Raw genomic sequence first — 126,387 nt, forward strand, 5'->3', positions numbered from 1 at the left:
TATCTATCTATCTATCTATCTATCTATCTATCTATCTATCTATCTATCTATCTATCTATCTATCTATCTATCTATCTATCTATCTATCTATCTATCTATCTATCTATCTATCTATCTATCTATCTATCTATCTATCTACTAAACTCTCCAAACTCCAAACTAACTGTCTCAAACTAAATAACCACTATCCAAACTCTGCTATCCAAACTATCAAAACTCTATCCACTCTCTCAACTGACCGCAACTCGCCTACAACAACCCACATTTTGAATGGATCCTGTGGGGTTTCTAAAGCTGTCAAACCCCGCGCCAACATCTGAGCCACTTCCCGAAGCAGTCACGTGGTACAGCCAGGCAGCGAGGCTTCGGACGTCATCGTTTTCGGCTCCTCCCCTAAATGAAGCAAGCCTCGATACGCGCTTTACGGAAACGCCCCCTCCATTACTCGACACACACCTCGAAGCCTCGGCACATCACGTAACATCACTAGTTTTAAGGCAATTTTATGCGAGTACAAATGGCGAATTTGAACGGCGTCTGTTATCTTCTCTGGCTTCTTGGCTGTTCTTGGTGTTTTTTAAAAAAACTGAAAGTGCGCATTACTGCCACCATCTGGTCTGGAGTGTGAACTGGCGCCAATGCCGTTCACTAACTGATCATACATCTGAAAATTGATTGGGTAAATGTTTTAGTTAAAAAAAAAAAAAAACACGGACGTTTTCTGTTAAAAAACTGAAAACAACAGATCACATGATTCGGAAAGATGTAAAACTGAAGATACCTGCTAGTGTTAAGGACAAGAATTGTTTTTGTTGCAGAATAGCGTTTCTCAACGGGGGAGGGTACCGACCCCCGGGGGGCGTTCAGAGGACGGCAGGGGGCGCTGGCGGATATTTTTACAAAAGGGGGGGCGCTGAGATTCCTTTGGGGGGCGTTTGCTCGAAGGTAAACTAGTTTACACCTTATATGGACAACAATACCAGTTTAGACTTTGAACAACTTGTTAAAACGGTGTTGTGTAACATTAAAACATGCTTGGCTGCAACTGTATCGACGGTAGCTCTTCTTCGCTTCAGTGTTTCTGTTAGCTTATTGGCGCAGCTCCGCGCTCCTGCTTACTGGCAGCTTCACCGCGTCAGTTCAGCTTTACATCGGCTGATGACGGTGCTGTGATTCACTTGTCTGGTGTTTGATTTTAAAATATTTTATGTTTCATTGAGGGGTTTTGTACCTATGTTTTGGCAGTGCTGTAGTCATGTCAAAGCAGCAACTTATATTAAAAATGTTTTATTGATCTTCTGGATGCTGCACGCTGCCATGGAAGGACAACGGAATGTCGCTCTTATAAACATGTAAAGAGTAAAATCACAATTGGTTAATTTTTCCCTCAGAAAAATTAACCAATTTAAATAAAGAAATCTCTCTATGGGTGATACCCATAGCGTTCATTTTATATAGTTAACGTTGGTGCTAAAAGTGATCCGGTATGAAACTGTAGTACCACAGCAATTTTGAATTTTAATCTTCAGAATACCGGGATTTTTCCCGTTGTTTTAAAAGGTTTACGTCAGTCTGCTTTTCTCCATCGATACGCTTCCCGACCGCTCCGCACTTTAGGGGGTAAAAAAAAGAAAGAAAGAAACTACACGCAAAAAACTCTGAAACAGGAGAACCGGGACCTAGAACGGAGCAACGAACTAGATGTGACTCAGGATCAGAGAATCCGGCGGTGGACAGTGAAAAATTAATATGAGTGGCAAATTAGGTGAAACACATGATTAAGCCGCGCAGCAGGTGAATGGCGTGATGAGTGAAGATTACTGGTGGTGAGCGACAATACAAACGATAAAATAAAACTAGCAACAGGAAAGAAACTAAAGCGGACATAACAATAAACCAAGAGAGGATAATAGTAATCAAAGAAAACTAAATGGAAACGAATGAAGAACAAAATGCAAGAATAATCTAAGAATCTAAAGTAAATACAGAGAAATAAACTGGTATGGCAAGACCTTTCGAGCAATAATTAACACAGAGGACTACATGGCAAGAATAAACGGTCATTGTTTTAAAATAAAAGGTAAAATAAATGTTTAAAGTGCCATGAGTTTGTTGAGACCACATCTAGTACTAAGAAGAAATATTTATTTTACAGACAATAACAGTAATAAGGAACTTATCGCTTATTTATGTTTTTAATTAGATTTGATATATATATTTCTTCAATATTATTTTTCATGACAGTGTTAATATCATGAGGCTGTTCATTGACTCCATGACACTTTCAATCTGACTCATTAGAATTTGATTAAGAGCCAACTTTTGTCTTTGTAATTTCTGTCCAGTAAAATTATTAATCTATAAATCAATAGTCAAGTTTAAATAATTCATGTTTCTGTCCCATATTTGTATGGCATTGAAAGGATCTGGAATTTTTGTTTCTCCAATGAAAGCTCTGGTTTGCACAGTAAATGCTGTGTGGGTGAAATGTTATGAATGATACTCTGCTATCCCATTCTCCTGAATGCAGCACAGAGCTGCACCACCAGAAACTGACAGAAACACTGAAGAGAAGAAGAGTTATGATTATATAGTTGCAGTTCTACCCATGTTTTAATGTTGCACAGAAACAATAAAACAATAAGTCTTTTTGCAAATAGTTTAAACTTTAAACAGGCACTGTTGTACATCTTTTATCTGGTTATGTTGTGAAAAATTTAACAACTAAAATGGCCCAGAACAAGAATATGTTTTCCTCTCTGATTGGCTGCTGATAGGCCTACCAATTGTAAGTTGAATATCCATTGCATTTTTTGTAGATGCCTGTAAAAATAATTTCTATTCACATGGCTTTTTTGTTCTCTTGGAAATTATTTTTGATTATAAATACAGAAACAACCACAAAACTCAAAACATCAACAATAGTGATAGTAATATTAATAATACAATACTATTCAAAGTATAAACAAAGTAGGCGAAGTAGCCTACAAATTCTTTGATGGGGGGCGGTGAGGGACCTGGATAATGGACAGAGGGATGCTGGCCCAAATATGATTGAGAAACACTGTTGTAGAACCTATGTCACTAAAGTGTCAATGTTTGATATTTTAAGGCTTGAACATATTATTTACTTTGTTAAACAACATTACTTCAAGTGCCACTATAAGGATAGTTATTTTTTTTACATTCTTTGCCATTTTAACAAAAATAGTAAAAGATTATTAAGGAACTTAAAAAGGCATACTTTATTAGTCTATAGTATACACTCAGATGTAATTTAAAACATACTAAAATTAATAATTTAAAGTAAGCATTGAGTGAATTTTAAATATTCTATTTTGAGCATATATTTTAAAATATTTTTAAAAGCATATTCATTGGTACACTTGAGCAAATACATATTTTGTTCACTTAAAGTGAATTAAAAATATACTTTCATTTAATATATTTCTTAAAAGTGTATTTTGGCACAATTATATTTAAGTGTGTTTAAAGTTGTAATATCAAAATTGGTACAAGAATACTTTTGGTATACTTCGTATATATTTATAGGTAGTACACTTAATACTTAGTATACTTAACATGTACTTACACAAACGTAAGTATATTTGAAATATACTATAGCATATATTTTTTTCACTAGGGTGACATGAACTGTGAGCTGAGTTCTTATATAGACAAGTGTGTGCCTTTCCTAATCGAGTCCAATCAGTTTAAGCACAGCTGGACTCCAGTGAAGAAGTAGAACCATCTCAAGGAGGGTCAGAAGAAATGGACAGCATGTGAGTTAAATGTAATGGTCACAGCAAAGGGTCTGAATATTTATGACCATGTGATATTTATTTTTTTCTTTTTGTAATACATTTTCAAAACTTTCTACATTTCTGTTTTTTTCTGTCAAGAAGGCATGACATCTTGACAGAAGATCTCATCCCATCTCAAATAATATGAACTTATTTGATTTTAGCAAATGCATTGAAACAAAAGGTGAAAACGTAAAGGAGTCTGAATACTGTAGATACTCACTGTAAAAGCTTGGGCACATATTGGTATTCCAAATGAACAATAACTCTCAGCATACAGCCAGAGTGGTTACAAAATAACTTAAGGACAATGTTGTTATCTCATCTCCCCCCAGGTCAGTTAATGTCATGTGTAACAGTGAAACCACAAAGACAACAGTCTTTGTTCAACTTCACAATCAACCAGAATTTATTCCAACAATCAAATGCATAAAGTCACACCAACAGCTCAACATGGTCATCAGAAAACTAGCCAAAAAGGAAACATAAATTACCGTACCTTAGAAAAAATGCCAAATACAAAGACACGTCTCCGGAGACCACCATGTATGGAAGGAAAAAAAGACAGTTCCACCCCAGTGATTTGACTAGCTGTTTTAGCTCAATTACTTTTATATCAAGGCGGGTTCTTTACTGTCTGATGCATTTTGACGCACTGTTTCAGAGATGGTCTCCCTGAGCACAAACAGCACCATGTCATTACATGCTGTCTGTACACCAGAGACCATGCGGGTGCTGTTTCCAAGGTCAGGGCTGAGTTTATCTGCTGTCAAAACCATCCTCCCTGCGCACTTTCCCAGGCTACGAACAATAGATGTGTTCATTTCAAACGGAAACTACTCAAGAAAGCCGGGCCGAAGTTTATCAGCTATCTGTGTTTTTCATCCTTTCAAAGTGCCTCAAACTGGTTCCTACCGCACAGAGCTCACAGAGGAATAAAGGACTTATACAGTCTTAAGAATGTGATCTACTATAAAAGCTCTACTACATGGACTAATTTTAATTAAATCGTTATCATTATATCTAAGAAAAATGTTCTACTGATTAAGTTATGTATTGATTAAATCATGAATCTAAATCTAACCTAAGTTGAGGCCTACTCAAAACAATCATGATCCATCTAATATTTCAACATGCACTAAAGTTAGACATCATCAAAACTAGCCAACACACAAAAAAACAAGTAAAAAACATTTACAAATAGAAAAAAAAATATTGGTAATTCTGACTAAATTAAAGCTGTCTGATTTAACTTCAGAAAGTGAGAAAAATGTATATTTTTATTCAGTGTATGCAAATATCTGGTTTCAATATTGGAGTATCTTGTAGCATATAAATTACATGTAAAATATAGTGCTGCTTTTTGGTCTTCATTGCAATACATTTTTGTATTTGTCAATATATACAAGTATGTAGTTTATGTTTTTATTGCAATATATTGTAAAATATAAATACTAAATCTCACATGGGAATATGTTACTTAATGTAACAACACTTCTTTTCCTCTGCTCCCTCTCTGCCCACCTTCACTCTGCTTGCTGTTCTTGTGCTGCTGTTTTGGAGCCTTTTTTTGCACATCCTCCGAATCTTCAAGTTATAGATCTGGTCAACTGATCTCTAAATGCAATTGATCAAATTTTCTCAAAGAGAATACTGGGCAAAGGAGAGCCTGCTTGTCAGGCAGGGACATACCCAGGAGGATACATCCTGGATTTATTTGGATAAAATACAAAGTTTGATTACTTCAGGTAATGACATCACACTTTGAGGCAAATTGTTTCAACCTTTATTAAACATAGCTTGCAAGAGATAAATATTACAAAGTTAATTCCTCCAAAATTAGCTTTTTTTTTTTCAATCAATGCATAATTGTCAATCAACTGGCAGTATTCAAACAGCATTATTTTTTACCTTTGAAGATAGTTAAATATCAAGTATGTGCAAAAGGTCAGGATTGATGTAAGCAAAACAAAAATGTTTTCAGTTCGTCTCTGGTTGATTTCAACATTATCACCACAATGCAAATAAAATTATTTGATGAACTGGATTCTGCGGTGTGTATTTTTCCAGCATAAGCAACAATAACCAATACAAGAAAGTCAAAGAGTGCAGGAACACAACTATTATATGCTGGTATTGGCAAAAAAGTGATCACTGATTCAGATTGATCAGGTCACCATAATTTAGCATGAACACATCTTGTCTGAGTAGGCTGGACTTTCACAAATTATAAGCTACTGTAACATATATATAAGTGCTTCTTTACACCATGTTCAAACAAGAATAGCAATTGAATTAAAAAAACTTCAATTCCCACCTTAATTTACACATCAAGTTTAAATGCTTCAAAAGCTCAGTCATTGACTGCAAATGTTGTTCACCTGAATCAGTAAACACTTTACTGCAAACTTTAGTCAAAAAAAAAAAAAAAACAACAAAACCCCCCCCAAACAAACAAACAAAATCAAGCAATTGCATCTAGCAAGACCACGTGGAGTTGGGTGGATGGGGGTGGGGGTGTGGAGAGGGTTAAATGAAATCCCTAACGTTTTGCACATTTGTTACACAATAATACACAGTGATCACAAAACAAAATGACAAGCTTCACAATATTCATGGCTTTTTGTTTGCTTTTCTACACAATGTACACCCATTTAATTTATTTTTCAGTACAAGGGAGGAAAAATGCTTCTGTACAATAAGTTATTACTTCAAACCTAGCAAATATTGTGTCATTTATTTCAATAGTCAATACATTTATGTTTTTTTTAAACTGCAATAAAACAGAAAATTGAACTTAGTCAAGACATCAGAATAAAATTATTTCAGAAATCTAAAAACATGTAGCTGAAAAAAAAAGTCCAAACATAAAAGTACATGGATGCATCTGCAAAAAGATATGAGACACAGGAGGGTTTGGTTCTTTCTCAAATTCAACTTTACACTTGGCAGGAGAACTATAACACAAACTGTGTCACATTGTTTAGTGTAGTCCAAACATGGTGCAGATAGCAAAAAATTTATATAACATTGCTACATACAAGTTAAACTGTTCCTCCAACTGGATAAGAGATAATGTTTTATAAAACTTAAGTCAATGACAACTTAAATAGAAAACCAAAAAAGCAATTAAGCAGATTATACACCTAATGCTTATATTTCAGTATAAATGTGGTGCAGACACTGGCAGGACTGAGTTACTACAACACAACCATCTTGTACTCATGTGGATGTCTACTTGAGAAATAAATCAAGTATTTCTAACACAACGTGCATGGTGCAGTTACTGCGATACAAAAAGCTTCAATGGGCGGCCACAATAAAAACACACACACACACGCCCACGCCCACGCACACACACACACACAAAAGACACACAGCTTTAATTTCCGAGATGCATAAAGTTGATATCCAACTGAAACATTTATGAGCAGTTGTAGAGCCTAGAATCATTGTAGTATTGGAGAAATGTTTTGGTAAGCTAAATGTTACTGACATTTGGTTGGTTTGTTATAAAAGAGCACAGAGCAATGTAAGGCTCACTGCAATCAGTTCAAAGTATACAGCTAAAAGTTAGATTTGTTTGAACTGTCATTCTTATAAGAGGCCACGGATAGACAATATCTTACCTGTGGAAGATAATAAAAATTTAAATCACATGTACTGAAATGAGAACATGTCAGGAATAGCCAGCAAGAATAACTATCTGATGGAGTGAGGATGTTTTTGAAATAGTTGTGCTTGATGAACAGATAGACCAAGGGCATGAGAGGAGAGAACTAAGCAAGGGAGACCTTTGTCCTTTATCCCTTGCTGAAATATAAAGACAGCATCAGTTGTTGCTGACATAGTAACATCATTCACTGTCATAAATTATCGGGAGTATTTAAAACTTGAAAAACTGATCTGTATCGTGAAAATGAAGATACTAAGAGTCATGTACTTTAATTAAAATAACCTTATCAACCAAACTAAAAGAAATCTGTGCCCTTAAATGCAATTATGGATGGCTGGGATTCTAATTAGGCCCAATTGAAAAACGTGTTGACTAGTTCATATTTGTCCAACAGAATTCAGTTTGTTTGGGGATGTGCTGTGGTGGAGCCGGAGTTACGCACAACCCACATATGGAGGCCATAGTCCTTGATGCGGCTGTCGCAGGTTCGATTCCCAGCCTGGCGACCTTTGCCGCACGTCTTCAACCTCTTTCATTACCCACTTTCCTGTCAATTAACTATCAAATAAAGGCCACTAGAGCCAATAAAACCATAAAAAAATAAAATAAAGAATTCAGCTTGTTCATGTTAATACAAAAATTAACATACGCAAAAAGTTAAGTTTAGGAGTACCACATCTTTGTGCTCTTCACTACAAATATACTGCAGTAATATTTGTAGTAAGATTGTAAGATAACAATTTTACAAATATTGCATGTCCATGTGCAAAATTGTTAAAATTTTAAATGTACAAAGTGGTCCAGAAAAACTAGGCCTAGGTTGGAATACAAATTAGAAAGGCCAAAAAACAAACAAACAAAACTCTATGAAAATAGGTCTTTACTTGGATCAAAAAGTAAAAGAGATGATACATTTATCCAATTTTAGTTTCTCCTTACTGGCTCCCTGTAAGTTTAAGAACAGAATTTAAAAATCTTCTTAATACATATAATTCTCTAAATAACAAAGGTGAATTATTGAAGATTTGGTTGTTTTATACCTTTCTATCAGATAACCTGGCTAACAAAATAATGATTAATTTATCAGACTTTTTTTGGATGGAAATGGCTTACAGTTATTGTCCATGAGACAAAAACCTAATTTACTTTCAAAACTAGGCTCAAAGCCTCTGTTTTGATAAAAGTTTGTCTCGCATTTAGGCTTTGGCCACAGAAGGACATATTGAGCACTAGCCTTCACTTTGGAAATATTTAAAGTTTCAGACAGTTTTGCAACTCCAGGTTGAACTAATGCTATTATTAAAGTCATAGATTTTGTTTCCCGTCGTACTGTACTGTTGGACTGGGACGTCCGTTTTCAGTGCCTGTTTCCTGACTTTTAACTCCTGGTCAGTCCTTGAAAGTGGCCACTCATACTAAACCAAGCTGAATTTTTTAAAACCAATTTCAAAGGGAATATTTCATTTTTATTGTGGTCACATTGTAGCTCAGTCTGCAATGTCAATGACTTGATGTTATCGACTGGGCTGCCTGCAACTTTTTACTGATATCTTGTAATAAATGTATGTTAAATGCACAGGAAATTGTAAAACTGAGTTCAAACCTTAGTATATGAATGTTTTGCAATGAAATGCACTGAATTTGAAATGACTTGAATTCACTAGACTTGGATATGAATTGACCCTTTTTTCTCCCTAGACATAGCATTTGTTGTAAATTAATGGTGAAGTCAACTTGAATGATTTCATTTAATTTAACCAATGTATTTATTCAACTGTATAGGTTCACTATAATGCACCTCTGTACTGACTGTGTAGAGCACCATGGATGATTTTTGAAGTGGCCCCAAACCAATTCAAGCAAATTGAAGGTGAATACTTCCATGAAGACCAAGTAAGTTTAAAAATAAAATGTAATGGAATCATACCTAAAGTTAAAATAGAAGAACAATCTGTTTAGAAGAGCTGATTTTGTCCAGAACATGAAAGACAGTTGATTCTAATGTGGCACAATATTATACTTTAAAAGTGAATGTGTGCCTATCTAGATGCAGAGATGGGTAAGAGTTTAAAAATATTCCATGTGATTTTGCTTTCATTTAGGTAAGACAGATTTCTGAGATGACTGAAGATTGTAAAATGTGGTGTAGGAAATGTTTCAGTCCAGAGTACTGTGAACTAGGGTTGTCAAAATAATAATCAAACTCGATATAAATTGACCCATTTGTCCAAAATGTCAAAAAGACAAAAGATATATATATATATATACAGTACAGACCAAAAGTTTGGACACACCTTCTAATTCAATGGGTTTTCTTTATTTTCATGACTATTTATAAGGCAAGAAATCCCACAGGGCACACCTATGAAGTGAAAACCATTTCAGGTGACTACCTCTTGAAGCTCATCAAGAAAATGCAGAGTGTGTGCAAAGCAGTAATCACAGCAAAAGGTTGCTACTTTGAAGAAACTAGAATATAAGGGGTATTTTCAATTGTTTTACACTTTTTTGTTTAGTGCATATTTCCACATGTGTTATTCATACTTTTGATGCCTTCAGTGTGAATCTACAATGTCAATAGTCATGAAAATAAAGGAAACTCATTGAATTAAAAGGTGTGTCCAAACTTTTAGTCTGTACTGTATATATAATTTTTTTAAACAAAGCTAAATTGTTCAATACTTATTGGTTATGCCCAAACTATGGAAGCAACAAATTTAATCATATTTTAATTAATCACAGTTTTTGCTTTCAACTAGAAAGAAGCCTTCTTTAAAAAAAAAAGTTGCCTCCATATTGAGTATTTCCTAACATCTGTATGAAACTTTAGCATTGTGACAACCCCAGTGTGAACTGAATCGACCTCCCCTCAAAATCAGCTAAGAATTCCCTGCATCAAGTGGTAACCATATCCATGAATACTGAAGACCGAGAGAACACTGTTTGAAATACCTGAGTTATTGCAAACTAACTAAGCACAACACAGACAGCTTCAGTCAGGTGGCCTGGGCAGTCTACCATGCAGTTTATGGTCTCAGAGTCCAAGTAGATGCAAGGACCTGTGCAACTAACATTTTATCATATGTGAGAGTTCTTCAAGTCCTGCTCCAGCCAACAAAGTGTGAATATGGATCATGCACCATCTCCTGTTCAAAAGGTGAAGCTAAAGACCCTGCAAACAAAGATGTGTGCAAATATAACCACAGTCAGAATGAAGAAAACAACATGGACACTTTCAAAAAAAAGAAAAGAAATTACTGTGCAAAGAGTAAATCTTTATCGAAATTTGTACAGGTCATTACTCAGGAACAAATAAAAGAATTCAAAAAGCTCCAGAGATGAGAAATCCCTCAAACTTAATTTTCTCTTATGAACTGGCAAACCAGCTTATCACATAAGTTTTCCTCATCAGACAAGAGGGTCAGAAACCACTGGGACCTGGCATCAACACAATGAAACTGTGCAAAGGCCTTCACCATAAAGGGTCCCTTACAACAAGACCATCTATCACAGAAAACACAAAGTACTGCACCTTCATGCTGGAGACTTTTATAATGCCATGAACATGAAAATCAAAAGGTCAAACCTTGAACTGCCAGCAGAGCCCATATCCTGCTCACTGAGTATATCACAGAAGAATGGAGATTGTCTATCAAAGCAGAGAAAAGTGTACAGTGAAATACTCTAGATATAATTTTTGAGGTGTAGGGAAAGTAAGGTCATACCTTTCTTTACAAGAAAGGTACAAGTGAGAGGAAGGCTCTATCAGTGAAAAGAATCTGATACTAATATTTATTAACATGGCATTGAAAATGAAACACATTACTGTAAAAAGTTAAACTGGGCACACTTTAAACTTATTGGTGTTTCATAGATTGACAGAATACTGTAGTTAGGATGGTATGTGTTCAGGGGTCTAAACATTTAATCAGCAATAAACAATGCATATGCACTTTCATTCCAACATTCATTTCCTCCTTGCCAGAAAACAAACAAAATTTCCATTTGGAAATATGAAAAGTGCTCCTCTTGAGTGAGGCGACTTGTGAGCACAATGTGCACACATTGATTGATCCAGTCTCTCCTGTAAAACATCCACACCCTTTATTCTCTGAAGTTAGGTATCTATACACAATCCATAGATTTTTCAACAGTTAATGTCTTAGATTATTATCGTCTCCAGTGGCCAACACCTCTCAGGTAGGCCACCAAATCATTTGGAGACGGCGCACAAAAAAAGAAACAAATATAAAGAATGGGAAAGAACAGACGCAGGAATTACAAAAGTAAGAACACAGACTGGAACCAGAACCCAGAGTTGGGTATTTTAGGTACAGAATCTGTGATCTGGATGTAGACTGAAGTTGTATGTTTGGTACATTCTCTAAAGGAACTGCTGGGATAAAAAGAGTTCACTATGTGAATAATGAAGAGGTAAAAGTATGAAGGACAGCTGCATGGAGAGGTTGTTGGCAGGTCAGGACAACCGACGTGAACTGGTTTCTCAACAGTTAGCCAGTTCAGGCACCTCTGTCTTCTCGTTCATCAGCCCGCCACCTCCTTCATCTGATGGTGCTAGTAACAGAATGTCCTACACACTTGTCAGCAAAACATCTATATGTTTTGCTGACAACATATAGATGTCAGCAGAAGACTGACAACTTAACTAAAGCAAAGGAAACCCCTTGCTGAAGAATGGTGGAGAGGGTTTCCAAACTTAATTTCCACAAGATTCTCTTTTGTACATAATTTTCTTTTTTCAGTTGGTGGGTACAGAAGTTGGTTGGGGCTTACTTCAAGATATCCAGGTGTTGCCCTGAACCCCAGGCTGAAATCAGTTCTGGGTGTGGATCGTTGTGATGACTCTGATGATCTCTTTGAAGCAGGTCATTGAGATGATCCATGGAAAGCACTTTGCTCTCAAATGTTCAATTCTTTAAAACAGCATAGTCTTTCAAGATCAAATTCTGCCTAATGTTATCTGTTTTTGTTCCCAACAGAATTTTTCACTTTCTTTTAATACTACTTGGCAAACAAATCATGTTTACAAACTTTAGAGTAACTTTATGTTGCATAGCAACCAGAGTGAACCCTGCTGATCTTCTATTCTCATCAATAGTCATAATAGCTTTGGAAGTGAGAAAAAAAAGAACATTTTCAAATTATCTCACTAAATTGACAATGACTGGGTGTCTTGAAGTAAAGGGTAAACAATAGAGAAACAGAAATATCAGACAAACACTTCAAAAGCAAATTATAAAATAATGAATAACGCTAACTTAAGCTTAAATGGCAGTTGCAAGTATAGGCGCTACCACCAGTGATTATAAAGGGAATTACAGAAGAAGGGAATTTCTGCTATAATAAGAACAACTGAGATGCACTGACAGCTTGTGTTTTGTTCAGCTTGGTAGGTTCTCATGGGTTGGTCTAAGGTAGGCACACGGACAGGCACTGCATGCGATGAAACTGTGGGGTGAACATATCAGCTGATCTGGGAGTGCCTCAGAATGGGGGAAGTTATCAAACGAGGCTGGCCTCTGACACACATGAGAAATTAATGGGGCTCATTTTTGCCCGGTGATGGACTGCGATATGGACCGAGGTGGGATCATGTCCAACAGGTACTCTCTCTGCCGGTCTGCTAAGCTGGAAGTCTTATGGGCTCCAACAGCTGCAGGGTTCAGGTAGGCAATATTTAACCCTACAGGAACAAATCAGACAAATATAGAGCACAAAAGATTGATGCACTAAACAACACAGGAAACACTTCTTACACAATACCACCACTTACAGCCAGTACACTGGTACATTTAAATAAGGATATGAACAAAGAATTGTGACTGGCCATGACAAAACCATGAACAAGTCTACTTGGGGACATTTTGAATTATTTACAGATTCTGAAAGTGTGGCTTCTAAGCTTTCCTAAGCTTTATGGCTCTTTGAAGGGAACTGATTCTTCAGGATCCACTCACTATAAAGAGTCATTAAAAATGTACATTTTTGAACATTTGCAATTTTCTAAAATCATTTTATCCCTTATACAGTTTTTATGAGTGAAATTCACAAAAAGTATAATCATCTATATAAAGTAAAATTAATATTTGAATGTTGCAAAACAACCACCTTAAAAATGGCTATGTATTTCCATAAAACACTTTTTCAATTATAAATGTTAACTACCCATATACTGTTCTTTACTACAAATGTTGTGTGCGTTAATAATACTTTAGGGCAAGTTTAATTTAGAATGATAACAAAAGAAAAATAGACTTGAGTTGCTCTTGGTGAAACAAAAATCCCTTCTGCACCATAAAAGATATCCTAACTCTGTCAAATCATTTTAAGTTACATAAAAATAACAATAGGTATTGAAGTGAGTGCAGAGCATTAGAAGCAAGCTACGTTGTAAAAAAAAAAGAGAACAGCTGTCACTAACAGACTCGAGTTCTACCGTTCACAGCATAGAAAGAATCAAATTGCTTGGGAACGTCACATCAATACTCTCAGGAGGTATGACTTGGCTTATTTAGTTAGAAATACAGATTTTTAGAAGTTTTCAGCTTTTGTTTCATTTTCCAACAAGGCTGTGAGGTTTTGTCTTAAACCTAGTTCACCTGGAACAATTTTTGGTCCCGATTTTTCCCTTCTGAAAATCTTAGAACATTCTGCGCTCTAAGATTATCGCTAATGATAATTGTAATTGATCATCCTGCTGTGTGCAGTGCACTGTTCACTGCCTTGTCACGGTTATACTGGTGGCGAGGCATTGGTATAACTGCCTCGCCACCAAATCGCCAAAATGTTTAAGAATGCCATTACTAAAAAAAAATGTTAGTAATAGAGTGTAAGAAGTGTAAAACACAATCTGTGTGCCACCTCGCTGCCGGTGGCACACAGATTGTAATAGCCTTCTAAAAAAATAAGTTCTGTCACTCACCTACAGGACATCAATTCAGTATGTTTATGGTTTATCCACCATAAACATTCCTGTATGTTTATTGTGGATTATGTCATCTCTTAAGTATTTGAACGCCCGTTACCAGCATGGGTTGAGTAATGTGTTAGAGATGTTAATGAGCCATGTCTTTACTTCAAACTTGCAACTTACTGGCCAAAACCAAAACAAAAGCATACTATATGCCTAGCATACAGTATGCTAGACATACTATATACTCAGTATGTCTAGCATACTGAGCATACATAAAGCCCAGTATTCTAGTCAGCTTTGAATTCCCCGCATGGCTCAAATGACCTTCTCAAATGGCTCAGATTTACTCTAAACAAGCTGAATTCAAACACAAAGTTTACCATTTTAAAATTTCAGATAACCGAATTTTAAAGAATGGAAGTGTTTCTTTATGACTTGAACTAGTGTACTTTGCCCAACAAACCCCAAACAAGAATCACTGTTTTCTCAGACATTAGTTTTTTAGCTTTTATTTTCCGTTTCTGCTCTGCCGACTTGTTCATACATTTGCCTTTGTGCATCACAATTAAGATGTTGAAATGTTTCACAATTTTTGTTGAATTGTCCTTATTTTATAAATACTGAAACAATGTAATATACATTCTGCTGTTCATAAGTTATTAATGTCTATCTATGTAAAAAAAGAAAACTAATAGCTTGTCCTTACCTGGGATGTTGTAAATTTGACGGCGGCTGTCATGCTGCAGTCTGTTACTACTCCCACCACTACCACAGTGCTTAGCACTGCTCATTCCCATGAGGCTGCTGGCCACGGACAGCTGAGAAGCCTGAGCAAAGTTGGAAAGGACGCCTCTTGCAGAGTTAGACAAACCTCGCTGCAGAGAAGCCTGAGGCTGCTGAGCCTAGATACAAAAAACAAAACATCATCGCTAACTTCACCTTATATGTACAATCAGACAGCTCAATTTTATATATTTAGTCACTTTAAAGTAGTTGCTAACAAAACCTTTGGAGATTTAGTGAATAATCTACTTCAACTACACAACAATTCTTCAATTTAAAAAACCCCAAAAACAATTCCTGTCCACAATACAAGAACTAGATATTTTTATATAATGATAAATTCCCCATTGTTAAAAAAATCGAAAGGCAAAAAAAAGATATCTCAATTTTGGTCACGCCAGTATCCCCTGGACATTGCGGTTACTAAAAATAACTAATAAGAGTATTTAGCAAAGTCGGTGTGCTCTGATCAGAAAGTAGAAGGAGCACTGCAATCTGTCAAAAAGGGAGCCAGGGGATCCAGGGGGCAAGATACTGGGCCCCTTATGTAACTTTTGGTAACTAGGAAATAGATGGTTGGTGGTTTCCAGTTTCAAGGAACACAGTTAAATTATTTGGTTCTGAAACCAAAGGGTTTGATCATATCATTCCAAAATTATTTTCAATTAAATTCAAGAGAAAATTCAGGAAATTCTATGGTTCTTTATCCTATAGTTTTTGTTCCCTTCCCCTACCCGTTTCTGTGAATTATTAAATGTTTAGTAAACCCTGCTGATAAACAGCTCATTTTTCTAAGGTTGAGGAAGAAACTAAAACCATAGCTGCAAAAGTACACCTGAAGAAACACTAGAATTATATAAAGTTGAACATCACAATTGCTATAGCAATGTAACTCTGTTAGTGTTTGGTTATATATAAACTGTTTTTGCAACAGATTTGCTTGTATATCTTCGCAATTAGCATCAAAATTGTCAAATAGACTGCAATTATCCAATAATAATAGAGAACATTTAATTTGGCATGAATGCAATGGTTTTTTTTATTGGTGTAACATAAATACTTCCACACATTCCTAAAACATTATGAAGAGTGATGCAGTGTACCTGGCGCAGGGCATGCTGTCGGATCATTGTGTCAGTCTTGGAGACATTGGAGCCAGTAGCAGCGGAGCTGGGAGAGAGAGCTGCCTGCTGCTGTAACCTCTGTTCGATCTCCTGACAGACCCACACAGTTACAGTTCATTACTCTCAATGAAAAGGTTAGGGGTGAAGCCTTACCAAGGGTCTTGGTCAGTGTGATTTTAAGGAAAAATAACAAAAACAACTTAAGTAGCACATGAAAAAGAAAGATTTTAGTTGTGTCCTCAAACCTCAAAGTTAACCTTACAACTTACAGTGTTTATTGGGAAAATTAAACATAAATCAGGATGTTGATGGGCTGACATTAGATTCTCACCCCGTGAGACTCAGTACTATGATACTGTGAAGCTGTGGTATTTTTACTCAGATGTTTTAAAAATAAAAGATAAAATTATCCAATGGCCAACAAAAAACAAAAACTTGTCACATTTGGTGCCTTACAAATTGCTCTAAGAACAGACTTTTATGTGTCAATGCATTGCAAATAAGATTTTTGAGCTAAAAACATCTAGAAAAATCAAGTATTAAATGCAGCAGTAGGATAAAAGTCAGTATCTGTTCATACAGTTGGTCACTTCAAAAGATTTATTGGTGGAACGTCAAAGCAACAGACTAAATAAACACATGCTAACTTTCGTAGAAATCATTACGTAATTGTGTTTATTGCAGGGTTTGCTTTTCTGCACTCTCATGATTAACATATGAAGTTAATATTAATTGGATAGTTATCCAGGTTTTAGGCTCTACTAGGTTGCTTGCACTGGACTTATTAGACATATTGATTTAGAATTTTAGACTGACAACCTAACTTTCAAAAAGCCTTACCATATTAATAGTAGTTTGTGCACAACACCTGCTATCATTCTTGAAAACAAAAATGAAAGAGACCAAATGTGTTAAAATGGGTGAAGGACAGGCACAGCTCCGATCTGAACTCTGCTCACCCCAGAACTTTGTCTTACTTCTTTGTTGTATCTTATAAAGACATAAAGCAATATTTTCCCAATTTAAAAGTGTAGCTTTTTATAGCAGATGTATACCTTCAGACCAGTAACTGGTCAATACCATATCAATGCTGACCTGTTCCTGCTGAAGAGCCTTCACAAAAGCATTTTTCAGTCTGTTGGTATGCTCTGCTTTCAGAGCCTTCTTCTGATTGGATGTCATGCACTGCTCACAGAGGATTCTGCCACTCTTCTCTTGCTTCCAGTGGGGTGTGAAGTCTGTTCTGCACTGGGCACAGAAGAAAGGCTCCATACGGGCCAAAGACCCCCTGAATTTACCTGCACAAAACGCATTGTTTCAGCACAACTAATGACGAGCTGCACCAGATATCCATAACTTTAAGTACTCTGACAAACATTTTTCTACTTTTTATCAAATCTCCATAAACTTAAACCAATTTATTTATCTCCAAAAGAGGCAGACTAGCTGCAGAGCCTCATATGAATAGTCATTTTACACATTGGTACCTTGCTACAAATAAGGTGTTATTACTACTCATACTTTGTCTGTCCGTACATCTCAGTTGTTTTTTAGAGTTCTAATCTTAAACTGTTTCTTTAAGTACTTACCCTGACTGTCCAGGACACTCTGTACCACTTCCTCCAAGCCCACCATGTAGATAAACTCACTGTTAGCTGCAGAGGGGAGGAAGTGGAGCAGTGGGGCTGGGGGTTTAGGTGGAGGGATCTCCAGCAAGGTTTTTTCCAGCTGCTTCCGTAGAGCCAGCTTGGCAGCTGCCTGACTGCTGGCCTGATCAGCCATGGAGCTAACTGCTCCACTGGCCGAGCCAGACATGGTGGATGGGCTGACTGCTGAAGCTCCAGCAAGACCGCCTGTCACACCACTGGCCCCCACTGCTGCTGCTGCCTGCATGTGGGCCAGGTTCATGTACATGGCACTGGAGCTGGAGCGCTGGGAAGCTGCCACCTGCTGGCTGGCCTGTAAGGCATATTAGGCTTATCAAAAACAAAACACTTAAGACAAATTATTGAATTGCAGCCATTAGGAAGTATCATGGACAGTACTTGTTCCCCAAAATTTTACGCCAAATGTTTGCATAGAAGAAACAAAGTAATACAACTTTTCTAACAGGTTCCACCTGGAACACATTCTGGATCAAATGCAGTCTATGGTTTGTAAGGATTACAAATATTCACAAACCAAAGCAAATACATGCTCAAACAATTGTTTTACACCAATCACACCTCAACTTTATTTAACAGCAGAATATTCTGGCTTTGTAAAATGTACAACAAAATATTAACTTGCAATGTTCTAATTATTGTTTTCTCGGATGAAGTGGAGAGAAATACACTGCCTGGCCAAAAAAAAAGTCGCCACCTGGATTTAACTAAGCAAATAGGTACAAGCCTCCTATTGGATAAGTACTGCATAGGCAATTATCTCTCAGCTGGCAACAAGTTATTTAACACCAGCTGATGCAATGAGTAACTCCTCATTTCTTAAACAACCATGGCAAAAGACACATCCTGTGGTCGTGGAAAAGATGTTAGTCTGTTTAAGAAGGGTCAAATCATTGGCATGCATCAAGCAGAGAAAACATCTAAGGAGATTGCAGAAACTACTAGAATTGGGTTAAGAACTGTACAACGCATCATTAAAAACTGGAAGGATGGTGGGGAACCATCGTCTTCCAGGAAGAAATGTGGTCGGAAAAAAATCCTGAATGATCGTGATCGGCGATTACTTAAACGTTTGGTCAAATCAAATCGAAGAAAAACAACAGCAGAACTCAGGAGTATGTTTAATTGTGAACGCAAAAGCATTTCCACACGCACAATGCAAAAGGGAACTCAAGGGGTTGGGATTGAACAGCTGTGTAGCCATAAGAAAACCTCTAATCAGTAAGGCTAACCAGAAAAAAAGGCTTCAGTTTGCTAGGGAGCATAAAGATTGGACTCTGGAGGAATGGAAGAGGGTCATGTGGTCTGATGAGTCCAGATTTACCCTGTTCCAGAGTGATGGGCGCATCAGGGTAAAAAGAGAGGCAGGTGAAGTGATGCACCCATCATGCCTAGTGGCTACAGTACAAGCCTGTGGGGGCAGTGCTATGATCTGGGGTTGCTGCAGTTGGTCAGGTCTAGGTTCAGCAACATTGTGTGCCCAAAGAATGAGGTCAGCTGACTACCTGAATATACTGAATGACCAGGTTATTCCATCAATGGATTTTGTCTTCCCAAAGGGAACGGGCATATTCCAAGATGACAATACCAGGATTCATCAGGCTCACATTGTGAAAGAGTGGTTCAGGGAGAATGACGTCTTTTTCACACATGGATTGGCCACCACAGAGTCCAGACCTTAACCCCATTGAGAATCTTTGGGATGTGCTGGAGAAGGCTTTGCGCAGTGGTCAGACTCTCCCATCATCAATACAAGATCTTGGTGAAAGATAAATGCAACACTGGATGGAAATAAATCTTGTGACACTGCAGAAGCTTATTGAAACAATGCCACAGCGAATGCGGGCTGTAATCAAAGCTAAAGGCAGTCCAACAAAATATTAGAGAGTGTGACCATTTTTTGGTGGCGACTTTTTTTTTGGCCAGGCAGTGTATTATGAAACCACTCAATATTTTTTGAAAGTATTTTTGGTACTGGTGGTGCAGTCGGGAAAGAAGTGCAATAAAACATGCAAGACATGCAATAAATGGCTGGAAATCAAAGATGCAGCTGTGCAGGATTACAACAAAGTTTAAGGATATTTTTTCCCATATCATATTTAAAAGCCTCATTGTTCATATGTGAATAGAACCAACTTTTGGGTCTTTTTATTGCCTTGAGATGATCTCTGAATATCTATTTAAGTCAGTGAAGTAACTCTGCCCACAGAACTAAAACTTGTCAAACACCTTAATTAGACTATGGTTGATAACTTTATTCCAACCACTGACCAATTCTCTTTGATTGGTCAAAACAACAACAACAACAAAAACACTTGCAGCTTGAATAAATGAGGCCAGGAGAAATTCCCACCTGCTGATAGTTTACCGCACTGGTCATGCTGGATGAGCTGGATCGTGGCATCCCAGGTTTGGAGGACACCCTCTGGCCCTGTAGTTGGGATGGACTGGGGGCAATCACTCGTTGGGACATAAGCATTGGAGGAAGGCTGGTATTGGCAGAACGAATGACTGTATGACCCTAAAAAAGGAAGAACGAACAAACAGCATTAGAGGGAAATGAGGATTGTTACCTTAAGGACTGGAACACCACCCTTAAAAATTCAAGGCTCTGGATTTTAGAATTGGGGTAACATGCTCTATTTTCCTCGTTTTTGTGAAAATGTGAGCAGCAGCGTTCTGTATCAGCTGCAGCTGTATGCTATTTCTTTTTTTAGGCAGACCTGTGAAGACATTGTTGCAGTAATCAATGCAAATAAAGTTAAACACATGGATGAGTTTTTCTAGATTTCGCTGAGACACTAGTCCTGTAATCCTAAAAATGTTCTTCAGGTGATAGAAGGCTGACTTTATAACTGTCTTTATGTGGCTCTGAAGGTTCAGGTCAGAGTCCATCACTACTCCCAGATTTCAGGCATGATTTCTACTTTCTAGCAGTAATAACTGAAGCTGAGTGTTGACTCTAGATTGGTCCAAAGATGACAATTTCAGTTTTGTCTGCATCTGTTTAGTGCTTGTATGGGTTCAAAGTCACCTGGTGACATCGTGCTTTGTGCTCTGGTGCTCAGTTATGTTGGAAAAGAAAGGGGTCAACTCCAAACTGTTCCCACAAAGTTGGGAGCATGGAATTATCTAAAATGTCTTGGTACTGGAACTGGAACCAAAGGGCCAAATCCAGCTCCTGAAAAGAAACCTCACACCATAATCCTCCTTCCACCAAACTTTACATTTAGCACAATGCAGTCAGACAAGTATCGTTCTTCCTTTCAACCGCCAAACCCAGAGAATGTGTTGTAAGTTTATCATGGAATTTTTTAAATTGAGTGAATAAACTGAATAAAACTGAAACTATTTATAGAAAATTACTATAAAAACAACAGATATACTGTAAACATAATTAATGTACATCAGTAAAAAAAACATGGGAAAACTGCATAATACATTATGACATTTTATTGTAAAAATCAAGTCTATGATAAATTACCGGCAGCTGCAAATGCCAAAATTTTACTGTTAAAAATACAGCACAACACACAAGGGAATGTAGTTTGTCAGCATTTCAAAATGGGAAATTATACAGGAAATAAGTCCAAAGTAAACAAAAATACAGGCTATGACTAATACACTTACAGAAACAATTTCTACTTAAACATTCAGTTAAAAACAGAACAGATTCTATTTTCTGCCTAGTATCCTCACATGACACTACTGAGATCTGAAAAACCCCCAGCATGTGTCCACATGAGGAATAATCCATGGTGGAAGAAATTCATGTGACAAAAGGACTCTTTGCTCTGGGTTGATCAAGAGTAACAAGTGGCTGAGTCCAGACTTTGCTGAAGAGGACGTGTAACATGGACATCATCTTTAAAATCACCAGTTGAGCTTGAGGCTCATATGTTGTCAGTCAAGTGTTCATTGCAAGATCCTCTGCAGTTGGAAAACAGAAAAAAAGCAAAAGTTAAAATGATGAACTACATGAACGTCTTATAAACTCAGCATTTGTGTTTGTTTCACCCTTGTTGAATTGCACACTGACAGGGTTTTACAGTAATGCCTGAAAATGTATAACCTTCTTAAAAATACAATTAAAGACATCTGGCATTGTTTGCTACTGTGAAATGAACCACTGCTTACCTCAACATTGCCTTGGCAAGGCTGAGTCATTGGGTCTAGGCTTAAGACTGGTTTGACAGAGTATAATACAGACTGGAACTTTAAACAGGCGATGTTGTCATTTCTGATTGAAAATTCCTAAGTTCTTAAATAAGTGTTTCTGTCAACTGAGGTGCCGCTGCAACCAGACAAAAACATCAGACAAAGACCTATTTTCCAGAGAATTTTCTTGAATTCCCTGGAAAACAGGAATTCCATCGTCCCATTTGGGATAAACATGTTTCTCTTTACAACTTTTTACTTTTTGGAGCACTCATTCAGGATAAATGACACAAGACAAACTCAATGTAGAAAGACTCTGGTCTAATACCACTGTCCAAAAATTAAAAAAAATCCCCCAAAAATTCAGAAACGAAGGGTTGTTTAATTAAAACAGCCCTTATTTGGTGTGTATATTGCAATCAATTGTTTAGGTTCGAGCTTTATATCTTGTTATAATTCCATGTTCATAATGAGTCATTCCCTCATCAAAACATGCTTTAGAGATTCTCTGATCTCCCATGTCAGCCATTCAGTGGTGCCTAAATGCTTCCTCATGCAATGTGCTGCCCATTTACACAAAGCTTCGTCTTGGAACAGCAGTCCTCAGCTGAGCCCCAGCTCCACAGAGCACCCCTCTCTCGTGCATCGCCACCAGAAGAGTGGCAGCAGTAATCAAACACCTAGTGTAACTGCACATCTGTTGAGCTCCAAAGAACAGCTATAAATGCCATTAATGGGCAGCAAGGAGAGGCATTGTTGGTGATGAGCAAAAGGCAGAGAGTCAGAAAGGCTGGGAGGTTCTCAAAGAGACAAAGGCCAATTTTAAGGTGTCAGCTGCAGGTGTCTATGATTAAGTCAAAATTCTCTTAAGTTAATTTTGATGTATATAGCAATTTCATAACAATTGAAGATAATAGTTGCATAAAATGGAACAATTCCAGGAAAATACATAACACTCCCATTTTTAAAAGCAGAACTAACATGGCAATGGGAAATATCCCCCTCCCCATCAGTATAAAGTTTTTTTTGTTTTTTTTTTAAATATGTCTGTTAAACCTAGATCCATCACATGTATCTGAGCTACTGAGCTATGAGCTCAGTTGGAAAATATTAGGCCTTGCAAGTAGGTGGCCCTTCACAAATAAAACCGAAATGTGAACACTAAAAATTTGTAAAAACCTTGTACAGCTCAAAACACAGACATAAAGGTAGGTAAACGTAAGGATTTCTAAAGACGCTTTGATGGTGCCTGAAACAGTTTGTGCTATGTTGTCTGGATTCCACCCCACAGTCATTTTATTGTTTGGCATAAGTGCCTTTGGTCTTTTCTTCTTTTTGCAAATTTATGTCCCCAAACACAGAGAACCCTTGTAACACATTAAACAATTTTAAGTCCAAATTTCAATACACAAATTAAATATAAAAGTTGAGCATTTCATGAAATAGATACTCACCATTTGTCTGGGTGTCATGAAGGCCAATAAGTTGTCCTCAGCCATTTATATAAATTCCAATCCCTGAAAAGTTACGGAAATGAAAACCTAAATGTTTACACTTTTCATACATTCAAAGAGAGAGTTAAGACAATTTATGCTGTTACAGTTTTTCTCAGTCAGTATGGTATATTTGACATTTGCAAACCAGTAAGTGCACTTCTCAGAACAATTCATACAAAAAGCAAAACAGCATTTGTTTGCTTGCAAAACAAATGCAAGCAAACAAATGCTTGCAAATGCATCTCTCAAAATTAACTATCTGTATTGGTGCCTAAGAATGATAGGTTCTGAGGCACATTGTGTTTGGATAAGACAGTCAAATTGACTAGTCATGTTTTCAATACAACAGTGTAGTCTGGAGAGGTATTCTGTGGTAGACTATGCCTAAAGTTTTGATGACAAGAACTGTAAACTATAATTGTTGGAGATCAATGCCAGGAGACTTGACAAAATTCACATTTCTGTTTTTAATATAATTTGTTGACAGACTACACCATGGTGATTCAGAAAGGAAAAGACAGTGTAGTGGAAAATTTTAAGGTTACTATGATTATGAGTAAAACAATGCATAACAGTATAATGATTCTTGTGTAATGCACACGCTCATGGGAAAGTCTTCTGAAACTTCTCTGACCTCTGAATTACAATAAAGTTATAAAATTATTTCTTTGCTTGTACCCTCATGACGTCCTTGAAGGATTAATGTTTCTTGTTAAAGAAGATGCCTTCTATCTGTTTGTAACTAAGCAGACTGTCAAACTGTGAATGGAATGAACCCTTCCTATAAAACTGTATGCTGTGTTCTGTTAGGGGCTCTTTCTCCTGATTGTGTCCAGTAAGCAGAGTCTTCGAACCCTGTAAAGCCTTCGGATAAATACTGAGTAAGAATAAATGTTTTTCCTCTGGTTCTCTGGTTTTTGAAACCGTTTTTCCCTCACTCTTTGCTAAAAAAAATTCTCACAACAACAGAAATGCAGAGAACAAAGACAAAAACATTTAAATAGAAACATAGGACAATCTCCTTATGGAAAATTGTACATGGAGTGTTGTAGGAATTACATTACACTACCTTTGCCATGCTGAGAAAAATTCATCAATGGGTTAAGAAATTAAAGAGGAATTTCAATTTTATTATTGGGGGCACAATAAACAAGGAGATTTCTTAAATGCAATTTTGAGGGAGGGGTTGGGGTTGAAATATTTGCCACCTTCGATAAAAAAAAGCTCAAGTCTATCAATGCAATGTGGCTAGTTTTGCTAGTCTTGATTTCAGGGCATAACAAAGCAGTTTATCATGATTCAGCTAAAGTAATGAAATGATTTTTATTGTTAATGTATTTCATCCCATTGAGAAGTGGAAGTAAAAAAAGGTGATATGTGTCTTTTGTTTTAAGTATTTACTTACTGGAGCTTGTTTTGCTTGCGTTGCAGAGCCACAGCTAGCTCCTCACTTGAGACAGCTGAACTTGCTCAAAGGAATGAGAAACTGCTTTTTTGATGTGAACAATTGACACAATGATTCGAAGATTGAACAAGTAGTTTTGAGAATTTAAATTCTGCTCTGAGAAATGCACCCAAGCAACTGAGAAAAACTGCAAAATATTTAATATTTAAGGTTTTTTTTAACTTGCAGCCTCTTAACTGTCATGAGGACAACAATGTCCTTATGGACTCAGTGACTTACATGCAAGTATTTTGGGGGTGACAGTTAAGAGGTTAAAGTAAAATTTTATCACTGATACTAAGCTTAGAATCTTCTTCCAAGTATTACTAAAGCACTGAAACAAAAGCTAAAGCGTTCTTCACTGTTTTAACTTGAATGCATGAACATTTCATTCCAAGTAATTCAATTCAAGTGAATCAATACTTGAAGAAGCTGCTTCTGCCATTAACAATAACTCTAAGCATATGCTGTCTGAAGGTAACCTGAAATAAAATTTGAAGCATCTAAATACATCTATATTAAATAACTGCTAATATAAATGGAAATGGAAGGGTTGTGTTTCTGAGAAAAATTTGCATTAAATGCTCCACATAGTAAAAATGTTTCTTTCCTAACATCTGCAAAGCATGTAAATTAACAGCACGGCTCACATTAATTAAAGGGAAACAATATACTTTTTTTATCAGTTGGTAAAAGTTAGCTAGCTTCAATTTAAACTCTGAAAGATGCTTACCTGGGATTCTTTCTGAGTGTGCAGAAATAGCGGAAACTTGATTTCAAAGATTGCGTCTCAATTCAGTGGCTGCATCCTTCGACGGACCAGTCCAAGCCAGTCTCAGCACCATTAACTAGCGCCTTCTAGCTAGCACTTATGCACTTGGACTGACAACACTGTGTTGAGTTCAGGAAGCTCAGAGCTACTGCTCAACTGTAGGATTGCAGAGTTAAAAATGTTAAACAGTACTGTGGTCTTGATAGTGATGCTGCTATCAAGCAAAAATACAATCTGGGGAACTCCGTGTTTACATAACAAACAGTAACTGCATTAACTGTAAACCTTGAAGTCTAACACAAAGTTATCTGAAAAACGCATAAAAAACTGTGTCAAGACTTGTTGCCCTAAGCCTACTACCTCTTTGCCCACTACAATACATTGCAAACAGCATTGCCTAACGTACAGCTATCTTACTATATGACAGATGTATGGTGAGCATAAAATTACACATAATCAATATAATTAATTCACATGGCAAATTGGTGATGTCATCAATTTACCAGGTACATATGATTAGGTTTGGTCTATTATGACACAAAGAAAGTTTGATGCAGCTGAGCGCTTCTGTGTGGAAGTTATTCCACCTTGATGCTTTATGGCGAATGGTCAGATTTTGAGGTTGGCCACGTCCAAACACTTTGATGTAGGAAAAGGATCCTTCAATGCCTCAAAAGACGATGCTGAGGGATTCTGAATCTGTATGTCAAAAGCTGTAGGAGGAGTTCGCTCAGATACAACTTTTATAAAAGTGGCTCTGATCCAAAATGGCCGACTTCATGGCTACAACAGACTTTTTTAAGGTCCTGTGAAAATACACATGCTGAATTTCATGATTGTCAAAGCTTGGTTGGGGGTGATTATTTAAAGTACTCTAGAGGGCGCTGTGGGGGAATTAGGCCAGGCCCAGTAAATATTGGACTGCATTCCTTTTGTGGGTGGATTAAGACCGATCACAGTGAGTTTGGTACAGCTCGGCTGAAATATGTGGAATTTAGAGCCAATGTATTGCAACGGGTGTGACCTGTGACTTCGCCACGCCCATGGCCTCCAGCAAAAAACTCTTTGCACTTTAAAGTAAGTAAGACCAACTTGTTATCTGCAGAGGTGGGGACTCAAGTCACATGACTTGGACTCAAGTAATTAATATTAAGACTTTAGAATTGACTTAAAAAAATGTTCAGAGACTTGAACTTAACTTCTTAACAGGTTCAAGACTTGAATTGGACTTGAACCTGTTTACTTGAAAAGACTTGATTTTTAAAAAAAAAAATCTATAGCTTAAAACACATTATTCTTAAAGTAGGCCCCATTAATTTGTTTCACTCATTCCGTGTAAACAGACGTAGACCGTCCCTCTATTTTTACTTTTATTTAAAAAAAAAAATTTTAAACGGGGAGGGAGCCGGGAGGAGATGAAAAAAACGCTAAAAGCACATATGCTCCTGCGAATAATTTCTTTTGGGTACATGAATTATGAAGTATGCAACAACAACAGACTGTAACATGCAAAATCTACATGAAGATCTCAGATGGGGTTGCAACAACTTCCAACTTTGTTTGACATTTAAAGTTGCACATAGAATGGTAGGTGGTACTTTTCTTTTGCTATGAGATAGTTGACTTCAGTTAACTTCGTGTTATTAGCAAGTGTACGCAGGCTACATTAGCAAATGTACTCCAGGCTACAATGATGAAGCAGCACTTGTAAGCAATGTTTTGTCATGCTATATAAATCTGGTCTTTCAAATGCATCGACTTTTGCCTGTCATGACTTGAGACTTGACTGTCTTTACTTGAGACTTGACTCGGGATAAAGACTTGAGACTTACTTGAGACTTGTAAAACACTGACTTGGTCCCACCTTTAGTTATTTGTCTTCTGACACAAGCTCCATCTCTGGAGCTTTCCAAGTAAAAAAAAAAGTCACTTCCTGTTTTGAAGGGGTGGGGCTTAGATGACGTCAGAATATGACAACATCCAACGTGGATCACTCATACCAAGTTTGGTGCCAATTGAACATTTTATGTGAAAGCTATAGTGCTTTCTTTGCATTTGTGAGTTTGTTGCTTGGCCACACACCCAAACATGCTCTAAAACTCATGATGTTGATAACTTTTAATGCCCCATCCCTTAACTACGTCCCTTCACCGAAAATGATTATGACAGCTCAAAATTCCTAGGAAGAGTTTGTTAAAGTTCAAAGTGTGAAAATATCAAAAATGGCCAAAATTTGCCCTTTGACCCAAAATGGCTGCCTCCCTATCCATTTTACGGCAAACCTCCAGGAGACCTTTTTTCTTCACTTGGGGTGAGCTACCTATGTACAGAATTTCAGATCTCCACAATGTACGGTTTGCCCTATCTCCTGTTAGGGGGCGATGTCGAGCAATGTGGCCACGTCCACTTTCGATTCCACTGGAATCCGAAAATTTCACACTGGGAACAATATTGGGCAAAGTTTGGTGAGTTTTTGAAAATGTTAAGGCCTACAAAAAGACATGTAAAAAGATGGAAAAAAAGAATAATGTCCAAGACAAAAAAATCTTGTGATTACAATAGGTAATATCATACCAGCATTCTATTCTCTGTAAAAAATAATTTCTGCAGTCTGTAGAAAACATAATGCAAAATTTATGTTTGAGTTATGGTAATTCAATGTATTTTCAAAATAATGTTTAGGATGTTACAGTCTAACAGTTGGTACTTTACAAATTTTTAGTATAAATTTTAAAGATATTTTTACAGTGTAGGTGCAGGCTGTGCAGAGCCCAGAGAAACATCCAGTATCTCACAGCAGCGTGCAAGATATAGCAGGACAGGAATTGATGCAACGCTATAACCAGCACAGATAAGGCTGTCATCTGGTTTGGTTATGTTACATATTACTGATACAGAACTAACACTACACAAACCGATTTTAAGAACATTTTTTACATTATAAAAATTCTAGAAGCTCCCAGGAGTGTCTGTCTCATCCCTGGGGATCAGGGGATTCATTTAGCTTACATTGTGATTTATAAGAAACTGGAGGAAATAGGAACAGGGGGTTGACATTTTCAGGACTGTAAATGTATGTGACAATAAGTCTAAATGAAGAGACAGAGATATTTTGTAAAATGTACTTCAACCCAAATCCTTAACACTGGACAAAATATTCTTAATTTTGTCCCTCATATGAAAAACACACTGAAATACCTGTGCAGTTCGGAGATTTTGAGGCTCAGTGTTGTGCAAGCCTGGCCTCACAGGCAACTTTCCAATACCTGAAGAGCTGTGAATGGGAGGAGGCTGAACAGAGGATGCAGAGCTCTGGACCGCTGGGACCTGCACACAGATAGCAGTCTACATTCAGGTTGTAATAAGTGAGCTGTAAGTCCTTTTTTACACATAAAATTTATACAATATGTTTTTCTTCCTAAATGGTTTCATAGAATGTATTGCTACATTTACTACAAGCTGAAAAGAATGTAGTAGGCCTTTTTGCACTGTGGAGCCAGCCTGGCCCTGTTGTATTCTGGCCCTGGCTTTGTGTGCATTAAACAGAGTGATGCCTTGAAAGAGAGAGGACTACTGTATCAAGAAAATGCCTGTTGAAGATGCCTATGCCTGCCAGCTGGAGACTGTGGAACACTTTCATTCCTTGATGTCACATCCAGGTCTTTCTATATGGCCTTATCAGCGAGGAAGCTGAGAAAAAAACACTACCTCAGCTTTACCTTTAACTAAATCAAAAAAATTCTCATTTGAGTACTATCTCTAAATTGGACTCATCTGAACTACAGCTGTGCCTCTAAAAAGTTATTGAAACCAATGAATTGTGTATAAATAAAGAATGTGCTTGATGGGAACAAGTGACTTTTGTTTAGGAAGAGGTGAGTGAGGGGTGGAGTCAACTTAGGGGGGAGGATGGAGTATACATTTTAGGTATATGGTTCAATTTACCCCACACCTATGCTCAACTTAGTCCTACTCCATACACAGGGTAAGTTGTGCCATGAGGCAACTTTTTTTGGTCCTGATACATTATCTAAACAGTTATGTTTACACTGTTACAAGTAGTATTAAAATATTATAAGTATCTGCAAGAAGAGAAGACCGGAAATCTTTTGGCATTGCAACTGAATGTGAGGACAATAAATAAACTGCAGATGAAAGCTATTAAAGCTGCAGTATATATATATATATATATATATATATATATATATATATATATATATATATATATATATATACACACACACACACACACACACACACACCGTATTTTCCAAACTATAAGGCGCACCACATTATAAGGCGCACCTTCAATGAATGGCCTATTTTAAAACTTTTTTCATATATAAGGCGCACCGCATTATAAGGCGCATAGAATAGACACTACAGTAGAGGCTGGGGTTACGTTATGTATCCATTAGATGGAACTGTGCAAAAGGGAATGTCAACAAAATAGTCAGATATTTCAGTCAAACTTTATTAATAGATTACAAACCAGCGTTTTGAAAACTCTGTTCATTCCCAAAGTGAACAGCTGTTGCTTCATCCACTTCCGCACCATTGATTCGTTCATGTTAAATTCTCTCGCTGCTGCTCTATTCCCGTGTTCTACTGCGTGACTGATCGCCTTGAGCTTAAACTCTGCATCGTAAGCGTGTCTCTTAATAGGAGCCATTTTGGGGTCTTTACACAAAACCCAGCATGCACCGCTGGCTGCATCAGCGGCTGCTTTCCCCCGTTTCTTCTTCTACGGGGAAAATGAAGTCGGCGTCTGCTTTCCCCCGTTTCTTCTAAGGGGGAAAATGAAGTCGGCGACTGCTTACCGTAGTTGCGAGACCTGTTGTGGCTCAATATTGGTCCATATATAAGGCGCACCGGATTATATGGCTTTTGAGAAAATTGAAGGTTTTTAGGTGCGCCTTATAGTGCGGAAAATACGGTATATATATATATATATATATATATATATATATATATATATATATATAAAGTTCCTCTGTCTTCTCCAGTGCTACTCAGAACCAAGAGGCTGGTTTGAGTGCTGTCAATCACAATTTACTGTTGTGCTGTTCATTCCCCCTCGCAATACCCCTCCTTGCTAAGCTGTAGCTAGCAAAGCCCTTCATAAAAGGGGCACAGACCACGTGACGGTGGCTGTTATCACTATAATGGCCACTGATGATGGCAGACAAACGGTTTTCCTGTAACAGTGAGTTGTTTCTGTACCATTAGCTCAGCTAGTACATGAGCTTGATTGACAGTGCTAAGACACTCCTTTTGGCTCTCATTGGCTGTGCATTTCTTGAAACCTAAATAGCAGCACAGGGACGAGATAGAGAATATTGATCTTTTCACAGATCATCTGTCTCATAAGATTGCTGTCACAACATGGTGAGGTTGCCTTTTGCCAGCCACATAGAAATGACATCAATGCCATGACTGAATGTGTGACTGACTACATAAACTTCTGTGTGGACAGCACAATCCCCACCAGAACAGCGAGATGCTTCCAGAATAACAAACCCTAGGTCACCAGTGAACTAATGGAACTGTTAAGCAAGTTTAAAGAGCCTTTAGGGAATGAGACAGGGAGTTATTGAGGAGAATAGAGAAGCAAGTCAAAGACAAAATTACAGACAGAAAGGATAAGTACAAGAAGAAGCTGGAGAATAAACTGTAGAGGAACAATATCTTCATCCAAATCGGGAAATGCTGTTCATCCCTCTCAGAAGTCAGGTGAAGAGGCACCGGAACAAGGCAACAGGTCCAGACGGTGTCAGCCCCAAAGTCCTGAAGGCCTCAAGCTCCAAAGCAGCTCTGTGAGATTCTCCAACATCTCTTCAACCTTAGCCTGACCCCAGAGAGGGTTCCATTGTTGTGGAAGACAACCTGCTTGGTTTCCGTACCGAAGAAAACTCACCCATCAGTCATCAGTGACTATAGACCTGTTGCCCTGACATCTCATCTCATAAAGGTTGTGGGGACACTCCTCACCTGATTAAGCAGATAAGCACATATTAGGACTGGTGTGAAGTTGGAGTTGAAGACGCCATCATACACCTGCTTCAACAAACCTACTGTGATCTGGACAAAGTAGGCAGCAATGTGAGGATCGAGTTCTTTGATTTCTCCAGTGCATTTAGCACAATTCAGCTTGATTTGCTTTGTCAGAAACTCCAGAAGACACAGGTGAAGGCCTCAATCACCTGGATTTATTGCCTCTTTTCCACTGGCTCTTTCCCATCTGCAGCATCCCAACACCTACGTCAGGATGCTATTTGTAGACTTCAGCTCAGCATTTAACACCGTCATCCCAGACAAGCTGGTGCTGAAGCTACTCGAGGTGGGGCTGCCCGCTTCACTGTGCCACTGGATCAGAGACTTCCTCACCAACAGGCCTCAGGTGGTGAGAATAAGTGGCTCAACATCGTCCCCACTGGTCCTCAACACAGGCACGCCGCAGGGCTGTGTGCTCAGCCCAGCTCTCTTCACCCTGTTTACACACGACTGCGTGGCCATCCACCCCACCAACACAGTCGTGAAGTACGCGGACGACACAACAGTAGTGGGTCTCATTTCAGACAACAACGAGACCCACTACAGAGAGGAGATTCTGCAGCTCACTCAGTGGTGTTCAGCCAACAACTTGGTGCTGAACACAGGGAAGACCAAGGAGGTCATTGTGGATTACAGAAGGTCCAGGAGGACGGATCACACTCCCCTTCTCATAGATGGAGAAGTGGTGGAACGTGTGGACAACATCAAGTTCCTGGGCCTCCACATCACTTCTGACCTCTCCTGGAACACAAACACCTCCCACCTGGTGAAGAAAGCACAACAAAGGCTCTTCTTCCTCAGGAAACTGAGACGGGCTGGACTTTCCTCACGGCTGCTCGTGAACTTTTACAGGGCGATGATCGAGAGCATCCTCTGCCTCAACATGACTGTGTGGTATGGTAGCTGCACAGCACTGGAGAGGAAACAACTGACACGGGTGGTGAGAACAGCACAAGGCATTGTGGGATGCCCCCTCCCAGACCTGGACTCCATTTACACAGACCGGGTCAAGAAGAGAGCTGGATCCATAGCCATGGATCCCAGCCACCCAGGCCACAGACTGTTTGTGCCGCTGCCATCAGGCAAGCGGTACAGGAATATACGGACTACAACAAATAGACTGAGAAACAGTTTCTTCCCCACAGCCGTCAGAGCCATTACTCCCTGCCGCCCCCCCCCCCCACACATATCATAACCTCGCAGTCACACATACATATCCCACACAGCCACACTGTTCTGCACTTTGCACTGTCACATTATCTGTACTTTGCCATAATTGGACCTGCTGCTACTTCTTTGGTGTGGTTGAGTGCCTTTAGTTAATTTAGTTGTATATATTGTTATTATTATTATTGTGTGTTTGCTTATTTATACTGTATATATTTGACCTTTTGCACGGGAGCTGCAATGGAAATTTCGTTGAATTCTGTTCAATGACAATAAATGCTATCTATCTTTATCTATCTATCTATCTACTGCAGCAGCCCTGCTCTACTTGGCCTGGCTTGGCTCGGCTCTACTACGAAGTAACCACGTTTTCACAGACCTGGCTCGGTTTGTAGAGGAGTAACGCCTCCTGGCAGTGGGGGGTATAGAGCCCCACCTCCAGGCAAAATGTGTTGTGCTTCATTACTGTGCGACCAAACGCAAGTTGCTATTTTTCCTAGACAAAAGAAGAGAGAGCTGAGCTATTTTTTACAGCCTGATTGTGATTTTTTTGAGATTTCAAGAAAAGGCACAGTGTGAGGAATGCTGCGAATGTGAAGGACAGCTGATTTCCACCTTGCAGCTGGAAGAAATCAGGTGGGCCAGAAGTTGCAAGAAAGGATATCGCCGCTTTCTGTATTATGTAACCCGCAATTAGTAAAGGACTTTTATTTTTGCGGGCCCACTTCCCGTGTTGCCCAAACTCTGCTAACTTATTTAAAGCCCCGCCTCCAGTGCACAGTAAAAGATCCTCACCTGTTCCACTGTGATTGTGGCTTGCTGTTGGCGTCTTCCTCAAGAATTCCTCCAAAAATCTTTCAACCTATTGATTTGATTGCTGGGTGAGTTTGTCATTTGTTAACAGTATTACTTTTTCATGTGGTACTTCTGCTCGATTGCTCATTGGAGCGTTGTTTTATTAGAATCACTGGCATTGTGTACCTGGACTGTCACCGGGATTCTGTTAGTGCTGATTGTGGCTAAGTACGTCCCACTCTTTTCAAAAAGGTAACTTGTTGCTGAATTTTGTGCCTGTTCTGACAAGTTTACATTGATGCTGAGGCACTGAAGTTTAAGATAAAATTGATCAGAACAGAATGTAGCTACACTTAAGTTGATATTGGGCAGTATATTTATTTATTTTCCTTCCCTCACTCTGCTTGAGTATTTGACGATTAATTTATTTTATTTTTCTTGATTGATATTTTGGAAGTGCACTTTAACTTTAAATTGATTAGTTGAAATATGATAGTTTTGTTTTGTTTTATTTAAATTATGGTTAATTTAACCTGATTGAAATGTTTGTTTAATTATTAGGAATCTAATTATTGCATTTGCATTTAGTATGCATAAACTAGATGTTTAAATTTAATAATTATTTCCTTTGTATTATATTTGTACACAATTGTTTTTGATAAACACTTAATGAGTTTTCTGACCTTTTAAGTCGGGTTTTTTTTCCCCCTGTCGGATCAGATCCTCATCTGGATCGAAAGATGGCGAGCTAAGAATGGACTATGGACTTTATGATTTGGAAATCAATTTATTGAGTCAATTCTGATGTGTCTCATTGTGTTGTTGTAATTGTATGTTTTTTTTAAATTCAAATCACTTAATATATATTCACCAAAACTAAAAGCACTGCCTCCTGTTTTTTTCACACCTCAGGCTCCTTAAAAGGCCACTCTTCTGATGCTGCTTATGTAGCCGCAGTTAGCTGCCTAGCCCATAACTGTTACAATTACAACTACTTTAAAACTTGTAGTGCCGAATATACATGCGCTATTTTTAGCCAGGGTGTTGCGAATAACTTTAGTATCGAAATTGTCATATGTTGGCACGGTACATTCATAATATATTCCAGTGGGCTTTCAGATGTTGGTAAACTGTCACTGTCATCTGACACCATAAGTGTGATTATTCGTGCAGTCCTCTGTGTTGTAAGATGTCTCATCTTATCATGTCCATCTTCCTGACTGCCAGTCAGTATTTACCTTCAAGATGTCCAGAGACCTCCACCTTTCTGAAGCAGGGATCAAATGTGTCCATGTGTCCAATGAGTTGATAAAACATTTGCCATTAAGAAAATTTAGCTGATGTTCTTACAGAGTTGAACTGCATAAATAATCTATTGATTTTTTTTTTTTTTTTTTAAATCGCCCTGCAAGGGGTCTTTTTGTGGGCTCTAGTGTCCCTTTTTCAAAGTAGGCTGACAGGAAAGGGGGAAGGAGAGGGGGGAAGACATGCGGTAAACGTCGTCGGGTCCGGGAGTCGAACCCGTGACAGCCGCGTCGAGGCCACGTTGCCTCTGAATGTGGGTCGTGCTAACCCCTCCGCCACCACGGCACGCCCAAATCTATTGATTTTAACTACTCAATATGTTTATGACTCATCTGATGTTCAAGTTATACTGGAAATGAATAAAGTTGTATTCCTTCTAATCCAAGTAGCTCTAGTTTCGATCAAACCTTCAAAGTTTTCACATATCTGGTCACTAAGAATTGATTGAGTTTAAACTTTTAAACCTCCAACCTTCAAAGAACAACAAAACAGAATCCAGTAATGGATACAAATCTTATATATATATAAAATAATGACAATTATCACTGAAAACTAGGCGGCACCAGATGAGTCGTGTTTAGTTGCAGCCGCAGCGCAGAGTCTGACAAACATATATATATATATATATATATATATATATATATATATATATATATATATATATACTGTACATATATATATATACTGTATGTCTTATATCTTAATCTGCTGTTAATGTGAGCGACCACGCAGAGATCTTAAAAACTCTTTTCATAAAGCTCGTGCAACCAAAACAGTTTCTGTGGCGCTTTTTAAAAACTCACACACAAAATGAAAGCGCTACTAAAGCCACATAAATTATATTGTGTTAAAAATTATGATGCAAATTGGATTTAAGTGTCATAAAGATTAAAATTTTTGTTGTGCTATTAAATTTATAGATGGTATTGTGTGGCAGGAATCTTTGAATCACTGTAATTCATTTCAGAGAGCTGGTTGATTAGTTTGTCTTGTGAGCTCAATTAAAGGAAATCTACTTAAGAAGGATGTTCCACATTATTAAGCAGGCCACAGGTTTCAAGCAATATGGGAAAGAGAAAGAATCTCTCTGCTGATGAAAAACAGATAGTGTATTGCCGTATGATAAATATCTAATGTTTTCATACCTTGACAAAAACTGAAACGTTATCGTACAATGTGTGATTTGTGGCTGATTCAGAACAAAGATAGGTTTGTACAGATAAAAGCAGAATGAGGAAGGTTTCTGTTAGACAAATTCATCGGATTAAGAGAGCAGCTGTTAAAATGCCCTTACAAAGCAGTAAACAGATATTTGAAGCTGCTGGTGCCTCTGGAACCTCAAGGTGGAGGATCCTCCAGAGGCTTGCGGTGCATGAACCTACTATTGGGCCCCTAACCAGAGCTCACAAGCAGAAACGGTCGCAGTGGGCCCAGCCGTACATGAAGATTAATTTTCAAACAGACTTGTTCACAGATGACTGCTGTGCAACACTGGATGGTCCAGATGGATGCAGTAGTACATTGGTGGTGGATGGCCACCACGTCCCAACACGGCTGTGACGTCAGCAAGGAGGTGGTGGAGTCATTTTTTGGGCCGAAATCATGGGGAGAGAGAGAGCTGATCGACCCCTTCAGAGTCCGTGAAGGTGTGAAAATGACCTCAGCAAAGTATATGGACTTTCTGACTGATCACTTTCTTTCATGGTTCTAAAAGAAGAGCCGTACCTTCCGTAGAAAAATCATTCTTTATAATCCATAAAATGTTTAGAAAATCTGCTGTGCATAATAATTTGGAACAGTGCATTTTGAGTTTATTTTTGAAATAAATACTGTTCTGTAGCTTTGTTCAGTATAATTTGATTTATACTGTAATAGTTCATGACTTGAAAATTATACTGACCATCATTTGCATTGACCATTTAAGAAAATTTGAGAAAATATCACTTGCATAATAATTTGGAACACGCTGTAAATCTCCCATTTATCCCTCTCTATCCAGCACAGATGCTCCGTGAAGCGGATTTAGGTCTTCATGCAGGGCCAGTCCCTGGTCGTATGAGGCCTTGAGCAAAATTTGACTTAGGGGCCTCTCTTCCTGCTAAGAACATCAGCACCACTAACAGCATTTCACCGTGGATTTAGTAAATTCTGGGAGAAGGGGATAGTTTTTGGCCAACCTAAAAAGCAATCAGTTATAATTGCATGATACTAATTTGTATTTGTGAACAAAGAGAGCGCAAACTCAAAGATTAAACTCAGATCATCAGATTGTAGCTATGGTAACAAAACAATTTAACTATGTAAAAGTTCAAAGAACAATCTTCAAAGTAAACTTGCCAGCTCCTTAAAATCTTAAATTTAAATGTTAAACAATTTCAAATCTTTGATTTATGTATGCCGACACCATTAAATCAAATTTAGCATCATTGATATTTTCAATAAACAAATTGTTTTAACACAACAATTGTTAAAATAATTAACAATTGTTAATTGTTTTAACACATTTAACACATTTTAAAATTTTAACACATTTTCTGTGTTAAAATGTTAGCATTTATGCATTTATGGGGGGTATTATGGAAACGCTGACTTAGTTTGGATGAAACTAAAGCGGAAATAATTGATATTCATTTTAATTGTATTTTATGATATGTTGTTTTTAAGACTCTATAGTTTCACTGACGATGTCTTCCTGTAACATATAACTATCCAGTAATGTCTTACATTTCCTGTCTTAACATAACATCTTTTAATACAAAAATACGGTGGACTGCTGGTGGACTGTCGGTGGACCGCCTCGGCGCTAAAATCACCGGGTTTAGCAAGTTTTCTGGGAGAAACCCTGTGTAATGAAACGTTGCATTTGTTCCAAAGGCTGATCTCCCCAATCACTAACATTGGTCTAATATTTTGGTGCTCTAGTGACAGTGTCTGCTATCACTAAATGAAAATATTTTCATTTAGTGGTTTTGTGTATATGACAAAAAATAATAAGCTATAGCTTATTATTTATTATAGCTTATTATTATTCTCTTCAAAGGATGTAAATAATAAAAATCACTAACCTTTTGAACAACGTTCTCCTTCTGCATCTGGCTTTGTCTAAGCTTCTTGAGCAAGACGAGGCGGGCTTCTTCCAGGCGCAGCTCTTCCCTCAGAGCTTTGATCATCTGCTGTCGCTCCTCTCCTGTTTTTCCCTGGAGAAAACACACACAAACACACGCATACACAGTAACTACTTTTATACAGTGACTTTTACAGTCATGGATTTTTAACTAAAACCATTAACTTTTGTAATGATACTTGGTTGAATTGGCTCACCAAGGTCCAACCATGTTTCAGATCAATATGTGAGTGGCGAAAGAAGAATGGTTATATGCCAGTTTATGGAAAAACAGATTCAGAACAAAAAGCAGCACTTTCACTGAATATTTTATACACTGAAAAGTTTTAAACCTGCGGTGTCTAAAGTCTGATTCTGGGACTATTTGCAGTCAGAATGATTTTGTGGGCCCCATTTCAAGAGTAGCCCAATTGTGATTCATCAGCCAAGTTAGTTGATGCAGATATATGGTTTTAAAGATTTTATTTATCAAGACTAAGATATTAGAAAACAATCAGCAGCCAAATTTATTGACCTTGTATAAAGTTCTTTTGGTAATTTGTCAAACTGGGAAAACATGCAGGTTTATTTTGTGCTTCAAATCTACCATGAGTTATAGATTTTCCGGACTATGAGTCGCAGTTTTTTTCCACAGTTTGGCCGGGGGTGCGACTTATACTCTGTAGCGACTTATGTGTGAAATTATTAACACATTATTATATCATATCACATGTTATTTTCAAACTAAACCGTTCTCAGTTTGTTCTAGATCTGTGTTGATAATTTCAACATTGACGGTAACTTATAAAAACAATTAAGGGCTTAACAAAAATGGCACCAAAAAGAAAATCATATTCTGAAGATTACAAGCAGCAAGTAGTAAAATATGCAGCCGAAAACAGTAATCGAGCAGCAGAAAGAAAGTTTGGAGTTAGCGAGAAACTTGTAAGGGACTGGCGAAAAGCGGAGGTTACTCTTACAGAAATGAAGAAAACAAAAAAAGCCAATCGCGGGCTAAAAGCTAGGTGGCCACAGCTAGAGGAATGAGTTCGCACATGGATGCTTGAACAACGTGCTGCCAGGAAAGGCTTGTCAACAGTGTAGTTGCGTCTCCAAGCCCAGGTATTTGCCAAGGAGATGAATGTAAATGACTTTGCAGGAGGACCTTCTTGGTGTTATTGCTTTATGCAACGCGATCGCCTCTCTATCAGAGAAAGGACAACGATGTCCCCTAACCTGTGGGAGGAGTGGATGATGGATGGAGAGCACAGCTTCACGGCAACAGGGAGAATGCGCCGTGCAACTTTCCTGGAAGTCATTGGATGGATCGACAAAGCATGGGCTTCAGTGACAACCAAAACCATTCTGTCAGGATTCAGAAAGGCTGGAATAATTGGAACTGCAACTGACGATGAGTCTGATGTAAACAAGGAGGAAGAAGAGGAAGCGCTGCATCTTCTACCTCCGGAGTTAACGGAGTTGTTTAAAAGCGACACTGAGGATGAAGATTTCATTGGATTTAGTGATTTGGAGAGACACGGATGGTTTGGTAAACTTGTTAGCATGTTATTTATGCTATAGTTATGTGAATAACTCTTAATATGTTATGTTAACATACCAGGCACGTTCTCAGTTTGTTGTTTATGTGTCATGTAACGTTAGCATACCGTACAATTATTCAGCCTGTTGTTGCCTCTATTCTATTTTTATTTTAAATTGCCTTTCAAGATGACATGTCTGTTCTTGGTGTTTGATTTTATCACATAAATTTCCCCCAAAAATGTGACTTATACTCCAGTGTGACTTATATATGTCTTTTCCTTCTTTATTATGCATTTTATGGCTGGTGCGACTTGTACTCCGGAACGACTTATAATCCAGAAAATACGGTACTTTGTTTCATTAAAATATAATATACTTATTTAGCTTTTTTCATTATAATTGTAACAAGTATAATAACAGTAATGACAATAAATCTAGTTTTTGTGCTGTTTGCTCATCTGTCAGTAGGCTCACCACCCAAACTCCATAGAAATGAATGGAGATGGAGCAGAAGGTCTCCTGTCACCATGTTGCCATCACCTCAGTTACCTGCTGGGCTCCTGGTCTCCTACCACAGAGTCCAGTGAGGAGGAGTGAGCTGGGGAAACGCAGGTTTAAAAGCCAAATGTAACAGCTGCAGTCTGGGAGGCTTTGGATTCAATCTGAATGACTGTGGTGAACCTGTGGAGCCGCTATGTTGTAAAACAGTAGCAACTAATCAAGAACCAACATATCTGCACCTAAAATGCACAAATGCCGTTTGCTTGCTTGGGGACCATCCTATTCACAATCACTGAGGTGCAGTGGTGGTTTCTGGTATGTGCAACATGGACAACCACCCAGGGTGACATCTTGTGGGAGCGGCTGCTTTTCCCCTCTCCCATCAACTGGAGGATCTGAATGTGATGTCAAGAAAACTGGCATAAGGGTATGAGATCTTTCCAGGCACACGCAGAAAAAGGTGCATAATGGCTTGGAAGAAATAAAGTAATCTTGTGGTTTGATTAAAAGTTAATTAAGTTGAATAAGTCTGAATAATAGGAGTATAAGTAATCACTCAATAACTTTCTGCAAAGAATCTCTGATTAATGATCTGTAATGATTTAACTATGTAATGATTATGTTTAATGATTAATAATAATAAGAGAAAGATGTGATTTATTGTCAATGAATATGAAGTTGAAATCATTTGAAATTAATTCAAACAGGTTTAACAACAGGTTGAATGTGTTTACTGAGTTGTAATAGATAAAAGTGAGTTATAGAAAAGACGAGAATGCAGTACAGCCCTGAAAACAGGAAATGTCGCAAGCAGTTCTGAACAGATGGCCAGGGCGCACAGGATGGGTGGTGCGGTGAGTTTGGCTGAAGCAACAGGTTTGGGAAAGTACGGACAGGTTGGGAAACGTTGGGGACTTTTTCACGAAAAACAGCAGATGTTCAGGAAGTCACGTAGACCAGAAGCTCCCCATACACATACATGGTGGAGAAGTGTATAAAAACGGGCTGCAAAGAGGAACCGACCGTTCCCAGTCCGGCGGCGCAGAAGAAGAGACAACCTGCAGGAGCAGATTGAGCTACGGACCGCACTTCAGAACTACGGGGGAGCTCGGACTTCACACCGCCAAGAAAGGACTGGGTCCCATCGCCCCATCTCTAGTTCTTCATTCGACCGTCGGTCTCGTCTCAACCCAGCAATTTCAACTCTGCAACAAGACTTGGAGGAAGGACAAAGGTCCCTCAGGGATGAGGAACTGGGTTTTGCAAAAGGATTCGGACCCGTTCTGCTTTGTTTCCTTTCTAAGGATGATTTTTCCACACAAGGCAAAGACCTCAACCAAGGATGCTAGAAATTCCTGTTGCCAAAAGATCCACCATCGTCTGGGTATGAGTTGAATCTGCTCATTGAAATTCCATTTCAGAACGTGCGACTTAAAGTTAGGGAAAGGAGACAGGGTAGTAGGATTGTACATGTAAATTTTATTACTCTGTTTTTGAATTATATACGATTGATTATTGATTTGTATGTCGCATATCCTTGCTTAAGCTTGCTTAATAAATTTATACTATAAAATTCTAATGAGGTTGGTGGACATTGGAATTAATAGAGTCATTTAATCTTTGTTCAGTTCTTTTAATTAAGGTAAAACTAATGTACATGATTCCAGTAAATAGGAGGCTTCATAATTTCCTTTGGTGAGAATAAATAATGACCCTGGGACTTACATCTAAGTCACTAAACATAATCTAGCCGGTTCCAAGTGCAAGTTATGATTTAGAAAGTGGGCTACCGTTAACAGAAGTGGTTATTGGAATTATGCAGCTGTGAGGGCTACTCAGCTGATTGTTTCTTAACTGTAAAGGGTCATAACTTCTGGATTGGAGGTAGTTAGAGCTAGACGAATCACTTTCGCCACCAGTTTAAATAGATTATCTCTTATAGAGTACTTTTAGGGTAATACCCAGGTCTCAGAGATTTTCCGGACCTGTTAGACAGAGAACTGGTCAGTAGGCAGCCCTGGGACGTAGTGAGGAGTGGGCGGGGCTGACTATTGCAGGATAACCTTCATGGCGCCCAACGTGGGGCGGCGCACAACTGAGTAGGCGGGCCCCAAAGATACCAAGTCAGTAAAAACAGATGTGAGACTCTGAATAGCTCACTTGGGTTACTAACTCTTAGGGAAGAAAGTTAGTGGTGACTGATAAGGCCATCAGTCACAACCCTTGCAGTAACTGTATAGCATACAGGTGAGGGAAAGCTTCTACTGAGGATAGAATGACCAAATCCAGACAGTGAAGCCAGTAGCCAACACAGCCTGGACCCATCCCTACTCGAAAGCGCAAAGAGAGGCTTTGGGGGATAGGCGACTCGAAGACAAAGACAACTATGAGCGAAGAAGAAGAAGGAGGGGAACTGGATCCCCTGCAAAAGCCAGCAATGGGACAAGGGGCAAGCGACATCAGCCGGGACTGGAGGAATCATCAATCCAGTCTTTCCAAATCCACGTTATTACAATTTCCTGTGAAGCTGATATTACTCGGTGATGGATTGGATTCCTGGACTGAGATAAACAAGAAGGCTTTCTTTGAATCTCACTACACCCTCGACAAGGAGGTGGCTCAGAGAATGATGAAGCACTTAGTGCGAACTCAGATATATTTTTGTACCCAGCTTGAGAGTGGCCACCGACTGGGGGTCGTCCAATGCCCGGTGCGGGTGGCTAAGAAAACAGAGGTTAAAGAATGGCTGGAATGGTTCGCCGATCTCCTTGAAAAATGGGAATTTGGCAAATTGCGAGTTATCTACAGCCCCTCCGAGAAGTATGACCGCGTAGTAAAAACAGCTACCTTGGCGGCGGGCATCGACGGAATCCTGGTGGACCCAAACGCCAAGGGGGTGAGCCAGTACAAAGACTACACTGAGGCCATGCAGAGACTTTCAACCTACAAAGAAGGCAAGGAAAAGGAGCAAGCCCTCGAAGAGGCAGGGTCGGAGGTGGCTGAGCCCCCGTCCCGACTCCCCAGCAGAACCACGACACCGACTCGCCAGCAGAAGCAACCTCCGAGGGATCTGATAGACCTGACGGGCGGCAGCGACGACAACGACGGCGGTGACAGCAGCGACGGCGGTGACGGCAACGACGACAACGACGGAGGCATCCCTGCTCAACCGGGTCCATCGCGGAACGAGGAGATCCCCCCGATCAGTCGGATGAGGACGACCCCGAGGGAGCGCTCGTTGGCAGACCCACAAAGGAGCAGTGGAAGGATGCAGCCAAGGAGTGGTCCCCTCAACGGGACCCGGAGCTCGGATTTCATCCCCGAGTCCACAGCACGGAGAGGAGGCATCTACTGCCACCTACAGAGACCCCAGCGGCCAGCAGTTCCGACGAGGACGAGGAGGAATCGGACGAGGAGCAGCGGGGCCCCGGCCGCCCCAAGAAGAAGACTCAGAAATCGGACACCTGGAGGATGGCCCGAGAATTAGCCGAAATACCACCGGGGGCCAGCAACTTTAGACTGCAGACCGGCCTCCGGATTTATCAGGTTATTGGAAGAATATGGGATCTTGAGGGTGACGGACTGATTGTGTTCACCAATGACAGATACAAGATCCACAATCGAAAGTTCAAACGCAGCCTTGAGGACCAAGCAGGGCAATATTACAAAGCGGATTCAAAATTGCTAGAAGCCACCTGAAGCCCAAAAACAAGGGGAGAAGTAGTCTTGATGAACGGCTATAGTCTCCCTTATGGCGCTGTAATCCTAGTCCCGATTGACGTCTACCGAGAAGGAGAGAGTTTGGAGGAATATCGGAAGAAGATGTGGCATGGACTCGAGCGGGGCTTAGCGGCGGCCAGCAACGAATGCATGAGAAGAGTGATAGTGAGTGTACAGGGGCTGAGATCGCCGGATCTGCCAAGGGACACCGCCAGATCAATTGCGGAGAACGGAGTGGTGAATATAGCCAGGACCAACAGTCATTTCTTTGTGTTCAAAGAGGTGGTGGTGGTGATTGACCCCCGTCTGCATCGACTCCGCACTGAGCAAGGGGTGAAATTGGCAGCTGAGATGGAGGAGCAATGCCGCATTAGCCATCCATCGCAAGAAATCAAGAAATATCCCTTAAAAGTTCCCCAGAATGAGGTTTCAAACACCAACCAGATAGGTAAAGCCAAAGCCGTGCAGCCACCCAGGTTAAAGATAAAGGAGGCACCTGTTGAACCAGGGTTCTCCGCAGCAAGGTACGTCAAGGAGTTCTCGTTTGAAGAGAGCCGCAGTGAACTGAAAAAACCCAATGCGGGAAAAGTTAAGAATAAGCAGCCGACGGTCCCGAAAGAAGAAGGACCGATGAAACCAGCTAAGATTCGACCGCTGAACTCCCCCAGGAGAGAACCTCTTCGACAACAGCAGTATGAGGACATCAGCGACTCGGAGGACGAAGAGGAGCAACCGGAGATCGAACATCCTGGAGAAGAAGAAGAGGAGAGCGATCACGGCAGCGTCTTCTCCGACCCAAAGCAACTACCGGCCGAGCATAAGACACTCCGAACAGGACAGCACCGGGGTAAGAAGAAAGAAATAGAAACCTTTGACATCGAAGGATCTTCTGAGAGACTGGCAAGAGACGTGACCTGGGGTCCCGTGCAGGCTAAGGATGGACGGCGTACGTATGTACCAGAGGTCGGCCAAATTGAGTACCAGATCCCGGCAGGATGGGCCAGCAGATTGGGAGACCGGGTGCAGCTCGAGGTGGAAGCGACAATCGGAGAATGGGCTAACATCCTGATGACACCATCCTGCTCTACACTGACAGCACACTATTCCCTGACTACCAACTTCAGGAATGCATACATTGGAATTATGTATGACGTGATGCTGCGACGACTGAAGAAAGCCGCCTTCAAATACTCCAGGGAGGCTCGACAGAAGCTGGACGAAGTGTCGGCTGATGAAGAGGAACCTCAGGCGACGTCTTCGGAGCCAGGACCACAGATCCCGGTGAGATCACCAGGGGCGTTGACTCAGCTACCTGCCACTAATACGGGACAGGATGCCTACGCCGAATTGAAGAATCTAAGGCTGGTAATTAGGAGTAAAAACGTAGACGAAAACAATGAAGAATATCTAAAAGATGTTTGGCCAACTGTGTTGTCTACCACCAACCACGAGGGAGCCAAAAAGTTGTGGCTGACCAGCGTGACCTCGGACCCGATGGTTGGAACAGATTCAGCACAGAGCAACTATGAAAGGCTGGTGTTGGAGGACATGGATGATGAAGAGTCCCAGGTGAAGAGAGCCAGAGGACGGCTGGACAAGGGAAGCCGGTTGGAACCGCTGTGGCACACACTTAAGCAGACCGTTTCCCCTGCGAGATATGTGAAAGTACTGCGTGAGGTGACAAAAGGACGCAGAGGAGAGATCGTGTTCGTGAAGTTGCCAGTGAGAAGCACGACGGTCGCTCAGATGGATGTAGCGGTGCAGGGATTCGACCTGGAACAACAGTACTACGAGGACAAAAGGAAGAAGGAGGCTAGCCAACCGGCAAAGCCACCTGGAAGGGTTAACATCAGACAACCATCCAACTTCCAGGGTAGACCGTTCCAGCAAGGAGCACCGCCATCCAACTTCCAGAGCAGACCGTTTCAACAAGGAGCACCGCCATCCAACTTCCGGAACCGACCGTTCCAGCAGAAACCACCAGGACCACAAGGGAAACCGACCAACCCACCGGCTTCATCAAACCAGCCAGGAAAAGGTCAGTTCCTGACAGATGAGGAGTATAGGAAATTGAGCCCAGAAGAGAGGACGGCCCTCCGTGAGTCCCGTAAAGCCGGGGCCGGAGGGTCACCAAAGTAATGGCATCCAGGTCGCGGGTCATTTTAGAAAATGCCTACTGGGAGGGGGACGAAATCTATGCTAAAGTGGAAGGAGTGCCCTACCTAGTGGACACCGGAGCGGAGGTGTCGATGACCCGCAAAGACCTAAAAACAGCAGGACACCTGAAGGTTCAGTTTGCCAATGGGAAAATAGAAGAAATGCCGTATGGGACCTGGAAAGGAGTAGTGTGGGTGAAAGGTCCCTACAATCTCCTCACAGTAAAAGACTTAGACGAACTCAGTAAAAAGAAAAGCACACATCGCAGACTGGAGCGAAGACTGACAAGCCTGAAAGCAAGATTGGTGAAAGTCGGCCCGACCCAAACAGGATCAGAGAAGCAAGACTGGTACAAACCGGTCGACATACCAACGGTGACAGAACAAAAACTTGAAGAGAGTGACTTCTCCCCAGCTGGGAAAGAGAAGCTGCGTGAAATCATCGCTACGGCGCAGGTGGCACGGTTCAAGAACGATTGTGGAGATTTGGGCCCAAAGTTTGTTCATCACATCGAAGGTGGGGTTCATCCACCTGTTCGGCAGTACCCGTTGAACCCAGGAGCAGTCGAGGAGATGGACAAGATCGTGAAGGAACTGGGCGCCCTGGAAATCATCAGAGAGGAGCTCAACCCGATCACCAACAGCCCCATCCAGGCGGTGAAGAAACCTGAGTCGGCTGGAGGGGGTTGGAGACCAGTCATCAACTTCAAAGCCCTGAATCGGAGAACAATAGCAAACCGAGCCAGTTTGATCAATCCACAAGGAGCGTTGAAAACTCTTCGAGTCAAAAAGTTCAAGTCCTGCATCGATCTAGCCAATGGATTCTTCTCCCTACGCCTCGCCAGACAGTCGCAAGGTAAAACTGCATTCACCCACAAAGGCAAAAGCTATGTGTGGCAAAGGTTACCCCAGGGGTACAAGAACTCCCCAAACGTGTTCCAGTCAGCAGTGATGGAAGTACTGGGGGACGTAGGTGCTACTGTGTACATTGATGATGTTTTTATTGCTGATGACACAGAAGAAGAACACCTAGAGAGGCTACGAAAAGTGGTTGAAAATCTCACCAAGGCAGGTTTGAAGCTAAACCTCAAGAAATGTCAATTTGGACAGTTCCAAGTGAATTATCTGGGTTTCCAAGTCACGTCGGACTTGGGACTCTCGGATGGGTACAGAGAAAAGCTGACGAACATTCAACCACCACAGTCAGAAAATGACTTGCAGAAAATATTGGGACTGTGCAACTATGTCAGAGACCATGTACCCAACTATCAGAAATATGCCAAACCTTTGTACCACTGCCTGAGGAAAAGTGAGGACGACGAGAAAGACGGAAAAAGACCCTGGGTTTGGACAGCAGCCAATCAACAGAACCTAGAGGAACTGAGAAGGGCCATTCAAGCAGCTGTGAGATTGGAGCCAAGGAGTTTGTCAGAAAGACTGGTGGCAGAGATCAGCTGCGAGAATGACGATGCCATGATCAAAGTGAGTAACGAAAATGGAGGCTTGATTACCCTGTGGAGTTACACCCTAACTTCTGTTGAAAAGAAATACCCGCAGGAAGAGAAAGAGCTAGCGGTGTTAGCCCGCTATTGGGGTGTGCTGAAAGATTTAGCACAAGGACAACCAGTTAAAGTCATCACACAAAGCCAAGTTCACAAGTACCTAAGAAAAGGGACTGTGGAAAGTACTAAAGCAACCAACACTCGGTGGGGAAGATGGGAGGACATCTTGCTGGACCCGGAGCTTGAAATTGGGCCAGCACAACCCACCAGTAAGAAAAAACCACAAGAAACACCTGAGAAGCCAGGACAACCGGAATGGACAATCTACACCGATGGATCCAGAAAGGGGTCCGACCAGTCGGCATACTGGGGATTTATTCTGAAGCAGGATGGCAAAGAGAAAAGCCGCCAGAAAGGAAAGGCCCCCGGTAGTGCTCAAGCCGGAGAAGTGACGGCAGTACTGGAAGGATTGCTGGAGCTGGTGAAAAGGAAAATCAAAAGTGCCAGGTTAGTAACCGACAGTTACTACTGTGCTCAGGCCCTTAGAGAGGACTTGGCCATTTGGGAAGAAAATGGTTTCGAGACAGCAAAGGGCAAGCCAGTGGCACACAAAGATTTGTGGAAAAAGATTGCTGAGCTGAAGCTGCAGTTGGAGATAGAAGTGCAGCACCAAAGAGCACACACGCATGAGGGAGCTCATTGGCGTGGGAATGATGAAGTGGACTGTTATGTCCAACAAAGGAAGATCGTCTTTGTCGGTACCGAGAAGTGGGACAGAACTCCCAAAGGACGGGAGGTCCCAGAAGAATACGTGGTCGAGGTCGTGCGGAGCGTGCATGAGGCCCTTGGACATGCAGGCGTGCGACCTACCCGTAAGGAACTGGAGGAGCAAGATCTTTGGATCCCAGTGAAACAAGTCCAACGCGTGCTAAGGGACTGTGAAGTGTGTGGTCAATACAACGCAGGTCGCCGAGGGCAGCGGATGGATGGGTTGTCCATCAAAAGCACGGTCCCCTGGGGCTCAGTCTGCATGGATGTTGCAGGTCCCATGGGGATAACAGGAAGGAGAGGTGAAAAGTACCTCTTAGTGCTGGTGGATTCTATGTCGGGGTTTGTAACTACAAAAGCAGCCAGGAAAGCAAACGGCAATAGCGTTGTCGGCATGCTGGAACAAGTATGCAGTGCCCTGGGAATCCCGAAAGAGCTGCGCACGGACAATGGGACTCATTTCCGTAATTCACAGGTTGACCAGTGGTGTCAGAAGTATGGAGTAATGCGAGTTTACTCGCCACCCTACACCCCACAAGCTAACGGAGTGGTGGAACGAGCCATAGGGTTAGTGAAAAGCTGGATAGCTAAAAATGCTAACACCAACAGCTGGAGCACCCAAGCGCTGGAAATAGGGCAGGCCCTGAACGACAGAAGCAGAGCCGAAAGACCCGCCCCTGCGATGGAACTCAACCAACGGCCGTTCACCACGAAGGAGGCGGGGCGGGGCTCCAGCGACAAAAAGGAGAAGCTGACGCCCAGAGTGCCATTCCGAGAGGGACAGCGCGTGTGGGTCAAAGCAAGAGAGCAACCTGTGCATGCAGCGGTGAAACCCAAGTTTGAGACAACTGATATTGTCAAGCAAATACTGGATAGGAACACAGTATTGCTAGAAAGAAAAGGGATCCAGGGAGTTGAGCAACTCAAGCCAGTTCCTGACTAAAGCGAAACAGAAGCCGGTGAAATGGCCAGTGAATCATGTACCATTCCACCCTATCTCGGACTGGCCACCGTGAAAGGGGTGGTTGTAATTTGAAGAACACCTTCAGGGATTTGGGCAGGACGAGCCCTGAAGAAATTGGATTGGGCCAAAAATGGAGTCCTGTCGGAGGAGAGAGAGATGCTGGTTTGGGGGAAAGCTAAAAGCGGCTGTCCGGTTTGTTTAGCCGACCACCATCTCCCCATTATCTGGGAAGGACCGGGCCGTGAGAAGCCAAGGCACCAGGGGGCTACCGCAGAGATGCTACAACATCTTCGCGTCTCCCCGGTCACGGTATTGAACAATACAGTCTGTGGGAACTGCCGAGTGGGTTACCTGCCCCGGCTTAAGTTGGAAACCCAATGGGGGTGGCTCAAGGAAAAACCAAGAACTTGTTATTGCACGTGGGACGGAGATGAGCTACACCACTGCCCTGTGTGCAAGGAACAGCTGAGGAGCGGAGAGGTAACACTGACAGGCGAAGCTGAAGGGTGGCAAGTGACAAGGTTTTACAGCTCGCTGCGATATTACAGAACCTATGGGCAAGTGCAGCCGAACTATGGGAGCTCCATACCGATAATATTACCAGGACCTTCCGCCCCTCCGAACACTCCAGAGGAACTGGACCCATGGGTGTGGAAGAGGGAAGAAGGGCCCCATGATGTCCTGTGGGATTCTGTTCAAGCCGCCTGGCCATATGACGCTGCTAGAGCATCCCTGTCATTTCCACCATTGAATGCCAACCACTCTCCTGTGGTCTTCCGGGTACATCGGCCTCATGCATACCAACCATCAGCTGAGGAGCTAAGTGCACTCCCAGATGACGCCCGAGAGCAAGCCGTTAACGGTGGGTGGACAGGCCCCTGGGAACTGACCACCTGGGCACATCTAATTTTGGAGGTCATCAATGACTGCACGATACCCATAGTGGATCTGCCGGATGTACCAAGGGAAGATGGGGTGCGCAGCTCGGATATGTATTACTACACCACTGAGGTGGACGGATGGGGCAGCAATGCGGTGAGACCAAAGGAGAAGTCTTGCCTGTACTGGGTGACAGCGGAGTCCCAGTTTCGGGATGGAGTTTTGCAACACCCGGGAGGCGTGGCTCACAGGGCGGGCACGCCCTCTGATCCTAGCACCTCCTGTCAGGTCCAGCTGTCAGTGCGCATGATCACCGTCCCCTATAAAGGGATCTACTCAGTCGGAGCAGCCATCAAAGTGGTACCAGACGAGCAGACTTACGCCACCGTGTCCAGTACGGAGCCGGAGCCTCCCAAGAAGAAACCCAAAACTCACGCCTGGCAGAAGCTCGCCTCAGCATTTCCATGGAGAAAGACAAACCAAGACTGATGGACGCACCGGAAGGAGGAAAACGAGTCGTCGAGTCTGCAGGTCAGCAAAAAACCAAAAAACGAAAGGGGAGACAGTGTTTTGTGACTAGATTGTTCAAAGTGGGGGTTGGAGCCTCATCGGGACTATCAGACAGAGGCCCGTTTTTAAAACTCCCTACCACCTCCATTCTACTAGATATGCCAAGAGAAGATTTCACTGTTTCCAATCCGCTCACCGAGGCCTATTTTCTCAAGTATCTCATATATCTCCGACCCACCAATTTCCAAAACGTAAAACAGGTGGGGGAAAGTGAAGAATACACGACTCCCCCTTCCACGAAGCCACATTTATTTATCCCTACCGCACCGCCTGCTTGGCAAGGACGAGGGTCCGGTAACACGGTCCATTATGCATCAACTTCACCTATGAGCCCAAGATCCTTGCCATGGACTTTTAATACAGTGTATTTCAGGGTACGGGGGATCGAGCTACGGATTAGGTGGGGTCCCCATTATCTTGAACCACTGCAAGGACTGTATTGTGAAATTTCACTCAATGACATGGTCATTTGGACCACTTCACGAAGTATGGCGAGAACTATAGTAAAGAGGGAAATAAATCCAGAATGTTATATATTTAATAACACCAGGCTTCCATTAAAATTGGAAATAGACAGGGTCTACCCCAATCCACCACACCAGAGGATTTTTACTCCGTCAACCTGGGGGTACCGCACCAGACTAATTCTGCATGGACAATCATTGTACACCTACATCTCAGTACCTGCCCCAATAGGGTACAAACACGAGTCCTGGTATGACCAGGCGCTGAAAAATGGCACCGCCCAAGGCCCGTTTCCTCGGCCGGACTACTGGAGGGTGTTCCACTGGAAGTGGGTGTGGAGGGGGTTGGAGCCTGATTTACCCTACCCCTCTCCCATATTTACAGCCCTGCAGCAGAGAAGGGCCACCAGACGGGTTGGAAAGAACCCTGCCAACCAGGGCCACCTCAAGGCTTTGAGGAAAATCTGTGCAAAACCTGACACATCGGATCCCAGAGAAGCACTAATCTGGCCAGGATGGATGCTATCGGCATGAGGCGCAAGCCTACAGACCCGAGTTGCCTGGATGTCACATCGGATTCAGACAGCTCTACTGACACTGACGACGACTCGGAAACCTCTAACGAACCTTTGCTACGGAAAACGACTACGATAACAGGAAAATCCCTATGCCTGAAAGGGCTGCTAACGATTCTTGCTCTGCTGTTCGCTGCTGCTGTTCTTGCTACTATCTTCTACTTCATCGGAGTTGGACCGTGGTATCTTACGCATACAAGAGTCACCTACGGACATTCTAAGTACGCTAACTTCAACTGTTGGAATACAAGCACCACGGCTATTTTTGTGCCATGGGACAACGAGACTTCTGTCCAGAATCGAACCGACCTATTCAGCAAGGACAACGGGAAAAAGTACGTGGAGCGCCGAGCTTTCGGATTGAACGACTCCACTCTGGACGACCTTCTGAATCGCACTTGGGAGATCTACAACTATGACTTCCTCGACACCGGAGTACTCTGCTGGATACGGGTTCTGCAAAACAAAGAACGACGGACCGTCAGATGCAACTGGATTCACCCGGACCGGGGTATGCCAGAATGGCATTGCAACATGGCTTGTCGATCGCTGCTACTGTTGCCCAATCAAGGGTACTGGGACACCGAAGTAGTCTACCCAGCCCCACCCAGATCCTCAGGCTGTCGAGCCTGGCTCCCACGAGGGGAGTTTTGGGGGGACTATCACCTGAACTGCAGAGAAGATGATATCATCCCAACAGCACCAACGGGCAACTGGACCTTCCGAAATGCCTCCCGAGGTAATCTTCCAGTTAATACAACGATGCTGCCTACACCAGCCAATTTGACTAACATGACGGCTTTCCTGATTAGACAAGGACCTAGACGGTTTATGTATGAAGATGAGCAAAAGCACTGTTATAGACACCACTTTAGTTGGTTAAATCCTTGCCTCTGGAATAAGTTTGTGCAATGTGCAGGACAGAATTATATAGTTACGGCCATAGAAGAATACTGGGCTGATTTGTGGCACTCTACACGCACAGTCCGTACAGAAGTTGAAACCTGGCTGAACAACTCATTCCCATGGACATACATAGCCAAAGACCAGACGTTCTTTATGGGAGACTTCCCGGAGGGAACGGTTCGCTCTCATACTGGGTTGGAGGAGCTACACATTGCCAATTTGCGTACACAACCCCTTCCAACTCCTGATGACCTTCTGAGCGCTCCTAAAACGGACTTTGCAAAAATTGACAAATGTGTCGCCAAGAGAATTTTTGAGAGCCTAAATGACACCTGTTGGAGGAAAACCCACTCATCGCCACGTTGTGACCTCTGGCAAACTGGGAACTCTTCACTCCACCTGGAGGTACAACTGCCCTGACCCTGACAAAGCACCTACGGCCAAATGGGCTTTGCGAGCCTGGTACGAGGATTACACTCGAAATTGGGACTACGAGTGGTGGGGACTCCAACAAGATGAGTTCGAAGCTTGGGTAACACCATGCCTCACGGAATCAACAAACTACTGGGTCAAGTACCAGTACATCGCCACGGTTTATTCGAAAGACCGCATGATTTGGCCTGGAGTTTTTTGGAGACCTGACAGTTATGTCAACCCGAGACCTTGGCGCATGACCTGTAGAAACACAACAAGACGGGTCCTCGAATGCACAATCAGTTTGGCCAGAAGACCCTGCCACACCGTCCGAGGTTGGGAAAGCTACTGCAAGGAACATTATGCAGATGAGTATGACACTCACTCTTCTGAGGTTACTTGGCGGAAAATCAATGGCACATGGCGGAGGGCCATAGTGAGCGGACGGACATGCACCGACGCAATCCTAGGATATCATCTCCAGAAGCGCAAGAGCATTCTTGGACTACCCGTTCCGTTCATTCCAAATCCCCTTATAGCCATCGCCGAAGGACATGCTTTTCGGAAAAGTCTGTGTGAAGGGAACATAGACTCAGGGTTTGACTGGGTAGGACCCAACCTGTTGTATTCCAATCTCACCTGCTCCACCACTATGGAGCATTGGCAGCAATGTGGAGAAGGCTCTAGTAAACATGACTGTTTCTGGTATGAGACTATGGGAGCAACTTTGGTGGCCGTCGCCACCGAGGTTGTGGAAGAAGTTGCTCATGTGGTGGAAGAAGGCCTCAACATTGTTGAACAGTGGCTGCTAGACGCTTTGAGCGTGCTATGGCCATATCTCTTAGGTCTCCTGGGCGTCGCCGTAGCAATACTCATCGGCAAAATCGTCTTGGAGGCGTGGCTGAAAGCACTTTGTCATTGCAAAAAGAGGAACTACCAGCCCCTCCCCCCTAAGGAGGAGCCTACTTCTGCATAAGAGAGAGCTGCCGTGTGCCTGCGAGCCATTCAACCTTCACCGCAGCTGCCGACAAGACCTGAGCCAAAGCGACCATCATCTCACGTCATGGAAACCAACTCTTCGACCAACTCATCAAATCCCAACTCACTTTTTGCACCAATTCAAGTGAGTACCCTTGAGCACTTAGGGATTACCCTGGCCTGGGTAGTCTTCTGCCACACCGGTCCTTGGCCCAGGGGACATCCTATGAGGATCTTCGTCGCGCTACAAGGATATGCCAAGCTTATCCTCCGTCCAATCATTCTCCACAGATGGGGGTTGGCTTCGTCCCTCTTCGCTTGTTACCTGATGGGCCGTACTCGCATTAATTGGCGCAGGGGCGTTGTGGTCTGCCTGTGGCTCATCACCGATACCGCAGCCCTGATACTGGAATTGGTCCTGGGGGGCGCACAAGCTGCACGAACCGCCCCATTTAAGATTCTCACAGCTATTCTAGAAGGGCTTTTCGCAGTATCTATCCTCATCTACTTAGCGCGCCAGGCCTTGTCTATCAAGGGTCGGGGACGGCGAATTTGGATGCAAAAGTGGATAATTCTGGCTCTTTGGGCGACGGTCTGGGGGATCCTGGTGGTCCTCTACTGGCTTCATGAGACCTCGGACCTCGCCATTGTTGTATGGCTGATGACCTACGCGGCAATATTCCATGATTCAGCTCATGTCTATGATCGAGGGGAACCAGCTCCAGCTCATGACATTTCGGCTCCTGTGATTAATTCACCTTGGCTCGCAAAACAAGCCGGCACACGGGCTTAAACCAGCCTACTCTCTCAGCTTTCGCTTTTGCATTTTCGTCGTTGTAAGTAAATATTATTAATCCGTAACCAAAATCATGAAGTTACCTGGGTTACTGTCTCTCCTCAGGCATCAACCTGCTGTGTGGGATGTGGGATCGCCGCAGAATCCTATGGATTCATTTGGGTGGCATCGTCCGCCCGCTGGTGTCACAAATGCGTGAGCAGCCATTTTAATGATGTAACGGCAATTCTCTGCGCCACAGGGCTGGAGGATTTGCCCTACATAGCGGATTCCACATCTAGATCCCTGGAACGGGTGCACAAAATCGTGTGGACCTCTGCATTTGGCCTAGCCGATGACGACTTCACAGCATCTCCTTTGTATACGGGACTACGGCTGCCCGTGATTCATAAGTTATGGGAACACCAACTTACTCGGCAATGCCTCCCAACTTTACATCTGTTGGATGGCCGACTTGTGGCGGTGGGCGACTATCTTCCGCCTACACGTCCCGTGTCTCTGGATTTGTTTATCGACGTCGGATGCCAAGCCAGCAGTGCGACTAACGAGAGAGGTACCCAAACTGAGAACCTCAGTTCATCTCCCCAAGCATGCCAGACTGAGGACATCCTTTCCCCTTCATCTCCATCACCAAGTGATATGGATTTCCAGGATCTGCTGACAGAGTTGGACGGCTACTGCAACAATCCATCAACGCTGCCAGACTTCGGCATGGACTTGCCTTCGCCTCTGCAGCCTCCGCTGGAACGTTCCACCCTTTCCGTATCAGGTGGATCTACACTTGACAACGACCTGGGCGCAGAACTCTGGCTTTCTCCGCCGTCGACTCTCACGGAGTATGAGGTTGTGGATTCCTGGACACCTTCATCATCTCCGGTTACCTGCTATGAGCGAGACATCCTCACTATCACTTGTGATGATGGACTTGATCTCTTTTGACTTTGGACTCTGTGTTTTCTGCGAAGCACCGTCCGATCTCATGGAGGGGGTGTCAAGAAAACTGGCATAAGGGTATGAGATCTTTCCAGGCACACGCAGAAAAAGGTGCATAATGGCTTGGAAGAAATAAAGTAATCTTGTGGTTTGATTAAAAGTTAATTAAGTTGAATAAGTCTGAATAATAGGAGTATAAGTAATCACTCAATAACTTTCTGCAAAGAATCTCTGATTAATGATCTGTAATGATTTAACTATGTAATGATTATGTTTAATGATTAATAATAATAAGAGAAAGATGTGATTTATTGTCAATGAATATGAAGTTGAAATCATTTGAAATTAATTCAAACAGGTTTAACAACAGGTTGAATGTGTTTACTGAGTTGTAATAGATAAAAGTGAGTTATAGAAAAGACGAGAATGCAGTACAGCCCTGAAAACAGGAAATGTCGCAAGCAGTTCTGAACAGATGGCCAGGGCGCACAGGATGGGTGGTGCGGTGAGTTTGGCTGAAGCAACAGGTTTGGGAAAGTACGGACAGGTTGGGAAACGTTGGGGACTTTTTCACGAAAAACAGCAGATGTTCAGGAAGTCACGTAGACCAGAAGCTCCCCATACACATACATGGTGGAGAAGTGTATAAAAACGGGCTGCAAAGAGGAACCGACCGTTCCCAGTCCGGCGGCGCAGAAGAAGAGACAACCTGCAGGAGCAGATTGAGCTACGGACCGCACTTCAGAACTACGGGGGAGCTCGGACTTCACACCGCCAAGAAAGGACTGGGTCCCATCGCCCCATCTCTAGTTCTTCATTCGACCGTCGGTCTCGTCTCAACCCAGCAATTTCAACTCTGCAACAAGACTTGGAGGAAGGACAAAGGTCCCTCAGGGATGAGGAACTGGGTTTTGCAAAAGGATTCGGACCCGTTCTGCTTTGTTTCCTTTCTAAGGATGATTTTTCCACACAAGGCAAAGACCTCAACCAAGGATGCTAGAAATTCCTGTTGCCAAAAGATCCACCATCGTCTGGGTATGAGTTGAATCTGCTCATTGAAATTCCATTTCAGAACGTGCGACTTAAAGTTAGGGAAAGGAGACAGGGTAGTAGGATTGTACATGTAAATTTTATTACTCTGTTTTTGAATTATATACGATTGATTATTGATTTGTATGTCGCATATCCTTGCTTAAGCTTGCTTAATAAATTTATACTATAAAATTCTAATGAGGTTGGTGGACATTGGAATTAATAGAGTCATTTAATCTTTGTTCAGTTCTTTTAATTAAGGTAAAACTAATGTACATGATTCCAGTAAATAGGAGGCTTCATAATTTCCTTTGGTGAGAATAAATAATGACCCTGGGACTTACATCTAAGTCACTAAACATAATCTAGCCGGTTCCAAGTGCAAGTTATGATTTAGAAAGTGGGCTACCGTTAACAGAAGTGGTTATTGGAATTATGCAGCTGTGAGGGCTACTCAGCTGATTGTTTCTTAACTGTAAAGGGTCATAACTTCTGGATTGGAGGTAGTTAGAGCTAGACGAATCACTTTCGCCACCAGTTTAAATAGATTATCTCTTATAGAGTACTTTTAGGGTAATACCCAGGTCTCAGAGATTTTCCGGACCTGTTAGACAGAGAACTGGTCAGTAGGCAGCCCTGGGACGTAGTGAGGAGTGGGCGGGGCTGACTATTGCAGGATAACCTTCAGTGAACAGTGCCTAATTCAACCCCCCCAAAATCCCTTCCCAATGTTTTATAATTAAAAGGTCCAGTGCTAAATGTTCTTTTGAAATTTGTTTATTAACCCCTGAGAAAGGTGTATATGCATTGTCAGACAATTTTTATGCTATTAGTTAACAATGGTCTCAAAATGACAATATTATCGTTTATCACAATAATTTCTGGGACAATTAATAGTCCAACAAAATATGTTATTGTGACAGGCCTTTGTATGTATTCCACCACTAAAATGTGCATTGAGTTCATTCTTTTTGTTCAGTAATCACATGACAGAATGCATCAATTAGAGGTTGCTACTGAATCTAAAGTGTTTCAGTTAAATGTTGAAATTTCAATTGATACCCACTAATAAAATTGTATTGACAGCTGTCACTATCCTCACATAATCTTATTTTTGGAGTTATTCTTGTGAATAAAAGCTGTAAAAAGATTCATTTTTGGGAATTATATGACCAGTGGTTTGCAGATAAAGAAACTAAAAATATGTTTTATTATTTTGGAAATAACCAAATTTCAAGGAAATTAGTAAAGACCAACTGGTGTAGCCATCAATATGTATGTTATAGCTACTTCCTTCTGCAGAAAAGCACGATAAGCTCAGTCAAAAATAATACATAAACACAAATAAATACATAATAAAAAACATAATCCATAGTTTCTCATCAGGAAACTATGGATTATGGAATTACAGAAGAAACCTCTCATTACATTTCAGACTTCAATGAAACCAATTTTTAAAATAATTTTTTTTACCATGGCTCTTTTAAATTTGATTTTACCATCAATAATAAAGTGATTATCGGTAACTAAATAAATACTGATTGTCATACTAAAACTTCTAGAAGTAAAAAAATATTCTATAGTAGGGGTTGTTCATGTTTCTCTAAATCAGTGCTTCTCAATTACAGTCCTCAAGCCCCCCTGCTATGCAGGTTTTACATGTGTCTCTGTTTCAGAACAGCTGATCCAAATGATTGCATGACCTCTTCTGCAGTCATCAAGTACTGCAGAAGCCTGTTAATCACCCACAGATTCAATCCAGGTGTGTGGCAAAAGGGGACCACCTGAAACATGCAGGGCAGGGGGGCCTGAGGACCGGAATTGAGAAACACTGCTCTAAATAAACATTAGTGATGATGATATAATGAATAAGGCTATGTTTCGTGATGTACATCAAGTGAACTTTGTGTTGACATCCCCACTAGGCATGTGTGATGCGGCATAAAATTCAAATCACATATATTGTGATGGATAGCAGTAACAATATACATCACAATAAAATTTATATATAACTTACAATATAAAAAAAATCATATACTAATTGAGTGGAATGTATATATTTGTATGCATAAAAACTTGTTTAACACTAGTTTTTGTGGATGCTGTTCGCATGCAACATTCGGTTTTAAGCAACAGCAACATAAAACCATTTTGCTTTATGTTGATTGCCAGGTCTCCCTTAAAATACTAATTTTAAGGGAGACCTGGCAATGATAGGCAGGAGCATAATCTCAATGGTGACTACCTGGTTAAATCAAAGTTAAAAAATAAATGAAAAATATATCTCTTGCTAAAAACACAATAACTTTAATATAATGTTGTCTGCGTCAAATCCTGCTTTGTCTTCTCAGTGTAGTTACTGGAACTTGTAGTCAGCTGCATTTCTGATATTCAAGCATATGCTTCGTGTTAAGGTGGTAAAACAAATTGATTGTATGTCCTCTCTTCCACACACTTTGCAGATTACAATTTTCTGCTCCTGATCTGAGTGTTTTACTCTGTGCATGGTCTGGTGGGGTCATCACATCTGCGCTTTTTTCTGTCAAGTCTAGAAAGACTGTCAGACTGTCACACCCCATGGCGCTTCCACAATGTCCAACAGTGAAACCTGCTATGCTCCTCCTGAGCATTGCACTAAGACAGTGGGAGGGTTAGAAGCGGGGTTCATTGGACTCAGCGAACGTTATCCCATGGAGGGATTCGCACCGATCCCACATGCGCTTTTACCCCTTGCTTTTCCGCTGTACAACTGTGACATCTGCTGTGCTCCTCCTGAGCATCGCACTAAGACCACAGGAAGATAAACTTGAATTAAGTCCAGATAAGTTAAGTTTTTGCACCTGCCTTTTTAGCGAGCTCTTCCTTTGTGCTTTCAGCCACGCTACTTTCCGCTTGCTCTATTTTGATATTGCGTCATAAACAAGCATTACTGCAAGTAGCTGGTAGACTCTCTACCGTAGGCCGAACTTCTTTATAGCACTTTGGCCTACGTATACAGTAGAAACATATACAGTATACGTTTCTACCATATACCGTATATATTGCACATTCCTGCTCTCCACTTTGATATTTAGCACTATTTTGACGACACAACGTTTCCCCTAAGCATGTGAAAGTGGTGGAAAGCTCCTGGCCCCAGTGTTACACAACGAGAGCACAAACTCTACATTACGTTTGGTACCCCACTATCAAGAATCATACTTTCCTAATTGAATACTTACAATCAGGAAAGTATTCAGTTTCCTGATTATCTTCATTCACAGAGAGTCCACTGCAAACCAGTGCTACTACATACCAGGTGTGCTCATTTCAACTTGGCTTTCCATTTTTTTTGCATGGCTGTTTGCTCTAAAAGAATCAATACATCCAGGTGGTACCTAAATTGAAAAACCCATCATCAAAAAATTGAGTCAAAATAGTAAAATACAAATAGTAAATTCAAAGCCGCCAACCATATGAAATATGAAACTCTAAATTTCGAAAACTGAATTTTAAAAACTAATTTAAATTCTGTTTCAGAGATAGTTTTTTCACTGTCTGTTAAAATGAATCTCCAAAGGTATGCTAAATATTTGTCATAGCCACATTAAGACAGAGGTAATATTGAATCATGGTGTACAAAGAAGAAGTGGGAGCTGTTCTAAATGAACCTTAAAAATCTCCAAGTTAGCCTGGTGCATGCGCTCTTCGGGTCGAGGTGTTGTCCTGGGACTGGACGCCTCGTTGTCTGAAAGTATGATGACATCTGGAGAAGGAGTTTGTCTGTCACGATCAACCTCGCTAAAAAAAGAACAAAAACAAAAAGTTAAAACATCTAAAGACTGAGATCAATACAAGACAAATCAATTAGATGTATTAGATGTAATGTAAAAAGATGTAAACCAGTAGACATGCTTGAACTTTATTTTTTTTTAAATACAAAATAAAAATCACACCAAGTTAATATTATGTAGTTCCAGAGTTTCAAACTGTCAATGCAAAACTGTAGCCAAGTCAGAAGACTGACCACAGCTGCACCCTTTTCGTCTTCTTTATTGCTGCCAGTTCTTCAACATGCTGCTGGCAGCGCTGCTATGTCACGGTCATTCCACCGTAAAACTTAAATGCATGTGTTCCTATCACTGCTCCTTATTAAACTCAAAATTGCTTCTTTGTACTGAGCAGCTCTCGGTCCACAGGTAAACCATAATACTGCTTTGAAGTTTGCTGTTAAGTAATAACAAGCCTGTCCAATCAATGCCGTCAGCTGTTAATCAAATCGCTTTGGTGGCACACCTGACTCGGTCCAGCTAATACTACCCCTGAATAGGTATGAAAATCTGAGAATTGCAGAGTCATGCTGAATTTGCTAATGAAAAATGAATCTGGTCAGGGACGAACCGGACCAAACTGGTTAGAGGCGGCTAGTGGAAAAGCTTGTTAAAGGAACTGGTTTGAGACAACCACTATGATTGTTACTAGAAAATCTGAATATTCAGACAATTAGGAAGATAAAACATGGTAAGATAAAATTGTGATTTTTCTTCTCTGCAACTTTGACATCAATGGAGAAAAAAAGTACTTGATGCATTTTACTAAACCAAAACACGTAAATCATAGAGATTAAAGATATTCAAACAGGGTTGAATAGCTGTGATTTCATTTCTTATAAAGATCACGCCGCATTTCTCTCAATACATAATTAAAACATATCGGTTTTCATACAGTATTTGCCAACTCATCCAAATTATCGGAATCAGGTGTTCCAATCATTTCCATGGTGAAGAGGGGTCAGCTCAGTTTGGAGCTGACCCCTTTCTCTTCCAACATAACTGAGCACCAGAGCACAAAGCAAGGTCCATAAAGACATGGATGGCAGAGTCTGGGGTCAATGAACTTGACTGGCCTGCACAGAGTCCTGACCTCAACCTAATAGAACACCTTTGGGATGAATTAGAGTGGAGACTGAGAGCCAGGCCTTCTTGTCCAACATCACGATGTGACCTCACAAATCCACTTCTGGAAGAATGGTCAAATATCCCCATATACACTCCTAAACCTTGTGGACAGCCTTCCCAGAAGAGTTGAAGCTGTTCTAGCTGTAAAGGGTGGACCAACGTCATATTGATTAGGGATTAAACCCATATGTGAGTCAAGGCAGATGAGCAAATACTTTTGGCAATATAGTGCATTATAAAAGCTGAAAAGTAAATTATAAAACAATATTTGTGTTTGTTAAACAAGGCTAAGAGAAAGATATCTTGGGCAACGAGTTCATTCAGTTCTTGAAATTGATTTCATAAAATCAAAGAACCACGTTCAGAGTAGGACACTAGGAAGTGATATGAAGGGACCCATATTGTTTGGGTTACACAGCATCTAAGCAGTTGCTGGATTTTTAGGAAATCCAATTAGGAAACAATCAACAGGATGGCAGTCAAGGTTTATTTGTTCATTTGGGTTCTGAACACTGTTCAATTCTCTTGTAAAAGAACAGCTTCTATCTTTTAAGATAGTTGCTTGATCTCAGCTAGATGCAAACTGACATTGCCAAAGTCTACCACAGATTGAGATGCACCAACATATTACTCTCAATGTTTTTTGTTTTTTTATTGGCAATTTTAAACTTTCAGTATAGTAAACTGTAACATAAATCAAAGCAATCATCTTAATTTTGTAGTCTTTAACTTTACAGGAGACATGAATACTTTTGAGGAACGAAGTAACACAATGGGAAATTATATTCATTTGTACAATTCTTCACTAAATACCATAAAAGTAAGACTGTCAAATGGTTAACTCCTCGATGGAAATTGAAACGTTGTTGTGAAAGGAGAAGCCTATCTCCGTGTGGGTGTCTCCGTGAGTTTAGAAACGCAAAACAGAGGATGCAGGGACGAAGGGGGAACCCCACTGGGAGGAGCATGACAAACACTGAAGCAGGAGAAGTATCCCACAGCTGGTCTGTGCTATTGTATGAAAGTTGTGTGCAAAAACCAATTGTCTGAAACTATGTGACTGTGGATCGATTATTTGGCTTCAGACAAAGTATGCTGGAGCCAACAAAACTTTATATTGTGCATTCTAGTTTGCCTTTCTCTCTGCTGCATGCTGAGAAAATATGCAATACAGACTTATTAAACACGCCACAGAAATCTGAACCCGATTCTCCCCCAAGTATCAAATCAATATTTGTGGTTCAGTTCGGGCCACAAATATAAACTCTAAACCACATCCACTACTTTACTCACGATTACCTTAGAAATACAGGTAGTGGTATATTGTACCACTACCTGTACCCTACAATACGGGTAGTGGTGTATAGCTGAGCTAATGTATAATATTTTGTGGACTACACCCACAAAATATTATACATCTGTGCTATGAAGTAGTGCGGGAAAAAAACTAAACATACTAGTTAAATTAAAGGTGTGACCCTATTTAGAAAACCAGATTACTTTATTCGCTATAATCTTTTAGGAAATAAATACTTGACTCACCATCTTCTTCCAGCACTCATATCCACTGGTTCATCCATAATGTTTTCCTTTCCATTCTTACTTTGACCGGCATGAACACTGTGGCTGCCAAGCCTTAAACTTCCATTCAGCTTCTCCTCATATGCCGCACCCATTAGATTCTGGTGGTGGATGGAGCTGGCACTGGGGCCTTTTCCATCTCCAAGCGTCCCTGGGACCTCTAGGGCAGCCAGATCAGCTAAGTCCTTGCGTTTGAGAAGGGCAAGCATCTTCAGGCGCTCCATGGCCTCGTGACCCTCCATTTTTAGGCGCTTTGACAGAGCCTCCTCCCTCTCACTGGATGACTCCAGGCCTCGCTTTAACAGGTTGAGCCTCAGTGTATCATCAGACATCCGCTCCATCCTATGAGGTTAAAAAAAAAAAAAAGAGAGAGAAAAATAAAAGCATTAACAAAGTCAGACTAGACAAACTAACCATGCCTTCAGTCACAGATTTAAGACAAAAGGGTCCAAAACTACTCTTTGTTGGTCTGGCAGTCATCACACTTCAGTTTTTAACAAGGAGATGGACAATATGACTAAAATATTTAACTGCACAGTGTCCCTCCCCTCCACCCACACAGTGAGCTTTGGCATCTCACCACTAAAATGAAACATCACGTTTTGACATTAGGGGTAGTTAGTGTTCAACTAACTGACCAAACAAAATGTCAACATGTACAGACACATGAATCATTATAGTCTGCCAAATAATCGAAGCAGTCTTTTGCAATAGTGATATTGCATTCAGGTCTAGTTGTGCAGGTCTATTTTGACAAAAACTTTGTTGTTCCTCCTCAAAAGTGACATCCTCTTAAGGTTTGTTCAAGTGAAAAGAGACAAAGCAGATTGATGCATGATACAAACAAAATATATGAAACAGCAGCTGCTCAAAACTACAAAATAAAAATGTGCATTGAGTTTTAAAAGTCCAAATAGTCACTGAATAGCAAAGTGAAACAATGAACCACTTTGCCAAGCAGCATTTTTTCCCTCCCACACAATATGGTAGTAATGCGTTCCTTAATTAAAACACAACCACAAGGTGGTGATAATGAACCAAATGGTCAGAGAGGATATGTATTTTCTCCCTGTGATTCATTTATATATTTATTTTTAAATCATGTCACACCCTGGATTCCATGGCTTCTTTTCACCAGGTTGTCAATTGTCCCACCAGGAGAAACAAGACAAGTGATTTACTGTATACTAATGTAAAAGGTGCATACAGGGCTGTTGCCCTTCCCTCACTGGGCAAGTCAGCCCCAGTACACCCACATGGTCCAAAGGCAGGGTGTCTCCACTCACTCTATCAGAAGACAGAGTCCTGAAGCAGAGGAGGCCCTGAGAGACTATTATAATATAACAATCTTGTATGTGAAGGGATGACTTGGTGTCTAACAAATTATACACCATCGTGTATGCGCACTACACGATGCTATTACTCCTCTCGTCTTTTTACTTTAAAAAATTTTTTTTAATTGATTATTTGACAACATTAATAAGCTTATAGTAAAGTGCAAAGATAATCTTAAACAATGTTGACTGAGAGTAATCTTTTTCATTGGTGTTCAGATACTTTTTTTTTACTCTGCTGAGCATAAACTTTGGCCACGTTGTTTTCACCAGGGATCAGCTGATTGCGCTGAAACCGGTCGGCCTTCACCCAGTATGCGAGTTGTACCACCAGAGAAGAGAGGACTCTGGACTTGCTGGACCATTTCAGCCTGATGTTCACCGCTTGTCTATTTTGTTACCCTATGGGACAAAGATTAAGCAATAATCTCATGCCTTGGGTAGTTCATTCTTCACATCATACACAACTATCTATGTTGCATTTTGGGAACCTAATATTTCAGCCATCTGAAATAGCTAAGTCATCAATGCTGTGCACGCTGTGGGATCCCCACCTTGTTGTGTGCTTCTGTCACTGGGAAAAGAAGATTGCCCCAAATGTTAAAAAACAAATAACAAAATCAAATGAGGTTTAGGGATATTTCATAAATGTTTGATTTTTGATGTGATGATTACATTGAAAATACCAAAAACATTTATATTGTATTCTTTGAATCTCATGTGAAAATGATTAAGTTGTTTAATTTTTTTAATTTCTTATTATCATCTAAAAATAAGTGAACAAAAGTTACACAGACCTACACTACCACTTTAGTTGTATTCACCATAATATTTCTGTCTCACAGGGTCTTTTTCAAACGGTGATGGAAAAATCTGATGGCCATCCATCTTTTTAACAGATTTCACAGACCTGACCATTTGGTGCTGCCGTGCAGACATTTTTAACTTTATGCACAGAGAATAAGTTACATTGTGGAGTTTACTTAAATGAATCAATAAAAGAAACATTTCCTCAGAATATCATCTCTGATCTGGACACCAAACCATTCATCTTGCTATCTGGGAGTAGACAGCGTCATGTTGAAGAGTGATTAACTATGGACAGTGTGTGATGCAGCTGCCCCACTGCAGCTGGATTCTTCTGCTGAAAAGAATTGTTTTGGACTCAGGTGACAGAGACTCTTGCCAACTTCTGATCACTTCACCTGGAGATCACTTCCTTTTTTCAAAACTTTGTCACTGCAGAGAAAAAGTTATATGTATTCATCTGCTTGGTGTGTGATCACAAAATGTAGATAATCTGTTCAGCTTGTTGAGTATTAAACCAAATGACAATTAAATGCAATTAAATGCGTAATTATCAATTTAAAAAAATTGATGGGTAAAAATGGGTTATGACTGAATTTTTGACCCCGTCAGTCAAAATGACAGACAACGCTACAAGGTCACGCTACAAGATGTGTAGCGTGACCTCTGCACTGACCACTTATAAATTAAACAATTCGGTTTTGACATTTTGGGGCTGGGGGTTCCGCATTATTCCCAGTGCTCCTTTTCCCAAATAAACATGCACAAAACATGCAGAGGAGACCTGGCCTCCAACTGCTAGAAGAAAAACACACACCACCTTTACGTTGAATGAGTCAAAGTATTTTTTTCGTCTCCTTTTTGCCCTCTCTTTCCCTCATGAAAAATAAACCAAAGTGAAACTTCACATAAAATTTGGAGGAATGTGTGGTGAAAGAGTCTACAAACGTTACAGCCTTCTGAACTAAACTAACTGATTGACAGCTTTCCAACATTTTTTTTTCAAAACTTTGTTTCTGCTCCTGCTATACACTACCGCAAAGAAACCCTTCCCTACCCTCGCCCAATTTTTCAAACTTTCATCTTTTCCCCTCCTTTTCAATGTAAAAACAAACACACGACTATTCTCAGGGGCCACTTAAATGTAGTAAAAGCTAGTTTCATTTGTTCATATTATATTGTCCAATCAGGAGAAGAGATACCCATGTCAGTAGTAGGATGGTTACGATAAAAAAAAGGGACACTTGATTGTTTATCAACCATAGCCATCTTTCCAAATGTCTGTTCTTCCATTGAGTGTGAATATGTGTGTGAGACAGGGAGTTGCTGTTTATCTTACTTTACCTGCACACACATGAGAAACTGCTCTTCTGACTGAGAAGTAGTTTGGGTGATGAGCTCAGCAGACTCACAGTTTCACCAGGTGTTTGCTAATAATTGCTGCTAGACTGGAAGTGCTGTGTGGAGAAGGAGTGGGGGAGGACAAATATGACGAGCAGAAGCTGTGATGTGGGCTGCAACTCCAAGAAGGAGCTTTGTGGAAATCGGTGATGCTTTGTATGAGCAAGCATTTAGGCACCCTGAAAGGCTGCCACCAGAGGAGGTAGTTGGCTCTTTTCGTCTCCATACTCCTCAAACAAAGTTGACATCAATGGGAGATAGGTTGCTCCTTGTGGAATGAGTTTAAAAACCACCTGAGGGCACTGCAGACCATGAAGTCTTTCAAAAAATAGCTGAGGACTTCTGGGGTGGCGCCATGCTGTAAAAGGCAGGAGAAAGAGCTGCTCTGAAGAACAAGAACAAAACTAGCATTAAAATAAGGTAAAAACAACATAAGGAAAATCAGCTCTTAAAGTGATATAAAAGCCCATGGAAAATATGGTTAAAAAAGGAAAGAGTACGGAAGAGAAAGGCACAAGAGGAAGGAGTACTGGCATGGCGGCAGTACAAAGCCATGAAGTGGAACACTTGGAGCCGCCGAACGAAGAACGGGACTCGGCCATACTTTACGAACAACGGGTCTACGAAAAGAGCACACGGAAGCGGTAGGAGACAACAAGAGAGCACTGGCAAGGCTCGAAACGAGTATTAAGGAGCTCCTGGACAGGACAATGTCCCTGGAACAGAAAGTAGCTCACATGGGGGAAGGATTGGAAAATACTGAAGATAAGATGACACAGATGGAGTGGGCTGCGACATTTCTACTCCGGGAAACAAACTTTCAGAGAAATGGAGCAACTTAGAGTTGAGGATGAGGTGCAACAATATACAAATTAATGGCATTCCTGAGGCTCTGAAAAAAGAACCATCACCATTGGCTTCATAGCACAATTTATCAAATCCCAGATGGGATGGACTTGTGCATTGAAAGAGCACACCGCTCACTGGTGAATAAACCAAAGGACAGCAACCCCCAACCCCCTCAGGATTCAAAATTACTGGATTTAGGAACAATATTTGGCCAAGATTACAGAAGAAATTCAATTTACCTGACAATATCAAAAATAGCTAGGAATCCAGATCTAGAAATCTTTTAATAAATTCAACGGGAATTTAATCTACAAAAAACCTTTTTATAGATATCTGCAATGTAGACATTATCTCCAGAATCATAGTGAATGGCACTAATTTCAACAGATATGACCAAGAGTGAAGAAATTCTATTATCAAAATGTATTAGCAAAAGTAAACCAAAAAAAGGCCTGATCTCAAAACTATACAAAAGCCTACAATTTGAATCCAACGTTAACAATAAGGAGATTAAGGAGAAGTGGGAATTGGAGACTAATATAATAACAGCAGATGAGGATTGGGAAGGCACATTTAGATCTGACCATGTGGTAAGACATTTCAGCTTTGTTGGAGAAATTGTGGAAAGTTGGGGGACTTTACTCATATTTTGGGATTGTCCGAAGGTGGCTGAGTTTTGAAAAAATGTGCAGATATAAAAAGTATTTTAGGCATTTATTTAGATTTGGACCCACCTGTATATTTTAGGGATAATTTCCTCGGATATGATCGACAAAGACAATAAATACTTGATTAGAGTCTTGCTTCAGATTGCGAAGAAGTGTATTGCATATGCTTGGTTAAGACCACAACCTTCCGGGGCGTGCTGTGGTGGCGGAGGGGTTAGCGTGACCCACATTCAGAGGCAAAGTGGCCTCGACACGGCTGTCGCGGGTTCGACTCCTGGACCCGACGACGCTTACCGCATGTCTTCCCCCCTCTCCTGTCAGCCTACTTTGAAAAAGGGACACTAGAGCCCACAAAAAGACCCCTTGCGGGGCGATAAAAAAAAAAAAAAAGAGACCACAACCTTCCAGTATTACACAGTGGAGAGATAGAATTAAAAAGGTCTACATTACGAAGAAAAAAACATCAAAACTACAACTTAAAAAGGAGACGTTTGAATATAAGTGGAAACCTATAACTAAATTCATATTGTAACCTTGACACCTCTATTTACTTGCGTGCATACCTTTTGAGTTTATTTTGTATTATTAATTATTATTATTATTATGTGCTTTTATTACTTTAGTCTATTTTGATTATGTTTACTGTTGTCCCTTTCACTGTAATTACCGTGGATTTATATATTCATGAATGTTGTTAATGAACATTGGCTTCTCTTAATGGGGCTAATGTTTATCTGAGGCAAATTATTTGTTCGCTTTTTTCCTCTATCGATAGATTAATAAGATGCGAAATGTGAGATGTAATAAAGGTGGACATGTGTATATGTTTGTATAAGAAAGTTATTGAAAATAAAAAGTAAAAAAAAAGAACTTCTTGTTCCTAAGATCTTATGATTAATATGTTTTTGTTTTTACATAGATTTTTATTGTAATTCTGTAGCACTTTGAGATTTACATAAAGTTATAAACATTTTATTACACTGTTTCTCAAACATGCATGAAAGAATCAAAGCTTTTCGTTTTTGATGAGAGAACAACACAACATGACAGAAGGCTAAAACAATTTTACTAAATTTTCTCCCCTCATCCCTCTTTAAGAAGGTGAATTTTATTTGCACAAATCTGTGCAAAGAAGGAAGATTGGAAAATGTTTGAATTTTCGTAGGACATTTCAAAGCCCCTCTTTTGAATGACCATAACATGAGTTAACTAACAGGTTTTGTTGTCAGCCAAGATAAAACATGAGTTAGGTCTAGACTAACATACATTTACTTGTTTTAAATTGCCAGTTTATAAGGCAATACACACTTTCCACAAAATGGGTAAAGTGAGAGTCGCAGCTTTATTATTACATTAGACAACAGATCATTGTGAATGTCGCTATGACAACCAGTCATCTATTTTAAGCCATAGCACTAATCAATTCCTGTTCTGTTGTTGCCTGAGGTATGGGGAGTTTAAGTTAAGGTAATTGGTACTGATAAGAGAAAAGGACAATGTTTAGAATAGGACACCTATTTTTGGGTAGGTGAATGTGTAGTTGAAGACAAAGAGCAGAATAATTGCCCTAAGGACTTCATGTCAACATACATCAAAGGTCTCTCCACACAAACTCCTAAAAAAACTAATTGGTCTGTTGTGGTGTTAATGTTAAGTATGGTTAAAAACTACAAATGGCCACCTGTGATGACATCATAAAGGAGTGTCGGGCTCAGGTAGTACTGGTGATGCTGGTTGTTATGATGATGCCTATGCTGGAAGTTTGTTGATCCTGAATAAACTAATCACGATGATAAAGTTTGACTCAGCACACTCTTTTCAATAATACAACATGGTGTAAGAATTGCTGCAAGTCATCGTGAGGCTGCAACTCTATTGGGCTACCGGAGACATAGCTGATGACAACGCAGAGAGTCGCTTCTGCTGGTCCATGTGCAACGTTCAGCATCCAGCCATCAGAGTCTTTCAACTTCACAATGCCGCAGGAGTGGGCCAAGTGGATACGACGATTTGAACGGTTTCGTGTGACAAGTAACCTGAACTCTAGTTCTGAGGAGAACTCCAGGTCAACACGCTCATTTATTGCATGGAAAATGAGGCAGATGATGTTCTGCTGGGACTAGCGTTACCAGATGGGAAAAGAAACATGTACCAAGGAGTTCGTGATGGTTTCCAAGCTTTCTTCGTTGTCAAGAAAAATGTAATTTATGAGCGAGCCAGGTTTAACATACGCAAACAAGAGGAGCATGAAACTGTAGATGCCTTTGTTACTTCACTGTATGCACTAGCAGAACATTGCAGTTATGGCACACTACATGATAAATTGATTTGTGTCAGATTGGTGGTGGGAATGCAGGATAAAAGATTATCTGAACGTATGCAGCTCAACCCAGATTTGACACTGGAAAAGGCCATTAATTTGGCAAGACAAAGTGAAGAGGAGAAACGGCAGCAATCCTGTCTGATCAAATATAGAAAATGGAAAATCTGTTGACAGGGTGTACAAAAGCAGCATACTAAGAGGGATCAACCCAAGTTGCACACTACTACAAATAATAAAGGGAAGATTTCTCAGTGTTATAAGTGAGGCAGTTCTCCATCCCATCTCAAACGTTATCGTCCACTCAACGGGGAAAAATGTAATTTATGTAGAAAAAAGGAACACTATTGAAGAGTGTGTAGAAGAACTTTCAAGACTGTGCATGCTGTTGAAAAAGATGACGATTCTTTGTTCTTAGGCAGCATTACAAATGGAGATGAACCTTGGAGGGTGGATGTTGAAATAAACAGAAACATCTCATTCAGGATTGACACTGGTGCTGATGTTACAGTTCTGCCATATGCCATGTACAAAGAAATCTGGGGAAGTTTATTCCACAGTTAGCAGAGCGAGACAAGCCTTTGAGGGATCTCTTGTCAAAGAAAAACTGTTGGATATGGGGAGTTGATCAGGCCACAGCATTTCACAGAACTGAAAGAGATGCTTTGTTCTCCACCAGTGTTAGCCATGTACGACACTAACTGGAAATGCAAAGTTTCAGCAGATGCTTCAGCTGAAACTGCAGCACACTCCCCCCCGAGTGTGCTGCTTCAAAAATGGGGTCAGGAATGGAGACCTGTTGTATACGTGTCACGATCTCCAACACAGACTGAGCAGAGATACACACAAGTGGAAAAAGAAGCTTTAAGTCTTACCTGGGTATGTGAAAGGTTCAGTAATTTTCTCATTGGCAAACATTTCCAAATGGAGACTGATCATAAACCTCTTCTGAGTCTGTTGAGTTCCCAGATCTTAGATGCTCTACGACCACGTATTCAGCGCTTTAGAATATGACTCACAAGATATTCCTATTCCATCTCATATGTGCCAGGGAAGCATCTGTGGACAGCTGACACACTGTCACGTACCCCCATGACAGAAAACTTAACAGAAACTGAAAATAATATTTATGTGTATAGTGTGATACAAAACTTACCTGCAAGCACGGATTACCTTGAAGAGCTGAGAGAAGAGCTGAAAAGGGCCAGCATATGTGCACGTGTGATGCAGCTGTGTGTTGTCAGCTGAGGAACAATGTTGTAGTGTGTAGGCACACTCTACAACAGTGCACCAGAACTCAGACTGTATTGGGCTGAAAAGGCATTTCTTACAGTGAATGATGGTCTTTTGTTAAAGGGAGAAAGACTTGTTATTCCTTCAATTATGAGGAATCATGCTCATGAGTTTACATGAAGGACATCAGGAAGTGGTGAAATGTTGAGAACAAGCATGGCAGTCACTGAGCCAGCAGCTAAAGGACGTGGTTCTAAAATGCCACACCTGCAACAGAGAGAAAGAAAATCACACTGAGCTACTGATGCCATCACAGTATCCAAACAGACCATGACAAAAACTTGGGGCTGATCCGTTTACTTTGCAAGGGAAAAATTATATTCTGGTTGTGGATTAAGCCTTGCAGCAAGAAGGTCCTGGGTTCGATTCCCGGCCCAGGGTCTTTCTGCACGGAGTTTGCATGTCTCCCTGTGCATGCGTGGGTTCTCTCTGGGCACTCTGGCTTCCTCCCACAGTCCAAAGTCATGACTGTCAGGTTAATTGGTCTCTCTAAATTCACGTTAGGTGTAAGTGTGTGCATGGTTGTTTGTCCTGTCTGTTTCTGTGTTGCCCTGCGACAGACTGGCGACCTGTCCAGGGTGACCCTGCCTCTCACCCGGAACATTAGCTGGAGATAGGCACCAGCAACCCTCCCGATCCCACTAGGGACAAGGGTGTTAGAAAGTGGATGGATGGATGGATGGATGGATTTGCAATGTGATTCTTCACCTGAAATCTGTGTTTGCACGTCAAGGTATTCCAGAAGTAATGATCACAGATAATGATCCTCAGTTATCCTGTGCTGCTTATATTACATTTGCAAAGTTACAATGATTTCACCATATTACAAGTAGCCCAAAATATCCACAAAGTAACGGGGAAGCTGAAAATGCTGTTAAAACAATAAAGAACTTTTTGAAGAAACCAGCTGATCCATATCTTGCCTTACTCGCCAATAGAGCAACACCACTTTGGAATGGATACAGTCCAGCAGAGCTCCTTATGGGAAGAAGACTTCGCACAACGGTGAAAACACTTCCATCTTTGCTGAAGCCATTTCTTCCAAACAGTAAGATCGTAACTCAAAAAGAAAAGGAGAGAAGGATAAAAGATGCAGAGAGATATGAATCACACCACAGAGCAAGAGTTTTCAGCAAACTTACTCCAGGACACGGTGTGTGAATTAAAGACCAAGGCAGATCCAGAAGTACCAGAAGGTGATGTTGCTGCAGAACAAGTTCAACTGAGTTCTGAAGAACCTCCACAGCAGAGTCTTCCTGAACTCTCACCTACTCCTAGAACCAGGTTTGGGAGACGAGTTGTGAAACCAGATAGACTGAATTTGTAGCTAAAGGAAATAAAGTAATTTTGTGTAAATATTTTGCTAAAAGTTTAAGAAGGATTAAATATGTATTTCTATTTATCCATCCATCCAATGTCCCTAGTGGGGTCGGGAGGGGTGCTGGTGTCTATCGAAAGTTTCGGGCGACAGGCGGAGTCACCCTGGACAGGTTGCCAGTCTGTTGCAGGGCAACACAGAGACAGACAGGATAAACAACCATACATTCACACCTAGGGAGAGTTTAGAGAGACCAATTAACCTAACACTTTTTGGACTGTGGGAGGATGCCGGAGTACCCGGACAGAACCCACGCATGCACAGGGAGAACATTCAAACCCAGGACCTTCTTGCTACAAGACAACAGTGCTACCAACTGCGCCACTGTGCAGCCCAGTTATAACTGCAGTTTACTAATTTGTATTTGTGAACAAAATGAGCTCAACCTCTAAGATTAAACTCAGAGCATCATATTGTAGATATGGTAACAAAACAATCTATGAAGATTGTTCTCTTGACCGCCAGTGGACCACTGTTGCACCCCCGGTGCATGCCTCAGCGTCCCGACTTCCAGGCTTAGCAAGTTTTCTGGAGGAAACCCTGATTGCCAAAACGTGCTCCTCCAATGTGCAAGTTTTTTACTCAGTGATCACCAAAGGTACGTTCTGCTTGGATTGGTACCCATCTGCTGCTCCCACAGAGTTCCACATATTTTACTCAAGTTGTTTAATAAGTGCATAATGAGAGAGCACACAGAAAATCATCCAACAGTAACGCTGCATAGATATCTGCATTTTTTTTAAATGGGTCTTTATTTGATAGCAGACCTTATTGTTCTACCAGTAGCAGCTGTAGTCCTGGTGCACATATGGCAAAGGTACAAGTATACAAAAAAGCCTAAATACTTCATGCCCTGCCACTGACACAAACAAAAATCAAGTCATCACATTTTATGAAAATAGACAAATCTGCAAGTTTGCCTACCAAAAAAAGTACATTTTTGCAGCAATCTGTTCAATACACTATTGATTCACAGCATCACAGTTTGGTTATTTTTAGAAACACTTGAAAATGTTCTTACTGCTAATGAAGTGATCAAAGAAAATCTGCGGGATAATAGATGGCATAAATACTGTAGTCCCATGTATACTACATGGGAACATTAAAAAAAAAAGAATAAATTCTAAGTGCTGCTGGGATCCGGCACTGATGACATCTGGAATTGTCTGTGTAAAAACAGCTTCATTTATCTTCCCCACTTAACACACAAAAAAACTCAGCTTGTCTCACACTCAGTGCCTATTGCTCCTCCACAAAACAGAGCAGTGCACTTCCACGCAAAAAGGAACGTCCAAGCAACGTGTATAAACAGCGGCACTCAATGACACCTTGGAAATATCGTTACTGTGGATTGAGGAAGGAGATAAACATGAAAAACAAACTGCAATAAAAAATTAACTTATTTTAATAAAACAAATTGTGTGGGGCACCTGTGAACAGTAATACACAAATGGCAACAGCCATATGTGTACGTCATATGTGACTAATAAATTTGATGTCTCTCACATCAGCTCCCCAAAATACTAACGTTCAACATTAACCCAGTGAAGTGGTTATCTTGTTCTAGACATCCTATTTCAAGGTTTGTGTCTTTATTGGTTCCCCTTCTTAAGATTTCATGAAAGCATTTTTTTTCAAGACAGGCAGAACTTCAATTATAGCTGCAAGCAGCCTCATACAGCTCTCACAGATTAGCGCTGCTCCTGCCTCATGGCGACCGGGGCACCTGCGGCATCGCCACTCGGTCACCATCGTTGGCGCTCTCACACCATTCTCTTACTTGTCCAGTAGGGGGCGCATTTGGCAAATACTCCAAATAGCCTTCAATCCAGTGCAGTAAGAGTCCAGTAGCATGTCTTAAAAGTTTGGCTAAAACTCAACCTTCCAAAAGGGAGTTATTGTCACTTCCTCTTTTGTGGCGAAGGATTGGCGAGGACTTCCTGTAGGGCAGTACTTCTCAAAATTATGATCCCGCAGGGTGGGCATGACAGAAAATAATTGAGAAACACTGCTGTAGGGTTTGATACATCTCAGCGTGTCCAAATTCAGGGTGTGCCTCCTTCGAAGGCAAGGGCGTAACTTTGTGTTGCAAGTTGGTGGGGATGAGGAGGTGGGTGATACATGTCCTGATCAGGTTGTCTTATTAATAGTACCTTCAAAAAATTACCTTCTAGCAGGTATTAAACATACTACCAAATATAAATATGCTAAAACGGAAGTAATTTAATTAATCTATATAATGTCTTTCACTTGGTGATTACTGACAAAGGAACTTTTCAGTGATATTCTAATTTATGAAATCAGCCTGTATTTGCTCAGTGCTTGCCTACAGATGAAAACAGTTTCACAATTCAGTAATATTTTTTGTGAAGAATTATCACATAGTTCACTTTTATTGTCTGATTTTATCAAATGTTAAAAACATCAACAACATGAGGTTCTGTAACAACCAAAATGTTAACCCAGTGGTTCTTAACCTTTTATGAGGTACCGAACCTATCAGTTTCATATGCGCATTCACCGAACCCTTCTTTAGTGATACTTTTTTTTTTTTCCCAAATTCAAGACATATGTATATGTTTTTTTGCTGGTGCACAAAATGAGCAATGCATGAACATCACCTTGCTCAAAGAACAAAACCATGAACTAACAGCAAGTTACAGTATTACTTTATTCTGGCCCCCCAAAAATATTTTGGCCCCATTAAAGAATTTCAGCCCCCAAAAATATTTTTTTATTATTTTACTAATTAAAAATAAATTTGGATTTTTTTCACTGAATAAAAAAAATTTTCTTAATTTTTTTAAATTTAATTTGTTTTTTGTCATTTTGAATCCACAAAATACTTTTTTGGGGCCAGAATAAAGTATTGCACAAATGACACCTGCAAATCAGTGTCACTTCTGCTGTTTGTCTTTGGGAGACCAGTTCAGAGAGGCGTGGCTTCAGCTTGGCAATTGCATCTTCAGAGCAAAGTCTGTTCATTTTCTTATTTTTTTGCTCGACATATTTAGTATGGATTAAAATATTAAGAAAGAAACCACGCGACGTACAACTACGGCAGCCGCTGATACGTGCGTGATATGCGTGCACTAAATTCCCTGCAGCACTGATTGGCCGAGCAATCTAACATGATCCTCTGCAGCAAGTGATGGCCAAGCGGGGCGTGTCATCACGACTTTACACAAGTGTGTCTTTGCCTCCGCGGCAGAGGCTCCGCCAAACCCCTGAGACCGACTCAGGTCTCAGAACCACTGTGTTAAACATTTCAAAATAATAAGTAACTTCTGTGTAAACCAAATGAATCCTTGTCAGTGCAAACTTTGTATTTTTCAATTATGTGATTCTGATTCCACAGCTGTCCCTCAGTTGGTTGGCAAAACCCTTGCCCTGCTGAATTACAGATTATAGCAGATAAGATATGATGTGTCTTTTATATATTAAAGACGGAAAACCTTTTTAGGGTCCGGTTGGGGCAGTCTGTGAGTAGAGTTACCATCGATGTTACTGGATTCTATAAAGCTGAGATGTTGATGTTTGGATATGTAAAAATATATATTCTCTCTTCATATAAATCTGTAGTTTGGTTTCTGTCAGTTCTGTAATACAAGAGAGAACAAGGCGAATTTCTCTTTTATATTGGCCAATAATTAAATTTTACTTAACTGTCGCTGTCGGAGCCATGGTTTAAAATTTAACAAGCTTTGGCTCCTATATGCTGTATGAAATATTTCATCCTATTTGATGATTGCTGTAAATATTGCCAAGTTCTACGAACAAATGATGCAATTTGACCATGGGAAAATGTAGAAAAACGGGTGGTTATATTATATTTTTCCTCAGTCTGTCAGCTTAAGGTCGCAAGCAGACTCGTTGCCATGGCAACCAATAAACAACAGCCCCCAGAGCACAGAGCAAAGATTAGTTCAAGTGCAGCAGGAATTAACACAAAAAACCTCAAAAACATTTCCCACACAAAAAAGTACGTAAAAACACCAAACAGAACATTCTGTCGGATGAAGACTTATGTTTTGAATTTTTATTTTGGATCATTAGGAAGTGGTTCTCTGACCACTTTTAGTGGTTGATTAGCTAACTTAAACACGTACCCTGACCTGTGAAATGCGATTCCCTTGGACCTTATCTTGCTGTCGTAGTATTGACAATTAATATCAAAACATTGCATCCCTTTTTGAGATTCTTTGCTTGATTGTGTCATTTTCCCATCCACCTATATTCCTGACTCAATGTAGAGCAACAGCGCATGTGGCGCACTGCTGCACATAGCAAGTCACTAGATCACTGAGCGGACTTGCCATTTACGTTTTACAAAGAAATTTTAAAAAGCATTACCTGGCTGTTAATGCTTTGAATACAGCTTGCAACTACTGCCAAGTTACTGTATGCAAAGGAAAAAAGGGGGGAAATATTGGTGGGGACAGTCCCCATCTGTCCAAAGTTGTTGGGGACATGTCCACACCAGCCCTTCAGAAAGTTACGCCTATATTTGAAGGACATGCATAGACCAGGTCCTTCTTCGGTCTTCGATTTCGGACAGGTCTAGCCTTCAGCCAGCTGTCTAGCCTCCAATTCAGTGCAACTCATGTTGCCTAGCAACCTTGACAGCGTGAAGTATAGAGCGGAAAAAAACGGAGCCGAAGTTTGTTTTTTAGCAGTGACGTGTGGTCAGGGTAGGCAGGTGAGGCAGAGCTTCACCTGTTATCATGAAAGAAAAATATAATGATAATTTATATTGCTATTTTCATCCTGTGTTTTGTACTGTAAAGTACTTATTTTTCATTTAGCTTCACCAATTTTGATTATTTTTTCTTCAAAATTGCTAAATTTTCGCATTTTCCATTCAAATGCTCAGAAGTGCAGCTGGTGAGGCAGCAGCGAGCTAAGCTTCACCTGGGATTGCGCAACCTCTCGTTAAGCACTGGCTGCCATTCTATGAGAGCATGCTCCTCTTGTCTGTACATCGCCAATAAAATGGCAAAAAAACATTTAATATCTAAACTGATTTTCCATACTTTAGCTTATCTATATAATGTACAGTGTTTGTTGTCACCAACTGTGTGTGTGACGTGTTTCATGTGCTGAGGAGCGATCAGAAATGGCAGAGAACAGATTCAAGGTGAGGCAGGCAGTACTCTTGCCTCATGGCAGAGGGCGCTCATGATCCCAGACATTGTGACTCCACAACTGCAGAGTAAGAGACAGTAACAGCAAGCTAGCCCTACAGTAAATAAGTGAAGCTACGTGTAGCTTGGCAGATACAGACAGCGAGAAAAAGGTGCTTTTGAATGGTACTTCAATGGGTTTCCCTTTGCTGTGCAGCATAGCACTAAATTAATAATATCTATATTTCCAAGTTTCGTTAAGTTAACAGAATTATTCGTGGCAGCACAGCATAGCCATGCTGCCATGGATGGCATGTGAAAGTATAGTCTTTTTGCCCTTCAATATTGTCTGGATGCGCAAAATTTCCGTATGTAAACAATAACATGCAGGGGGTCTTATGAATTTGATTAAGTCAGTGCCTCAGCAGCCATGAACCTCACTGCACGTCACTGTGTTTTAGCCATGTACTACTCCAGATTTCTGTATTATTCATAGGCCTGTCACGATAACAAATTTTGCTGAACGATTAATTGTCTCAAAAATTATTGCAATAAACGATAATATTGTTTGAAGACCTTTTTACATTGATATAATGGAAATGACGTAATAATGCATGCAATTTCTTGCCAAAGATAGATACACTTTATTTTCAAAAGAACACTTAACACTGGAGCTGATAAACAAAACAACCAAAAACAAAAATAAAATGGATTCTCAGTCTCCATTAACAAAAAATGTACTTGGGGAAAAAAAACAACCAATCCACTTTGGCTTAAAGCCAAAGTGGAAATAAATACTGCATTCAACCAAAAGAGTGCAGATTATGAAGTCTGATACTATGTTGCCCTTCAGTAATCATTAAATTTAAATAGAGAAGATAGGCATATCCAACTACCTGATGCAATAGTTCACACTACATGATTTTTTGCTCCTATTTTTTCCGTTACGACAATCTTAGAACATTGGTCTTTCTAAGATTGTGTGGTGGATCATCGTTGCTGCTCAGATCCAAATCAGGGGTTTTCCCCGACTGGGAGGTTAACGCAGCCCGTTGAATGTGACAGGTAGCCAATCAGAAAGCCAGGATTCTCCTCCTTGCTTTCTGAGGGGAAATTACAGAGGGAAATCCCAAACAGCTGACACAGAGCAACCCCATAATAGTGGAAACAACATTAATGTTTATTCAACATGCAAAGAATATAGAAACTACAAGGGGAGGAGTTGGAGTGAAATTGCTACCGCAGTTGATAAACCCCATAACGTTTCAGCTGTTCTTCGTCAACGTGACGTAAATAGGTTATAATGATTTTCATTCAGTCAAGACTGACTCTAGCCACATGCATTGCAGGTAGAGTGTAGTAAAGCATTGACTAATGCCTGGTTTTAAAATTAGTTCACTGGACTTGTAGCCTTTATTTTGTGTCCATTGTTGGACACCACACGGCAGGAACTAACCCGATCGAACAGTTATACCTAGGATCAAATGATGTCATCATTTGCCCATTGGGTATTGTAGGGAACCTGATGGTGATCAATCACCAAAGGTTTGGTGTCACCATGAGTTTATGTGTAGGAGACAATTTCGTGTTTCATGGCAAAATGTGAAACTTTGAGGCCTGGCCATTCACCTTCAGCATGCAAGAAAACTCACCGTTTTGATAACTTTGATTCAGCCATTCCTTATGAACAAACTGACCAAGTTTGAACCCAATCGATCAAAATCCCTAGGAGGAGTTTGATTAAATCTTAAGTACAACAGGTTCGATCGTATCTTGTGTGGTGTCCAGCCACATAGCAGGAGCAACACACGACACATGAACTGATTTCACTCACAAGCATTCTGATTCCAGACACAAAATTCTGTAAAACCCCACCACATCATACATGAATTTAAAGTAAATAAACATGGCCGACGATGTAGAAACAATAGCAATAGAGCAACAGAGCTTGTTGTATTACAATATTTTGTCTGAGTGTTTACATCCATCTGAATAAGTTTGATTAAGGTCAATTTCTGTGTGTAAAACCTTTTCAATCACCTGTATCAAATAGTCAAAACTTAGGAGTGAATATGCCATTTAAAATAGCTGTTTTCAAGAAAGGAGAATAAAGATGGTATGAAAAGTCCACAAGGCAAAAATTCAAACACAAAGAGCACGCTTCATTCATGCTCTTCCACCAGTTCATTCATACAGACCCACCATTACTCCCGGAAGGGGAGGGTGGGGGGGGGTCATACAGGGACCTGACTGTACATACCATGGTCAACACCAAATTAGGGTTTGTGATTACTTCTGATGACAAGCGCTAGTGGCATATTGTCCTAAAGAGGTGACAGGAAACCTTAAAAAAAAAACCCAGCGAGATCAGATTCCACACTTCAGAAAATATGAAAATGTACATGTTTAAAATGATGAGATGTAGTATTTGACATTTAGCAGCTTTGATCAAGATCAGATTTCTCATGAAAATATAGTAAGCATGCAAAATACATCTACATAATAAGTGTAAGTCTGTAGTTTGGTCAAACGGATAACCTTTGTAGAAACATATCTTTTATAAGCTGCATATCAACAATGGGTCATACCAGAAAAATCAGTGATACAAACCCTGACATTCAAATTGCTTTAGACACATGCATGCAAATCCAGTGGAGCAGAGCAGCAGGACAACACAATCTCTACACTAAATGAGCCACTATGAGTAGCAGAATAATAACAGAAAGCATCAAAAATGGATTTTACTTCGGAATTCACCTACTGCTCTTGAACCGCCGATTAGGATGCAAACGTTCGCTCGGTCTCAGTAATGCTTTGTCCCTACTGTAAAATGCTGGTTATGCCGTCAGGCGCCAGGCAGCCATTTAGGTGCATATGGAGCTAGTTGAGTCTCCACGTAAATGGCTGATGCATTTAGAATTTTTTCTTCCTAATTGCCGAGGGCCATCAGGACTCGGGGCCTCCTCCTGACGCGTATAAAACCGCCTCTCCCTGCAGTACTGCTGGATGAACCATGTAAAACATCTCGATTCGTTACTGTGCGCTTTTAAACGGCAGTGTTAAGTAGGCTTTTTAGATGAGCACAGCTCTTTCTCCAGTCTTCGGTTAACCCCTTGAGACTCTGGATCAAACAATGAAAAGAACTGGAGGCTTTCCAAAAAAAAAAACCGCTTCCATCACAACGTCATAAAATCTCTGTTGACAATGCTATTAGAAAAACAAACACACAACACCAAAGCCGTCAAGACAACAATACCCATTTTCTTATGACTCGATACCTTTAAAGGTAAATTCACAGTTCAAGGCGGCGGAGCTGAAAATGTCAGCCTGCATCAATAAATAGCATTGCCAATGCACTCTATTGTCTGATAGCATATCAGCAAATCCACCGGCAGAAAACCGACACAGCAACTAATTAGCCGTTCTACTGCAAATCGAACTCCACCGTCGAGATTTTAAAACATCTCAGCCCAAAGCCAGGCCTTGCGCAAGTCCTCGGACTCACCTGTGTGTCGTTTCGCCTCGTTGTGTACCGTCTCCGGGTTCACGGTCCGGTCCCCCTGACGCGTTGCAGCGGATTCTCACCACCAGTCCCCGGCACCGGCAGGCAGCACTGACCCGCTGATTGGGCCTCGACAGACTCTCATCCCTTCGTTGCAAACAGTAGGAACGCTCATTGGTCAGACAGTTACTCATGAAAACCAGGCAAACAAACAAGTGGCTGTTCGTTTCTAAAGCAGACTCAGGCGGATATTTGATTGGTCAGTAATTTCCGCGGTGGAGAGGAGAGAAATTTGATTGGTGAGGGGGACTCCTGTTGTTAGTGTGTGGACGAAGAGCGGCGTTACTTCGACAGGAGCTGAAAACTGTGTTTTTGATTTTAGGTGTGCTTTCAGGATCTTTCAGGACTCTTTATAATATGTTACAATACAACTACTTGAAGAGTATCCTGGATTAGGCGAAGCTAAATTTATTTTCTCTTAGTTTAAAGTCGGAAAATAATATTTTATTAAACCACCCGATTTTTTTGTTTTTTGCGTATTAAAGTACAAAAGATTGAAGTCAGATCAAACATTATTGTCACAACTCAGAAGACGTGGTTTTAGTAATGTCATTACTTAGGAAAATCCAATCATTATAAAGCCATGAGCGCTGCAGAAAGCACCCGAGGGATCTTTATCATGCATTTTAACATAAAACTAAAAAATTCCTGAAGAAATTTAAGCCTGCCAAAGTGTGCCCGTCGGTCGGAACCCAGGGTTCTGATGCTAAAAATTAGCATCAATGCTAAGCTTAGCTAAAAATTACAAAATAGCATTTGGAGAATCACAAGAATGTTGACTAACATGGACTTGCACCATTCAGCATGTTAAAATTAGTGCATAAGCTAAAATTAGCCAGAATGCTACTGTTAGCCTGAATGTTGTCAGTAGCATGTGGGGTATCAATAGCATGTTGTCTGTCATTGACTTACTCCATTCAGTATACTAATCATGGCTAATAAGTAAGAATAATAGGTAAAAGCCGTTTTTTAAGTAAAAGGCTAATGCACTGCTAGACACTGCTACACACTAGTGGGGGCAGTACACTGCTAATGTTTGTGCTAATATTAATGCTAACCTGAGAGAAAAGATAATAAAGGCTAATATTATTGCACCGCCTATGGCGGTGCACTAACCTGAGAGGAATGTTGGGGCTTTTAATTTGAAATTTTCAGTAAGCTTCATTTTAAATGGCCACATTAATCCAATGTGTAACAGTGGTTTGGTTAAACCAGTCGCATAAAGCACAAAAGAGCAATTACCTGATGTGAAAAATGTCAAGGCTTTTATTTTGAAATTTTTAATAAGCTTATAAGCTTAGCAGTAGTATGGTTTTAGGCTTAATGTTTAATTTGCAATTTTTAATAAATGATTACTGTGAAGAAGAAAACCATAAACTACAGGAGAAGAAAACTGTAAACATATCGCTGCACTTGACTTTACTGTATGGCTAGCTCTCTGTTACTGTCTCTTACTCTGCAGTTGTGGAGTCACAATGTCTGGGATCATGAGCTCCCCCTGCCATGAGGCAAAAAAACTGCCTGCCTCACCTGGAATCTGTTCTCTACCGTTTATGATCGCTCCTCAGAACACGAAACACGTAACACATCCAGTTGGTGACAAGAAACACTGTACATTATATTATATAAGCTAAATTATGGAAAATCAGTTCATACAGTAAATGTTTTTTTGCCATTTTATTCGCGACGTACAGACAGGAGGAGCATGCTCTCATAGAATGGCGCCAGTGCAGTTAGTAAGAGGTTGGGCAATCCCAGGTGAGGCTCAGCTCGCTGCTGCCTCACCGGCTTCGCTTCGAAGCATTTGAATGGGAAAATGCGAAAATTCAGCGATTTTGAAGAAAAAATAATTAGAATTGGTTAAGCTAAATGAAAAATAGCTACTTTATAGTACAAACCACAGGTTGAAAATAGCAATATAAATTATCTTATAATTATACTGTATATTATTTTTCCATGATGACACCCCTGGTGCACATGTAGAGGAAGAGGATCAGTGGAAACGTCTGCATCCAAATCTAGAACTATGGCCTGTCCTGAAGAGCTGCTGTAGGTCATTTGAAACATGATTATTTTTGTTCTACTGTTGTTGTCATATGTCGTATGGATGTAATGTCCCTTTCTGATATACTTGGTGTGTGCAAGCTGTTAGCTATGGTTCTTATCACTAAAGACTCCTTTTAAGTGAAATCTCTTCTCTTGTCTGTCTTTCTTTTTTTTTTTTTTTTACAGTGCTACCATAGAGCAAGCTTGTACATGATGTCAGAAGGGATTGTGAACCTTTCTCTCACAGGCTTTTTTTCCCTGTCTCCCTGCCAAGACGAAGACTTATATTCTTTTCAGTCCGGACGCCCTCGACCGCTGCCATCACCAATATGTCCGTCCCTACTGATATCACGTCACTGCAAAGTTTCCTTGGCATGGAAAATTAACTTGCCAAGTACATCCCCAGCTTCAGTGATATTGCAGCCCCCCAGAGGAAATTGACCCACAGGGACACTGCATGATGCTGGTTTCCCCAACATCAAACAGCTTTCGACTGTCTCAAATCATCCCTGACCATCCAAGACCACCTGGTCTTGCTTATTACAATGTTGCTGAGCCTGTCACTTTAACATGCAATGGATCCTGTTTTGGTCTACTAGCTGCCTGCATGTAAAATGGCAAACCCATCGCTTTTGCATCACGTGTTCTGACAGATACAGACACGGCACGCTCAGATAGAAAAGGAGCTACTAGTTGTTTTTGCATGTACTTGCCATGCATGTACATGTACATGCCAGTATATTATCTTTTTATACTAAGATAACATCTTTTTATCTTAGTATAAAAAGATGTTTTACACACAGCATTTTTATAGCAAGTGAAGGTAACATAGTCACTTGATTGTGGTATAAAATGGCCCTATATGTGCCTGGAAAACACATAATACTGTTCCTTTAAGATTTAATGAGAATGTCACAGAAGCTACCTGTACAGTGTAGTGACCTCAAGCTATCAACATACATTTTGTTCCTGTCAGTAGATCTCTCAGAGAAGGGAGCAGAGTGTGCCAACCTCCTTAACTTGGGTATGTCAGTCATATTGACACACCAATGACAAACCATGAGAATATTTAGGAACGTCTTATTCAGAAAAATAAAATAAAAAATCTTCTCAACATTTAACCTTAAGACTGAGGGCCACTTTTCCCCTGGTTGAGGTAATCATTTACATTCTTTAACAAACAAATAAATCAAAAACACATATTAATGAATCTAAATATCTTTATTTGGTTTTAGGCATGTTGGATTTTGTTCCACAGAACAAAATCAAAAGATAAAGCAGACATCCAAATACAGCATGTTTTTTCATACATAGACCAACAAGTATGGAAGGAATTAAATGTTTGAACGTCACTTTCTGCCACCTCTTGACCAAAACTACGTGGGTCTATTTCTTCTTTTAAAATCCTACAATAAAACTCAAAACAATAAACCTGCCACTTTTAACAGCTTCTGTGTAAACTCAAAAAGGGGATATTTAAAAACAATGAGCTCTTAAAAGCAAACATTGGAGAAAATGTTGCCGCATTGAGTTTTATTCAGCAATATTTTCATGTTTTATGATCCATTTATTTTTAATTCAGTGCTTATGGGTACTTTTGGGCCTAGGTTCTGAATTTATTTTATTTATCTATTTCATATTTAAAGCTAAATATGAAATAGAGACTCAGCAACATCTTAGCTGTAAATATGTTATTGCATAAAGCAATGTTTAGATGTATTAAATTAAATATTGTCTTTTTATTTTTACAATAAGTTCTGGGACTTCAGTAGGTTTTTTACTTATTTTTTTAATTACTTGAAAATATTTATGCACCAAAATCACTTTTAAAGAGCTAAAACTTGACCATTGCGGGGGAAAAAAAGAAGACAAAAACAAGAAAAATACAGTCATTGTGTCATAAGGGTTCTTTAAATGCACATACTGTGTACAAATGTATAAACTGTATAAACAAAAATGAAAAATGGCAAGGTCTTTGAGAGTCTACACTCTTATGAATATGTAATATGTATATGCAAAATGTTTAACATAAATGAAAATTGAGATCTTGAATAATTACAGAGTTTGTATACAATTGGATATTTTCAAGACAATCCATGTGGAGATTTTATATATTTGTCTGTTAATTGAATGTACAGAATGAATGAACCAGTTCTTATTGTAAATTAAAGTATGATCATCAATATTCTAGGATGCAGTGTTTTAAGTTAAATTCTATATAAAAATATGCTACCGGAAGTATCTATTCAAAGAGAAACATAATGATCAAATTAAAAGTTAAAGAAATGTCCAAATCTGACAACGACTTAGCTCTGTCTTCAAGCTTACGGTAATTTAGCAGTTGTCAAAGTTTTGCATATTACTAAAAATTGAAATCGGTCTGAATTAAAACTGCATTTGTAATTTTTCAAATTCTTTTGTGTCATATGCCACTAAAGAATTTGGGCTGAACTAATTTACAATTTTAAAGCTTAAATGAACAAAACTTACATGAGTAAGTGTTCGAAAACATGCAGCAGGAGAATTAAAGCTTTATTTCCTACTAACACCACCTGCCACTTTCTACTTTTCTACAATTTAACTTTTTAAGATATGTTACTCTTTTTCTTCCCCTTTCTGGTTCTTTACAAACAAAAATGTGAATTTAACTTAAAAAAGGTAATGTAATACTACCAGTCTTATTAAAGCAAATTTACAATAAAACATTTAGAATTCCAAGAATAAATCTGAAAGTCACAAATCATTGAAAGAAAACATCTGTGCAAAGATATTCTGTGCACAACTAAGGAAACAGAAGGATCAACCAAAATGAAGTGACATGGAAAAGAATCATTTCATAAACAAGCAACATGTTTTCATATTAACCACTAGTTTAAAAGCTACACTTCTTCATATTACATAAATTCACTTTTTGGTTTCACATTGGTTTAATGGTTATTCAAAAGTGAACAGATGAAAGGCCTTTAATTTAATGCTTAACCTCAGACAGATATAAAAGGCAAGATGGTCTTTGGGTTTTATTAAGGCCCTATGGCTGAGTCCTTAGAGTACGGTTCATTTGAGATACTGAACATTAAGTTTTCTAAAGCAATAAAGGCAGCTCGTAAGCAAAAGTAGATAGATAGTTAAAACTAGATATTTACATATGCAGAATAAAACATACACATTTTTTTCACTAACTGAAGTTAAATTTGACCAAATCTCTCTTGCAGTTATAAATACCAATTTTTTTTATTTATTTTTACCAATGCCAAAAAACGTAGTAAAAACACCTTTTTAGAGATTTTTGTAATTTTCTTTAATTAAAAGGTTTACAAACATTTGGTCAGTATCCAGGATAAGTTGTATTTACTTCAAAAGATGAACAATCCTTTTTGAGATTGATTCAGGAAGGAGAATCAGTCTCTTTTCTGAGTGGTATGATGGTTGTTCAATAAGAATCTGTTATTCTTACATAATTGTTTGAACAGGTGGTACAGAAGTTTGTAAAAGGAAGCCCAAAAGGTTTGACCCAAGTCATACATTTTAAAAGACATTTTAAAAATATTTATAGACCAAATGTATATAAACTTTTGAATTCAAGGAAAGTAAAAAAAAAAAAAGAAAAAAGAAAAACTTAAAAAAAATTACTTTTATAGAGTTTTCTGGCATTTAGGAAATATAAATAATTTGGGTAATTCTAAGCAACCTAAAACAAAAGAGTTTTGGTAAGATTTAAATTCACACAGTGAGAAGAAAATCTGTTTGTATCTCTTTATTTTCTTGCATGTAAAAATCTGGAGTGTAGACAGACAGACAGACAGATAGATAGATAGAGGAATTTATTTCTTGGGAAACTGCTGAACTTACCAACTACCTCTGTTCTTTGAAACACCTCCTTCTACAATTTTGTTGCCCTTCAGAGGTATCTGTTTGACTCATTCATGTATGCATTGTTCTGTGCTTTGGTTAGGCGAATGTGTCAAACTAAAGGCTCTGAATGAATAAAAAACTTTTTTGGTTGCATGTTTCTTTACCACAGACAAATATTTGGCAATAATTCAACAACTTTAAGCATATTTTTTCCTTTGTGTGCTATAAAGTAGGTTTTTAGAAATATGTAATATCTTAACATCTAGTCACTTTTAAAAAAGTTAAATGTTTGAATCAAGAAAACAGTTTCATGTCTGATAACTGGACTAACTTTAAAACTGTTTTGAAAATATTCCATTAGAAATAAAATGTAGATAAATCAAAATCAGAGATCTTTTGGTTTAGTTTCTGTTAAAGCAATCATATGGACATTATGTGACACCAATCAAACATAAACAACCTAAAACTGAAAACAAAATGTATATATACTGTATATATTGGAGAATTCATAGACACAAGTAGAAAACTAATCTAATGTTTACATCTTTGGATACAATTCAACTTTTCATAGCTCCTTTTGGAAAGGCTTTCCTGGTGACAGTCTTTGTTCATGCATTCTGGTAGATTTCACCTTAAAACTTCTTGAGGTACACACTCTGTCTCTGAAGTTTGGAGTAGGTTGTGTGATGTCAGGAAAAATAATTTGCCAGATATAAACATTAATGGAAAACTATTGTTGTTTCCAAAGTATCTCAGAGCATTATTGGTAATCCATGTTTTCCAAGACATGGAACAGTTTCTGATGCCTTTTGCAGAAAAAGAGTAAGGCAAGTTAAAGTAAATATTTAGCATCCAAGAGGTTGCAAAGGTGAGCATCTGGTGCAACAAGGCTTTTCGCTTTTTTGGGAAGCACTCCAACAGACACAATATGGTTCCCATGGTATTCATCCTCTCTGGACAGGATAGGTCAGTGACTGGCATGGCACATAACTGGCATTGGTTAAAAAGAAATGCCAATTACTAGCTTTATTTGGTAGGATAGCTAACAGACTTAGCATTGCTGAGATACATATTGTGTCAGAATTACGTTGTTTTCTTTGGACAATATCTTAAAATACTTTTAACCCTATTTTGGGGTCAAACAAATCAGGAAACACTTTCCTAGTGAGATTTTTTTTGTTTTACTAAATGGCTTTTAAACTAATGAGACTATTTTCTAATCAGTCATACCTCACAACAAAAAGTTTCCAGAGGCCACTGTTTTTCTTGCTTTTAGATTAGAAGGGAAAGTTGTCACAACATACATCATATCTTCTCAGTCATATAATAAAATTTGGTTTCAGTTTGGGGTTTTAAACTGTAGTACACATTGTGACATGTCAGTTTTTCACCAAAGATCAGTAGAATAGAATACTTTGGTTATGAAGCAGACTCCTAGTGAAAAAGTGACATGTCTTTGGTGTAAATACAAAATTAATTCTGTCATAAGTCATTATCAGGAGAAACAGTAATTTCTCAGCACACAGGCAAGTTAATAGAGAATGAAGCTCATGTGCAACCGCACAACAATAAGGGCAATAAGCTTTGGTCTGAGGTAGGGGTAGAGATTGGCTTCAGGCTTATAAATGACCAGGATATATCCTAGTCTACAAATGAGCACATAAATAGTTGAAGGGTTTGGATAATATACCAATTTTCAACTGGACTTGAAAGAAGTGTAGTGGAGAAAATGAATGAGGGTGAAGTGGTAATATTGACTAATGTCAGCCAGTTCCCATGCCAGAAACACCTGTCGGATTCTGTTCGATTATAACTTGGCAACGTGGAGGATGGACCATCTGCTGACATAGAGAGACACAACACCACAAAAGTCAAGAGAGTACAAAGTGTTATAAACTGGAATTATCTGAATTTTACATGTCATATAACCATTTGCATTCAAGAACTATAACAATGGCATGTCTATCAGACATGTCTGCCCCTTAAATTCAGTTTTTGTTAAACACCAAAAACAATAAATGACAGCACTGAAACAAACAGAGCAGTTTTCAATTACTTATTGCACCAGGGAGCTGTTTTATGAAGTGAGCTTACTAAAAATGAAAGCTATTCACATGCTAGGAGTCTTGTTGCCATGTTTCTGTATTCTGGACCAAGCAACATCTGTTTTACTACACTAAACTCCATGTGTTACGGCTGCTTGCTATAAAAGTTCACCTGATCATATGACATTTCAGCTGGGTAACTGTAAAGCTGTATCAATTTCCAAAATGTTATTGTCCCTTTCCCTTCATGCTCTTAGTACTTAAGGAGTTCCTACAGATGTTCTCAAATCTCCACAGAAATTTGATCTGAAAATTATTTGAAACTGCTGTTGTAGCTAATTCATTTTTACTATTTAATTGTTTTTCTTTTTTAAATGATATAATCAGAATGATGTGTCTCAGTTAATCAGATGGAGAGATTCACATCTGATTAACTGAGACAGATATGAATTTGTCTCAGTTAATCAGAGACAGATTGACTGAGACACTGTTAATCTTTGTCTCAGATTAACCTGCATTATTATTAATGTTATTATTAACGCAGGTTAATAATAACCTGCTATTGAGCAGGTTATTAACCTGTAGCCTAATAACCTGCTTAGGCTACAGGTTATTTGCAACCTGTAGCCTATGCACACAATTTTAGGCAATGATGTTGATCAGCTGAGAAAACAGTGACAAAATTCAGTTGTTTTTTTAAGAAATTGTATTCTGTCCAGTTAGGGGCCTTAACCTGACTGACCAATAGCCTTCATTCAGTTTTGCTGCAAAATCATTCTAATGAAATTTCTGATTGCTATAAATAAGATTCTAAGCGCTGATGACAACATCATTGAACCCCAACTCAAAATATTACACGTCTTTAATTTAAATTTCTTGGAGAATGGTTGCTGCTGCATTTAGAAATTTCAGCCATTAGTTTGATAAAGTTATGGCTGATAACAATCAGCCATAATAAAGCGAAACTCTAAGGCCAGTTGCAGACCTTTCTCTACATCCCTCATGTCTACATCCTTCAACTCTATATCCTTCATCCCTTCATCAATAAATCTTTAAATGTATATCTTTGTAGCGTGATCCTTGCTAGTGAATGGTAATTTGGGAAAATCCTGCTCTTGTGTCTCTCTACAACAAGCTAAACCACATAGAGCCAAAAACCTGCATGTTACTGTGTGAAGGGCCATTCTTTAAAAAATGTACTGTGTAAATTGTTACAAATGTAAAGTAAAGTGCTAAAAAGATGTTATAGTTTTGTGTTATTTTCACCTGACAAAAATCTTTCTGGTATTCTTGTAACTAACAGCAAATACAAAAGTGTAGTTCATGGTTTTATTACTTCAAACTCTTGCTTTTTTCTGTTTATGCTTGGCTCACAACTGCAAGTAAACTGTAATGCTTTTTAAAACTTTTTCTTCTATTTAGGGGCCTTGGTTTAAAAGACAATATCAGTATAAATATTTCGACATGCAATGTGGACAATCTTAACACTATATGTATTCTCTCTGAAAGTTTAAAGAAATCACCTGAGCTTCAGACTCCATCTGGGGGTAGTGAGTTCCCCCTTTAGGGATGTTGTTCTGTCCTGCATGGAATCTTGGTATGGGCCAGTTGACCTGAGTCCCTTTACTGCAGAACAAGCTGTAAATAATAAAATGAATGTGGATAAATAACCATAAATGAGGAAATTATACTTAGTGTAACCTTGTCCATATCAGTGAGCAATACATTGTGTACACAATCAGGGGCACCGCCAGGAATCTTGGGCCCCCTGACAAAAGATTTAATTGGTAATTTTTTCCCTTAATTTATTAAATGCTAGTGAAATGGAGGCAAACACTAGCCTGTAGCTAATCTAACTATGCAAAATGGTTGATAATCTCACACAGTCTACCCACCTCTGTGTTATAAATTGACATTCTTGCCTCTTTTTTTTTTTTTGAAAATCTGATTTTATACTTTTTCTTAGTAGCATAGTAACTGCCACAGTCGTTCTTGTCTTCTACTGACTGCTGCTGACTGTCAAGCGCTCTAAGCAGGAACAAACCATTTCAAGCAGATCCAGGGGGGTTCAGGGCAAATATGGATGTGTGTTTTGTGGTCTGGGAGTGGGAACATAAAATTTTTACTGCTAAAAACAATCTTTGAAAATACATTTTTTATTTTGCATATTTCCCAACTCCACGCTGTACAAACTTGAATGCTTATTGAATATACACATATCCAGGGCTGGCCCAAGGCATGAGCAAACTAAGCAGCCACTTAGCCACCCAGGGTCCCCTCAGTGGAGCTGATTTTTCTAAGTCTAAAAAAACGTAATTTTTTATTAATACTTTGATCAATAATAAATTATTAATTACAATTATTAATAATTACATAAGACAAACATTGATGCAAGTTCTGATTCCCAACAATTTTGATGCCACCTTGTGAAGCTGGTACAATAGTTTGGTTTCCAGCAGGGCCAGCCCAAGGCATAAGCAAACTAAGCAGCCGCTTAGGGCCCCACGACCACCCCCACGACCCTCAGTGGAGCTGATTTTTTTTTTTTTTTCTTTTAGTAACGACTTCTATGTCATTATAATAACAAAAACACACAATTTCATCATGAAGTGATTTGTTTTTACAATAATATATATTTGATGATGTATGTAGAAATCTTTATTTTATGGACAAAAAGAAAAGAAATTGCTCTTGGGGGCCCCTGGTGGCCGCAGTAAGTCATGCACGCTTCGCTGGTGCGCATCCAAATGTCCAAAGCTCCGGTAGAAGATAAGTAAGCAAAGCAATGTCTCGAAAAAGGACTTATCCTTAAAGAAAAGAGGAAGAATAGAAAAAAGCCAAGATAAAGGTATGTTTTAATATGCCTTGGTAATGTAATGTTTATAAAAAAGATTTGTGAAGCTCCTAATAGAAAATTGGCTTTATAGCTACCTTGAATGGTTCAGTTCAACAGCCAAACATTTATGCTAGCATCTTTGTGTGAAGCTAAGTTTTAACTTGAAATGAGTTGATTCTCCTGCTTGGCTCTGTATATTTCTGAGGTTTTTTTTAGCTTCATATCAAACGGCGTGTTTGATAACGTTTGATAAGAATAATTAAAACTTCTCAATGTTTGACATTGTCTAGCAAATAGTTTTACATCAGGCTACATGTCAACTGCATTAATATATCAATGAGCTGTTCTAAGCTGTAGTTGGTAATATGTTGTTTGCTGCTCATCATTTATGTGGCTAAAACAAATAATATTTTTACATCAACTTATAAGGTATGTGAAATTTCTGTTAAAATCATTTGAAGGCTCAGAATCAACTCGGTACTGGTCTACATTCTCAGGGGAGAAAAACTCACCCCTCTTGTAAACTAAATTTGTAGTTATTGGAGTTACTCTTAAGAGAAATTAATTTAATCACAGAATGACATGAATATGTGTGTAGGGCAGAACCGATTGCAGTTTTCTGGCTAAACCCAGAAAACCTGCCGATCTTCAAACCTAACCTGCCGAGTTTTAAAGATCGGCAGGTTACCAATCTTTAAAAGGCCTGCTGAGTTTGATTTTGGCCGATACTAATTTTTTTGTCTGAAATGTCGCTAAATATAGCAAGAAAGCCGCTGAGCTGGCAACAGTGGGGTGAATATTGTTAACTGTAAACGTTCAGACATGACCTGGTGGGACTGTCTGTCAGTCAAACCTCTCACTGCAGAACAGAAGAGGAGAGAGGCTGATTTTTAAACCTTTGCTGACAAAAATAATATCAGCGGATGAGATGGGCTTCACATGTAAGTATCGGTTGATCACGCTCCCCCAAAATTAAGGAAATCGGCACCCAGAAATCCACTGGCTCATAAATGTATCCTATATTATATATGGATAGGATATAATGTAAACAGCACTATCAGAGATGCAATACGTTTATAGCAGGTGTGCGAATTATCTAATATTCTAACTGTTGATTTCAGTCAGTCCACATTATTAGCAGAGATAGAGGGCCCCAAGACCAAATTTTGCTTAGGGTCCCATGGAGGCTTGGGCTGGACCTGGCTCAGTGACGTGACACCCAATATTTTTGTCTGGCTCCACTTTTTACAGTTTAAACTCATAAAAAGAACCACAGATATGAAGTATATCTCAGATGGTTTCTGTGTGCACAACATTTCAAATGTTCTAGTAATTGCAATGGATAGACATATTTTTAAAATTTTTAATTTAGACTGGTGAAAAAGTCAATGACCCGCAGAGAAAGATGCCAGTCACAGATTGTCAGTCACAGTTGTGTGCAGTCTGTGTAAATGTCTGTGTAAATGAACTAGCTGATGGGGAGCTCCCTAAAGTGGGGCGGGGGCCAATGGCCTTCTATTCCATCACCTATGTTTGGACTTTTTCGGGTTGAAGAAAGATTTTGAGTCCATCTTCAACCTGGATTGAAGATGGCAGTCTTCTAAAGACAGCCAGTTTTTAGAAGACATTTTCTTCAAGCAGTGATACAGGAAAGTCTCCATCACATGCATCAAACTACTCCACTACATAGCTAGCTAGTAAAGGCCTTAAATATTCATGTTTGAGAGGTTATTAACATTTTGGATTGACCGAGAGCACTGTAGTTGTTCAACAATAAAATTAATCTTCAAAACTACAACTTGCATAATATAATCACATATCTTTCTTTCTACAAGATGGAGCCATGATAACCTCAGTGATTTTCACTCTAGTACAGTGGTCTCAAACTGCATTCCTCAAGGTCCAGAGTCTTGTGCCCCTCAGCCTACACACTTGAATTAAATGGCGAAACTGCCTCACTAGCAATCAGTCAAGCTCAGCAAGCTAATGAGCTAGTATTAAAGCCAGGTGTGATCTAAAAGTTGCAGGACATCGGCCCATGAGAAATTAAGTTTGAGACCTCTGCTCTAACACTTTGCTTGTTTTTGTGTTTATTCGGCTCTTTGTTTCTTGTCTTTGTTCACTTTCACTACAGAGAAACTCCTAATTGTCAGACATTCCTCTCCAGGTATTTTCCTAAAGCTTTCATTGACTCAGTAAATTTTACTGAGATGATTTTATCAGAGACCCAAGGAGACACGTTCATGGACCTTTCTGTGAGCACATACTGTATGTGTGCAGACCAATATCTTTTGCACATATAACAAAAATAAACTATTTTTATTACTGCACCAGCCAAGAGGGTCCTTAAAGCAGTGGGTCTGTAGGAGCAGGCCAGGAATAATCAAACTAAGAGTTAGAGTTTGAGAGGCAGTCATTCACACCTTCCACCAACTCATCCTTTCACTTTGACAGAACAAACCAACCATTCTCCTCTCCTCCAACACCGTTTCTAAACCCCCTCTGGGTCCGTCCTGATGCCCTATCCTTCCTGATGTTGTCATTTCATCACCCTGTTTAGTTGTTTATTTTATTCTTATTCTTATAATCACCTGAAGAACATTTACAGGCTTAAAGGACTAATATAGGAGCAAGACTTAGAGAAATTCCTGTTAGTTTATAAATTGTGCAGTACTTAGCAACCCAGAACAAGAATCAGACATGGAGAACCAACAGCAGGGTTTCCCCCAGTGTATTATAAGCCTGCCGGGGTGCCAAGCTTTACGTGCCCCCCAGCTAGGCTAAGTGTCATTTGTTTTTGTTTTTCTAAAATAAATAAATAAATAAATAAATCAATTATAATTAAAAAAATTTTTGTGGCTTCATATCAAAAGTTTACCTCAGCGCAGATCACTGATATAAGCTCACCTATATTTATATCATTTATATTAACCCCCTTTGAGGATCCATGTTTCATTATAGAATTCATGCTCGCACAACTCAATGTGAACCACAAATGTTCACATGGAGCTGCGCTAAATGCTCACAGGTGCTCATTTAGATGTCCGCCTTGAGCGTGCGGTGAGAATACTTCTTTGTGAACAAAGCATTATGTGCGGCATGTGCATTTACGTCTCAACATGTCGACTGTCTGCCCAGATAAAGTTTGAGTTCCCGGTTAGTGGACCGGTGGTTCAGGCCATGGAGGAGCTTTTATGTTCGCTTCATTGTCACACAACACGCTGGTTTGTTTTTATTTTATTTTATTTTATTTTTTGTGTCGGCACAATGCATATCAAATGCTCTGCTTACTTAAAGTCAGGTAGAGTTTCTGCGCGGCCATGTGGAGATCAGAACAAGACATCCCATGAAGCTCAGGCAAAAAACGCAGTCTTTGTGGCGATTATTAAAAACTCCGTAGACACAAAATGGAAGAGCTACTAAGGCCACATAAATTAAATCTACCGTTTGTCCCACTTCATCCGGCTGCAGAGATGAGTAGTGCTATTGGTCTAGCTCATCATGCAGGGCCGGTCCAATCTTGTATGAGGCCTTGAGCAGAATTTGATTTACGGGCCTCTCTTACTGCTAAGAACATCAGCGCCACTAACAGCATTTCACCGTGGATTTGGTGATATCTGGGAGAGGGGACCTAGTTTAATTGGCCAAGAGGTCAATTATAAGTGTAGTTTTCTAAGATGTATTTGTGAACAAACAGCTAAAACTCAAAGATTAAACTGACAGCAAAAAATTGTAGCTATGGTAATAAAACAATCTAAAGATTGAACTTTTACAAAGTAAACTTGCCAGCTCCTTAAAATCTTACTTTTAAATGTTAAACAATTTAATATCTTTTGATTTATCTATGCTGAAAACATTAAATTAAATTTAACACCTTAGGTCATTTATGCCTTGGGGCTCTACTAAATGTGATCAGCATTACATTGTTTTTAGATCCACTAATTGATAACTTAATTTAATTTGGCTTTAACAGAAGTGCAAATAATTGATACTTATTTTAATTGTACTTTTTTTATTTGCTGTTTTTAAGATGCTACAGTTGTGGGTTTAAGCATAGTTGGCAATGTCTTCCAGTAACGTAATTACCCAGTAATAATTTACATTTTTACTGGTGGTAAAAATGTGGTCCACCAGGGTAATACAAAACCCTGGTGGACCACCTCGGTGGCCCAACCACCAGGCTTAAGTTTTCTGGGGGAAATCCTGCAACATTTACTTTATACTTTACTAATCTAGAACAAACTTAGCAAATGCTATTTATTTAGAAATCCAGAACCACTGGAACATTTTAAAGTGTAGTTGTTTGTTTTTCTTTTATTGTGCTTGTGTTGTTTTTGTATTTCTTCTAATTCATTGAAAGCACTTCGAACTGCCTTGTTGCTGAAAAAGTACTATATGAATAAAACTTCTTCTCATTGCATATCACTTAACAGAGTGCCTAGCTTTTCTGCTAGAATCAGTGCTCCACATATTTAAAAAAAAATACAAATTTATATTTAATATAAATTTAAGTAACATTCCTTGTTTGTGTACACAAACGTAACCAGTAAAGCTTATTCTGATTCTGTCAGGACCCTGGATTGTTTTGCTTTTTTTTCCCTGTTACCTTTCCTACTTTTTTTGTTCTGTTGTGATTGACCTTTGTTCTATTTTTTTATTTTAATTTTTTTTTTTTTAGTTGTTTTGTATTTATTTTGTTTTGAGCTGCTGTGTTTAGATTTTCTGTATTCCTTTTAGATGTATGTTCTCCGTTTTTCCCCCCAATTTGTTTACTTCTCTTTGCCATCTCTCTCCGTCTCCCTTAGCCTGCCTTCTGTTTTCTCCTCATAGCTGCACCTTGTTTGTAATTAGTACCAATCCATTGTTCTACTAATCAGGCTCTCACCATTTAGCCTTCTCTCTTCACTGGTTGCTTCCATTTGACTCATGTTCCTGCCTCCTGTGTGTTCCTCCATGTTTTTTAAAGTTGCTTTTGGAATTTTTCATTATTAACCTCCTGGATTCCTGCTTGCAATTTGGTCCAATTTCAACACACATTATGACAGATTCTGAATATACAAGTTATTACAAGAACTAGGGGTTTGATTTATACAGAGCATAATAGCTGCTACATAATAGAGGAAAGGATGGCATGCATGTTGACTCCTACCTGCGACGGTATCCAAATATAAGAAAGAGGACACAAAAGATTATGCAGGCCGTGCCAATATGAATCCCAATGACGACGCTGCCCAGAGAGGCTTCAGCATCCCTGCACTGACATAATCTTTTTCCACCTTTTGCAATTACAAATAAAAGAGAACAGTTATATTTTATATCTTGATTGATAAATCTGTTAAAAATGGTATTGAAAGGGGCTGTATTCTTACGTTGAACACTCACCATTGATTTGGTCACTCATGCCTTGCCCTGCTAGCGACACCAGCCTCTTGGAGGAGTCACTTTCTCCATTTCCATTGTAGGCCACCAGTTTAATTTCATACACAGCTCTAGGTTCTGAAAGAAAGAGGGTCACATGAAGTTCCTTAACAGTGAGTGATTCTGTTAATGAAAGGGAAAATGCTACTCTGAGTTTATGTGTTTTTAATTCATCTAAATCAATTCCACATCCTAGAAAAATATGCCAGTATTTTGTTAATATCCTACTTTTATTGGTTTCTGTTGTGTTCACTATTATGATCTGATTTTTGATTTGTTTCCATGGTTTCTGTAATTCTTACCAGTATTTTACTATTTTACTTTTTCATGTCATTCCTTTTCATATTTTTCTTCAGTTGTGTAAGTTTTCAGCTATGCATATGCAAACAGATCACCTTCCTGTTATTACAGTGCATTTCTTGTTGATTATATATCTTGTCAGTGACAGCAGGCAAGAGTGATTCATGAGGTGTCTATTCTTTCTATAGAAAGCATAGCAAAGACAGGATTTTGCTCATTTTACTAATTTATGTATATGTTTATTTAACTTTTGTTTTTTTTTTACTTTATTCATTCTACTTTGAAGATTACAAAACCTTAACACTGTCAATGTCTGGGATTATTCCTTTTTTTAAATATAATATTGTGATATTTAATTTTGTGTTAAAGATCCTCTATGTATTTTAAGATTATTTGTTTGAAATAAAATAAAATAAAAAAAAAAGGTTTAACAGGCGCAATGACGTATCAGCACATTCGATCGTAATTCGCAGATTTATGATTGACCCACTGGACCCCACTCGTGATAGGGATTGCAATTGTTTCCCATCAACGAGGAATTCCCAGTAAGCGCGGGTCACAAGCTCGCGTTGATTAAGTCCCTGACCTTTGTACACACCGCCCGTCGGTGTGTACAAAGCAAAGGAGACCTGCTGCTGCTGTGTGTTAGAATTATGGCAGCAAACCAACAAAACGCAAAGAACTTTGCATAGTTGTGCCCTCAAACTAACCGACTGAGTTGAGTAATGCTGTTGGATGCAGGTAATGTTAGCTAAAAGATGACTAGCTAATGTCAAAACAGCACGTTAAGCTTATTAACAAGTAGCCTGTAAGCCACTGGTATATCTTCAAAAGTGGGTAGTACTTGTTACATTCACTTGAGTAACCTTTTTGGAAAAAAGGTACTTATAAGAGTAGTTCTACTGCACTGTACCTTTTTCTTTTACTTGAGTAATACTATTATTGCTAGGTGGATTCATTTTGCCCCCCCAAAATAAGCCGATGCCCCAACCTGTTAAACGTGTCTGGAGCCGGGGCTGCAACTTGGGACTTTTGCATGTAGAAAAAATACAATTAATTGTGTTAATGGCCCAAAAACAAACAAACAAAAAAATAAAACACATTATGTTAGTTTAATATAGCCTAGCTTAAGATAGAATGATACATGGATAGGCTACTTGTTCTGATGTTCTGCATTGTGAATGAGCTCCTGTTCATGGAAACGCCAGGATTGTCTCGTTATCATGAGTCAGATGAGGTAAATTAATGGCTCCAGAAAAGAAAAAGAAAAATCAAGTAAAACATTTATACTTGTATGCAGTATTGAGTTTGGAAAAAAAGCACAATTATTATAAACTTACTTTTTCTAAATTAATCCAGCTCAAGTAAAGTAAGTTGGAGAGACTTGTCAACTACCACTTCCAAGTACTTACTAAAAAGTGAGCGTTGATAGCATTTAGATGAAAACTGATTTTCATAGTAAGTCAACTTACTATTTTCAATTAAATAAAATTTGGCATTTACAGTGTAGTGGGGGCTAAAAAAGTGACACGCTGATGTATAAATCCGCTGATAGTTTAAGTATGAAATCCTCAAGAAGATCAAGATGCTTTTTTTTCTGACATGAATATTTCAAAAGTCTGCTTTCACAAAATACTTCTTAATATTGTAGCTATTTCTACTGTTTCAAAAGTTACACGTTGTACAACTCTGATTGCAAGTCGTCCTATACACACAAAGCAGTAATACTGTTGGTACTGGAATGAAAAGTACACACTGCATTCCTCATGCAAGCTCTCAAAAGGAGGGGGTGACAGTTTTAAATTTGACTGTTGCTCCTTAAAAATACTGTCTTTGCAGCAACATATGCATTAGCACAAGATCCTATCCTTAAACACACACACGCAAAAAGTATGAATACATATCGTCACAAAGTCTTACCAAGGTTTGATATGGTGTGAGCACTGGCATGAAAAGGCAGTTTAATTGGCTCATGGTAGTCAGTGAGGGGAATTCTGCGAAATGTTAATTTGAAGCCCTCAACTTTGCCCGGCTTAGCAGGTAGCTCCCAGAGGACTTGCACAGTGGTGGAGTTAAGTACCTTGGTAAAGCAGATGGGTGGGGTTGGGACTGGATCAAGGTGAAATGGAGGTAAACAGAACAGCATTTGAAAGTTTGAGAAGAACCGAAATCACAAATTGCCCTTGATAACATGTTTATTGCAACAGTGGAAAAAGCATGTAAAAATATATTCAGATTTTGAAATGAACACAAGCCTTAAAAGACATATTTAGAAACTGAATATTATTATCTATAATATTTATCTTTTTTTTTTTATCAAACAGATCCTTTCTCTATCAGTTTTTATATGACAATAGATAAAAGTATTAAAAAGAATCTAATTAGTTGAAAATCTCACTTGCTGCCCCAAAATTGTGGAATGATTTACTTTGACATATCAGAGAGACTGAGGCTGCGTTCACAATGCAGCCTGAAGTGACCCAATTCCAATTTTTTGTCAAATCGGATGTTTTTGCCATGGCCATTCACACTTCTAAATATATGCGACTTGTATGTGATCTCCTGTGTGAATGGGCAAATAAGGTCAGCATTCTCAGTGTTTTGCTAACCGCCATAAAAAGAAGTGCTTAGTGTTTGCGGAAGTAAACGTGGATGCTAACAGTGGAGCATATCTTATACATTTGAAGGTGTTGTCTGGCCGGAGCCAGCATATTAACAACTTAATCCTCATTATAGTCTGTCATGTTTGATGTTTAAACATGACGGACTATAAACATGTTTAATTTTTTTGAGGCAATGATTTTCAATCATTTTTGAAAGAAAGGTGACAATTAAATTTTAAAGTGAGGTGTGGATTAGACCTTTGTGCTTATTTGTACAATTTTGAATATCTAAGAGATCATATAAAGTAGTAAAGCATATAACTGATCAAAAAATAATTTTGATGAATATTCAAAATGTTTGACAAATACTTTCTTAGAGGACAGACTTCTAAAAGAAACTACTTCCACCAGACAAACACAATCATTTCTTAATAGTCTAATTATGGCATAGAGGAAAATTTCTCTCAACATTAAAGCAACATTAAAGATATTCATTTTATAAACTTCTCTCAAGTTAATAAATTTTACAGCATTTTATCCATCCTCATTGTTTTTACATTGATAAAAATATTCTGCTCTATCTACCTAAAACCGAATGCTTAACGTTCAGGACATCTCCAAATCTTACTCCATTTCTGCTCAAACAAACCTGCAAACTGAAGAGAAAGTTTTGAACATTTGTACAACTGATTTCTGTGTTGAAAAACCAAATGCTCTGATGACCAGAGGTAGGGACTTGAGTCACATAACTTGGAGTCAGACTCGAGTCATTAATATTAAAACTTTAGACTTGACTTGAAAAAATGTTCAGAGACTTGAACTTTGGCACCAATAACTTGGGACTTGAACCCGTTCACTTGAAAAGACTTGATATTTTACCCAAAAGCTTAAAACACATTACTTTTGAAGTGGGCCCCATTAATTAATTTCACTCGTTAATCATTGACAGACCTAGACCGTCCCTCTGTTTTTCCACACTCCGTGTGTATGTGGGTGTAAGCTGCAGCACAGCCAATCAAATTAACAAGATTTAAAATAATAATAAAAAAAAACACTTTGTAGGTGGGGTCAGGGAAACGCTCTTTGCAGATAAAGCAGATATGCTCCCACGAGTAATTTCTTTTGGGTACATCAATTATGAAGTATGCAACAAAAATGGAGTGCAACATGCAAAACCTGCAAGAAGATCTCAGATGGAGTTGCAACAACTTCCAACTCTGTTCGACATTTGAAGTTGCACATAGAAGGTGGTGGTAGTAGGTGGTACTTTTCTTTTGTGATGAGATAGTTGACCTCATCTAACTTCGTGTGATTAGCAACACAAACAACAACTTATCAAGTTATTTTAGGTTGCACAACATAACTTCATTTGTTTTCATATCTTGCTTTTTTTTTTAGCACATAGGTTTATATGTGACAGTGGTGATTGGCCATCAAGGTATCCCACAATGCATTGTACAACCATCAGCAGGAACTGATTAAACCACTTTTTAATTTGTCATAAATATTTGTTTTAAGATGTTTAAGGTGAAAGCGTAAACTCCAAAGCTTCTATTATGCAGTCTACTTTCAGAGCAGTATCATGCATTTACAATTAAACTGCACCATGAGTTGTATGCTTATTTTCATGGCATAGTCTCGGGAAAACAACAAAGTATTACTGCTTTCTATGTTTCCGTCAAAGTTTGAGCAGAGGAACAAATAAAAAGCAGGCAGAAGCCCAGAACTGTTTCGATCAAGTATTATATTTTAAAAACATGATTTTTTGTGAGGCAATGATTTTGCAAAAAATTTTTAAGTGAAGTGAACTAATTAGATTTTATAGTACACTTACTAATTTAATTTAGCAAAGTTTAATCTACTTAACAAATTGTCTTCACTTCACTTGGATTTTATGTCTCATATAAAGAAATAAGTAAGTACCTTAACAAAGAACAACCTTTCTCGATTATCATAGATAAATTATGCAAATAGATGAGTTAATTTTTTTTTAAGTAAATGGAGCAGACATTTTTTACAGGTGTACCGTCAGTATGACTTACAATATAACTTCATCAAGGCTCCTTGTTCTTACCACTGCCAAGTGTTGTTTTAATAACACTGTTGGACTGCTGGCTTGCCCCCAAGGAAGAGTAGGCTTTCAGGTAGAGAGAGTAGGTTGTGCTAGGTTGCAGGTTGGTTACATCGTGCTGAAAAGTGTCCTTACTTATGGCCTCCTGCAGTTCCATATGATCAGGTTCTAAATAAAAATTATAAAGTTGCAGATTTGCAAACATGCTCCTATTTAGACTCAGGCTTCACAAATTTTGAGTTTGCACTCACCGCCCAGTTTGCGGATATGTAAAACATATCCGATGATGCTATCAGCGATGCTGATGGGCGGAGGACTCCATGTCATTTGCAGGGTGTTGATGGACAAAGCACTCGCCATGAGGCCTTGGGGGGCAGCAGGCAGATCTTTCGCTTGGGCCACAGCTAGACGAGCACTTGCCTGGTTAGTACCAGCACTATTCTCTGCGATGCACTGGTAGATAGCCTCATCATCTGAGCTTATACGAGTCAGAGCTAAAGTACTGCAAAACAACATACATGCATTTATTTCTGTACAGCATAGTACATAATGCTGTACTGTGCATTATGAACTATAGCAACAATATTTGACTATTTTGAATATATATATATATATATACTGTATATATCCAATGAAAAGATCCATAAAACTACTAAAACCTGAATAAAACCGTAAGTAATGAGACATCAGCCACCGTCTCCTTACCTGTTGTTATTTGTCAGCTTGACAGTTTGTCCTGGCATCAAGACTTTGCCATTCTTAAGCCAAATTAGGTGGGGATCAGGGACACCCTGAGCAACACAGGTGAATACAGCACTGCCCCCTGCTGGTCTGGACACTGACTGCGGCCATTGCAGGAACTCAGGTGGAGCTTAAGAGGAGTAGTGGAGAAAAAGGGAGAAAGCTTTCACCAGATGCAGACAATAAAAATAAAGTAAATATCAGTATATGTCAGTAAAGTGGCATTTATTAGTTGACTAGCTATAAAGAGTAATGGTACTGAATGTGTTTGGATTTTGAATTTTATGAGAAGGCCTGTTGCTATTCTGTTGAACCTCTTCTTTTGCTTGCAGCGTTTGTAAATTCTAAACAGTGATAAGAGAATTAAAGCAAAAGAATCAGAGGAAAAAATGAAGCCTGAATAAACCGCTAAACGTGTGAGTTTGGTACTTGTGTTGGAAATATAAGTTTGTCTACTCATATTTCAGATATGAGTAAACATGTTGCAAAGAGCGGAAAGGAAATAAGTCCTTACACCAGTGGTGCCCAAAGTCAGTATCTTGCATGTTTTAGTTCTCTCCCTGGTTTAACGCACCTGGATCAAATGATCACTCGTTAGATGGCCTAAGAAGAACATTGACATGCTGAAAAGGTTGTTACTACCACCAGGGAGAGAACTAAGACATGCAAGATGCCGGCCCTCGAGGACTAACTTTCGGCACCCCTGCCTTACACACTCAAGTTTGACAGTGGTTTTATTTGTATTTATTTAAGCTGAAGTGCTACAGCCCATGGTCTTTGCAGCTGATAGAGTCTTTGCAATTCTTCTGTTATTAGCTGTGTCATCAGCTGTGTCATCTCTGATGAAGACGGACGTATACTGTCAAAATATGTCCGGTATGTCAAAGAGACATAGGAAATAACTGTCTAGTGACAAAAGAATTGTCAAAACTGTAGCATACATAAACACAATGAATGCTTGGCTGCCACAACATCCTTAACTCAGAGACCCCAGCTTCTCTGTGTGTTTCTGAGAGCACCCTGCAAATATTACAAACAGAATTAACTCAAAATGTCTAGTACCAGTTCTTTCAACCAGTACCATTTCTGGTAAAGAAATGTGGGTGTTTTATATAATCCAAAATAACAGGTTACATAAAAACAGTTTGAGAACTCTGTCTCCAAAAATCAAGGGGATTTTTTGCTTTATCAATCATTCCCAGTCCCATCATGCAGCCTGGATTAACAGCAAAATTAAATTTATACTAATACAACCCAATTTTTGCTCAGTGTGTTTTTACAAATTGCCACTCACTGCAGGAGTCGAATCCAAGAATTTTTCTGATTTCATTAACTCATTAATTAGTAATTTTAATATTCATATAAATAATATATGTTACAAATGCTGACCAAAATCTTCTGTACACTGAGTTCACGAAACAGACTAAACCTCTTTTCTATATCCCTAGGACTGTTACCTGGTGAAAAAATTATAAATTTAAGTATGTTTTAAATATGTTGGGGTTTTTTAAAATACATTTTTAGTATGCTATCAGGTGGATATACTTCTTATGTATATCAAGAAAGCCAAGAATATTTTAAAAGACTCCTCACACCCTGTCACAATTTGTTCCAACTGCTACCATCTGGCTACAGATACAGGAGCATTAAAGCAAAGACAAACACACTGATTCCTGGATACCTGTTTTTTTTTATTGTACTAATTTCACATGTTGTTTGTAAAGTTTTAATTTATTAGCAATTTGTACAATTCTGTGATAGTATATGTACTCTTGAAAAATTTAAATATATTGAATACACAATGTAATATGTTTCACCTCGAAAGTGTGTTGTAATTGATCCTTCTGTGTCCTGGTAGCCTGATATGTTTGCAGTACTGTAGCGTGTATGAAGCATGTAATGCACAAAGTGGCAAAGCAGAATAATAAAAGACATTGATAAGTAGCTAAAAACTGCAAACTCTGTTTACAGCCCAGCTGTCCTTATTTCACCACTGGGATGTGATCCATCTTCCTGTTGTAGACCAGATCTCCTTTGTCCTACTACCTTTCTATCTGGTTGTCTGCACAACCTCCTCCCTTCCTGCATAATTCCTCTCTTAGGGTCAAGGGTCAGAGGTTACAGGTCAATTTAACCCATATTCTTTTCTCCCTGCCACTGTGCCTTGCTTTGAACATCTAGATATTGACCTCCTTTTCTTCTGTCCATCTGTTTGGCTCTTCCTCCGGCTCATGACTGTGAACATCCACTCAATGACTGAATAAATACTCACACTATGGTGAACTTTGCAAACACCAACCATTTCATTAACCATTTCATTAACTCATTAATGAAATGGTTGGTGAAATGGTTGTCCCTAAACTTCTAAACTTCTCTATCTGAATCTCTCTATCTAAATAAAAACAAGCATTTCCCCTGATTGTGTCATATCTACATCCATCTTCTTACACCCTTGTCCCTACTGGGGTCGGGAGGTGCTGGTGCCTATCTCCAGCTAACATACCGGGCGAGAGGCAGGGTACACCCTGGACAGGTCGCCAGTCTGTCTCAGGACAACACAGAGACACACAACCATTCACACACACACTCACACCTAGGGAGAATTTAGAGAGACCAATTAACCTAACAGTCATGTTTTTGGACTGTGGGAGGAAGCCGGAGTACCCGGAGAGAACCCACGCATGCAGAAAGACCCTGGGCCGGGAATCGAACCCAGAACCTTCTTGCTGCAAGGCAACAGTTCTACCAACTGCGCAACTGTGCAGCCCGTCATATCTACATATATGCACATTTTAGTCTCAAACTGCTGTGTATATTACAAACAAAATATAAAAAGAATTAAAGAAGTTCAATAGTTAGAACCTCTTGCGGTGTGGTCAAAGCAGAATATTTATAATAGTATCATAAAGTTACCTGTAGTATGTGACATTATTCCTCAATGAAGTTATCCACAGTGTCACCTCCAATATGTTGTATTTAGCATGTTCTTATGTGTGATAGAAATAAATTACATTGATAAGAAATCTAATTAACATTAGATTGATTATTAGATTGTTTAATTAAGTTCGAGATGTACCTAGGGTATCCGTCACTGGACTAAAACTCAGAGCTGATCAGATAAGAACTCACCCCCACTACAAAAGTAAGACCTGAATCTCAAAGCCTTGACTTTGGAGTCAACCTCCAACTGAAACACAAGAGCTCTGAACTTTTTTCTTCTAATCTGCTGGCCAGGAAGAAGATTTGTCTCAAAATCTTCAAAGTGTTTATTGGAGAACTTCTAGAAATCGTTTTGCATACCCCACATTTCTGCATTCCGTGGGTTATGCAGAAACGTACCCCACGGGTGCAAGTCTCTTGACGCATCTACATGCAGAAGCCTGCTGTGACAACCTCTCCATTCCTTGATGAGAAGGTTCCCTGGTATTTTCCAACCCAAAGTACCAGAGGTTCTGCTGAGAAACTCCATTTGGGATGCCAGCCCTCACATCTGCCTGAATAGAATGAGTTTTTTTGTTGTTCATACATTTTTGGATTTTTGGACATTGCTTTGACCCGACTGACAATTGACTCAAAGTGAGGCCGTTCTATTGTTTTAAACTAAGACTATTGGAAAATGCTTTTCTGTTGCATGCTTGCTTAATATTTCACTGATTATATGTTTCAATATTCTTATGTTATATTGTATTGCTCTGGCATTTTAAGTCTGCCACATGTTAGAGATTGTCAGGTTCCAGAACAACTGAATTCAGTGCTGCTAAAATTCATTGGCTTTGTCTCAGCCAATCTCTTCTCAATTTCTCCCTTGTGTTTTCCTCTTCTCTTCTTTCCTTGATTTCCAGTTCATATATATTTTGCGGGTGTACAGAGCTTGAACCCAGATTTCTTTTCAAGAGAAGCCTGAGCACATGGTTGAATTTTACAACTTTATTTGTACAGTGACCTAACCTCCTGCCCTTTTGGTTTGACCTTCCTCCTCCTTTGGCAGAGGGAGGAGGTTACTATGTTCTACAACATTGTGGTGCTGCTTTCGTGATTCTACAAATCTGATTTTTTCCTTTGTTAATTAGTTTTGAAATTATTTTTCAACATTCCATTTCATTTTGTCATAGTTTATTCATTAATCTGATTCAATTCTCATGTTATTATTGAAAATACATATTTATTTTTTGTCTTTTCATTAGTAGCTAGATTGCATGCCGATAGTAAAGAAAGATGTTATTCACAGAATATTTCAACTGTAAAGTTGGGCTATTTTGTTAATAAATTCTCAGACTTGATCAGACATCAGTGTGTCGATGATCATTCCCTGTTGTGTGAAGAGTTTCTTCTGCCGGTGGTCTGAATTCATTCCTTTAGGAGAGACTGAGTTTGACTTACAACTCCAGAGTTGGTGAAGTTGGTGCCCTGATTAAACTAAAAAATGTAATTTTTACTTTATCAATACTTTTTTTAAAACTTTGATCAATAATAAATTATTAATTACAATTATTAATAATTACATAAGACAAACAGTGATGCAAGTTCTGATTCCCAACAATTTTGATGCCACCTTGTGAAGCTGGTACAACAATTTGGTTTCCAGCAGGGCCAGCCCAAGGCATAAGCAAACTAAGCAGCCACTTAGGGCCCCCTCAGTGGAACTGATTTTTTTTTTTTTTAGGAATGACTTCTATGTCATTATAATAACAAAAACACACAATTTCATCATGAAGTGATTTGTTTTTACAATAATATATATTTGATGATGTATGTAGAAATCTTTATTTTATGGACAAAAAGAAAAGAAATTGCTCTTGGGGGCCCCCTGGTGGCCGCGGTAAGTCATGCACGCTTCGCTGGTGCGCATCCAAATGTCCAAAGCTCCGGTAGAAGATAAGTAAGCAAAGCAATGTCTCGAAAAAGGACTTATCCTTAAAGAAAAGAGGAAGAATAGAAAAAAGCCAAGATAAAGGTATGTTTTAATATGTCTTGGTAATGTAATGTTTATAAAAAAGATTTGTGAAGCTGCCAATAGAAAATTGGCTTTATAGCTACCTTGAATGGTTCAGTTCAACAGCCAAACATTTATGCTAGCATCTTTGTGTGAAGCTAAGTTTTAACTTGAAATGAGTTGATTCTCCTGCTTGGCTCTGTATATTTCTGAGGTTTTTTAGCTTCATATCAAACGGCGTGTTTGATAACGTTAGATAAGAATAATTAAAACTTCTCAATGTTTGACATTGTCTAGCAAATAGTTTTACATCAGGCTACATGTCAACTGCATTAATATATCAATGAGCTGTTCTAAGCTGTAGTTGGTAATATGTTGTTTGCTGCTCATCATTTATGTGGCTAAAACAAATAATATTTTTACATCAACTTATAAGGTATATGAAACTTCTGTTAAAATCATTTGAAGGCTCAGAATCAACTCGGTACTGGTCTACATTCTCAGGGGAGAAAAACTCACCCCTCTTGTAAACTAAATTTGTAATTATTGGAGTTACTCTTAAGAGAAATTAATTTAATCACAGAATGACATGAATATGTGTGTAGGGCAGGACCGATTGCAGTTTTCTGGCTAAACCCAGAAAACCTGCCGATCTTCAAAACTAACCTGCCGAGTTTTAAAGATCGGCAGGTTACCGATCTTTAAAAGGCCTGCTGAGTTTGATTTTGGCCGATACTAATTTTTTTGTCTGAAATGTCGCTAAATATAGCAAGAAAGCCGCTGAGCTGGCAACAGTGGGGTGAATATTGTTAACTGTAAACGTTCAGACATGACCTGGTGGGACTGTCTGTCAGTCAAACCTCTCACTGCAGAGCAGAAGAGGAGAGAGGCTGATTTTTAAACCTTTGCTGACAAAAATAAGATCAGTGGATAAGATGGGCTTCACATGTAAGTATTGGCCGATCGCGATACCCCAAAATTAAGGAAATCGGCACCCAGAAATCCACTGGCTCATAAATGTATCCTATATTGTATATGCATAGGATATAATGTAAACAGCACTATCAGAGATCCAATAAGTTTATAGCAGGTGTGCCAATGATTTAATATTCTAACTGTTGATTCCAGTCGGTCCACATTATTAGCAGAAATAGAGGGCCCCAAAACCAAATTTTGCTTAGGGCCCCAAGAAGGCTTGGGCCGGCCCTGGTTTCCAGAATTCTGATTCCAACATCTTCATTGTGGTCTCACCTTGTACCACCAGGCGTCCCAGTGCTGTGCGTCTCATTCTGGTACCAGGCCGATTGGCAGCACACACATAAACACCAGAGTGCTGGAGGGTCACATCTGAGATCATCAGGTTGCCTGTCCCGAGTACCTGTATACCCTCCACTCCAATAGAACGTCCATCTGACAGATACACACACACAGGGCGAAAGAAATGCTGTGTGAAACTACATTTAAAAAAAAGTGTTACTTAGCAGAATTCCTTCTTATGAATTCTGTCTGAGAAATCCCAAGGTACCTAGCCTGCTCCAAGAAACGATGGGCCGAGGGTTTCCTGTGGCGATGCACTCCAAAATAGCAGTCTGATGGACAGTGATGGTAAGATTCTGGGGCCCAGACAGGATGACTGGCTCCTTATAGATTCTAGGAGCTCCACCTTATGTTATTAGTTAGCAAAATAAACAAACATATATGAGCTAAGATAAAACACTGACACACAGTTGTATACTACTGTATGTAGTGTATATGAATGAGCTGGCAATATTGCAGTTATAGAATTGACAAGTTATCAATGGATTGTGACTGATGCACTCCACTGGGGTTATAATCCAGAATGTCAAACAAGTTTGATGTTCCAAATTGGATAAGTTTCCTGGTCAAATGTTTCAAGAAAGAAATCATTAACAAAACCTGAACCCCTGGGTTTCCTGATCTGCAAACGAGTAAAACATTATCAGTAGATAATATGTCAGAAAGAAAATCAGAGTAAATAGAAAAAATAAGTGCTTTTTCTTCAAGTTAATAACTCATCTGCATAATTATTGTCTGAGTGTCAAGGTAAGAACCAACAGGTATACTTTCACAAGCATTATTGCATTATTCCTTTCGCCATGATTCACTAGATCTATCTATCCACTATATAGATAGATAAACAGACAGACAGACAGACAGACAGACAGACAGACAGACAGACAGACAGACAGACAGACAGACAGACAGACAGACAGACAGACAGACAGACAGACAGACAGACAGACAGACAGACAGACAGACAGACAGACAGATAGATAGATAGATAGATAGATAGATAGATAGATAGATAGATAGATAGATAGATAGATAGATAGATAGATAGATAGATAGATAGATAGATAGGTATCTACCTACCTATCACAAGCGTTGTGTACGTACCCGTAACATTGAGTGTGGCCTCATGACTATAACGAGTGTTTGCAATATTGGTGGCCACACAGCGAAAAATCCCTGTGTCTGCCCTCCTTACACATGTTACTTGTAGGATACCCATTGGAAGTAGAGTGTACCTGGAGAGGAAGCCAAAAGATATAACAAACTGTTAATATCACTACTTCCAATTCAGAAACGTGAAAATAAAACTCTTGTAAGTTAATGCTGTTTTTTTAAAAGCATTTGATGAGAATCTGCCTATTCACATGTGAATCAAATCAGATATACATTTACATACACTAAATCAGTGTTTCTCAACCTTTTTTGGGCCAGCACCCCTCTGTCCATTATCCAGGTCCCTCACTGCCCCCCATCAAAGAATTTGTAGGCTACTTCGCCTACTTTGTATAAACTTTGAATAGTATTGTATTATTAATATTACTATCACTATTGTCGATGTTTTGAGTTTTAAGGTTGTTTCTGTATTTATAATCAAAAATAATTTCCAAGAGAACAAAAAAGCCATGTGAACAGAAATTATTTTTACAGGCATTTACAAAAAATGCAATGGATATTCAACTTAAAATTGGTAGGCCTATCAGCAGCCTATCAGAGAGGAAAAAAATATTCTTGTTCTGGGCCATTTTTGTTGTTAAATTTTTCACAACATAACCAGATAAAAGATGTACAACAATGCCTGTTTAAAGTTTAAACTATTTGCAAAAAGACTTATTGTTTTATTGTTGCTGTGCAACACTAGAGGGCTCCGTAGTCGGGAAGCGTATCGATGGAGAAAAGCAGACTGACGTAAACCTTTTAAAACAACGGAAAAAATCCCGGTATTCTGAAGATTAAAATTCAAAATTGCTGTGGTACTACAGTTTCATACCGGATCACTTTTAGCACCAACGTTAACTATATAAAATGAACGCTATGGGTATCACCCATAGAGAGATTTCTTTATTTAAATTGGTTAATTTTTCTGAGGGAAAAATTAACCAATTGTGATTTTACTCTTTACATGTTTATAAGAGCGACATTCCGTTGTCCTTCCATGGCAGCGTGCAGCATCCAGAAGATCAATAAAACATTTTTAATATAAGTTGCTGCTTTGACATGACTACAGCACTGCCAAAACATAGGTACAAAACCCCTCAATGAAACATAAAATATTTTAAAATCAAACACCAGACAAGTGAATCACAGCACCGTCATCAGCCGATGTAAAGCTGAACTGACGCGGTGAAGCTGCCAGTAAGCAGGAGCGCGGAGCTGCGCCAATAAGCTAACAGAAACACTGAAGCGAAGAAGAGCTACCGTCGATACAGTTGCAGCCAAGCATGTTTTAATGTTACACAACACCGTTTTAACAAGTTGTTCAAAGTCTAAACTGGTATTGTTGTCCATATAAGGTGTAAACTAGTTTACCTTCGAGCAAACGCCCCCCAAAGGAATCTCAGCGCCCCCCCTTTTGTAAAAATATCCGCCTGCGCCCCCTGCCGTCCTCTGAACGCCCCCCGGGGGTCGGTACCTCCCCCGTTGAGAAATGCTAGTTTAGTATTTTTGTTAGCAGCTAAAGCTAGCCAAGCAGGTGTAGCACAAGGTGTCGGATGGTTAACCGAACATTAAAACTGCCAGAAAAATCTGAAGGCCATTTGAGTTAATATTATTTAGCTAACTCAAAGCTGAGTTTTCTTGAAGTTTTTGGCTTTAGATGGCATAATGGGGAGAGTGGCTGTGTTGGACCTGTGGCTTGATCTTTTCGATCAAAGCTAAGCCAAAATATTTCTGTCTCTCTATATACACTAAATAATGACATATTGGCTGCCTTTTTTTTCTTCTTCAGTCATGTTGGTGACTGAAGGGTGTTATGACGACTTAAACACATTTCTTCAGAAAGGTTGGCACCACTTTTAATGCTATCCAGAATGTTTCTGTAAGCTGACTAATTTCTATACTACCTAATGATTATGTGATACTTAATGTCCGAGTTGTGTTCATGGTAATTATTTCTGAATTTTTTATTTTTTATGCTTTATCTTGTAGGTGGTGAAAATGCTCTCCAGGCTAAACCGGAGAGCAGAGTATTTTGAATAAATATGATGGTGACCGCACAGGTGGGTTTGTTTAGTTTTGCTCACTCTTCTCTTTAAAATATTTATTTATTATCCTAATGTTCCTAAAATGTGCTATACAAATGAACTTGAAACTTGATAGAAATAATATTGGTAATCATGACCCACCTGAAACAAGAGAAGTTTGGCATGATTTAATTTCAGACAGTGAGAAAAAATGTCTTTTTATTTGCAGTAAGTAAATAAATTTGTCTTCAACTGTATATATAGTTTTTCAATTGATTTTTTTAACCTTTGAAATAAATATAAAAGTAGCAGGATGATTTGCTTTTAAGTAATAAGTTAATGGAACTTATTAATTTTTTTTCTGAAGGTACAAGACAATGTTCTTTTCCTGTAGAAGATTTAATGCAAACTGCTGCATACTTGTGGTTGATTTTACCTGCTGTCAGAAGTGTTCAGTGGTTCTTTATCTTTTTCCCATGTTATGGTAGCCTCAGGAATACCATTTATTTGACACTGGAAGCGAGCAACTCCTCCTTCATTCACAGACATGGATACTGGATGAGTGTGGAACTTTGGAAGAGCTGCATGAATAAATACAGAAATAATAAAATAAACTGGCTTGCAGTAAGTTTTAATACATTTAAAATGATTCAGATTTTTTATTTTCATTCTAGAGAGATAGTTGAATACTTACATGCCAAATGAACCTTGGCCTTGCGGCTCACTAGCAAGCCATAACGATTTTGTGCAGCACAGTCATACTCGCCCATGTCTGCATCAGTCCCCTCTCTGCGTTTCTGGAATTTATGGATTAACAGTGTTCCATTTTCCAGTACCTGGACTCGTGGGTTGAAGGGTAAGGGCAACCCATTTTTACGCCATGTGATTGTAATCGGTTGCTCGCCTTGCACCTGGCAATCCAGCATGAGCGGTTGATCCCTTACTGCGATCACATCACTTGGTTCCAAAATGAAAGACAGTTCTGAGGCCAAACAACCTGCAGACAAAAAGAGAAAGGCAGGTAATAGGTAACAGATATTTAATTTATTTGTTAAAATATGTTTTCTTATTTATTCAGTTAAGCACGGTTAAACACTAACTTATACAATAGCTTCTGAAATCCCCAAAATGGGCAAAATGATGTATTATTCAAAAATGGTCAGTGAACAACTAACTAGCTTGCTGACTGATAGATGTTTGGGCTGACTTATAATGTATGCGCAGAATAAAACTTGCCATAAATAAGAATTATGGTGAATGCTGGTAAATCTAACTTAGTTTTCAGAGGCAAACAAGTCAAGCATCCGGTGAAGAGAATATTAACATCATGTTCAGGCTCCAGAAGAGAAAAAACGACTGAAAGTATTGCCAGGTCAAGATCGTAGACCCTCTATTGAAGGAGGGGCTACTGATGACAATAGCACTGTGACTGAATATTTGCACCCAACCCCCAGTAATCTTAGTTAAAAGTTCCCATCATCCACCATACACCCAGGGGCACCATCTGCCCCTTCTTTATAATTCCAGTCAACCCCTCCCGACTCTTCTCGTCCTTTCAGATTCATCTCTGAGGTGACTTTCCCATGCTACCAAATCTCTCATCCTCACCCTTGTCCTCTTTTCTCCATGATCATGGTGACACCCCCAGTCTTTTTTGGTGTTAATGTCCTCAAATGCAAAGAACCCCAACGCTTAACAAAAGATTCTCAGCCTCCCAGCTGTGAGGCACTAACAATCATCCTTGAACGTGAACTAGTGAGGGACATTCTCAATGTCGCTGTGGAGGTTTGAATTGTTCTTGTCTAAAACACACTGCAGTTTCTGGTTGTTTAGTCGTCATCGAGTATCTGGATCCTTGCTAATGCTTGGATTGTGGGGCCACTTCTCATATTGATCATGTTAATGATCATGTTAATGTAGTAAATAATGTATTATGTAGCAGTATAACATGAAAATATAATTGAGTCCGAGTTTTGCAAATTTTCATTTGTCAGTTATGACATCAATCCATTAACTAAATTCTACCTAATACATATACATAATTCACAAAGAGAAGTTTTTGCACTGCAACGGGCTAGCTGGGTATATAAAAAGTAGCCCTGAAAAAATACAGTTGTGTCCAAAATATATGACATTAATTCTATTCTGATAGAAAATAAGACAGGCATCTCTCACAGCATGATTAAACACTGTAAAAATGATCATCAATGCTAGAAAAAAATTGTTTTTTATTTCCCTTTTATTCAGCTCTGGAAGAAGCTAAATATTAGTGTTATGGCAAGGAGGGCTTTGCCAATGAATTGTAATTCATTGACAAAAAAAATCAATCCTGTATCTTGACTTTCTTTTGACTTTTAGTCAACAAAAACACCAGGGGAATGAATTTGTACTTGGTTTTGAGCAGGGTTTTGTTTATTAAGTTTTTGGCATTTTGTTTGAATGAAAATGAGAATTTGTTAAAAATAGTAATGCAATACAATACAGTACAATATTTTCTCAACCTCTAAAATAACTCTGATGTTCAGTGTCAACCTCAACAATTTCTCCTTTTTCCTGTCATCCTTTAGGGACACTTGCATGTACACATTCTGAGGTTCTAGGTTTTTTGCTTCTAAGATCTGCATACATATGACTATGATTAAATGTAATCACAGTCACGGGTTTGCTTCACAGCCCATTGACCTTTGTAGCAAGTCTTCCCCCTCTCACAACCCATCTTCTTGTCAGATCACTATCAATAAAAGCCACAAGAGTAGAAAAACCTTTTTTTTAAAAAAAGAATAAGGCCAAAAACTGATTAATTTGAATTGATCTTCATTTTACTTTATTTTTAAAGAATGCTGATTTCTCAGTTACTTTTCTGCTTGTAAATAAAGGCTTGCTAGTTAAAGAAAATCCAGTCAATAAGTAAGCATCTGCCTTTAATGAGTAGCCTCCCACTCTGCTGATACTGTTTGCCCTGGTCACCCTGGGGAAGCAGAGTCCCAGCCCTCATCCCTAGGAATAATTTCAGGCCTCTATGAGCAGATGGGGGCCGGGGATCAGATATAGTCAGAATTCCTTTTTTATTGCTGTTCGAAAATGTTTGCTATTGCTAGTATATATCTGTATTAGGTTGGGTCTCAGAAAATTCTACATTCTGAATAAGTCATATAAGATATCTAAGCAGGTTCATTCTAAAGGAAGCCATAACAATACCCTGCACATGTTTTTTCTTCAGGTTTACAGTTTTTAGCACAGGAATATGTGTCAGAATACATATTTGCATTGATATTTGCGTTTTTCACATACAGTACAGTTCCTGACTAATCCAAACACTTTAAATGTACAAGATTTATTGTAAAACTTCAAGATAACGGTCTTTGTTATCTTCCTGCCACCAACCCCCTACCCCCACCACTTTTGTCACTGGTATGAATAAAAGTATGTCAAGTGCATTAAAATTGTGGCTGGAGATGTTGGTTCAGAAAACACACTCCTTGCTGACAGCAGAGTCTTCCCCAACTCAGTCCCAAATAGATTAAAGCTAAAGTGCAGAATGGCCCCAAGTCATATCAGATGCTTCCCTCATGCTAGCCAGGTTCATTATTCCAGATTCCAAGAACCTACCGTTGTGCAGTGTTGCATATGAAGGGTAGGAGAGGATGGACACTAAGCCAGTAGAACAAGTTCAAGAAACAGTACAGGGTCTACAAGAAAGCACAGAGCAGCCTGTGCTTCTTGAGGAAGCTAAGATCATTCAAGGTTAGCAGCAAGATCCTGCAGATCTTCTATAAGTCTGTTGTTCAGAATAACATCTCTTCAGCCATCATCTGTTGGGGAGTGACAGAGCCAGAGATCTAAAAAGGCTCAGCAACTTAATTAAGAAGTCTGGTTCTGTTCTGGGAATGACTGGAACCTCTGGAGATGATGATGCAAAGAAATATTTTACATACAATCAAGAAAATTATGGGCAACCCCAAGCATTCTCTTCATGAAACTGTCACAGAAAAACAGGATGTCTTCAGCCAGCGCTTTCTTGAAATCTGTTGTAATAGAGATTGCTACAGGAGATCTTTCCTGCCCACAGTTGGCAGCATCGACAACTTGCTTAAAGAAGCAACCTTAAATTATTGAATTATAGCAACAGTTAATTTCCCTTCAGGACCAATAACGTATTTTTTAATTGAATTGAATTTCCATCCTGTGCCAGGAATCAGCTCCCCAACTGGTCCAAGTTCTGTACTGCCTTCTAAAATTAAGTCTGAAAATATTTTATCACCCAATTGTGGTAAACTGCTGGTTCTTTTATTTGGGCTTTAAGATTAATGAAGAGTTAAACTAAAAGAAACTACCAATCCAACAATACTACCACTGTTTTCTCCATCCATCCATCCATCCATCCATCCGTCTGTCCGTCCATCCATCCATCCATCCATCCATCCATCCATCCATCCATCCATCCATCCATCCATCCATCCATCCATCCATCCATCCATCCATTCATCCTTCTAACTTATCTGGCTCCTTTACATATGGAGGAGCAGCAATATACTGTATTTTCCGCACTATAAGGCGCACCTAAAAACCTTCAATTTTCTCAAAAGCCGAGAGTGCACCTTATAATCCGGTGCGACTTATATATGGACCAATATTGAGCCACAACAGGTCTCGCAACTACGGTAAGCAACCGCCGACTTCATGTTCCCCCATAGAAGAAGAAGAAGTGCGCGGTGCATGCTGGGTTTTGTGTAAAGACCCCAAAATGGCTCCTATTAAGAGACACGCTTACGACGCAGAGTTTAAGCTCAAGGCGATCAGTCACGCAGTAGAACACGGGAGTAGAGCAGCAGCGAGAGAATTTAACATGAACGAATCAATGGTTCGGAAGTGGATATATATTGTGATTGCACTAACGTTTGATTTACCGTAACAGTATCAGACTGTTTTTTACGTGTTTATTGAATTGAGGAAAAGTTCCCCTCCACTATATGTTATACCTTGCTGTTGTTAAAGGATAAACTGTGTCACGAAAATACCATGTCACTGACTTTACCTCGGGGAAAATAATAAAACAGCTGTTTATTCACTTTGGGAATGAACGGAGTTTTCAGAACACTGGTTTGTAATCTATTAATAAAGTTTGACTGACCTATCTGACTATTTTGTTGTCATTCCCTTTAGCGCAGTTCCATCTAATGGATGCATAACATAACCCCAGCCTCTACTGTAGCGTCTATTCTATGCGCCTTATAATGCGGTGCGCCTTATATATGAAAAAAGTTTTAAAATAGGCCATTCATTGAAGGTGCGCCTTATAATGCGGTGCGCATTATAGTGCGGAAAATGCTGTATATGAGAGTAGAATCTGTATATTGAGAACTTTACCTTTTGGCTTGGCTCTGTCTTCACTTAAAAATGTGCATCCATTCTGTTGGGTTTGGAATGTGTATATTCTATAGCTCTACATGAGGTTTTCTCTTAGACATCAAAGTGGATATTAAACCCTTTAAAATGTTACCCAAAGTTTGGATAAAAAAACATTACTTTTTCAGTTTAAAATACTCTCTAAAGCTTGTAGTCAAATGCAAAAGTTTCTTATCAAGGCATTCAATTAATTTCCTAAGCTCTTGTTTTCTTTTACAGATCGGGTCTTCAAATAGATTCATGATATTTTTTAATATAAGATGTAATACAGTTCAAAATTAGTGGTATATTTGTTAACATTTAAAATATTCAAGTGCACCTATGAATATCTAAGCATATGTGATTTAAAATTTACTGAGCACAACTTCTTCCAAGACCGGACTATTACTATAAGGAAGTTTTATTAAGGGATGGAAATGCCAAGGAACCTTGTCAATAGTATCTAGTGATTGGGACGACAGGACCCCTAGAGGTCACGAGGACACCATAGGTCAAGGCGAGATATGTAGATTGGGGAGGATGGGTGCATTTGTGTATTCTCCCCACCTTCTGCTGCCATTTGGAATCTGCTGGCCCTGAACTTCACATATCTACAATCCCCTCCTCCCAATAATGGGACTAAAAAAGAAAATGGGGGAGTTGGAGTCCCCTTTACTTCATGCTAATACTTCCTTTTCCTTCTTTGAATCCATTTCTGTATGATGTTGAACTTTTAGAGTACTTTAAAGATTTGAGCTTACAATGACAAATAAATGTAATCTTTCCCACTGGAACCTTTTTCAAAGGTTTAGGCTGCAGAAAGACAGGGTTGCTTAATCTAGCTTGCAACCCAGGACATACAAGTTCAAATTGTATATCCTGAATTTATTTTTCAAAAGTAAAGTACCACAACAACTGAGATGAGTGCAGTACTCATATAGGTTTAATCAGTCTTAAGATATTAAACCATTCTAATAATGAATGTCTTATGAATTTGCAGGACAATAAAGGTTGTTTCTATTCTTATAAATCTTATTTTATAATTGCTATGTATGTGAGTTGTATGAAAAATGTTTTCTATTCCAATTTGTTTTTCCACATTTGCAAAATCACCATGATTATTCTTCTTCACTTTGCTTTTCTAAGTCCGTATGAGCTGAGTTTTGATGCATTAGATAAAACAGGTATATTTCCAGATAAATATCAAGGTATCCAAATGACTGCAGCATTCTGCTTCATAAAATGTCCACTTAACAGCAAACCTTAGACTTTTACATCCACATTTTTACATACTCTTATTGAACACTCCACAGTGTTCTTATTGAACAATGTGTTTGGTTTTTAGCATAAAATCCCACCATCACCACCAGAGCAACTGCAGATCTTCATTCTGCATATTTTTGAAACAAGCACCAGTCATTGCCACAAAAACAGGTATGTACAACTGTCTCATGAACATACAGTTCAGGTTTTTAAGGCTCTACCTGATGTGGCCTGGAGTCAAAATAATAATAATAATTATTATTTTTTAAAATAAATTGTAATGAAATAAATCAACCTAAAAAAAATCAATCAATTAAAAACAACAACTTTCCATGACAGTTTAAACTTGATAAATAAGAAGCAATTTCATTTTGCTTTGAAAAATCCAAGTACAGCATTAGGATCTTCATGTATTAAACCAACCTTTACTTGGTTTAAATCTTCTTCACATTAACAAACCTCCAGATTGAGATGCTTGTCTCTTTTCTATTTCTCTGCAGGAAACATCAGCCACCACAGACCCTTTGTCCCTCTGTGACCAAAGGAGGTTTCTGCTGGGTTAACCAACAATAGATCCAAAACCTGATAGAGAGGGGTAGGACACAGCCATGGACAGCTGTAGGGGGATTACCCCATAAACACATATCCTTATTAAAGTCTCAGTCTGAGCACAGACAGGGGGCAGTGTTATGGAAATGATGGTGTCAAGGTCAAGTCACTAAGGTCTGAGGACTTTTAGGATTACTATTTTGTCCATACCCCCTCCAGACCCAGACTGCTCTGTTGACCCTACAAAAAAAAGCAAAGGTCAGAGGTTGGAACCATTTTCTGTGGTCTGAGTTGAAGACAGACCATCTGCACTTCTCTCGTACAAAAGCTGTCCCTTTTAAATTTCTTTCTTTTTTTTTTCTTCATCTATATGCAGAAACAAACTGCTTAAAAGCAAGAGGATAACATTTTCACTTTAGACTTTAAATGTGAAAAATATTTCAGAATCAGGGTAATACAGGAAAATTGCAACACAGAGAATATCACTTTTAAAGATCAATTCTACTTATTTGATGTTATCAAATTAGACAAGAAGTTATACTTGTTAGATATTTTTAAAGCTTGTGCACAGTCAAGATGAATGCTTTGAAAGTTAAGATTGGACGTTGTGAATTTAGCTGAGCTGATCCCCCCATTTTTTTAATTTTACCCCTAAAAATGATAGATGTAAATAAATAATATAACAGAATTCTATTTCTGTTAGATTAGGCAAAATTCATAATTGCATTCATGTTTGTAATGTCTACCATGGTATGCAACAGCATAGATAGCACAAACATTGATCTGTACTTACTTAAAGCTGACAGATATGTGGCAAGGAGAAGTTGTTTCATTTTGGTCCTTGTCTCTTCAGTCTCCTTTGCATTAAATTATATTGCCCATAAAACCACCAAAAATCCAAACTTAAAAAGTAATCCAAGTGGAAATTAAACTAATTATGCATTTACCAGTATATTCTTCTGTGTTAAAGCTATAGTTTTTGTTGTTTCCATTAAAGCATCACTGTTATGCTGGAGTTCAGCATTTAGCCCTTAGAAGGCTGCTGGCCATTTCCAAAGCTAGTCTGAGAGTAGAACAAGGAAAACACCTAAGCCAGGCCAGTGCTTATTATGTATTCAACTTCCAAGAAGCTCTCTGGCCAATGGTAGGTCTGTCCCCTATAAGCCAATCCCAGAGCTGTAGTGATCAAGGGGTGGTCCTTCAGAGACACCGAGGAAAAATTTATATCAATTTAAACAGGGAACTGTGGTCTGAGCTGGGAGCATCACTGAAATTCTAGTGTGATCCAGATTCAAAAAAGTGGTGTAATCAACCTTTATTGAAGTTTCACAAATCAGAAAAGTTTCACAAATCCCAAACATGGTTCTAAATTCTGATCCTAATATCCTATTAGAGCAGAATAATCCAATCCAGGTTTGAAGAGTCTAGGTCTTGTAGTTTTGAAATTAGAGCAGTTCTAGTGCGATCCAGATGCAAAAAAGGCTCTGAAATCACCCTTTATAGAAGTTTCACAAATCAGAAAAAGGTTTCACAAATAACATAATTTTAAATATTCTGTTAGTTGAGAATAATCTAGTCCATGTTTGAAGTGTCTATGTGTTGTAGTTTTGCCTTCAGGATTACATATCCTGAAGGCAAGAAAAGATTAGGTGGAATCACCTATTAGCTATTTTCCAAATCGGAACCTGGAATCGGAAACCAACTTCAGCTTCGTTTCAACCCCTAATATGTATGCATAATGAGGCCCCCTTAACATTTCTGCCTGCCCAGAACCGACCCTGAGGCTGCCTGTAGCGAACCTGGCATTTAGTTCCCCACTGGGGCAGCCTGAAAACTTAAGTCAGAAGTTTTCCCTGCAGCTGAATCACTTGGGTCTAGTGGTGAAGGGTTTACCCCCATACCCCCCCACCAATAAGACAATGAAAAATAGAAACATTTTCTTTTTTTTTTAAACATACATGTTTTTATTCAAAAAATATTCTTCCCCATAATTTGATAGAGGGCTCCTCTCCACACCATGGGCCTGAAGTCTTAACATGGAGGCAGAGGAACTGACAATCCTCAGTCATTAGACCGAGGGCAGCCAGACCAATTCATTTAAATCATATTGTTGAGGGACGCAAGCAGGCCTCCTGACAAAAAAAAAAAAAAAGAAAGGCTCTATGGGCATCAAGGATAATAATAATAATAAAAAGACATCTGCATCTGCATTTATTCCATAAATGTGCAACTTATACACATCATGACTCCTCTATTTAGAATAAACTTCCACATTCCCCACTTACCGTAAATTACTCTGTCATGTGGATTCAAGTTTTTTTGCCCACATACAGAACACAATCAGGAGAACAGAAAATCAGATAAATAAAGTTTATTTTGACAGTGATGAAATGTCAAATGGTGTGGCAAGGCCAGCCCAAGCCTCCATGGGGCCCAAACAGATTTGGGTTTGGGGCCCTCTAGTTCTTCTAACGATGTGGACTGGCTCCAATCAGCAGCCCGATCATTAGATCATTCACACACCTGCTATAAATTTATTGCATCTCTGGGGGTGCTGTTTACATTATCATTGTCAAATGTATAGCAGGATACATTTATTGGCCAACTGATTTATCAACCGGTTGATTTCTGGGCGCCGATTTCCTTAATTTTGGGGGATTGTGACTGGCCAATACTTACATGTGAAGCCCATCTTATCCCCTAATCTTATTTTGGTCAGCAAAAATTTAAAAATCAGTCTCTGTCCTCTGGTGCTCTACAGTGAGAGGTGTGACTGACAGACCGGCCCACCAGGTCAGGGCCGGCCTAAGCCTCCATAGGGCCCTAAGCAAAATTTGGTTTTGGGGGCCTCTATTTCTGCTAACAATGTGGACCGACTGGAATCAACAGTTAGAATATTAGATAATTCGCACACCTGCTATAAACTTATTGGATCTATAGGTGGATTTCTGGGTGCTTATTTCCTTCATTTTGTGGGATCGTGATCGGCCGATACTTACATGTGAAGTATCAGTGCATCTTATCCACTGATCTTATTTTTGTCAGCAAAGGTTTAAAAATCAGCCTATCTCCTCTTCTGCTCTGCAGTGAGAAGTTTGACTGACAGACCGTCCCACCAGGTCATGTCTAAACGTTTACAGTTAACAATATTCACCCCACTGTTGCCAGCTCAGCGACTTGCTTGCTATATTTAGCGACATTTCAGACAAAAAAAATTAGTATCGGCCAAAATCAAAATTGGTAGGTTAGGCTTTTTAAAGATCGGTAACAAGGGTTTAGCCAGAAAACTGCAATCAGTGCAGCCCTACACACATATTCATGACATTCTATGATTAAAATAATTTCTCTTAAGAGTAACTCCAATAGCTAAAAATTTAATGAAGGTAGCTATAAAACTTTACTATTAACAGCTTCACAAATCTTTTTTATAAACATTACATTACCAAGACATATTAAACATACCTTTATCTTGGTTTTTTTCTATTTTTCCTCTTTTCTTTCTCAGTGAAGGATAAGTCCTTTTTTGAGACATTGTTTTGCTTACTAATCTTCTGCCGGCTATGGGTCTGCACATTTGCAGTTAATAATATTCACCCCACTGTTGCCAACTTAGTGACTTTCTTGCTATATTTAGCGACATTTCAGACAAAAAAATTCATATCAGTCAAAGTCAAAATCATCAGATCAGGCTTTTTAAAGATCAGTGACCAGGGATCAGCCAGAAAACTGCAATCGGTGCGACCAAACCTAAGATGGAATACATACACACACATTCATGATATTCTTTGATTAAATAAATTTCTCTTAAGCGTTACTCCAGTAGCTAAAACTTTTGTTTATACCAGGTGAGTCTTTCTCCCCTGGAATGTGGATTAGTACCAAACTGATTTTGAGCCTTCAAATGATTTTAACAGCAGTTTCACATAACTTAGAAATTGATGTAAAAATAATGTTTGGTTTAGCCACAAAATGATAATGCTCAGCAGCAAACAACATATCCCCAACTACATCATAGCAGTTCTTCGATGTAGCAGATGTAGCCTGAAATAAAAACATACTAGACAATGTCAAACATTGAAAAGTTTAAATTATTGTTATCAAATATTGTCAAACATGTCGTTTTCAAGCCAAAAATACCTCAGAAATATACAGAGCCAACCATGAGAATCGACTCATTTAAAGTTCAAACTTAGTTTTCATACAATCACAAAATAGTTTCAAAGTGACAACACTATCACGGCTTCCTTTAGACGGGTTCTTTATTAAACGCCGTGAAAACTATAAAAATAAAACACAAAGCTTTAGATATAGATACATTTACAGACAGACAGGTGACACGTGCTTTAACAAGTTACCTCGTGGACGCCTGCCACTTCAGAGGTCTTTAACAGATTAAGTATTCGTCGTCCACTCTAAATTAAAATATAAAGTAATTTATACACCATAACTGATAAATTTAAAAAATATTACAAACATAATTACAAAATACCTTGACAGCTACAAGAGACACGAGGCTGCTGCACATAGCTCTGTTCCAGGTTTCTGTTTATTCTGTTTATTCAAGCCTCACAGCCTTTTACATATACGCAAATCTCGCGATAACTTTCAACAAAAAAATAGTTTGACACGAAATAAAATGCAATAATTTTACACAAATCTCAAAACGTGAACCAAACAACTTAAAATATATTATCCTAACTGTTAGAAATAAACATAAATTTTTTCCAAGAAATAAATTATTTTATTGACACTTACACAAAGACCTACTATAAATGTTTGGCTGTTGAACTGGGCCGTTTCAGGTCGCTATCAAGGTAATTTTCTATTAGCAGCTTTACAAATCTTTTACATTACGTTACCAAGACACATTAAAATAAATCTTTATCTTAGCTTTTTTCTATTCCTCCTCTTTCTTTTTTCCCTCCCAGAAGGATAAGCTGTTTTTTGAGACATTGTTTTGCATACTTAACTCATGTTACCGGCGAAGCGTGCAGTACTTAACGCGGCGACCAGGGGCCCCCAAAAGCAATTATTTTTTTCTTTTTATCCACAAAATAATGATTTCTACATACATTATCAAATATATATTATCAGCTCCACTGAGGGGGCCCCTTAGTGGCCCTGGGCCCCTAAGCGGCTGCTTAGTTTGTTATGCCTTGGGCCGGCCCTGCAAACACTAAAGAATAACTTGATCAAGAATAACAAAATAACTATAAATATAACTAAAAAACACCACGAGGACTGAAATAAAGAAAAACAAGAAAGAGACAGATCTAACCATAAGTAACATCAAATAATGAAACTAAAATAACTATGAAGGGCTGAACTAAAGTGAACTAGATCATAACTGATTAAATGAAAGAGGAACAGAAAAACACAGAAATAAACAAAACCCAACGCAAGACCCAGAGTTGCTCCTTTTGAGTCTGTTTGATTTGCTGTTTGCGTGTTTTACACTGGGTGGAGTTCATGTAGTTTAATTGTATACTGTAGTACAGTTTTTTAAATCATAGATATACACACCTAGATGTCGCCTGGATCGCCAAAGTTTACATTAAGATTAACGACATCCACAGTCGTGTGCCACAGCTCCGGCCTGTTGTAAATTGTAAATGAAGAAG

The 126,387-nt window shown here is 39.4% G+C and overlaps 2 protein-coding genes across 3 annotated transcripts; both read right to left on the minus strand.

Annotated features, from left to right (window-relative positions):
• Window positions 1–10,733: 10,733 nt before the first annotated feature.
• On the minus strand, window positions 10,734–82,351 carry gatad2b (GATA zinc finger domain containing 2B). 2 transcript variants are annotated; one of them, XM_023344830.1, is made up of 11 exons: window positions 82,175–82,350; window positions 63,458–63,838; window positions 60,629–60,758; window positions 38,241–38,372; window positions 29,053–29,181; window positions 20,338–20,505; window positions 17,910–18,279; window positions 17,416–17,618; window positions 16,300–16,410; window positions 15,120–15,315; window positions 10,734–13,183 (listed from the first exon to the last, which is right to left on the minus strand). In XM_023344830.1, the coding sequence occupies exons 2-11, from the start codon at window positions 63,835–63,837 to the stop codon at window positions 13,047–13,049; spliced, it is 1,956 nt and encodes a 651-aa protein (XP_023200598.1). In that variant the 5' UTR covers window position 63,838; window positions 82,175–82,350; the 3' UTR covers window positions 10,734–13,046. The 2 variants fall into 2 exon arrangements, with proteins under 2 accessions (XP_023200598.1, XP_023200599.1); XM_023344831.1 differs by lacking the exon at window positions 29,053–29,181 and having other exon boundaries at window positions 82,175–82,351.
• Window positions 82,352–89,892: 7,541 nt separating this feature from the next.
• Window positions 89,893–121,599, minus strand: LOC102226351 (immunoglobulin superfamily DCC subclass member 3-like). Its single transcript, XM_023345368.1, has 15 exons — window positions 121,560–121,599; window positions 118,333–118,335; window positions 114,264–114,566; window positions 114,006–114,150; window positions 111,495–111,625; window positions 110,602–110,739; window positions 110,328–110,486; window positions 104,108–104,273; window positions 103,654–103,904; window positions 103,406–103,570; window positions 100,649–100,837; window positions 98,393–98,506; window positions 98,160–98,286; window positions 91,698–91,812; window positions 89,893–89,970 (listed from the first exon to the last, which is right to left on the minus strand). The coding sequence occupies exons 1-15, from the start codon at window positions 121,597–121,599 to the stop codon at window positions 89,893–89,895; spliced, it is 2,124 nt and encodes a 707-aa protein (XP_023201136.1).
• Window positions 121,600–126,387: the final 4,788 nt, after the last annotated feature.

The sequence above is a fragment of the Xiphophorus maculatus genome, chromosome 13, assembly GCF_002775205.1.
Source record: "Xiphophorus maculatus strain JP 163 A chromosome 13, X_maculatus-5.0-male, whole genome shotgun sequence".
NCBI lineage: Eukaryota > Metazoa > Chordata > Actinopteri > Cyprinodontiformes > Poeciliidae > Xiphophorus > Xiphophorus maculatus.

Bases quoted from the DNA above. Each gene is read 5' to 3' on its own strand.
- LOC102226351 (XM_023345368.1), bottom strand. From the start codon at position 121,599: ATGAAACAACTTCTCCTTGCCACATATCTGTCAGCTTTAA. The intron at 111,626-114,005 runs GTAAAATCAACC...CTTCCTCTCCAG, and splicing joins CTGAACACTTCTGACAGCAG to GTACACTCTACTTCCAATGG. The intron at 110,487-110,601 runs GTACCTTGGGAT...TGTATCTGTCAG, and splicing joins CGTTTCTTGGAGCAGGCTAG to ATGGACGTTCTATTGGAGTG.
- gatad2b (XM_023344830.1), bottom strand. From the start codon at position 63,837: ATGGAGCGGATGTCTGATGATACACTGAGGCTCAACCTGTTAAAGCGA. The intron at 38,373-60,628 runs GTTCATTTAGAA...TGTTTTCTCCAG, and splicing joins CTAACTTGGAGATTTTTAAG to GGAAAAACAGGAGAGGAGCG. The intron at 16,411-17,415 runs GTCAGCATTGAT...TGGGTCTGTCAG, and splicing joins AGGCTCTTCAGCAGGAACAG to GAGATCGAACAGAGGTTACA.